The sequence below is a fragment of the Aricia agestis genome, chromosome 11 (assembly GCF_905147365.1).
Source record: "Aricia agestis chromosome 11, ilAriAges1.1, whole genome shotgun sequence".
NCBI lineage: Eukaryota > Metazoa > Arthropoda > Insecta > Lepidoptera > Lycaenidae > Aricia > Aricia agestis.
This window is the reverse complement of record NC_056416.1, coordinates 16,935,322-17,060,764: the sequence shown is the minus strand read 5'-3', so window position 1 is coordinate 17,060,764 and position 125,443 is coordinate 16,935,322. Positions and strand designations below refer to the sequence as shown.

Here is a 125,443-nt window from a genome sequence, read left to right as displayed (position 1 = left end):
TAGCGTCTATATGGCTAAATGAAGGCAACATGTCTTCAGTAGTAAATATTTATCTGAAACAACTTAGGTAGAGTTTACCGAATGTATTATATTTTTACTCGAAAAATAAAAAAAATCTAGTCCTTAAATCTTTAGTCGATTTGAGTATGGATAATGGATATTTTGTACCCGCTGCTATTTTAGTGTTAAATAGCCTCCTGTTTTCAAGTATGTGTTAAATTGAATTCCAAAGGATATTGTCTCTTTGATCGTTATACGATATAATAGTAGTACTTCGTCCATTAAACGTAAAAATATGTATGAAATAATCAGGCTAATTACACTTTAATTCGCTATCGTTTGAATTAATTAATTTTTATTACTTTTAAAACATTTTAAGACTGTACTAGCTTTTGCCTGCAGCTCCGCAGCTAGTGCTATTCTAAGATGTCGAATTTCAGCTCGTTTTGCAGGTAGAGAATCGGAGCAAAGGAATGAAATCTTCTGAAAGGAAATAATGAAATTTCTTTGTCCCTTTCATTAAGTGATGATTATGGCATATGAAGGATAAAGGCAAAGGACAGTGGATTTTAATCGTGAAGAAACAGTCCAAGACGTAAGACAATACTTTTTTGAGGCTAAATACCTGCGGCTACGGCCTATGATCCATAAAACCTAGTATGCTATATTAATGTTTTGAGTATAATTAAATTGTTTGTGAAAGTTTAAAAAAACATAATATTTTATTCATCAATCCTTCTATATTTTAAATAACTTATATAAAAATGATCAAAATCAGCGTTAAAAAATTTGCTTTTACAACCTTTAATAAGATACTTACACGTTTTATATGTTTATGTGCCCTCCTAATAAAGGGTATTAAATAATACCACGTATGTATAATAAACGCAAGTTTCCATAATATAATGACTACTATACATTTATAATTATATATAAGATTTAATTATATTATTTTATAAATATTCTACATAATCTCTTGTACAAATATTGCCGGTGATCTCAGACTCTATAAAAGTATACATAATTAAGTGTACTAGGTTAGGTTCTTGCAGGAAATTTATGTTAAGGTATCTTACAAACAAGTTTTTATAATTTTTTTTATTTTATTTATATTGTGTCTTCAAAAATTAGAGATGGAGTTCTACGAAAAACAAAGTGAGGCCGATTTTACATTCATTTGTGTGTGTCAGACTATGCTATTGCGGGGCTATACTGTACTCGGCGAAACATGGCGATAGCGGTCATTGACTCCCTGTCAAAAGCTTGTCATTTTCTATATAAACCGCGATTTTCTAATAAAACGAAATGTTTAAAATTCAGTTTGCCAAATGTTAGGCAAGTACAAACCAATGTACTATTAAATGATGAGAAAATGAAATTAGTGGACACCACTGTTTTCCTAGGTATAACTTTAGACAGTAAATTACAGTGGAGTCCGCATATTGCAAATCTGGCGGATAGGCTCAGTTCTGCAGCATATGCTGTTAAAAAAATCAGAGAGGTAACTGATGTAGAAACAGCGCGACTTGTTTACTTTAGTTACTTCCACAGCATTATGTCCTATGGAATCCTTCTATGGGGAAATGCAGCGGACATTAATGCAATATTCGTGCTGCAGAAGCGAGCGATACGTTCTATTTATAAGATGTCATCGTGTGAATCCTTAAGAGAAAAGTTTAAGGAAATAAATATTCTGACCGTCGCATCTCAATACGTCTTGGATAATGTATTGTATGTAAGAAAGAACTTAAATAATTTCAAAAAGAATAGCGACAATTATTGTTTTAACACTAGGAATAAGAACAAATTAGAAATACCAGTAATCAGACTTAGCAAAGTCAGCAAATCTTTTAAAGGCCAATGTATACGCCTGTACAATAGAATCCCAGTAAACGTTCAAAATCTCTCTATCAATAAATTTAAAAAAGTTGTAAAAGAACGTTTGTGTACTAAAGCTTATTATAAAATCAATGATTTCATCGACGACAACACACCTTGGGAATAGGGTGGTTCTTACAGGCTACTTGAATACTCTTTATAATTCCTGTTGTAAATAGATTTAAGTCATAATATTGTTACAGTTCGACAAGGCTTTAAATGAACGTAGCGAGAGGGGGAACTAGCGCTGTTTTCATACAAAAACGTCATTTTTGACAGTTCTTCTTTACCAGCAGCGCCCATTGACATATTCATTTAAAGCCTTGGTGCACTATATATGTTCAAATTGTAATTTTCCATCTTTTTAGTAAAAGATGGCCCCGTGCGAGTTTCTTACGCCGGTTCTTCTCGCCGGGTTAGTTCCCGAACCGGTGGTAGGCACCTTAGTATCGACGTTCAGAAATATTTTTGTAAAAAAATTACTCTGAATAAAAAATATTTTGATTTGATTTGATTTGATTTGATTGACAATGAAGTGTCAGAAGTTTGTTGATCGTGGCTTTGTATGGAAAATGACAAATTTTTGACAGGGAGTCAATGAGCGTTAAACGGTGAAATTGTGCAGGGTGATATGAAAAACTGCGGGAAACCATGGAGTAATAAAATAAATAAAAATAAAAAAGCCTTTAATTTCTCACTAATTACATATTTCGTTAGTAACAGTTAAGAGGATTAATGTTTGTGTTAGTAAGAACCCCTCGCTTCGAAGGTGAAGGCCTCCTCTAGAGTTTTCCATGCTTCTCTATTTTTCGCTATCTCCGTCCATCCTTCGCCAGCTATCTTTATTATGTCGTCAGTTCATCGAGCTATAGGTCTCCCTCTCGTTCTAGTGCCTCTGGGTCCTTTCCATGCTGTTATTGCTTGAGTCCATCTATTATCTGTCAGTCTCGAAAGGTGGCCCGCCCAGCGCCATTTGAGTTTTTTTGCAGTAATGGAGAGCGTCTGCTACTTTTGTTCTTTTTCTAATGCTTCTGTGTGGTATTTTGTGTATTCTTTTGATATTTAGCAGACTTCTGTCCATACCTCTTTGACATGATCTTATTTTTGACTTGGTTTTATATGTAAGTTTCCATGTCTGGCTGGCGTAAGTTAATGAGGGAAGTATACATGTGTTCATTACTTTTTTCTTGACGGCAATTGGCATATCTCCTTTAAATAGATTCTCCTGTCAATCTCTTGTTCATTTCTCTGTCTCAGGAAAGAGATTTGTTTTCCCAAATAGATAAAGGAATCCACATATTCTAGCTCAACATTTTCTAGATATACTGGACTTTTTGTAGAGTTTGTGAGTACTTTGGTTTTACTTCGGTTAATTTCCAGGCCTACCTGTTTACTTGCGGTGTACAATAGGTTTATCATCGACTGTAGCTCGGTTGCATTTTCTGATAATAAGACGATGTCGTCTGCGAATCTAAAATTACTCAAATAACGATTGTTGATTTTTATTACATTTCCCCAATTTAGATTATCAAAAATCCTTCATAAAACAGAAATAAACAGGGTGGGAGATATCCCATCCCCCTGTCTCACCCCCCTTCTGATGGCTATAGGAGGTCCAGTCCTTTCAAGCTTAATTCTACTATAACAATTACGATAGATGTTTTTCAGGATTTTTATATATGCTGGGTCGACTCCTTGCGATTGTAGGGACTCCCATATGGAGTGGTGGTAAAGAGAATCGAAAGCTTTTTGGTAGTCTATAAATATAAGGTAAAGTGGTTTGTTCAATTCTTGAAATTTGACTATTATTAGTTCTATAGAGTGGATATGATCAATCGTATAGAAACCACTTCACCCCGCTTGTTCTGCGTCTTTCGATATTGTCTCTGATTCTCTTTTCCAAGATAGACGAGAACTTGATATATTGTGGACAGCAGACTTATTGGGCGGTAGTTTCCAATATTATTTGGGTCTCCCTTTTTACCATGAGGAGTGTCGAAGCAAAAAAGAAAAAAAAAATTAAAACATACCTACTGCGGAATTTTCAAACAAAATTACCTACCACGCACTGACGGAAAATCATTGGGGGGCACACTTTGGCCCGCCGCCGCACCAGACGAAGGTTTAAGATTTTACTTGCCGCAGTAAAGGTGTTAAATTAACTTAGCAATGCTTAGTGCTTATTAATTAACACATATGTGGTATGTTGCACTACCTTATGTTCGCTGTTACCTGCTGAAGCGATGCTTTAATCCGAGACGTATAAGAAAGTGAAATCTATGATGGATTTGGTATTGTACATCTTCCCGAGAAATGTAAGTATAATAATATGCTGTAATGTCCATTAAATACGTATATCTAGGTATCCTACACCTATACCTATCGTATTAGGAACGTTAATACATGCTGTTCGAGCGCCTACGGTTATTTAATAGCAACAGCAGTGTAAATTTACAATCACCGGTTTTTTTATCGACAATTTATAATCAACATTACACTTAAAATATTAAGTGTAATGTTGATTATATTACTAATAAAATATAATAGCAAAAGTGCAAGAGAATACCTGAGAACATAATATTGTTAGATGTACACAGGCGTGGTGAGTTTTTAGTAATAATAATTATTGTAGACTAGCTGTCCCGGTGAACTTCGTGTCACTTAAAAACCTTCCCTCGACTTCTACGAATATTTTAAGACTAAAATTAGCCCAATCCGTTCAGCCGTTCTCGAGTTTTGCGCTTAGCAACACATTCAGCGACTCATTTTTATATTATAGATTACAAGTCATTTTACTTTTAAACTAATGATTTATTTGTGTATCTATTACTAGTATCTATTACTTAAACATATAACTTTCAAAACACCTAACACATTTAAAAAAATATAATTTTCATGGGTATAATTAGATACACATTACAGAAGTACGAAATGCGACACCGACACAAAGACAGATAAAATCATAAAGATTCATCGCCTGCTGCGCTACAATTATATAACACTGAAAACGCTATAATATGATTTAAAAATATACACATTTTACTATATCGTGTAAAATACAGCCCATCTTTTAGACAAACATGAGAAACAGCACATTAAATAGACACCATTTCAATTGTTTTTATTCCAACGAATTTTCGCACATCGAAAGTTCCCATGTGGACATCCATTCCGGGTGTTTAGTGTCTACAGGAAGGTAGGTGGTGACAGTCATGTTCGAGATTAAGGACAAGGTGTTCGTGGTGACCGGAGGAGCTACTGGCATCGGCGCTGGCGTCGTCAGGACTCTGGTGGAGAAGGGCGCTAAGGTAAGATCTAGGGCTAGCATAACAACAGTAGACATGGTAAAAAATCGACATACTGACAAATTTCCATTGTCTGTCACTTTGTCTTGTCTAACTGTCACTTTGTCTATTCTTCCGTAGAAAGAAACCGTTTCTATGGTGACAATGCTACGCCTGCTAGTGGTTTTAGTAGGAATTATTGATAGCTTTTGTAAAGTTATCTAATAAGTAATAACAGATGACGCCCTCGTTTATCGCACGGGTACCGTACATTTTCCGGGATAAAAAGTATCCTTAGATTGTCCTTTTCCGAGACTCAAAGGATCTTCATAGCAAATTTCAGGAAAATCGGTTTGGGCGTGAAGAGGTGACAGACAGACAGACACACTTTCACGTGTATATTGCATAATATTAGTATGCATTATAATATCTTATTCTTTTTCTTTAATGGCAGTTTCGTGGATTGCCAACATTATAATGTCTATGGAAGCTTAAAAACGACGACTGTCTGGCCTCGTACTAATGTCGTACATCGTGTATGTCTCTGGTAAAGAAGTTGCTTGACCTTCTCTATTTCTCATTCTCTTTTTCGATTTGAATGTTTTGTTGTATTGATAGTTTTTATGTAGTCAGTAGTTACTAGTAATCTAGTAAAAATTTGGGAACACTTGCTGTGTTTTTGGACATTTTGGTTATTTCATACGTAACTTACCAAATAACTGTTTTGTACAGGATCTTTGATCAACATTAAAAAATATAATAATTATTATGGTTCGTAAAGCAAAAGTAGGTGTAATTAGAAATAATCCGACAATAATCACATTATTGTTGTTACGTGAAGGATTATTTACATGTAATTTAATGTCCGGTTGTGCATAATTAATTACCAGCAGCTGTACTTATGCATATGCGAAGACGCCATTGTCTTACACTAGGACGTGCAAATTCCGATTTCTCTAGGGAAATAATGTAGTATTCTTAATATTTTTTTCGCTTTAGGAAGTAAAAATGTGTCGCACTCAACTTCAAAAATCGGCCAAGTGCGAGTTGGACTCGCGCACGAAGGGTCCAGTACCACAATTACTATAAATTATTAAAGTACAAATAAAACTGAGTATTTTGTGAAAATTTCAAGTGCCTATGTATTGCCGTTACTGATATCGAGCAAAAAATAGCAAAAAAATCACGTTTGTTGTATGGAAATATTTAGTTTATTTTGTTTTTAGTATTTGTTGTTATAGCACATAATCTGTGAAAGTTTCAGAAGTCTAGCTATAGCGGTTCTTGAGATACAGCCTGGAGACACACAGACAGACAGACGGACAGACGGACAGACTTGGTAATAGGGTCCCGTTTTTACACTTTGGGTACGGAACCCTAAAAACCATTAAACATAGTACGATTAACGATATAGAACCTAAAATTATTATAAGTATATATAATATAATATATAAGTACTCAATAATAATTTTCAGCTCTGATATTTTTCTTTTATTTTTCCTCCAATTCCCGGTGAATTGGTGATCTTACTAACGTGAATACACTTTACACATAATGTTATGTATGCAGTAACGCCTCCGTGGTCTAGTGGTATAGAGCGCGGCTCTTGACTCGGAGGTCGTGGGTTCGATTCCCGCGTTGGAAACATGTTATTTCCAAGTTTGGTTAGGACAATGCAGGCTGATCACCTGATTGTCTGACAAGTAAGATGATCCATGCGTCGGATGATCCATGCGTCGCCAGTCGTGTCGGTCGTCCGTCCCACTGGGTTATGAGAGTAAAGGAATAGAGAGTGCTCTTGTGTACTGCGCACATACTTGGGCACTATAAAATTACTCCTGCGTAGCTGGCCTGGATTCAATGAAACCGGCCACCGTCACCGAAACCGGTGTGGGAGCTATTATTATGTATGCAAGTACATAACATGTACAGTCTACATATTGTGCAAAGTTAAAAATGTAGAGACGAAATTCCAAATAATTTATTCTTTTTTAGCGGGCCTCCATCCGTAACGTAGGTAAACCCTACTTGGCCATTTCGAGAAGCAACTTTTTAAGAACTTCTCTTTATTATATCCATTCCAGCATGTCGGCATCCTGGACACCCGGAAGATCGACGGGGTGATGCTGGAGGAGGAGATCAAGAGCGTGCACGGCCTGGACAAGGTGAAGTTCCTCAAGTGCGACGTCAGCAGCGGGGACATCAATGCATCGTTCGAGACCATCCAGAAACTGTTCGGGTACATCGACGTCGTCGTCAACAACGCCGGCATGATGAGGGATAGCAAAAACTTTTATTTAAGAGAGATATCGCTTAACTTGGTAAGAGATTGCTCTTATCATATATTTTACCATATTCTAGGCGGGTAGAATTTAAGGCAACACATGCTAGAGAAGAAAGAAAGGTAAATACGTCAACTGCCAAAGGTTCGGCTAAAACGTGCTTCCAGTTTAAAAACAAACGCTATTAAAATTACTTTGTAAAACGAATGAGACGTAAAATGGTCGTGAGTACCAATTCCTGGGAGTTGTTGAGTCGTGAACGTTTACTTTTTATATTCAGCACTGTGAAAGTAGCAGCGCTGAAGGAGCAAAATTTTTTTGTGATTTGTATCGGCAAGCGCCCCAGCATAATGAGTTTGCCCATACAAAAGTTGAAAAAAATATCTTTTAGAGCTAATACTTTCACACTGAACTCCATACAGGGGGCTCACACACGTCACTTATCAATTAGTCTTGTTACACCTTGTATATAATATTCTTTATTAAAGCCAATAACCTCTCAATCAACCTCTCTTACTCTCAGACAGCAGTAGTAGCGACCTCGTTCAAAGCCTACGGGTTGATGCGGAAGGACAAGGAGGGTGGTGCCGGTGGTACCATCGTCAACATCTCCTCCATCTCCGGACTCATGTTGTGTCCGTACGTACCAGTGTATAGCGCTACCAAGGGAGCGGTGCTGCAATTCGGAACTTGTCTTGGTGTGAGTGTCTTTTGATCTATTCATTTGGTTTGGTTAAGATGACTCTATCTTAAAATATAGAGATTAGCTCTTTTTATATTTGAGAGATAAAACTCTTTGGAATTAGAGAAAGAGTTAAAAATAGAAATCTCTCTCTTTATTCAATTGATAGAGGTTTTACATCCAACTTATTTTTTTGTCTCCTGCCTACGAATAAACTACCATCAAATATTATTTTTTCAGGCAAACGAAAACTTCTCGCGGACAGGGGTGAGAGTGATCACAATTTGCTACGGACTCACGAGCACTAAGATGCTGAAACAAAAAAATATCGCATTCGATGAAGACGTCGAACAGAAACTGCTAGAAGAATTCGGGACATTGCCAATGCAGACGTACGTAATAATTTTATTTGCTGACATCGTGGAAATACTGAAAACTGCCTATACCTTTTTCATTCGTGCACGGATTTAGCGCAATTTGATTTCGAAAGGAAAGAGAAACGTAACGTTAGGTCTTTTTCATAGTTTTTGTATGTTCAGTGACCCATTTTAAATCCTATCCTACTAATATTATAAAGGCGAAAGTTTGTTTGGATGTATGGATGTATGGATGTGTGGATGTATGGATGTGTGGATGTTTGTTACTCTTTCACGCAAAAACTACTGAACGGATTTTAATGAAACTTTACAATAATATAGATTATACATCAGAATAACACTTAGGCTACAATTTTAACCGACTTTCAAAATGGGGGAGGTGTTATGTTCGTTTTCTTATATTCAACGATTACTCCGCCGTTTGTTAACCGATTTTCAAAATTTTTCTTTTGGTATATAGGGTATCATCCTAATTTGGTATTATATTCACAAAAGTGGTGATCTGATGAAGGATCCATAAGTAATCGAGGGAACTCCTCAAAACTTATAGGGAAACATGTGGTGACTTCGGTTTCGTGAGAAGTATTCTAAGCATACCTATGCTACCGACAAGTAAGATTTTGCACCGAGGTATACCTGGTATACCGTGGTTCGGAAGGTGCTGAGAGAACTCCTGATTCTTTATAGATACAAGTTTGGGAGTTTCAGCGTTGTTTTAAGAACAGAAAGCATATGCTACTATGCAAATTACATTCATCATCATCATCATCATCACTACCATATTATACCATTTCATAGTCTTTTAGATCGAGACTCGAGTTTGTCAAGCGATAGTTAAAAAAAATCTATACCTACCTAATATTATAAACCTGAAGAGTATGTTTGCTTGAACGCGTCAATCTCAGGAACTACAGGTCCGATTTAAAAACTTATCTCAGTGTTAGATAGATCATTTATCGAGTAAGACTATAGGTTATATTATATTATCACGCTAAGACTAATACGACCGAAGAAACTCAGGAAAATGTGGGAAAAACGGGGGAAATATTTTTTATGGGAAAATGTACGGTTTCTGTAAAATTCCTAATTTACGCGGGCGAAGCCGCGCGGGACATCTAGTAACGTATAAAATATTTATGCAGTGCCCCCGCCAAGATGAGCCAAGCGAAGCATAACGTAGTTTTTCCATTTTCATTAAAAAGATTTACTTTTTTACTTTTGAATTCGGAAAAATCACCCTAATATCGCGGTCGGCAAGTGTGTGTAGTTCAGTTTTTAAATGGGTAATTAAAATACATGACATCGTAAATAAATATGGCCGCGTCACTTTGCACTGCAAAATGTAAAGCATTTTTTTCAGCGTGGAAGAAGCGGTGGCGGGTTTCGTAACAGCCTTCGAGAAGGGCGCCAGCGGGTCCTCGTGGCTCGTCAGCTCCAAGAACCCCGCAAAGGAGATCACCAATAATGTCAAGAAGTACTACACCATCCTCTCTGAGGGCATCGCTAAGTAGCTGTTATGTGGTTGTCTGTTGTTAAAATGTAAATAAAGTTGTGTTGTGTGTGTCTATTTTTCGTGGTATTCTCACAAAGCTTACATATTTTGTAAGAATATTGATCCATCGTTTCTAAGTTTTGATTGAATATAATAAGAAACCTTTTTGGAAAGCACTGGCACACAAACAATGGTACAAATGAAACAAGTTTGTCATGCAATAAATAATTTTATTTTTAAAAATTTCTTATATCATCGTAACTTTCATTATCATCGCTGAATGTGAAATTAGTATCTCTGCTTATCCATCATTATTGTCTTCCAGGATAACACCTGTCGGTTTGCTAGGACCTTCCCGAGCAGCGGCGTAGCTACGGCCCGAGAGCTGACATGGACTATAATGCGAGATTTATCCAAAACTTTTAATAATCTGTAACTACAATTTTGAGCAGTGAATATGGGCGGGTTGCCTCTAGCTCCGCCACTGCACGGGGGGCATATTTCATAACACAAACGTGAACTAAACTCGAAAATGTCCGTACATTATGGAAGACGATATATAAACATTCTACACCAGTTCACTAATCTTATCTAAATGAAATCAAAATGAAGTTCGATTCTGTAAACAACTCCCCAAGTGATCGATCACAAATATGAGTTGAGAGTGGTTAAATGGTTGAAAATTCACAATTTTTACAGCGATTAGCGACACACCATGGAGGCCTATAGTTTGCAATCCTCCAACATCGAGTGTAAACCAGTTTTGCTCATAAGACAGCTCGACAGGTTTACAAGTAACAATCAAGCCCAAATACATTAAGGTCTGACAGTTGGGCCCCAGCTTGGCCCCAACCGATTAAAGTATATATTTACCTGTTTTAGTTACATAACAAAACTTTGGAATAAAAGAACTCGTTTCGAATAAATCGAAACACCACTGAAACACTGAAAATGTGAAAATTTTTTGAAACGCGTTCTTTTACCATCGCGTGTGTCGCATGACGCATCGGAAAGTCAACTCGATTTCATCTGGTGAGTTGTGTTCATAGTCGACCTCGGGTTAAGGCGAAGCTTCAATCAACCGGCATTCGATGTCACCATGACAATGTTACATCACAAATCAAAACTGACAGTAGTCGATTTTAATATCAATTGAATATTAACAATAATTGGAATGACATGCAGCCTTAACAATAATTAGCATTGTTATTTTAAAATTATTGCTTGCGTATTGCTTGCAAAGGCACACCATAGCGTGGACTTCAAAGCTAGTCCGCTAGTCGTTATAAAATAAAAACAAAAAAGCAATAACATGAATTATGATGAAATTAAAAATTAATTACAGAATTAATTTTATCTTCAGTGTAAAACATAAATAGAAATGAAGTGACTAATATCCATGTCAAATCATCGTAGCACGAAACATCAAAATTACTCTACTGAAAGAATAGGGTACTTAGGCAATTTGTAATCGATAGTGATTTTGACAGCGAAGTTTATATCAAAAACGTATGTGATTACTTAAGGCATCGCAACGCCCCCCATACCCAACGCGTAATGTCAAATTTTATAATTTTTGTATGTCTATATGACATTGAAAATCGACTACTATCGAAACCAACAAAAATTTATTTAAATAAAAAAAAATCGTTAAGTAATTGGATAAAATTTTAATCTAAATGATCTAAGTTACTTACTCCTTATGACTCTACGTTCGCTAGTAGTTAACTCGATATAACTTTATGACTCGATTTACATGCGTCCGCCCGAACGCGCGGTTTGGCGGCTACAGCGCGAGACTTTTAAATAAACCATTAAGGTAGCATTCGAATCAAGACGACCGCAACGCGAGACCGCGACTCGAGACCGCGACCGGCGACCACGACCCACTGCTTTATATTATGAATGAATAGGAAGTGCTGACGGATGTAAGCGACAGAGTCGCGCGACGTGTGGGCGCAGCCTGCCGGCGACTTGCGTCGCGCGACCAAAATGGCCGCGTTTTCTTCACACGAAGACGAAATTTTTACGAGTTTCGTATCCAGGGTCGCGTGGATTCGTAGGTAGCTGTCGCCCCGCGACCTGCGGCCGGTTATCGGTCACGGTCTCGGGTCGCAGTCTCGCGTCGCGGTCGGCTTGATTCGAATGCTACCTTTAGCCTTTAGGTACATACATTTGCTTGTATAATCACGCGGTGTAGTCGCTTAACCGCGCGTTCGGGCGGACACATATAAATCCTGCCTCATAATAATTTCCCTGGGAAACAAATGTTTATAATATTATCACTTCAATACGATTCTAAGATATGAATAGGTTTTTATTTACATTTTTTCAATAAGATATAAATTTTAATTAATTAACATGCAGATGAGTGTGACATGTCCAAATAATAATAATTTAAAATTTTCCACAAGAGCGCATTAAGAATCTTTTAATGAATTTATAAAATTAAGTATATATTAAAATAATATTATATGCCTACATAATTTAATAAGCTAGGTAATACATTTTATTACGTGAATATATTGTTTTTAACATTTTGGTTCCATGTTTTAAGAATTTTATTTTGTTATTTACATAATATAACGAACACAGCAAATTAACTAAGCACTAAGTTTGGAAAAGGATTTGGTGGCACTCGAGTGACATTGTGATAAGTGATAAGCCACAATACCCTTGTCACCTCTTGTCACAATGTATTCGGACTTCGGCACTTTATTTATCTCCTCAGAGAAGAATTGACAGAAGAGAGTAATGAGTAAAATGACTGCTGGTGTGAAGTCATAATCAAAAAAGAATAAACATTTTACATTGTTAAATAATTATAATTCTGTTACATATCCGAATGAATTGTCAATTCTTAATGCGCTGTTACGAGATATTTTATAACAAATTCAGTTACTCAAAACCTCATAACTTCAACTTTAAATCTTTTATTTTATCTCACAAAAATCCACAATAAACTTTATATTAATTCACTTAAAGACCAGAGCAAAGAAAAAGTTAGACGTCTGAATATCATCATCATCATATCAGCCTATAGTCGTCCACTGCTGGACATAGGCCTCTCTCAATGAACGCCAAGATGACCGATCTCCTGCTACTCGCATCCAACATGGGCCTGCAACTAAGCGGAGATCGTCATCCCACCTAGTTGGAGGTCGACCTACACCCCGATTTCCCAGCCTTGGTCTCCATTCCAGAGTAAGTTTACTCCAGCGATCGTATGTTCTTCGAGCTACGTGACCAGCCCAGTTCCACTTCAGCGTACTGATTCTCTGCACTATGTCGGTGACTTTAGTTCTTTGACGAATTGTTTCATTTCGAAGCTTATCCGCCAAAGAAACTCCGAGCATAGCGCGCTCCATAGCACGCTGAGCGACGGAAAACTTACGAGCTAGCCCTGCTGTAAAAGGCCAGGTTTCCGCCCCGTAGGTCATAACGGGAAGCTCGCATTGGTCGAAGACTTTCGTCTTCAAGCTCTGCGGAATATGCGACGTGAGAATGTGGCTTAACTTCCTGAATGCTGCCCAACCCAACTGTATCCTCCTATCGGTTTCTCTCTCGAAGTTATGTCTACCTACCTGCAGTATGTGCCCCAAATAGACATATTCCGTTGCGACTTCGAGAAAGACACCGTTAACTGCAACCGTACTCGGGAGAACATGTTCGTTGAACATGACTTTCGTCTTGTCCAAGTTCATCCCGAGACCGATCCGCCGGGAAGATTCATTTAGGTCCAGAACAGCCCAGGTCTCAACAGAGTCAAAATTATTTATTATTATTATTAAAAGCCTTCTCATAGTCCACAAAGGCAAGGCACAATGGCTGCCTGTACTCATGTGATTTTTGTACAACTTGCCTTAAGGTGTGGATGTGATCTATGGTGCTAAAGCCTCTGCGAAACTCAGCCTGCTCCGGTGGCTGGCATTCATCAAGTTTATTGGATAGACGATAATATCATAAATCGTAATGATCCTAGAAAACAACTTATATATGTGACTCAAAAGCGAGATTGGTCTATAATTTTTAAGAAGGGTGTTATCGCCCTTCTTAAAAAAGAGAACCACCTCGCTTTTAAGCCACTCTTCGTGGGAAACTCCCCGTTGAAGGACAAAATTAAAGACTTTACGAAGCTTTCTCAAGACGGGTTCACCTCCCGCTCTGAGAAGTTCGATCGTAATTCCGTCCCTCCCCGGGGTCTTTTACCCTTTAAGTTGTTTCAGAGCCAATCCGGTTTCGCCTATACTGACGTCAGGAAGCTCGCCAGAAAGATGCCGGGTGAGTTTGGCACGCGGGTCGTCATTACGAGGATCAGGTTGCGAAGCATGTGAAGCATACAAGCGGCTATAGAAATCCTCGATCTCGGACAGGACCCCCCCCGTGAGGAAACGATTTGGCCACAGCTATTCTTCACCTTCGTCAGATGACTCCTCTCGAGGCGCCTTACGAAAACTTTAGACCCTCTATTCCGCTCAATCGCTTCCGTGATTTCCAGCGTATTCGAGCGGCGAAGATCTCTACGTATAAGTTTCCGTATTCGCCTCGAGAGAAGTTTTACATCTGACGAACCCGAGTCCGTGTTTTCCCTCCGCTCCCTCATAAGTTTGAGTGTCTCATCCGAAAGTTTGGATTTCCTGCCCGCATGCTTGGGCCTGCAAAACCTTTCACCTTCGACCCGTATGCTCTCCACAATTGCATTTAAAGCCTTGTCAACTTCCATTGTAGTTTCCGAGATGTTAAGAGCGTCGAACCTATTTCTCAGTTGTAACTGAAATTTCTGGGTATCAGCGACGGATTGTTGTAAGTTGGGTCGGAGAGTAGACCTCAGCATATGGGCTCTTTCGAGTTTGAAGCATACACTCAAGGATCCTCGCAGTAGTCGGTGATCGCTACCGGTATTGAACCTGTTGATCACAGAGACATCCCTAAATATATATTTCCGATCCGTAATGATGAAGTCTATCTCGTTCCTTACCACAGAGTGACTACAAAGAAAGTGGACTTCGCCATGTCCACTTTCTTTGAGGCTTCTTTTTGAAGAAGGAATTCATCAAGAAGAGCCCCTCTTTTTCGAGAAAGTTGACCAGCATTTGCCCCCTGCGGTTTCGAATCCCAACACCGTGCTGTTCCAAGCAAGATTCGCCGCTAGCTCGTACTCCTACTTTGGAGTTAAAATCTCCCATGACAACATTGAAGTGGGTCTTATGGGTGGTATTTAAGACCTTGGAGATGTCTTCGTACATGGTCTCCACTTCGTCATCGGAATGTGTCGAGGTTGGTGCGTACACTTGTACTATCTTAAGAGAATACCTATCGGTGAGTCTCAAAACAAGGTACGCTACCCTCCCCGACACACTCGAGATCTCAACAACATTGTCGACGAGAGATTTGTTGACGAGGAATCCCACGTCGCCTCGGGATGTATGATCTCCCTCTCGGAAGTAGAAAAGGTGACCCGATGGCAGAGTCATGGTGTCTTCCCCTTGTCTTCGGACCTCGCACAACCCTAATACGTGCCAACGGATTTTTTCCAATTCTACCTCCAGTTCGACTAGGTGGTCTTCGAGTCTAAGCGTTCGTCCGTTGTACGTCGCCAGGTCCAGTTGGTGGTAGCGATCCGTAGCCCGGAGATTCTTAGCACCCCTCGCAGTGCCGTTACCATGGCCGCTACCGTGGCCAGGAATAGCACCGCTACCGGGAACTAGGGGCCATCTTTTTCTGGTGCGTTTCATGAGAGGCATTTGCTCATAATTGCCACGCGGAGCACGCGGATTAGCAATCTGACAGGGGGCCAGTGAATCAAACCATCAATGCTGCAGCCCATTGATGGCCATGGATTTCTTCACTGACCCTTTCGTTGATGGTTTTACCGCCATCCTTCGGTTGACTAACTGCGCTTGATGTTAGATCTAACCCACACTAATTATTGTGAGACAGAACTAACATCAGGCGGGCGGTGGGGTCGTCACAACCCTACGCCGCCGCCGTCTGAATATATATCAGCCTAATTAATAATTTATTTTCGAGAAAAGTAATGTTAACAATCAGCACAGAAAACGCCTCATCACATTTTTTCTATCAACTCGTCTATCTTTTTCTTTGAACGGAAACGTTAAAATATTACAAAAGTAAGCGGGTACAACGTTAATAATTCAATATAATCTGTAATCTCGTAATATTTGAACTCGGAATTTCCTATAAAATGGCAGTTTTTATCACGTATACGAATTAACGATAAGAACACAATTTGTAAGATTATAAATAAAATTATTGCCGCAGCGATATAGTCCGTATGGACCGTCTGACTCGCTCGTGTCGAATGAAACTTGTCCATCTACAAATTTTATTAATATTACAGACACGCCACACCAAACCTCAGAATTTTTTCCGTTACAGTTTTTTTCACACATTTTATGACCTCATTATCATTCATATCCATTCACATAATTTTAAAGACTTTTAAGTCAATTAATACAGAATTCACAGGTCACGAGCGAGCCAGACGATCCTTTATCTTAGCATAGATCATGACACCCATATTATCTATTACCGAAAGCCATTACACCTTACCCCTAAATCATCCCTCGCCGGTCGCGTTGTGCGTTTGTAAAGTAATGTATACCATGCGTCAAACCCGAAGACAGAGTAACAAATATACCGACCGACGGTACTTGGTCCAAAACTGTTAATATCTATACTGTACATTTGGACTCAATACGAATTCAAACAACAAATTATCTAGAGAAACCCTCAAGTCAAATTTACAACCATTGTAACTGATCATCTCATCGTCAGCAGAGGTATTCTGTAAACTCTTTGTATACACTCGGGTCACACTAGGGATAGGGGGGAAAAGTTTGCGACAACAGTAAACGCGCTGATAATATTGATAATCATTAATTCAATGTATTCGAGAATTAATTACCAAAATCTCGCATTTCCTAATTATTAACCCGTCACAATTCACAACTGTGACGTCAGCCTAATTTAAAACTCTAAAGACACAGTTTGGAACACGAACTCACTCACACTCGTCGAACACACTCAGACTTGTCGAACTCACTCGGACTCGTCAAGCTCACTCAGATTTGTCAAACTCTCTCAGACTTGTCGAATTCACTGAGCGGGTCAAAATCGCTCTAATTTGTAGCACTCGCTCAGGCTCGTCGAACTCACTCAGACTCGTCGAACAATACAGAATACCGCTGCCGCGAGAGGCGCGTGTTTAGACGTAACAGACTCTGTGCTGGAGGCGAATCACACCGTGGTGACCCGGTCGACCTCCACGTACCGCACAGAGTCCTCGCTTGGTCAGCAAATTACTTCCTTCTCGTCGAAGATCGCCGTGTCCGACGAGAGGCTCTTCAGCCGCTGCTGCAGCGCCGACCGCCGCCGGCGACACGACCGCGCTACCGCTATCTGAAATTGGAAAGTTTCGACGTGATTAGGTTTTTGAGAAAAACTAAGGATTACGAGAAAAGAGGACTTTGAAATGACGACTATGCGATGCGAATCTAAATTATAATGTAGGCGACCATCAATTACGCTATAGGTACTAATATATCTTTATACCTAGCTTAAACAATGTATCTTGATGGAAGATAAAAGATCTTATATACCACAGCGAAGGTAGCCAGCAGCGTGCAGGCAATAAACGCGAGCGCGTAGTGCGGCGGCAGGCGCAGCAGGGCCGAGCACTGCGCCAGGCGCTCGTCGCTGCCGTCGGGGCACTGCGCCACGCCGTCACACCATAGTGCTGGCGAGATGCACGCGTCCAGTGACGCGCAGCGGTGCGCGCACTCGCCAGATAGCGCGAATACCCCACCGCGAGGTAATGCGCGTCTGGAATAACCACCACACGTATTATAAACCTTTAGCCTAGTTCCTAAATAAAAACATTTGATATAAGCTTATCTAACAGACATATTTTTAGAAGTTACTTTATTTTACCTAATGTATGACAATTGCGATGTTTTTCAAACTACTTGAAACGACGTCGAGGGAAGGATTTCAGTGAGTAAAAGATTGGTTTTAATTAGAACCTTATAGTTTCCAAGCTTTGACCAGCTATATCTTATAAAAGAACTCTCAACGTTTCCTCCAGTAAACCATCATCACCCACCTTCTAGACAGCTCAAGCCAGGTGACGTAGTACGATGCTGTGTCGGCAGCAACAAGCTCCAACGCGAGCGCGCGCGGGCGGTCCATGTCGAAGCGGTCTGGCGCGGGCGGCGGCGCCAGCACGTGCCGCGCAAGCTGGTCCACCTCGCGCGTCCAGCCCGCTGAGAACACCTCCACTACACCTTCCTAGAACGGGGAAAAGAGCTAGGATTTAGAATACAGGCCATATGTGAGAACCCAGTTCTAGAATTATAATAAAGAACGTAGGTAGTTGGTACCACCAAAAGTTGATAATGAAGAATAAAAACTTGATACAAGGCATCGATAAATTACATAGCACGTCCTATTATTTATGAGTTGATGAAAGCAAATGGGGTGTGATAAGTCATTTACCTCTCCATCAGGAGGATCGGGGCAGATGAATATCGGCGACAGTCGTTCAGCATACACAGCGATTCTGTTCTGCGTGCGGCACATGTGGCGCAGGTCAGGCGCGACGGTGATGTTGTTGAGCAGCGTGAAGTTGTCGAGGTCGGGCTCGCGGATGACGGCGCCGGGGATCTGCAGGTACAGGTAGCGGCCCGGTGACGGGTCGATCAGCCACGGCCGGTGGTCGCACTGCTCCTGGAGATGAATAGAGTTTCTGAATTCTATGCTTATAGGATTAAAGGGAAACTTAAGTTGGAGATCAGACGCGGCTCAGCTAAAGTAGAGTCAGGAAGCAGGTAGAAATACTGTTCTCTCGTTTATTAAACGAAAATATCGTTATGTATTTGACACACACGATGAAGAGCCAACAGCAATGGGTAGCCTTTTCATGGACTAGCAACCGAGGTCGGAACTACTCACAGACTCCAGCACCGGCACGCTCGCCGCCAGCCGCAGCTCGCCGCTGGAGCCGTACACGCGGTGGCTGCCCTCGCACGGGCTGTCGAGGCGCACGAACTCGACGGAGGCGTCGAAGCCGAAGGCGCGGAAATCGTCGGCCGCCGTCATGTTCACCACGTCGAACTTCAGCTCCACGATCTGCGTGCGCGACGTGAACTCGTAGTCGCCCACGTCACTGAAAAAATTTAAGTAGTGGTGTATGTTTCGTCAGTTATGAAGACACTTGACAAAATAATATAGCATCGTTGTATAATATTTAAATAGCTATATAATTCTGTTAAAAGTTGGTTTGCTGTAAATTATGATAGACAAGCACACTCACTTGAACACCCTAAAGTCTAAACATTACTCCTATGGCCTCTTTTAAACGAAAACTGCTATGTTTAAAGCTTGTTAGTAAGTGTCTAAACACACTAGGCCGAAAATACGCGGCCGAAGTTCTTCATGATTGCGCTTGCAATGCGCTACGCATACAATCGAGTACGTAATTACGTCGTCGTGTATCATCGGTAATTTGAAATACATTGCAGGCGTAATCTTACCGAACTTCGACCGCGTATCTTCGGCATGGCGTGTTTAGACCACAGGCTTAGACACTATCAGTCTTGACGGCGTTATTAAAAAATAATTGATAAACATACCTGCACAAACAATCCCTCGGTACGCCGGGTCCGCTGTCCTTCCAGGGTTTCTCGAAGATCCTGACGGCGGCGGTGGGGTCGCCGGCGCAGCGGTACCAGGGGGAGTGAGCGGAGTGCACGGTGCGACACAGCCGCGCCCCGCCCCGCACCCCCCACACCCGCAGCCGCACACCCTCCCCGGGGTTCGCCTCGAAACGGTACGTGCAGCTGAAAATACGTAAATAAACTCGATTCGAATCATCTTTTCCGATAAGACAAAGTGACTGTATATATAATATAAAATAATATTATAGTCACTCCGCAATCAAAGTTATCTAAAAACCAGAATAAGTATAATTTATTTTACAGAAAGTACTGATACCAAGCTGATGAACATTGTTAGTACTAAATTAAACAGTTTTTTATTACTGTGTCTATTAGAAAACTCTCCAATTATTGTGGAAATAGAATTTGTAAGAAATAAATATCAACGAACTCAAAATAACTCAAAAAGCTATAGAATTCATAATCGTTACGTTTTCGTAGTAGTGCTACGAACTCGTAGCATGGTGTAGCAACAAATAAGTTATTTTCGTTACGAAATTTCTTGATTCACTCGCCGCGCTCAAAACGATAATAGCTTCAAAATTCCCATCTCTCACCTAATGTTCCTATTCCCTCCCCGTCCGTAGAGGAAGACGTCGCGCGGCGAGGAGAAGGTGACGGGCGGGTCTGGCGGCGCCTCGGGGAAGGAGCGGGACACGAAGCGCCGGGAACACGGCCCGCGCCCCCAGGGCTCACCGTCCTGGTGCAGGTCCACGAATTCGTAGAGCGCCTTGAAGAACACCGGCCTGAAATAGATAAATGTTTCAAAGTGGCTATCAGGGCCTTTTTCCTGTCATGCGTATTATCACTCGCGCGCAGATCTAGTCCGCATGCGGGTGACAACATGCTCCCGGCCGGGCGTGCTCTCTAAGCGGTGCTGCAATTTCCAAACTTTTATCTTAAAAGGTTCAGGAGTTCTGTTCAGTGCCTTTGGATCCAGATACACCTTCGTATGAAATTTAACTCATTTGTAACATATATTTGAGTTATTAGAAACAACATCTTAACCACGTGTGTTTTAAAAAAATTCAAGGATTTTCCTCGATTGCTCATAGATCCCATCTCAGATCACTACTTCTGTAATTTTTATACAAAATTAAGAATATATCCTATACAACAACACAAGAATTTTTAAAATCGGCCAACAAACATTGAAAATATCACCAAAACACCTGTTATGATGCTAAATATCATGAAAAGTACCAATAATTGGGTCCTAACGTGATGAGTGATGACGCATACTATAATTATTTTACTGTTGTGATGATGATGATTCATCAAATTGATATATTAGCTTATTCTTTCAGTTGTTTAAACAACGCCAAAATCCCCGAACCTGTATTTGTAAGGATTCAAATGGTCTGTTCGGCGCCTTCGAATCCAGGGTATAACCAGGTGCAAAATCTTACTTTTTGGTAGCATTTGCCTCGAATACTTCAGAAAAAATGAAATCACTATATTGTTTCTATACAAATTTCAAGGAGTCCCCTCGATTCCTCATGGATCCCATCATCAGATCATCACTTTTGTGAACACTGAACCAAATTCGGATTAAACTCTATACAACAACAAAAGAATTACGAAAATCAGCGAAGTTATAATAATAATAATAATAATCTATGAACGCTTCACACCACGTCAGTCTGGCCCCGTGCTAAGTACCTAAAGGACTTGTGTTACAGGTACCAGACAACGGAAATATATTTAATACTTTTATACTATGCATATATTTAAGATTTTTTACCGACTTCCAAAAAGGAGGAGGTTATACGTTCGGCTGTATGTATCTTTTTTTTTTTTGTATGTTCAACGATAACTCAGCCGTTTGTGATCCGATTTTCAAAACTCTTTTTGTGTTGTATAGGGTTTAACTCGAATTTGGTACCATGTTCACAAAAGTGGTGATCTGATGGTGGGATCCTGGAGGAATCGAGGGGACTCCTTGAAATTTCTATGGAAACATACAAAGGGCCCTCGCCCCTCAATAATGCGCTTTTTGAACGTCGAGTCTACCTGCTTACCAGCGCTTTAGGAAACCTTACTCCGGATTAAGGAGAATGCCGGATAATCCCCTGATCTTTTTGGATTATTTAGGCCTACTTGAGAATCTGGGTTAAAGTTAATCGTGGATTAAATATTATGTCTCTGGTTTTTCGTATTTATGAAAACGAAGACTTGATGTATTGATACATATAAAAAATTGGCGCAAGTGAGTGTTAAGTAGCTGGGTTCCTAAAAATATTTATGTATTATATTATAAACATTATAGATTAATGTGCTCACCAACAAAAAAAAGTCTAAATTGTGAGTAAAAAATTGTTTACTTTATAGCAACCTGCAGTTTTAATACTCGATCAATTTGAATCTGAACAAAGCATAACAATCATTACAATTACTTCCTACTTACGTCATAACTATTTACTCGTAGTAATTAATCCTACTCACTTCAACGCTGTACCCTGCGTCAGCTTCAGCTCCAAGGTGAGCGAGTCTCCTTTGGACAAGAAGCTCTCGGTCCTGGCGCAGGCCCTGGACTTCCTCAGCAGCGCATGCTCGCAGGTCCTTGGAGCCCGCTCGCGACAGAACCGGGCTATCAGCGTCGCGTTGGTCGGTGGTCGACCGACGATTACTGACTGGGGGGATGTAGCACGAGACATCTGGACTGATCTCTCTTTGTCACTGGAAATAAAAAAAGAAAGGTAAGTTAAGATATTAAAAAAAAAAACCCGTAAAAAAACGAATTATATAAACCCCAAATTCTCCAGCAGGTTGATGATGAGATTCTGCTAAGAACACTCTCCATCGTGTCAGATTGCAAATAAAATTAACTTGATTGAAATCGGTCCACCCGTTTGGATGCTATGATGCCACACACATACACACACACACTCATAATATGTCAAACTTATAACACCCCTTTGATTTTACAATGTAGTTCCTTTGAAGTACATAAGCAGTTCCTACATATATACTATAAAATATGCAATGGGTTGATTTTTTCTTAAGAAAAAGAAGCGCCTTTATTCCGATCGAGTAATTTGAATCACAAAGTTAGATTACTATAAATTGGCGTTCCTTCCGAATTACCGAAAATACGAGAGAGGCAAAAAAGGGAATAACTCACCAGAATATATCGCTGCAGCCGGGCGATATCCTCATGGGGCCGTCCCAAATATTCAAATGGCTCCCGCAGTACTCGTCCTCGGGGAGATTCGGGTTGAGGGCGTTCGTCACAAAGAACTTTAGCACCGAGAACCAGACCCTAAATCTGGGGGCCGAGAACTGCCGCCTGTAGATAATGTTGCGGCCCGTCGGCCCCGACGTGTCGATGCCCTGCATGTGGTAGAGGCAGGTGGTGTTTGGGGGCAGAGAGTGCTGCGGGTGCTCCAACACCCCCTTCCCCGTCCCCCGGATCCAGAACTCGCACGCCCGCTTGTTTTTCGCGTACGTCGGCGATTGCTGATCGACGAACCGGACCTGAGGATGATGGGCGGGTAAAATACCGAATTGGGACGATTTGATTAAGAGGGCTACTGACCCAAAAAATCAAACATCGTCCTTCTCTCTTCACACTCACGCCCGTCTTTCATATGCCAGGTAAAAAAGGACGACAGCGGAATCATCGCCAAGTTAGTTTTACTTAAATAAAAGACGAACTATAATGATTATGAAAAAAGTGCTTTGAGCAAATTTAGGTTTTATCAATGGTTTTTTGCACAAAAATATTAAAGAAAAGACAGCAAACTTCGAAGATCCAAGCAAAAATGTGTCTAAAACAAGGTTTAAAAAAAAAAGAAACTATCGAGCATTTTTTCAGTAATCGTGTTTTCGTCTAGAGCATATTTTAATCTTCATGAACTGAAGTTACTTGTGTAAAAAAATCAGTTTTCTAGACCTTATAGATTTTAAGATCTAGGTTTAACTATGTCGTCAAGTTTGGCTCAGCCTCAGGTGCATTCTTAAATTACGATATTGTAAGAATAGAGAAATCATAAATTAGGAGTTGTACTCTGATTGAATTATGACTTTTATTACGAGAAATTATGGAAAGGGCATTCGTGCATTCTGCTCTCGAATTAACCATTAATTAATTAAGTACTCGTAATGGAAAGCGTTTTAAATGAGCGGTAGAACGAGCAGTATTTGCTTTGGGTGCTCGAGCGCTTGCTGAGTACTTTGGAACTCTATTGCCAGAGCGATAGGGTTGAAATGTGGACGAGCAGAGTATCCACGACTGTGCAAAGTACATCGGCCATTATAATGCATGGTGGCCAGTAATTACAGTCTGGCGAGGACCCAAGTGTCGGTCGACTGTAGCCAATAATTTATTAGATGACCGAACTGTAACCGGCAATTATCGCCCAAATGTATTGGTGATTGTGAATTAAATTGAACTTTTGTATCGGAAACTAATGTGGTTTTGGGTTGAATTTACGAAATTGCGATTTCATTCTCACTTTGTATTATACTGCTCTATTTGTATTCAAAAAGTCCTGCCTAATGGCTTCTCTCGCAAGTCGCAACTTATGAGTTGCCGATAATTTATTCTGTTCTGAAAAAGCTGTCGCTTCATTTCTTTTGATAGAAAGTTAAAGAAGTTCACATAAATAATGTACTACTAAAACACAATACTATCAGTTAAAATGCCAAATAAATCAGTATGTATACGACTATTTTACTTCTTGTATACAACATTTTAATGCAATGAATTAAACCTTTAAATTAAAAATTATAACAAGAGTAGATATAACTTTCAGGGACAAGTCTATTTTAAGGTGTTACACCATTTTGGCACAAGTTAGGACAATGTCGTCGCAAGTAGAATTCAATTTAAACCCATCACTTTGTTAATTAAGTCCCTCAATGGTCTGTTGATAAGGGAGAATGGCTGTCAAACATTACAATGAGAGCGGCCGTGAGAGCACAAAGAGAGTTTCCAAGACAGGCGCAATTGTTGCCTAACTACAAATGGAATAAGGTGATAATTTTGGGCACACAATTATACATTTCTACTACTAGAATATAGCGATATCAGATATTGTGAAAACCATATAATATTATATTTTTAGGTAAATCTTTGAAAATAGTACTACCTAAGTAATTTTGAATAAACTTACATAGGTACATTCAGAAGTTTTTTTTTTACTTTATTTCAATTTCCTTTACCAAGGCATGAGTTTCAGTAGAACAACATTACAAATCTCACCTCAACCTCCAACTGGAAGCCGTGTAGCGACTGCGAGACGGCCGGCTGCAGGAACGTGCCGAACGGCGACGTCGTGAACTCCACCAGCAGCTCCGGCCCGCTAGATATCGCCTCCGGCACCGACACGCCGCCGCCGCAGAACCGCAGGATAACCGGGTCCCGGGTGGTGTACCCGTCGTACACCGTCACGTAGTCCTGGACTTCATCGCACTGCTGCCAGAACTTCAGCTCCCGCCCGTTATTCTCCCTGTCCTGCTGCGACGGAGCATACAACGCCTTCTGACTTCGAATAGAAACCAACTGCCCGTTGGGCTGCTTCACGACTATAAGAGCATGTTTTCCCTGGGGCACCTCGTGTTGTCGCACCGCGTAGTAGCAGGTCAAATTTCTCGGGTAAACGCCGGGGAAATTCGGGGATTGTAATCTGCAGTTTTTACGATCGCAGTCGCTGAAGATCCGCGAGCAGTATGTGCCCGCGATCAAATCCCCGAGGTAGTACTCGGGGGTTTTCGCCCGAGAGCTCGTGTCGTTCCGAGATACGTTCGTCAGATATAACATCGGTCGCAGCTTGAAGAAGGGTCTTTCTGGAAACGAGATATCGGATGTAATGTAATGGTTTTTGCGTGGAACGCCGTTTCGTGTTACGTAATGCGGATTTAGGTCGACAGTGTCGTGCCGATACCAATAATTTTCAATCATGTTTTCGTTCTAATTTCATCAAATACTTAATGAATAAAACAGCTGGTCCCAATCCGCTATTAATTTCCTAGTAATTTAATTGTTGTATCACAGTCGAGGGCGTTGTTAATCAATCTGTATAAAATGGTTATAAAAGTAGGGCTTTAGCTGAAATTTTATGTGATCAATAAAATACAACAATCGTATTTTCCTCATTATAATTTTATTGTAGACGACGGGTAAATCGAGGAATATCCAAATGACAATATGAGGCTCAGAAATTCACAAAAAAAAACATTTTACATGAAGTTGTGTGCTTCGATTCGCCGTTTGGACTTTAACTATCTACTAACTGATACTTTGTATCCTGCACTATTATTAGCGTAGGATATTTCGACTACCATACAATCAACTCACCAGTAGGCGGGGAGCCTCCATATCGTACTGTTGCATACTCCTTCCTCAGAACTTTATACGCCATACGGAAATCAAAGTTGTAGTTGTTCTGTTCCTTCGACAGATGCAGTAATCTTATAATGAGTGTAATTGACTTGGTCTCGCTGTAATATATGGAGGGGCCCCAGGAGGTCCCACACCAAGACCCCCCGACCTGCGGCCTGCTCGCCTCCTGGATCTGCATGTAGCCGTCCGGACAGCCATCATCAGTGAACGAGGTGAAGCGGCCGAGCGTAAAACTGTCGAAGAGGATCTGGAACAACATAATAATTAACTCAATATCCTATATATTATAAATGCGAAAGTGCGTCTGTCTGTCTGTCTGCCCGTTACCTCTTCACACCGAAACCGCTGAACCGATTTTGTCACCAGGCCCAGTGTACAGTGAAGTGTTCCGTCAACTTAATATTGATGATTTAAAAATCTTATGCATATACAGCATTTTGCTAGACTAGTGTCCAAGTGCTAGTGCGGGCAAAAGGGACGTGCAAACGTCACCTATTCTTAAAAAGCGAGTTAGTTTTGAGGACTCTTTAGTTTAGATTTTTCCATAATCATTGTGCATAATATTAATGCTCAAACTTTTATTGTTTTACCATTAGGCTTTTTTGCATAATCTTTGTGCATAGTTTTAGTTTTAAATTATATACTTCTATTATTTTACCATTTTTAATATACCTATCATGAATTTATTATTTTTTACCATTGTACTTTTAACGTTTGTTTTATTTTTCTTGTATATTAGCAGTAACCTTGTTATGTAACTGCTTATAATGTAAGATTATGGTTTACGAGTCGTCTAAGCTTTAACGTTTACTTTCCTTTCATCTCAGGCGCGGGAGTATGTTCGAGGTACATCGAACAGATCAGCATTTTTACATTATAATAATCGCTTTCGCATATTGCGAGGGCAGCTGTCGAGTAGTTGCCGAGTTGTCAACCAATCGGTCCGCCGTCCGAGTCGTTGCCTTGACAGCTCGTACAACCATTTACCATTTACCATTAATTAAACCATAATAGTTAACCAGTGTAGTAATAGTGAATAAATAATTTTACCAGTTTTGCATCTTTTAACTTTACCAACCACGCGTGTGTTAATTATAAACTGAACCATCAGAACAACCAAAGAACCAAACCAAACCACCAGAAACTCCACCCCCAAAACAATACCCTTTTCACTGACATTTGGGATGATATACTTTGAGTCCCGAGAAAGGACATAGGATATTTTTAATAACGGAAAAATGTATGGTTCCCGCGCGATAAACGAGTTTTGGTGCAACGGAGTTGCGGGCGCCATCTAGTTTAAAGCGGCGTTGTGTACTTTTTCGGTTGAGTAAAAACGTTAAGCTCGGGTTAGGACGGAACCACAGATTATAGAAGTAAGACGGAACCCGTGATCAGAAATTCGTAATACGAAGCGAGAGTAGACCGCCAGCAAGGCGTAGGAGAGGCATCAATGTCTTTCTACGGTTCTGCGAAAATTGATGCTTGCTATGTTGTCGTCTTTTTTTTTTCAAAACAACATAACATGTCACTAAAATGGAAAAGTTAACATCGATGAATGTCAAAAAGAGGCAGACCTTTTTTGTACTTAATGGCCGCCACTGCTATTCACGGATATAACTAAAACTAAATAACAGAAAATAAACGCTATTCGTCCGAAAGTTTTTGCGTGACTTGATTATGTTGATAAATGGAGTAACTCCTTCGCGAATGTCACGACTCATGATTAACGAATGATTTTTGTATTGTTACAGCGAGACCACACATCACAGGCTCATGATTGATTCCCCGGCTATTGCGTCTGACAGGAGTAATATGAATTACTTGGATGTTATTAGTAGGCTTGGTTCCGTAATAAATTAATTCTAATAGTATAAATGCGAAAGTTGTGTCTGTCTGTTACCCATGTTCACGCCCGAACCGCTGGGTGAGTATATGCTTTTAGTCTCGCAAAAGGATATAGAATAGGTACTTTTTATCGTGGAAAATGCGATAGGTAAACTAATTTTGCGAGCGTCAAACTACACAAAGAAAATACAAAACAATAATGAAAATCTTAATATTTAGTCTTGGAATATAAAATAGATACTAGTATTTTATATTCGAAGAGTTAATATTAAGATTTTCATTGCTGTGTTGTATTTTCTTTGTGCAGTTTTTAGAATTACTACTGCTTTAAATGCAAACCAATAACTCTGTTAAACTGATAAACTTATATTTAAAAACTTCATTATCCAGGCACATAAAACATGTTCAGTTAACTAACAGAACTACAAACAGTTTAACTATTTAAAAAACGCTCTTCGATCACTAGCGTCCACAAACGAAACTTACCTAATACTATCTGAAAATAAATACGATATTAAATAAAAGTAATAGATGAGAGGAATAAAGTGAAACTAAGAAACAATACAATCTCACAATATTAATCATTTTCTTCGGAAATCCTCAGCGAGCGGGATCGGCGGTGCGGAACTTCGTATTAATATTAATGGCAATAGTTATGGACTTCTTAACTTAAAACACTATAAACACTGATATCTTTTCCATTTGATTTATCTATAATGGGTGCGAATGAACAGATAAAAATATAAAACAAGCTAATCCGGCAAACATCGCCTTATACGAAAATGCTGTAGGAATATTCGATTCTCAGAGCTACAGGATAAACAGGCAAAATTTGACAAAATTTCGGAAACGAAAGATAAGAAAGATAAGCTATCTTCTGAGCCATTACAATAAGGGAGAAGATTCACTTAACTATTTTAAAAGCATCTAAGGGACGGTATCAAATTACCTATGAGACTTTATTTAAAGTCTTTGAGTATTTTATTTCTACACGCAATATTTGGCTAAGCTTGTGTGTAGCAAGTAATTCATAAATCAACAAAGTTAAATACCATAAATTAAACTAAATAGCTTATCTTTTTAATGCTTTGCACAACTAGCTTACTGTCGTGGACAGCAATAAATAAATTGTCCTATTTTTCGTTTTCGTTATTTTAATCGTAATTTATCGCGTGCGTTTTATTTCAAGTCGTGTTTTCTGTGGGAAATTGCTATCAAAGATGAGATTTGTCTTCCTTACGACCCCGTTCGCGAGTCAGTAACTCGACGTCAAATAAATAGCCCCATGTTACGGCGCTGAGAGCTAAATGTACTGCTATTTATATCTTTAATACTGTTTCGTTGTGATTACACACATACTAATATTATAAATGCGAAAGTGTGTCTGTCTTTTACCTTCTCACGGAGCTTAAAAGCTCACAGCAAAATCGGCTCAGAGCTTAAGAGCTCTGAACCGATTTTGCTGAAATTGGGTATGTAGATATTTTGAGTCTCGGGAAGGGACATATTATTATGACTACCGAAACGACGATGAGGCGATGCTGGCTGGCGTTGTGTGGAGGGACGGGGAGTGATGATGATGAAGAAGGCGTGTTCTGTCGAGGGTCACCAATGTGGAGTATGCGTGGCGGCCACAAACTAGGAAGACCTCCCGATCGAGCGAGGTGGTATGCTCGGTCAGGCCGGAGCCCACGTGATACATTTCAGTTGTCATATATATGTCGTAGGAATATTTGATAAATCGAATTATCGCGAAAATTCTAGGGATTTAGCGAAAACACGGATAATTAGATAATGCTGTTTATATTTTTCAATTTTTCTAAAAAAAGTTAGGTTTTTTGGGAAAACGCGAGTTGCCTTAGTAGCATTGCACAATCTTAACGCTGATTGGCTTAATTTTTGCTTACTGGCCAACTCTGATTCTGATTGGTTGCTATCTTTTCCTATGTATCTTTGAGGTATTACACCATAGAATTAAAAAGGGTAAGAAATGACAATGCCTCTTTATAGGAACTTTACTTTTTATTTAGCCCTTTTTCTTATCTCAACCATAACCTCAGAATTAAGTTGTGTTAAACTTTCAGCACTAATTTCACTTGTATCAGTCATTTTGTATTTACAGACACACTTTTAGATAACTTTTCGCACTATTTTTCAAGTCTAACTGCAATTTTATACACATTAAAATATATCAAAAACTGCTAGCTGGATTATAAAACAGCCACAAACAAAACAACGCGTGACAATCAATTGACATTTAAAACGTCAAGTCTTCAACCAATCAGAGAAAGTGTTGTTGTGGGGCACTTAAACCGACCAATCAGTGATTTTTTTCGATAGGTAACAACTAACGATTCGTTTCGCAATCTTACTAAGGCGACTCGCGTTTTCGCGAAAACACGACCTTTTGTCAGTAAGGTTGAAAAATGTAATCACCATTGTCTAATTATCCGTGTTTTCGCGAAGTCCCTAGAATTTTCGCGATAATTCGATTTATCAAATCATCCTGCGACATATATACCGTACCGACACACTTAGAAAACTTCGATAGCGCGATCCAGGAATGTTAGGCTAATTGTGGGTACCGCCACAATACTTTTTATCGCGGGAAAGTACGGTTCCCTGGCGTCATATGAATTTTTAGGTGAAACGGAGTTATGGCCGTCACCTAGTTACGAGTAGCTATGTACCAGTCTGGTTTCTATTTATCCTTATAATAGAACATTTCCAAGACGGTTCTTATTACCCGCCTACTTACCCGGTCCATACCAGTGAGTCCTCCTGTGTGTATTTCTACTTAGAGAATTTGAGTATTGACTCAAAAATTAAAGAAATGCTAAAAACAATATTTAAGAAGAATATCCTAATAGAATATCGGTTTGCCGATCGATCTAATCCCTAGGGCCTAGACATTATCTTATAAGAAAACGATTTCCAAGAAAATATCAAATAAACCAAACATAAATGTTCGAACATTATTATATCTCAATACACCACACGTAGCGTCTGATAACGGCGCATTGCCTCCGCGATGTCACATTTAAATTTCATGAAATTGTGAGGTATGGATGTTTTGAGAGTGCCCCTTATCATACACGCTCTGGTGTTAGCCAAGGGTCAGTGTTGGGCCCACTCTTATTTCTTATATTTATTAACGATCTTACAACCATTCTTAAGTTTGCTAAGTGTTTACTGTATGCCGACGACCTCAAGATTATTATGATCATAAAATCTCTTTATGACTGTCTTCTTCTGCAAAAAGACTTGGATGCTGTACAATACTGGAGTATTTCCAACAACCTTTTGTTTAATATGAATAAGTGTAGCGTAATGACTTATGGGCGGAAGCTACACCCGATCATCTTTAATTATTCTATGGATGGTCATATTATTTCCCGTGTCCATAGTATCAAGGACTTAGGGGTGTACTTTGACAAAACTCTTACGTTTAGGGACCACATATATGAGACGGCTCAAGACAGTTTCAAACGTCTAGGTTTTGTACTCCGCAACGTTAAGGACTTTAAAAATCCCGCCGTTATAAAATTGCTATACAACGCACTAGTACGCAGCAAGCTAGAAACAAATGCGTGTGTCTGGGCTCCCTACACAGCTACATCAATTCTGATGCTGGAAAAAATCCAAAAGGCGTTTCTCAGATTTTTATTTAAGAAAGTGTACGGATACTACCCTTACATGTACCCAACTGGCTATCTCTTGGGTACCTTAGGTTACCAATCTCTAGAGGTCCGACGAGGCGTTGACCTACTATTGGTTGCCTTAAAAATCCTTCGCAATATAATCGATTGCCCTGAACTCCATGCCTTAATGTGCCGCTTGTTTGTGCCTGACAACTATCTAAAGCACCGTCCTAGCCGTCGGCCAAAATTATTCGCACTGCCGACGTGTCGGACTGTCGCGAGAGCTGAGTCCCCGCTGTACCGAGCACTAAACTTGCTCAACGCCCTTCTGTCGGCTAATCCTGAATGTGATGTGTTTGTTGATAAGTGGTTGGATGTGAAGAGAGCATGTGTAGGATTTTGTGAAAGTAAGTACGAAAGGGTTTCTTCTATTACTATCTAATCTAATTTGTTTATGTATTGTAACAATGTCATAATTAATTTTAAGTTTTAATTTTAAGTCAAGATTGTAGTTAATTATTGTAATTGGGGTAACCCGTTTTAATTAACTTTAATAAATAAATAAATAAAAATAAATAAATAAATGAAATACATCTTGATATTATATTTTCTTCGGCTCCGTGTCTCGTGAAATCTCATTTTATCTGATACGACATCACTCTTTCGTTATATACTTACATTTTGTTACTTCCAAATAACTAAATGTTTCTGTTCTCGATAAGCTCGTAAGAGACGGGTCTATTTAGATATCGAACCTAATAAAGTTTGATATAGACTTGACTTGACTATGTAGCTTAGGTATGTCATAAAATAGTATTTTATTTAAATTTTTGTCGGACGCGGACCAGTTATAGCCCTAGCATGGCCACCAGTAGAAATGCGAAAGTATAGACAAACTGTGGACATAATCTTAAGGTGCCGTTCCGATCTTTACCGCGGTTAAAGTTGTCCACAGTTTGTCTACACTTTCACATTTCTACTGGTAGCCATGCTAGGGCTAGTGGTGGCTTGCGGCATAGATTGGAAAGTCACATTACTGCCGCACTCGTGCTTCAGAGACGAACATGAATAATTACTATTAAATGTAATTAAAATAATATGATAACTTTGACATAAGATTAGGGATGATGACAAGGTCAAAGACTAGCGAATTTTGTTAATAAAATAAAGAAATCACGGTAAAAAATAAGTGTTCCCAAAATTTCAGCTTGATAGCATTTGTATTTTTTTTGTTATGCGCCTTCAAAGTTGGATATTGAAATCGAATTTTTTTTCAATTAAATTTCTTAATATTTGTATACAATTCGATAACTTATGCAATTAAAAGCAACTTTTGTTATGAAACCACTTTCATAAACGCAATATTTAATATACCTGTCGAACAAAGTTGTCTCCCGATGCCTACAAACTACGAAAGACTGACGTCATATTTTCGTAGCACTTTGTATGAAGCGTTTCGGGCAGGTCTTTTTTATGAGATATTTGAATTGTCATATCTTGGTGAATTTTTAAGCTATCGGAATTATTCTTTCAACGATGTTTCTATTTTTTAAGTGTCTTTCAATTACCGATAAGAAAAAAAATAGTCATCATGCCTATTGAAGGTTAATCACAATTAAATGTCTCTGAGTACGGCAGTTAGAAAGTAGTTTGATCATCCTGGACAATTTTGATTGTTTTGATGATTTCTTTTAGAAATACGCAGTTCCTTTTTGATGTCTTTCCGTGTTATATATTGTATCTTTATGTGTTTCTTGTGTACAATAAAGAGTTAAATAAAATAAATATACTTACCTACCTAATATTTTTTCTAAAGTGGAGTTTTAGAGTATTTGTAGCATGACGAGCGACGTAATGTAAAACAGGGGTTAACTTTACTCGTTTATAAAATAACCCGTAACTAAACAGTCGTTTGTGTATTATTCTCGTAATCTTACAAAGTAATTTGAAGTTTGTTAAAGCTGATAATGCTAAGACGAATTAATCAAAATCATGATACTGTCTCGAGACACATTAAACAGGGTCCAATTAAACTTTCTGGCCAATTTTTTTTTAGGGCTTAGGTATAATAGGAAAGTCCATTTAACCAAAAAAATAGGGTGTTTATTTTTGACGAAATGACGCTCCCATCTTATGGCTAAGTAAGCCTCTACACGTCCCAATGCTCTGCTCAATGCGTTGGCCCAATGTATGTTGCTTGACGAGATGTGTTATTATTGAAAAGAATGCAGAAGAAACTTAAAAGTTGTCATGAAATAATTCACTTTGTAGATTTGACAGAAACTGTCACTGAACTGAACTGAAACAGAAAAGTAATAACTAATAATAGTAGTTATCATAATAAACACACCAAATAATAGTAAACGTAAAAAAAGAAAATAATAAAGCAACGCGAAAACAGACCACAAACAAATTTTGTAATAGGCGCCGCGACTAACATGAAATCTTTTATCCTTTAAAAACAGAAAAGATACGCTTTTTGCATTTAAATGTGCTGAAAATACCATTGAGTTTTTCATGAAGGATCTGCTTTAAATATTTGCAGCGTAATTGTGACAGACTACTGCGGATATCAATTTCATTTTAAACTGTTGCAAAAAATATTTTTAGGAAATCAGTTTCAGTAAGCATGATCCATAGACAAACATCAAGATAGATACCGCATGTCCCTCCATTTGTATGAAAACAAGCGTGCCACTTTTTTCTACATAAGCTGTGACGTATCGATGATAAGAAACGTATCAATAACCTAGGCCAACGTTTCTATTCGAATTTCTACAGCTTAATACGGCACAATTAGCCATTTGGCCATTTTTAACATTACGATTTCGATACTTTCGAAAGACGAGCATTGCTCGTCGTTTGGGAACGCGATATGGCACTTGAGGTACCATCGAGGAAATTGAATCCTAGGCAGTTTACAGACCAACGTCATTTGGTCGGATCATGCCATAGCAATTTGCAATCAACTTCTCTGATAGTAGTTACACATGCGGTATCTATCTTGATCAATGTCTGTGGAATGATCGCTAATTTTAAAACTTTTTATATAACTACACAAATACAACATAACCTAGAAGTCTTAAGAACATATTCTTGTTTAATATTTTCATGAATAGTTGAATAAGTTCATGAATTTTTGTCCCCATACGTAGCGGGAGACAGAAAAAAGTTGCAATGACTTTTGCCACTTGTAGCAGTAGTTTAGATGATGATGATGACCATAATTCTGATGTAACATAATAATGCTGATGATGGTAATGATATTAATAATGTGGAAACATAACCCGACTTGACCGCACAATCTACATTAGCACGGCACCGACACGTTATGTCTACAAGGCCGGCCCGAACAAACACAATCAGTCCTTCGATACCCGCGGTGCAATCGAAAACTATTGTTTACATCGTCTTATCACGCGATAAGTGATAACACGGGCCTATGTGATTGTGTACACTATACCCCGAATAACAGAACAATATAGATATCAAAATAGATGAAATATTGAAGAGGAAAGTGAAAGTAACCTAAAATCAAGAGTTCTTTAGTCATAAAAGTTTATTCTATGTTTATTGTTTAATCCCTAGACTCAAAACTCCAACAAAATGAGTTCAGTACCGTGGAAAGTGGAGGACAAAGTGGTGTTGGTGACAGGCGGTGCAGCGGGGGTTGGTGCAGCGCTGGTGAGGGAGATGGTGGCTCAGAATGCAAGGGTGAGTCAGGGAAGCCTCCATTATTCAGGATAATTCCGTTGTAGTTCCGAGGTAGATTTGGAAAACTTCTCTTGGTCACCCCTTATATTGTATGAAACGGTTTTTGTAGTTAGAATTACTATTGTCTTCTACATGGTGTAACAAAACTCCGTGATAATACTTCAGGGTGTGTGTGTGTGAGTCCTCTATGTAGAGTTTACTGTGAAAGTATATGGAAAAATCCATGACGCTCGGGCCCTAGCCCATGCAAATCACAAAAAATTGCTCTTTCAGCGTTGCAACTTTCACAGTGAACTCTATATTATAAGGGACACATAAACTTAAACACCCTAAACGTAAACTCCAAAGTATTATCACTTAGTTTTGTTACACCTTGTATACTCCAAGACTAGCGACCCGCCCCGGCGTCGCACGGGTATAAAATATATAGCCACTGAAAAAAATGATTAAAATCGATAGCCTATGATCCTTCACGCTACTTCTTATCTGTGCCAAATAACATTGCTCCAGTAGTTTGCAAGATAAGCCCTTTCATATAATTTCCCCCGCTTTTTCCACATTCTCCTATTAGTCTTAGCCCCAATTTCACCAACGACTGTTAAAGTTAACGCTCGAATTAGTATCACGTTACCTCTTTCGTTTTTCTTATGAATGAAAGAGAAGACTTGACATTTTAACAAGCTGTTAGCACTAACAGACGTTGGTGAAATTGGGGCTTAGTGTGATAAAATAAAGCCCTTCCTCAATAAATGGGCTATCTAACACTGAAAGAATTTTTCAAATCGGACCAGTAGTTCCTGAGATTAGCGCGTTCAAGTTACCCTTTCAAATAATTTCCCCCTTTTTTTCCACATTTTCCTCTATTTCTTCGCTCCTATTAGTCTTAACGTGATAAAATATAGCCTTTAGCCTTCCTCGATAAATGGGATATCTAACACTGAAAGAATCATCAAAATCCGTAGAGTAGTTTTAAAGATTAAAAGGAACAAAGGGACATGAGGGAAAAAGAGCGACTTTGTTTTATATTAAGTATAAATTTAATGTAAGAAAATAGTTTACTGTACTAGTTTTGTATATTTTATCCCGTTCCAGTATTATCCCCTGCATTAGCGGCCTAAAATATTCATAAATATAGTCGAAAAACGAACACAAAAGTTAATGTTTGAGTGGAATAATAACTTGTCGGTAAACAGTAAATAGTAGCCGAAGTTTGCTTACATTCATTATTCACGTTGCCGGAATGGACTAAATTAGTTCTCAAACTACAAGTTTACCTTGAAAACTCACTTTCACGTCGACTTTATGCTAATGCGGTATCCCGGATTATTACAATAAAATATTTTTTATTCTAAAATTATATGTACTTACTTAATGTAGCCTCATTTCAATGTTAGTAATATAATACCTACTGTTATAATTATTTTCATTAGTAACGTTTTATTACGAATTATATGTAGAGGTATATTTTTAAGTAGTATGTACCTTAATAATAAGCTACAAGTTAATTAAGATTAACTACACTGAATGTAAATTACAGAAGTTATAAATAATTGCCAGCTATAAAACATTATAATTATTTAATCACTGAGATATAATATTACGTTATTATCAAATTGCAAGTAACCTCACAATTATGTCGTTATCACCAAAATTACAGTACACTGCACCACAATAGACATAGCTACCAGTAGTTCGACTGCAAAGAAACGGACAGGTAATATCTGTCAAATTCGTCGGGTTTCACTAGGATTATAAACGGAATGTGCCTCGCGCTGGCTGATATAATTTATTTTTAAATATTTAAAATAAAGATTTCAAAATTGGATTCTGACAATTTTAATCGCAATGTGCCAAAACACAAACAACAACACGACCAAAGAGGAACACGTCCATCGAATATGTCATAGTTTTAAATTCGTAGGTAACAAGTTAACAACCCTAGGAACGATTTTCGTCATAATACGTCAAATTTAAAAATTTCAACATCAGTTCTAAGTCGGCATACTCTATACTTCTGTCTATACTCTGACTGTACTGACTTGTATTAATTACATGATAATTGATAACACCTTATTAACTCTATACTATTATTGTAGGAAGGAAATGTTTCAAAGTGTATATACTTACATAATATTATTTTGATGATAATAATTAATTAAATATGCTAATATTTTTTACCTTAAATACTACTGGACCAAATTAACGCTGATTGAGATTACAGATATAAATTGATCTGTGATCTGTAGCGACTTGGGTGATCGCTTAAAAAATTCAAATAACAAACTATTGAACCAATTTTCAAATTGACGACGACTATACGATATTTTTAAAAATATACTCCTACAATATGAAATGCAAAAATATAGAAGAAATATATATTTTAATTTGACGAAATTAACTTTTCAGCACGTCGCGTTTTTAGACATCGCGGAGCGGGAGGGCGGCGCCCTAGAAGCGGAGCTGACGAGCAAGTTCGGCGCCCTGAGGGCCAAGTTCATAAGATGCGACGTCGCCAGCGAGGCGGCCCTCACCGCCGCGTACAAGCAGGTGCTGGACAAATATCACCGGCTTGATCTCGTCGTCAACAACGCCGCCGTCGTCTCCAACGACGAGAGAGACTACAGGAAGATGGTTGATATTAACTTCGTAAGTGCTGGAAACTCAAATTTACTTTGTTGTAAAGCGTATGACGTCGGCATGAAGTTACAGAGTAAACAAAGTAAAGCGTATGACGTGGCTATGAAGTTACAGAGTAAACAAAGTAAAGCGTATGACGTGGCTATGAAGTTACACAGTTTCTAATATAGACTGCGGTAACGAGGTCTTATTTGGAATAGTTGTAGTTTATGTACTGTTTAGCATGTTTATAATGTTCAAACTGGACTCTCGCTCTTAACCACGTCTCCGTGGTCCAGTAGTTAAGAGCGTGGCTCTTGATCTGGTCTTGGGTTCGATTCCCGCGATGGAAACATGTTTTTTCCAAGTTTAGTTAGGACAATGCAGGCTGATTACCTGATTGCCTGACAAGTAAGATGATCCATGCGTCGGATGGGCATGTAAAAAGTCGGTACTGCGCCTGATCTCTCGCCAGTCGTGTCGGTCTTCCGTCCCGCTGGGTTATGAGAGTGAAGAAATAGAGAATGCTCTTGTGTACTGTGCACATACTTGGGCACTATAAAATTACTCCTGCGTACCCTGCCTGGTTTCAATGAAACCGGCCACCGTCACCGAAACCGGTGTATGGGGCGTGTTAATGTTCAAATGAGTTTCAGGTTGCTTATTCGGAAGTTGTGTTACTGTTTTACATTAAGTAAAAGAGACGAAACACACAAGTAAACTATCTATTCATAACCTTAGATTAAAAATCTCACCGAAATATTTACCTTTATAAAATACTAAATATTAATAGCCCCACGTTCACAATATCGCGCTGACTTCCCTTAAAACCGTCCCATTTACGCTGAATGCCTTTTCAGACGGCCACAGTTTCCAGCACATTGAAGGCTCTGGTGCTAATGTCTGGGGATGGAGGGGGTAGTGGGGGGAGTGGGGGGGTGGTGGTGAACATGTCGTCGCTGCTGGCGCTGAAGCCCGTCCCCCACCTGCCGGTCTACTCCGCCACCAAGTCCGCCGTGCTACAGTTCAGCAATTGTATAGCGGTATGTTGTTACTTGTTGTTTTACCAAAAGTTATTAGAGAATGCGTGAACTTTGATTTGTGAACGAATCTTTAATTATTTTTTTATTATTTATATTTTTCTTATTATTTTTTCTTAGTACCAATTTGTGAGCAATAAAGGGATCTATCTATATACTTATAATAATGTCAAATGTGTAATTTTTAACCTTTGTTTTAATCTAAACAAAGTCAGTCGAATTCTGTTTTTGATGACTAATTCACCTAATGAAGATTAATTGTTATTTCAGGCCAGCAAGCCATTCTCGGAGACGCAGGTCCGCGTGCTGACGGTCTGTCTCGGCCCGACGGACACGGCCATCATACACCGACACAACTTCACCAAGGACAACCACATAGAGACACGAGTGCCGGAACGTCAAAGGTGTGTTGTCATACCTGCGCAGCTCGATCACATGATGGAACTGTGCACTGTGCAATGAGTTTTTCTTATCAGACTTCTTGAATCTACGTCAGCTTATATTTTATCGTTACTTTAGTTGCGGGATAAATACTTTTTTTACGGCTAGAATAAGTGGCAAGCGCCGAATGAACAAGCACAGGTAATTCGTCCCGCATTTTAACGTTCTTGATATAACACTTAGGTTTGAAACACAAACCCTCAATAATGGCGTATGTAATCTCAGGATATGTACGGCTTTTTACCGAAAAACTAGCTATCCAGTGTATCCCGGCAACCCTACAAGGTGTGGTCCCCCGTGGGTTATAAAGAACAAAGTTTTTTCGCTAACATAGTTTGCCAGGATCACGGGATATCATTTAATACAATTTACGAGCGAGAGATTTCGTAAGAGATTGCTTAAGATTGTTTCCCGGATAGAAAAGGGATCTGTTTATACATTTATTTCATTTATTTAACCGTTTATTGCACACAAAAAACATGTAACAAGTTATACTTATAAAGAAAGACGACACAACAGGTACTGCTTATCTCTAAAGAAATTTCTTCCAGCAGACCTAAGAAGAGAAATTTGATCAGAAAACATCAGATAGGGCGTGCACAGATAAACACAAATGAAATATACAACTAAATTATTACTAATTACTATGTTATACAGTATTATATGTACAACAAAAAAAAACTAAATAAAAATAATAATAATAACATACTTACTATATTATAATACAATATGTATACTATACCATAAACTATATAAATTATATATCTTACATCTTTAAACGAGCAATTCTTGTATATATATATATATAATTGGAATCTCGGAATCGGCTCCAACGATTTTCATGAAATTTAGTATATAGGGGGTTTCGGGGGCGATAAATCGATCTAGCTAGGAATCATTTTTAGAAAATGTCATTTAATTCGTGTTTTATCGAATACCGAGCAAAGCTCGGTCAAATAGCTAGTATTATATAAATTATATACATCTACCATTTGATTAATGATTTTATTTAAGTTCAGCAAAGTATAATTAAAAGACTTATATTTTGTAAGTATACAAGTGTATTCATACATAAGAGGATTCCACACCGCCCTTTTTTCCATACAAACGTTGTCCCGTGTTTCCTCCCTGGATAATGCTAGTACAGTTATAATTTTTTTCCTGAATATCTACGGCCACTAATACAATGTCCCTATGTTTTCTTTTTTTTCATAATTTAATTATTAAATAAGATATGAACGTTCAAAAACCCAAAAAAATGGCCAGATTTTCCACTGTGTTCAAACGTCCAGAAAACAGATTTGGCTAGATTATACAATACTCTTAATATTAATAAAATTGGAAATGAGGTCTGTCTGTCTGTCTGTCCATCTGTCTGTTACCTTTACAGTATAGTAACCAAATTAGTTTTTGCGGCTTAAGCGTGTAGAAACTACATGTTTTAAACGCTAAACCGATTTTGATGAATATACTCGTACTAAGTTTACAGAATACCTAATTCGACTCCCGAGATATGACATATGATGTTTTTATACTGCGAAATGATCCTTTAACAGTAGATATACATAATATATTTAAAAATAAACGAATTCAGCTTCTCGAAGTTGCGAGCAACATTTGCATTTAATAATTATGATAAATTATACGTGGGAGAGCCATGCTTCGGCACGAATGGGCCGGCTCGACCGGATAAATACCACGTTCTCACAGAAAACCGGCGTGAAACAGCGCTTGCGCTGTGTTTCGCCGAGTGAGTGAGTTTACCGGAGGCCCAATCCCCACCCCTACCCTATTCCCTTCCCTACCCTCCCCTATTACCCTATTCCCTCTTAAAAGGTCGGCAACGCACTTGCAGCTCTTCCGATGCTGCGAGTGTCCATGGGCGACGGAAGTTGCTTTCCATCAGGTGACCCGTTTTCTCGTTTGCCCCCTTATTTCATTAAAAAAAAAAATGACTTTTGAGAAATTAAGAGCCAACTCAAATATCGAAAGTAGAGAAAAGAATCTCTTTATTTAATTTTGACGTGTCATTAGTAACAAGTAGTAATTCCAGACTAATTACTTCCTAACTTAAGAATTAAGATGCAGATTTTTTCAAAAAGCTCTTCTTCACGTTGAATTACTATGGACTGTTTATGGATAATCACAGACGTGTACCATCGGAGATATTTTTCATAGGTAGATGACCTACGTCATTTGGCCAGGCTATATCAACTCAATGTCAAGCATGATGTGCTGGCTGGGTTTGACACTAAGCGACCAAATTACGTAGGTTTGCCATCTGCCTATGAATTAACTTCTCTGATAATACCATAATCGCCACCGCGATTTAACAGTATACGCAATCGATGCCGATCATGAGCAATCTTAGACAAACATCTACACGTTTGTCTTCACTTTTTATTATTGTTCAACATGACCCAACTTATTGTATGATCAAAGTTACAGTAACTCAATTTTCGCTGTTGTACAACATTAAGATTGACTAGAAGGAGCCTTAAATTGGCTAGAAGGAGCCTTACATTGACTAGAAGGAGCCTTAAATTGACTAGAAAGAGCCTTAAATTGGCTAGAAGCAGCCTTAAATGCCATATTTCAGTACTAGATGACGCCCGCAACAACGTTGCGCCAAAATTCATTTATCGCGCGGGAAATATACGATTTTTCCCAGGAAGAAAATATCTTATGTCCTTTCCTCGGACACAAAGTATCTCCATGCCAAATTTTAGCAAAATCGGTTAAGCGACGTGAAGAGATAACAGATAGGGACACACTTTTGCATTTTTAATATTATGAACCTAGAGAGCGTATTCCTTCTTAAAAGGCAACGCACCTGCGACTCTTCTAATGTTGCGAGTGTCCATGAGCGACAGTAGTTGCTTTCCATCAGGTGATCCGTTTGTTCGTTTGCCCCCTTATTATAATATAAAAATTGATTTTAGTAGAACTACAAGTTACAACATTGGCATTGCCTGTTTCAGGGTCAGTTCAGCGGTAGCCGGTATCCTGGACGTCATCAGCTCTGCAGGCAGCGGCACCACGTGGGTGATCGCCGACAACAAGCCCGCACGAGACGTCTCCAGATACGTCACCGACGGCTTTCACGTCGTCTCCGAGGCGACGGAGGGCGTAGCTTAGTACTGCGGTTAGAACTGCACAGTTCGGTCATGAATGCTGACTGTATATGTACTGTGATCAAACTGTGTAGTTTCATTGTTATTGTGTTTTACCGTAACGTGACTGATTTGTCTTATTTATTTTTTATTACCTTTTTAGCTCTGTTTTTATAAACATTATTAATTCAAATAAATACGTAAATGCGTCTTATTTATTAAAAAAGTATACGTTTAAGTATTTTCTAATCCATTATGCGCCTTTTTATAAAAGTCCGGAATTATTTCCGGACGTCACGTTATCGTGGACGCCGACTTCCACAATAAAACGTTGGGTACGTTAAATGCCCTTTTGATTTTACGCACCGCGGACGTTTTGTGCGGTTCAGAAGAGTGTAGACGCCGTGATGTCCTCTATGGTGCACGTTAAAAAGTTATCGCCGGCGGAAATTTAAAAGCGTCTTTATATATTTCCATACTTTTTACTTCGGACTTACTGCGGACATCCACGATATTACCGCCAGCGCAATTCAGTATATTATTATGTATTTAAAGTTTAAATTTTTCTTCACACACACAAAAAAACATCGCATTATTATAATATTTACGGGGATAACTTCACTTTATAATCTATATATTAATATATGAGCCAAAAACTTTGTTACCCTTTTGACGAAAAATGGGGAAACGTAGGTGAATGAAATTTTGCACAGTTATAGTTTATATGGTGAAGGAGTGCAACGAACTAATATTGTTTTGAAATTATGCTTTTATGATATTTTTTTTTAACAAATAAAACATTACACACACTACAACACACACACTAGGAAAATGACAGATTTTTGAGTGACAAGCCTATACTTACGAATTAAACTCCTTTATTTATGGTTGAAATCTGTTGACAACAAGGTGACAAATTGAAAATACTACGAGTAGTAGACAATGATTATACAGCCAGTCTGAGATCAACTGAGTCCCAGAGACAAGAGTTGAAAAAAATATGATAAAGTCAATATTTTTTTTACAAAATATGGGTAGTAGTCCTAATGTCGTTGAAACTAAGGTCGAATTTCGACCATTGGGCGATTTCTAGTACCTATATTATAACTTATAAGATACATATTATTTAACAACTTGTGCAGTGTGCACGAATCACAATCCATCCCAAACTTTTGGCGCATATTACTCTCGACTGTCTCTTGTTTATAGTACGCCAACTTAATAAAATTCCATCAATATTTGTCAAGCCAAATGGGCGTTATTGATGACATAGGGACCCTCCGTTATTGGATATCGTGTAAGACGCCATCAATAAGGGCAGACATTCCAATCCGGCTTTACGATACGTCATAACGTTTATTTCTTATTGAATTTTGATGCCGAATTTATAAAAGTCAATAAAGACGGAAAGGTCCCAAATCCATACTATACTAATATTATAAATGCGAAAGTCTGTCTGTCTGTCTGTCTGTTACCTCTTCACGCCCAAACCGCTGGACCGATTTTGCTTAAATTTGGCATGGAGATACTTTGAGTCCCGGGAAAGGACATAGGATACTTTTTATCCCGGAAAAATGTACGGTTCCCACGCGATAAACGAGTTTTGGCGCAACGATATAATAAAGAATTTGAATTTGAAACGGAGTTGCGGGCGTCATCTAGTATGTAAATAAACTCCGAGTAACTGGTGGTATCAACATTCTGAAAGAATTTTCTAAAAATCTATTCAGAAATTTTATTTTTTATTTTATTGGAACAAAGTTCCTTATCGCGCGTTGCGAAAGGGGGCTAGACGGAAAAGGTTGTAACGACACTTTTTTATTAGTACCTGCATAGTAGGGGCAGAGGGCGTTGATAGTATTCCTGGGCGTCAACTAGATGGCGTTTTTGAGAATAAACAGCGACACGTTTAAATGAATTTTATTACAATTTCACAAAAGTGTCGTTGTTAGTATTCCTGGGCGACTAGATGGCGGTTTTTTTATAACTTCGTTCCATCCAGTTGTCCCTTGACAACTCTCAAGTTTCTTATTTTAATGGAAGGAAATATTGTTAATGCAATATCTTTTTGAAGCTTAAAATATTATTAAAAAGCGAAGTTTGAAACTTGGAAACATCCAAGGTTCTTCAATGTAACTACTTTAATAAAACTGTGCGTCTGTCTGTCACTGCTTTGTGCTTAAATAACTAAACCGAATGCGATGATGTTCCATACTTAATGTTAGAGCTGCTCGAAGACAAGATAGTTACTATTGATAATTGTACGGTTCCTGTACACAATACTCTGCACGATACACAAAATATAATGTGCGGACGAAATTGCGGACAATGTCTAGTGGTGACATGATACAATAATGATTGATGATACTCATTAGTCATTAATCATTAATCATTATGCTATCACTGTCTTTGTTTGATTTGTTGTAAAGAATAGGTACCATTAGATTAGGGAACACTCAACTACAAGAACCGTAAGTATGTAGTTATTTTAATAAGGCCAAAAATATTTGCCATTGAAAATGTTAAAAGGTTTCTAAACTTACGTAATCCAAGAACGTAAGAGGCCGTATCAGAATTTTAGGATTTCAGCCAAGTCCGTGAATTTGGCAGTCAGAATGCTGCGGTGATCATATAAAGCTGAAAACTGCGCAAAAATTGTTGAGATTTTTATGCAGCTTATTAGGGGCAAAATAAATATGAGAAAATTAAAAAGATTATGTTATTAAGGGCCAATGAATATCTAATATTATTACGCTGAAAATTTTGTTTTTCATCTCAATGGAATCACCATACCAAATTTTATTAAAATCGGTTCACGGGTTTAAGCGTGAAAAAGTAATAATAGACAGTCAGACACACTTCCGCATTTATTTATAATATTAAATATGGATATTATAATTTATAAAGAAGAATTTATGCAAAACTTTAATAATGAAACAGAAATTGTGTTGTTTTTATTTTTATTTTATTTACTTAACCTACTTATTTTAAACCTTACTAAAAACGATCATAATTTACAGCTGTTGGCAAAATAATCGGCGTTAAGAGGATACAACAGCGGCTAGACAAATGAAAAAAAAGTACGTGTAATATCTATAGCTGTCTCCCTTACCTCAAGCCTATACCGCAGAACGCGATAGAGACAACTGCAGAAAATCCAGAAAATCAACGATTCGTTGTCCCCTGATTCCTTCTCCAAAACTTAACCGATTTAAGTACTTTTTTCATTAAAGATTAAAAAAAGGCTTGAGCTGTGTTCCTATGTTTTGCTTTTTTTTGTATAGTCTAGCCAAATCTGTTTTCTGGACGTTCGAACACAGTGGAAAATCTGGCCATTTTTTTGGGTTTTTGAACGTTCATATCTTATTTAATAATTAAATTATGAAAAAAAAGAAAACATAGGGACATTGTATTAGTGGCCGTAGATATTCAGGAAAAAAATTATAACTCTACTAGCATTATCTAGGGAGGAAACAGGGGACAACGTTTGTATGGAAAAAAGGGCGGTGTGGTATCCTCTTAACAGTTGAGTGCGAATTCGTTTAACATGGCGTCGGAGCGTTGAAAATTGAAATATTTACAAAAATCCAATTTGGAAGAGTCACGCCTCACGTTGCATGGTGGCGAAGTTAACATTGTACACCGAACTACCTCTACGGTAAGAGATCACAGTTTATACAGTACTTATTGTTTTTTATGATACGTATAACGTAAGTTACCTCACATAAATTATTGCATGCCGTATGTGATTTAAGATTTTAGTTCTTTTTATATATTTTATTTATTATATTACATAAGTATGCTTTTATATTATTATTATCTGCAACATTTTGCATAATTTATTTTTAAATTGCGACACTGTAGTCTTGGGTGGTCTGTTTTGCGTCTGACATTTTGGATCCACAGAATATCAGGGACTGTGGTTATCCCATAACACTCTTGCTTGCTAAGTTATAATTGAAATATTTGTTACTTGCTACTTTTCTTATTTTTATTTTTTGTTCATTCTTAGTTAGGCTAGTTACAGTTCATATTAGACTACTGTTTAGTATTGCCATGTCGACATCATTTTAACTGTAGTGTGGTGTAATGTCCAAAGTTCATGAATAAATGTTTTATTATTATTGTTATGATTATTATATATATATATATATATATATATATATATATATATATATATATATATATATATATATATATATATATATATATATATATATATATATATATATATATATATATATATTATTTATTTATTTAAAAAAAAGTGTCCATGGCTTGGTGGACCACAATTATCCTTGGTGCGAAAAATCTAAATAATAAAATAACAAAAAAAGGATATGGACGAACAGTCCATAGACGGCCCCAATTTTATAATAAAAAAAAACACCAAAGAATTAATTATCTGAAGTAGAAACTAAAGTGAAACTACGTTAGAAGTTATTCATTATCAATAAATAGTAATATTATAATGTTTAATTTAATTAATACTTACTGTAATCGTGAGCCTAAGAAATCTGAACGTTCATCAAACGTCTTACCGGCGGCGGGGTATTAAGCCAAGTCAATATCAAAGTCAAAGCAAAGGAAGGTGCACTTATTGAAAAAGTTCCTTCCTCAACAAGTGCTCAAAATTTAAAATTGCCTTTGAAGAAAATATTTGGTTTTTCCAATTTGAAAACTTCGCGGCGTTAATGCGAGGAGCAAAGAGCTCGTTATGAAAATTTTAAGAAATTTGTGAGCTTTCAATGTTTGTATTTTTATTGCACACTCAAGGAAATTAGATAATTATTTTTATAACTAAAATGGAATTTCATCCAAACAGTTTCACATTCAACGTTCGTTAACCAAACATCCAAACAAACTTTTCCATTAATAACATACGAGTGTATAAACACATTACTCAACCCAGCCGATATAACCAAATTTCGATGCATTAGATTTGGAATAATGACAGCCCCCGGCAGTCCAATTCCGAACTATGAGTTAGAACATTATTCCAGGGAAGTTATTTGCATTTATCACTCGCGAACGTAAGGCGATGTTCCGATCAACGCGGCGACCGACCAAGGCTAAAATAATATTATGCCCCTAAAATGACCACTATAGGGTTTATTTTGTTCTACGCCAGACCGATGTCGGTCAAAATAAAATCTATATATAGCCCTTTTTTTATCTTACATCGGGGATCGGGGATAACTGAAACCCCATGGTGCTCCACTGCTCGCTTAAAGGGCCCCACACATTAACAGTTCGCCGGCAGACCGCTGCCTGGCAGTTAATTGGAAAAGATCACAGACTCACAGTAATTCCCCTGACGATGTTGTAGATTTTGTGTCGACGGTCAATGACCGTCAGGCAGCCTGCCGTCCAGAGCCTGCAGACGGACTGTTTATGTGTGGGACCCTTAAGGCAGAGTTGCGGGTACAATAGAACCTGCCGCAACAAAGTAACTAGTTCGTAAAGTCTCATTTTATTTGAATTCTCGTCGGTCGCCGCGGTCGCGTGCCGCGTGGATCGGAAAGCCACCTTTGGATCATTATTGTAACAAAGCTATTTGCATTTATCATCAACGTAACATTGGTAACAGAGTTTGCATAACTCGATAACTCAAATTATCTAGATGGTATGATGCACTGTTTAACAGTGCATCATGCTATCATACTATCAGATATATGAATAAATGACGTGACTGTGACTGTTATTTAGACATAACGTCATTTATTTCCCTAATGCATACAAAATATAGCTCTAAATTGTAATTAATTAATCACATAGTATCTTGCTAATTTAACTAAATGCTAGTTAAAGTTGAAACAAATGAACTATAAGTACTTAATGTTATTCTCCTATTCCTCGTTTATGAAAAATCTTTTATATATTATTACTAACTAGCGACCCGCCCCCGGCGTCGCACGGGTATAAAATATATAGTCACTGAAAGAATGATTAAGATCGATAGCCTATGATCCCGTGGTCTACTTCTTATCTGTGCCAAATAGCATAATTTTTCCACATTCTCAGCGTGATAAAATTTAGCCTATAGGCTTCCTTAATAAATGGGCTATCTAACACTGAAATAATTTTTCAAATCGGACCAGTAGTTCCTGAGATTAGCGCGTTCATGTTAGCCCTTTCAAATAATTTTTCCCGTTTTTTCCACATTTTCCTCCATTTCTTCGCTCCTATTAGTCTTAGCGTGATAAAATATAGCCTATAGCCTTCCTCGATAAATGGGCTATCTAACACTGAAAGAATCATCAAAATCCGTTGCGTAGTTTTAAAGATTAAAGGGAACAAAGGGACATGAGGGAAAAAAGCGACTTTGTTTTATAATATGTATAGATGACTAGCTGTTGCCCGCGACTTCGTCCGCGTGGACTTCAGTTTATAGCGCGCGGTGTCAATAAAATTGGTGTCAAAAGCTTTTTCGAAACCCTGGTACCCCTTAAATCAAAATACCCAAAACAGCCGTGTAGTGTGCACATAATATGTTTTTTTTTTAAATTAAACTTTTTTATACCAAGCTTATGTAGCGTTACACAACTTAGCTGCATTACACAACTTAGCAGCTTTGCCCAACACCCATAAACTATTTAGTAATTATTATTGGTAGACTGTTTCTGATATCTATGTTGGTACGTGAGTTATTTAATAACATACTATAACAATCGAAAGAATCGAAATATTAACTCAACATGGTACCACCTCTTATAGAAATACGCATGAGCAAGCAATAGCGCGATCTAGGGGACTCTTGGCGCCACCTGTTTTGAGTTTTTGGAACTAACTTAATTTGACCAAATTTACGCATTTTCACCCCCTTACAACCCCTTTTTCCAGTTAAAAAGTAGCCTATGTCCTTTCTCAGGCTTTAGACTATCTGTGTACAAAATTTCATTACAATCGGTTCAGTAGTTTTGGCGTGAAAGCGAGACAGACAGACAGACAGACAGAGATACTTTCGCATTTATTATAATTAAGTATCTATACTTAATATTATATATTAAGTATAGATTATCCTTAACCTAATCACATTGGAATTAGATCGTTACACAAACAGTTTTGAGCCCCGCACAATGGCTGGATGGAAACAGGTCACCTGCTTCTGTTCGCTGACCGAAATCGTTTGTTCTGCATCAATTGTACTGCGGTTTTATTATCATTCTTATGGACACTTTTTGCTGACAGTTCTCATATACCAGCTACTTGACGGAACGACAACAGTGCATTAAAATAGGTGACAAACTGAGTGCTGCTAGATCAATCTCCTACGGCGTTCCACAGGGCAGTATTCTTGGACCGACTCTCTTTCTTATTTATATGAACGATATTGCCTTTCTGCCCTTGTCTTGTGAAGTCTACTCCTACGCGGATGACACTGCTCTCATTTTTCACGGTCCATCAGAGAAAGTAGTTTGTCGCGAGGCGGAAGGTGGAATGTCACTCGTCACGAACTGGCTAAGTGCCAACTTATTAACTCTAAACACAACTAAAACAAAATTCATGTTTTTCCATAAAACATCTGCTTCAGACTCAACATCCTTAACTACCTTAAAGGTGCATAACCACTCTTGCCTAGCAGCGAAGCCTGTCTGCTGCGACTGTCCTCAAATACAAAGATCACATCATATAAAATATCTAGGCATAATTTTAGACGAAAAACTGTCTTTCAAGCAACACGTTAGTTTGTTGTGCTCTCGCATTAGGAAAATAATTCCAATAATAAAAAACATCCGTAACTCAGTTGATTTTCGTATGCTCAAAATGATTTATCTAGCATTGTGCCAATCGATAATCAACTACTGTATACTTGTTTGGGGAGGTATATCCTCGACCACCCTAATCTCCGCTGAAAGAGCACAGAGGGCCATACTCAAGGTAGGACTACACAAACGTCGTAGATACTCCACCACTGCCATATACCGTGACTATCAGATTTTAAGCATTCGTAAACTATACATATTGAAGGTAGCGCTTGCTGTCCACAAATCAGTACTTGGATCTACACAACATGTCACCTTAATTAAAAAGAGAGACTTTAGATTACCTGGTAGCACTGTCAAAACTTCCTTTGCCCAGCGCTTCGCGCCCTTTCTATTCCCGTTTATCTACAATAAGTTAATCAAATTATGCCAACTAGAAAGGTTCCCTCTACGCAAATCTAAAGAAATAATTACAAAAATGCTTCTCAGTACTTCTTACAAAGAAGCTGAAAACATACTAAAGGTTACTGTATAAGATCTTAATACGTTACACACACACACACGCGCACACACACACACACACACACACACACACTCGCACTCCTAACTTACCTCTAATCTTTTGTTGTAAACGTTTTAATATAGTTATTAAGTGTAAAAGTTATAAATTTCTCGAAAATGTTCCTACTGGCCCCACAGGACAGGCTATGCCTAGTGTGGGGATTTGTCTTAATCTGAAGTTGTATAATATTGTATTTTTCTGGAAAATAAATTATTTGTATTTGTATTTGTATTTGTATATTCCTGGATAATTAATTTCAGTGCTCGTCAGCCATAGATTATAAGGCTTTCTAGCTTAACCACGCACAGGCAATGAACAACAATAGACTTATATAATATGCATGCTAATACAGAGGGCCGCATAACAAATTGATGACGAACTGCCTCCACCATGAAATAGTATATATTTTTTTATGATAATATACTGTACTTTAAAATATACTGATGATCTGATTAGATTAATTATTTTACGATAAGGATCTCTAAATATCGTCATGGAATTAGAAACTTGAATGCACTTAAAACATTAATTGATTACTAATTGATTGATTTATTTATTTATGTCTTTTAAATACAGTTTTTTTTTTATATTTTACATTCATTCTTTGTTTAATTCAACGTTGAAGTTACAATAATACAAATAATTGAATATGATGATGCCAAAATCACGTTGCGGTATTTCGGCAGCGTAATTTCATAGAGAGCAGAGAGCAGAGCATTGGTTTAGCGGCAAACATTTTAATCAAATCAAATTAAATCATTTATTTCGGGCATCAGAGGCCCATAAAACAAATACCTTAAATCTAACATACTTTACATATTAATCTATATATATATATATCATCATATAATATAAGCATCCGCTAAGAAAGGATTTTGATAAAACCCCAAGGGGTTCAAATAGGGGATGAAAGTTTGTATATAATAATACTTCTTAACGCGAGCGAAGCCTCGGGCAAAAGCTCGTTATATAATAAATACCTTAAAAATAACATACATATTTTATATATTGTACTTAAAGAAAGTTAGTAAGCGTAGCGCGTAGATTGGGCACTTATAGCTTATTAAATAAACTCAATATTCTTTGGTATATTGTCCGGAGCTCTAGACAAATAAGCCCAATTTATTGACTATTGTTTTCATTTTAATTTTTAAAATCATTATTTTTACTTCAATAATGATTTTTAAAATCACTATGACACGACACTCGTGTGGACCATACGCGAAAACACTCACAAAATACATTTCCCACAACAAAGAATTCGGCGAGGTGAAAAGAGAGCGAGATTGCAGGGGTTTTAGGGTTAAAAAGGTTTGTTACTTCGCTTTTGTAACAGGAGACAATGTGATCCAGCCTCCAGGTCTACGTGGACGAATATTATTTCCTCCGAGTGCACTCCGTGAGACAGATTGTATGTGTGAATGAAAAATAAGAAAATCGGTGTACTTTCGACTCAGTTTTGTGAGTAAATATTGGATAGATTTGACACTACATTTATGAAAGTATGGAAAAATACGCGCGTATAGTCTGGATTGTTGTACATTTTGTACGAAAATGATTAAGAATTTCTTCTAAGGGGCTGTGAGTTAGATTTTATTTTGACGTTGTAGTTACATCTTTAACTGCTTTTATCTATACTTATTATAAAACAAAGTCGCTTTTTTCCCTTTAATCTTTAAAACTACGCAACGGATTTTGATGATTCTTTCAGTGTTAGATGCCTATTTATCGAGGAAGGCTATAGGCTATATTTTATCACGCTAAGACTAATAGGAGCGAAGAAATAGAGGAAAATGTGGAACAAACGGGGAAAATTATTTGAAAGGGCTAACTTGAACGTGCTAATCTCAGGAACAACTGGTCCGATTCGAAAAATTCTTTCAGTGTTAGAAAGCCCATTTATTGAGGAAGGCTATAGGCTATATTTTATCATACTAAGACTAATAGAAGAATGTCGAAAAACGTGGGAAATTATTTGAAAGGACTTATCTCGCGAACTATTGGAGCAATTTTTATGTTATTTGGCACAGACAAGAAATAGACTACGTGAAGAATCATAGGCTATCGATTTTAATAATTCAGTGGCTATATATTTTATACCCGTGCGACGCCGGGGCGGGTCGCTAGTATTATATAATATAAATATGGTAGCCTAAGAACCAATACTCAAACAGTATTTGCGATATCATGGAATGAAAATTTTATAAAATTTTGCGACGATTTCCCTACATAAAGCATAGATTTAACGATACATAAATATTAGTGACGATTCCTATTTAAAAGCGAGGCCCTTGCCGATGGAGCTGCCAATTACTTCAACAGATAATTATAAGTACCTATAAGTAGGTACTATTGAATTTATAGGGTACTTTGTACTGATTACATAATAATTACTCCAATAACATACGAATTCCATCTCAGCAATTGAAATTATGTCGCTCTTGAGCTGAGCGCCTCGCTCTTTGTGTACATTTAAACAGATTAGCAACACTCATGAGTATAAGAGCTTATAATGATATATCTCATATTCTAATATTGCACTTATAATAATATATTTTCATTAGGTACTACAAATCGGTGTTAACGAATCCGTAATTTAATGCTTTAGGGGCTGATTTTCGAATCCGGACGATATAGGTTCGATTCTCAGTCACCTGATTCATCATGTTACGACAATTAAAAATTTACGAATATCTCATCCTTTAAAATTGGCCTGTGGCGGTACTAATAATTCGCCTAACATTCCTGCATCGCGCTATCGAAGTTTTCTAAGTGTGTCGGTAATCGGTATATATACGACTGCTGAAATGTATCACGTGGGCTCCGAGCATACCACCTCGCTCGGTCGGAAGATCTTCCTTTTCGGCCGCCACGCATTATACCCATGCAGGCCTAAGCAGGCATGGTAGAAGATCCTTTTAGAGGTAACACTCACACAGCGCGCTAAGGTCGACATACCGACATCATTACCCCTCTTTCCTGCAATCGGATATCACTAGCCAACGTTGATTTATTGATTGACAACATACCTGCACCAGGTCTCCGTGTATGCCCCCGGCTGCTGTGACGGTGAGGAGGCACACGTAGGGCACCAGATCCTCGCGCGGCCGGTGCAGTTCCATCTCGTACGTCCGACCGATGTCACCGTAGTACGTTTTGTTGCACCCTGCAATAGAAAAGTCCATAAGTATGACATAAACAATAAACATAATGAACCTGCAACCTGTGTAGCAGCTTGTAATACAAAAAACCGGCGTGAAACAGCGCTTGCGCTGTGTTTCGCCGAGTGAGTGAGTTTGCCGGAGGCCCAATCCCCTACCCTCTTCCCTTCCCTACCCTCCCCTATTCCCTTCCCTTCCCTTCCCATCCCTACCCTCCCTTATTACCCTTTTCCCTCTTAAAAGGCCGGCAACGCACCTGCAGCTCTTCTGATGCTGCGAGTGTCCATGGGCGACGGAAGCTGCTTTCCATCAGGTGACCCGTTTGCTCGTTTGCCCCTTATTTCATAAAAAAAGACAGTAGAGTAGGATCTCGTACGTTGGATAACTCAAATATGGCTCTAGTTAGGTACTGTCGTGAGCACGTAGCAGGGAACAAAAATTATAGTACGACAACCCGAGTATGATAAATTGACAACTAACGTAATGTGTTAAAGTGTGCGAAAGTGCGTGAAGAGGTGAGCATTTCGTACACCCCATTTTTTGACATGGTTACTCTTATTCGTAGGCCACAACGAACATAATAATTCAACTCCCGAACTGTGATGATGATAAATGACAACTAAAATGAACTGCATTCTTGATCACGTTTACAAAAGCACTATTTAAAAATCGGCTTGTAGCTTGCAAGAGACGATATCTAGTTAGTTACGCCAAACTTATAAGTTATTACACCCCTCAAATTCCGCTGGGAATTAAAAAGAAAATAGAACAGTGAAGCCGTAAATTGAACCAAACAAGAATGGGGTACACACTTTACCTATACTATAGGGTTTTAAGCTTGCTTAGGATCACTTTGGATTCAGTTCAGATCGTTCAGTAGCCTGTGTAAAAACAATATAATAATAATAAATAATAACCCCCGTACCGGTTTTGGTGACGGTGCCAGTGGTCGGCTACATTGGGACAAGGCTAGTTACACTTACGCTGGAGTAATTTTAAAGTGCCCAAGAGTGTGCGCAGTGCACAAGAGCGCTCTCTGTTTCTTCACTCTCATAACCTACTTACACGACTGGCGAGAGATCAGACGCAGAAACGACTTTTTATATGTCCATCCGATGTATGGATCATCTTACTTCAGGTCAGACAATGACGATTAACCTGCGCCATCCTAACGAAACTTGGAAATAACATGCTTCCAATATGGGAATCGAACCGACGACCTCAGAGTCAAGAGCTAAATGGTGGCATGACGTCGCTTAAAACATTTTGTAGCTTGTAGAAATTGCTACTTTGAAATAATAATGTTACCATATCAAAATCCATTCGAAAAATGCTTTCAAACCCATATTTTAAATGTCGAAACTTCAATATGTAGGTAACAAAGTTAATTAAAACTGAGCGTACAGGGAAAGGCAGTGTTTTTGATCCAGTATTTTTACTACTACGATTCGCAAGCACGTAGCCCGTAAAGTTTTCCATGATTTTAACTCTATAAAACACCGTTTTACCCCTGTAATGGTAGTACCAGTTTATTTATCTATGCGATGGTGTTGTCATAAAATACCAATAAGGATTTGTTATGAGTAGGTGTTGTTTATGTTAAATTTTCAACACGAAAATGCTTTCTAGAAAGCTCTCTAGGGGAGTACATTTTATGATTTTATATGACTATAAAATATATTACTTGAGTATTTTGGTGTACACAGTATGAACTATGAAAAATGACAAAGTATCATTTATTTTATTTGGGGTTGAGGAAGTCATTTCAGAATCTATATTCTGAAATGTCTTGTTTCTTTTTTGGAACTAAACATCCTTATTTCATATCGATGCGAAAATATTATGAAGTTATCGGAGACGGTCGTCTTTAAAGTAACAGATTTCCTTTATTTTTTTCCTTATTTGAGTTTCTTTCTTGTTTCCGCTAAGTGTGAGTCATTATTTTTGATATACGATCACGCTCGGAGAATAATGCCTGTCATTAAGGAGTTTTCCCGAAAATTTAGAGGAACCGGCCGTTCCCCGGGCTGAATTTTCCTTTCTATTGTAATAGTATGCGAAAAGAATATAAATGGGGAAAATATTTAAATACGCCGGCGACCGTAATTGCTAACATGAATATTATAAATTGTTTTCTTTCGCATTTATCTCGACGCACCCGACTTGCATACTAAAAGGTATAACATGTCTGCCCGCTATCTTTCCGTGAAAGTCGTAATTAATATTGCTACAATCTTATTTACTTTTGATTTCGCTGAATTATCGGAATCGTAATAATGACGTTTTATATTTTTGATCCTAATCAGTAGATCGTTATCTCGGAGCTCTTTAAATATTTGGTCATTAACCGCTAGAACCGCGAATAAATACAATGAAATTAATACTGCTGCTACTTTTCGTGCATATCTCGTATGGACAATTCCTGCCCAACGGATGTCCGAGCGACTACAGCGTCCATCTCCTGCTGAGGGACGAGGAGGACTGCGGACGATACTACAGCTGCAGCAATGGATTCGCCATTTCCATGCCCTGCCCGGAAAATACACTCTTCGATGTAGACAAACAAGTATGTAATTGGGCGCACGCCGTGCAATGCGACAAAGCTACGAGTTCGACTGCTCCCGTTCCAACTACGACTGAAGTTTCAACTCCAACGGATTCCGCTACTACAACAGTTTCAACAACTACTGAAGATAAAACAACGGAATCTTCACCAGTTAAACCGACAACAACTGATTCAACAAGCGAAGAAACAACCGACGAACAGACTACTACTGAAGATAAAACAACAGAATCTTCACCAGTTCAACCGACAACAAACGAAGAAACAACTGACGAACAGACTACGGCTGAGCCAACATCAACAACGGAACGATCGACGACCGCTCCCGCGCCGACCACGGAAATTAACTTACAACCTGAAGATTGCACGAAAAAACTCGACACGAATTTGGAGGATGAAGACTGCGACAAGTACTTTAGCTGCGAGGAGGGAGCTAAGTTGGTGCTCAGCTGTCGAAGTGCCAAATTATTTAATTTCAACTACAAAGTGAATTATAGCAAGGTATTTAAATTTGTTTCAAGATAAGTATTAAAACAACGTAACTAATGATAAATATATATTTGCATTTTGGTATCATAATATTTAATAGCTAGAATAGGTAAGTCGTTTGTATTCAATTAATTAACTAAACATGCTCAATGATATTCAATTGATATTATATTAAATGTGTTGAAAGACTGTAAAGCTTGAATTTATTTTTACAAACTGCAGGACGCCATGTTAGATCGCTTTCTAACAAAAAAGTAGCTAGTAGTGCTACGCTCGGACCTACATAGCAAACGTCTCTGGCGAAGTTTGAGCTGGAACTCGTAGCATCGGAGCGAACTTCGCCCACAGAGCTCTTTACGTGATTGCCGAAGCGATAAATATGTATGTTTATGTACTAAATAAGAACAAAGAAAATACCCCTCAAGTTTCACATACTGTCGACATTCTACGACAAATATTTTTCTTTCTTTTGATGTTCGTCGTGAAATGTAAAACTTATAAAAATACGTTCCTGCTGATCGCTCGCCGGAAGATCTTTTGAGACAATACACGATCCTGAAAATAGGGAAGAAGATAAAGGTCGATCACGGTACGGCTGATTAGGTCGGGGAAGACATTAATGGATGTCGATACTTTGTCTTATCGCTGCGTCACAAGGCCTTAATTATAAAATCACCCCTAACTAGGGCTGCTCCAGTTTAAAACGCCCTCATGACTTGATCAAAAGTTTAGATAATAGTTGGCAGACACTAATTTTGGAAATATTTAAGTAACGTAACGTAATAAAATGTATTACAAACTTATAATATTACTGTAATTAATCCAACCAATAACATGTTTGTATGTATTTTAAATCATATTACAACAACGATCTTTAACAACAAATTGCATGTATATTTTGCGTGACAATTTTGAGATTTCTGCATGTAATTTCAGCGTTATTCAACCCTACGCCGAGTGAACAAGGAAGCAAGATGAATGAGGTTCTCAAAGGATCTTTATTCTGACGTACAGCGTCTTATCTCGCAGCGCTCGTGTACCTTTCTCCACGTGCCTAAGGACTTTATATAACGTCCTCAGAAGTACAAGTGAACGCCATCGCTAAATACCCAAGAATATGAGCTCGAAATGTTCAGTTACTGTTGTGAACTCGTTTCTTTAAATCTCTTTGATTTAATAATAATTGAGAAAATATTTTAACATTTACTATAACTATCTAACCTAATTATTAGTTTAACCTATGGTCGAATTCGACCAGAATAACAATAGATTTCCAAGAATGACGAATCAGAACATGAAGAATCGTTAAAGTTCCGAGTGCTATGTCAAATTGCATTAGCTAGTTTCGATGGCGAAGTTAGATATTGAAAATGTACAGGATTCGACATCTAACCTCGCTATTGAAACTATATCAGCATCCTTTTTGACTGAGCACTCGTACTAACTATTGGGCGATTCCGCTAGAGACAACCCTCAACACCAATTTTTAAAGTATAGCATTTGTTACATTTTTTTATTGAATTATAAATAAAAAGATGTATATTTACTAGCAAAAGAACTTTTATGAGTAAAAATTGTAATTTGAATAATTTAGAGCCTTTTGAAGTGATATTATCTACCGGCGCGAGAAAAACTGCTTATGCCACACATGATCGTTTTTACTCTAAATCACTATCTCGAAGTTGAATTTCATTACATAATATTGACTGTATAACATAAGTTTCTATTTCGGTGCAAAAAAAAACAACAATTTTGAAATAGTTTTCAAACATTATTAAAGGAAAATTGCCATGGTTGCACCCGCGATAAAAAAGGTACAAAAGTTTAGTTTTCTCGCTAAAATATGTTGTTAATAATTTAAAACTTTGTGAAAGTAAGGAGAAATGTGAGGGAAATTAGAATTAATCATTGGAACAAACTATTTTATTATTTTTAATAAAAAAACAGAACCTTTAAAGTGGTTGCGCCCGCGATTGAAGCAGTACAATTGGAAATGCAACAAATTATGTTTTGACTATTGTAGTGATTTTCGTCTTATTTAATATTATTAAGGTAAACAATAACGTTAGATTATATTTGTTATTAATACTTTACATGTAATTACAAGATTTATAAAAATTTGAATAGAGTCACATCGTGTTTTATATTTTTCGAAATATTTCATGTATTACTTGATAGATGTTTTAAAATGAGGATTAAATTCTTTTATTTTTAAATATTTTAGAAGAAATGCTGCAAACGACAGGAAAAATCATAAATATTTAATAATTTTCTTTGAAAAAAAAAATATTTTTACTTATAATTCTCCCCTATTCTTTTAAATTATAAATATAAATTTCAATCAAAGGTGTGCTGTAGGTCGGTTTTATAACAATACATCAAAAAAGGTTTGCTTAAGTTACATTATTTAATTGCTTTTAGTGATTTAGATGATTTCTTTTCTCAGATCGATAAATGACTGATAGTTAACAAATAATAAAATTTTAAACAGTATTATTACAATTTACTAATAATATTATGTATTGCATATCAAAAATGTAGAAATTAGTCGCAGACTTATGAATAAATTCAATTTCTTTAGACTCGTTGCGCCCGCGATATTCTGATGTTGCACCCGCGATCGTGAAAATTGTTAATAATTCCTAATACTAATTACTTAAATTAATTGTCTCTAGTTAAATCATTTCTTTGCCTTATACACTTTTGAAGTATGGGTTAATAAATTACTAAAAGTTGCACAATTAGCAGTATTCTCAAATGAACTCGTCCGAGTTCTTAATAGAGGACCAATTTGGTTGCACCCGCGATAGTACTTCAAACATGTTTTGTGGCTTTTCTTAGATTTAATGTTAGTTTTCATTTACAATTTATGATTGAAGTAGTTAAAATGTATCCCTTCAAAAGATAATTTATTAATAAATGTGTTTTATTTTGTCAGTAGGACGCTTTAAGTGCGTCAAAATGTTGCACCCGCGATAATGGAATCGCCCTATTCGGACTTTCTTGGCTCAATAGTTAATACTTACATAACATAAATCTATTCTTCTGGTATTAAAATCGTGTATTTTAAAATAGGTGTTAAAAGCGTTATTTTTAACTGACTTTAAATAGTAGGATGCTATACGTTCGTATGTGTAATACTGTATTGATTTCTATGAATCAACATAATAGTAGTATTTTAATCCTTTAAAATATTAGGATTAACTAAAAAAGTTTATCAATATTTACCATTACCTTAATCTAACACAGAAAAACTCTTTCACATTAGTAACCGTTTAAAATCCGGTAATAAGAGACGGGGCTGCGTATGCACGTTCGGCAGACTCATTACCGCGGCCTCGTGCTGCGTCACGTCGCAATCGCCGCCATTGATTCCGCCAATTCCGCCATTTCCGGCAATTCCGCCATTCAGCCGGATCAACAGAATACGGCTTTAATTACTCTGAAAGTTAATGAAAATTTTATCTCGCTAAATCTGCGACCCAGTTTACATTTGATTACTCTCGGTCAACTAAAAACGTTTAAGGTTATGCGAGCATGAATAAAATATTTAGTTTCATTCCGCTTCACAAAAAACATTCCCAAAAGAACTAAACGATTCGGGTTACATAAGTTTCATTTGCATTGAAATTCTGAAAAACCTGTAAAATTTAAAACACACCAAAATACCTTTTTAGTAATAACTAATATATATTTTATATTATAGTGTCTGCATGTTCATAAATCATAACATAATACAAGTATAAAACGCTAAGTTGCTTCCGACTGCCTCGCCCTACGCACGTAGGTATGCTTAGATTTTTTAAACTACGCAACGGATTTTCAATTTAAGACTAAATATTTATTATGTTTATTACGGAGGCTTATGATCGCTAATATTTTTTTTATTTTTATTTATTTACTTTCACAGAAACACACATTATACAAATATTTACCCTACATAAACCTTTTATTTTAAACGTTTGTCCGGAGTGTAATGTTTAGCAATACTATAGTAACTTTTAGTTTTTTTAAAGGTCATACTTTTGGTTCGCGGGCAAAGCCACGCGGGTGAGTTGAGTGAGGTTCATCGAACACAATTTTACATAGTACCCGAAGCCTGCGGTGGCACTCGTATGCTGTTATCTATTCAACTCGAACTGGGACCAATTTGTAAATACTGCGAGCATTCAGCGGAATTTGTGGAGCAAAATTTGGCGTGACCGCGCTCTACAAATTATTTCAACTATTTTTACACAGTGTTGAATGATTGGAAAGGTTTGATTAGCGATTGTTTGAGTAGCTCTGTAAAGAGGGATTTTTGAGGTAGATCTGAAAAGGAACTAATGAATCACAGGGAAGTAGAAAATATATTTTTAATTTATCGTAACCAAAATAATATGTCTTTTACTTCGTTAATTATTAGGGACAATTCAAACCGCAACGCGACACGTAGATAATATGCATTTCTAAAATATTGAATTGACAGACTTGCATATCGTCTCACGCAACTAAAATCCATACAAATTTAGAAATGCATCTACGCGTCGCATTGCGGTCATTGACCCTTAGGAAGCAAAAAGATTAGATGTTGGAAATTTCGGTCTGTGAAAATGAACGAGGTATATAAGAACCAACATCAATTATCTTTTTGAATCTGATTACGGAACGCAATTGCTATCTTTTGAACATATTTCTAAGACTAGACGGTGAAATTAAAATCCAGGTATTTCGTTGTAAAAAGTCTGCCAAGATCCTTAAACGATTGATTGATGATTAAGAAAAATACCTCTGCGTCAGTAATTTAATACTTAGGTTCGATATGACTAATATCTAAGTACACATAATATCTAAAAGTAAGCTCCCTGTAGGTACTTATCTCAAATAAAATGTGAAAAAAAAGAAAGTGCCTAATACAATTTAACTAAAGTCAAATACATTGAAAACTTACATTGAAAACAATTCAATAGGAATACACTAAAACAAAACCCAGCCTACTGGTTCCAATACCGTGTCCGAGAGCATACAAAAGCACGATTTTAGAAGCTTTCTCTCTGATTGCAATAATGTACACTTCGACAGTGGGAGTGGGTGTGGGAATGGGATATTCGGCGTTTGTGCCACTTCGCCACGGGTGGGAGTTGATGCATTTCGGGCGACGCTTTTTGCGCTTTTCGTTTGAGTTCAGTTTGTAATGAAATTCCAGGAGAATTGCGTTCACATTTAGTTTGAATTCACCCGAGTTTATGCTTATATTAGGCGTTGATTGTGTGTAAAAATTGTACAAAGTTTAATTAGTTTCATTTTTTTAGGCGATACGAAGTTTTGCTCAAATATAAAATTAAATGCAATGATTATATGAAAATACGTGATCAGTTGCGTTGCGTGTTTTCTGACAATTACGTAATATTGCAATGATAATATTATGATCTAACCATAGAGGGACTTATCGTAGAGTGTAATAAACAAGAATCTCGTGTATTTTGCTCATGTATTATCGAGACTCGATAGTATGTCCCCATTACCTTAATAACTCTCATCTTTTGTGAAATGTTTTCAACTAAAAGTTTGAAACAGTTTCAAACGGAAGCTACGTTTATACACCAACTTCCCCGAACTCGCAACTCGCAAAGATTTCGCAAACTATATAAATTACTGCAAAATATTCCAGTTTTCAAACTCCCTGTGCTGCGAAGTAAAAAATTACTGCACTTGAGAGAGATTTATTATTATGCCGGTCTGTTGTTAAGAACTCGCTCGTATTATCTTTTAATGCTCATTCTCATTTATAATATAAAATAATTAATAATTAAATGGTTCGTATTCGATAGAAACTTTAGCTTTGGCCACTTCCGCTAAGAATTCGGCGATTGCGACTTTTTCTTCAACCTCCATCCATAGTTCATACCGGTTTCAACCAAAAATCAATCTTCTATCGGAAATCTCTTCTGTGGTTACAATCACTTGATTATTTTATACGTCTGCTCGATTACCAGCTCTGTGGCCTACTTCGTAGTGTATATTAAAAGTAGACTATTCAAAACTTGGTTTTCCCGCAATCGGTTAACTTGTTATAAGATCCTGATATGACTGCGAGCTGTAATCTAACAAAGACGGTAAATAGGTCAAGCAATAATTGTTGAACAAAAAACGTATAAAGTTGTGAGGTAGATTTATATGCGGCAGCGCGAACGCGCGGTTTGGCCGCTATTTAGTAGGTATGTGCTGTGTCATGTGTGTGATTTCGGCTAGGGGGCAACATACGTTTCGAGAAGATGGTCGATCTGGGATATTGAAACAAAAATAATGAAAATTGACTTTTATTAATCTGGTCGGTCATCTTGGCGTTCATTGAGAGAGGCCTATGTCCAGCAGTGGACGACTATAGGCTGATATGATATGATGAATCTGACTGAAAATGGTACAACGCCAGACCACTAGCAATTATAGTATGTAACGATTTATTTATATAGAGGCTTCATTTACATACAATTGCTTGTGATCTCGCGGTTTAGCCGCCAAACCACGCGTTTTGGCGGATGCATATAAATCCAGCCTATGTTTCATTTTCTCGACTCATACTCATGTCATAATATTATGCAGATAGACTTTTTTATTTTATGTACGTACAATAAATAATTATGGAAATGCCTATTTATGAATCTAATTATTGACTAAACTGTCAAGTACTAATTAGAATAAAGGTCGAAAAACTTAACGAGCAAAAAAAAAAAAACATTCTAGCACTTCTTAATACTTAATATGATAATGATGGGATAGAACAGATTTCAATCTTCACAGATCCCGGTTGTTCTTATCTCAGCGGTTTTATTGCGGATTCGGTTGCGGATCAAAAAACGCTATCTTTAGACAAAAGGGTTTCGTATATTTTTCCAAATCCCTTGATTCGTAGATCCCTTGATTCGGTAAAAATGTAATATCTTAGTTTGACTAATGACTACTACTGGTATAACTTAATGATCTTAGGCAAGGCAGAAATTATTCAATAATTATTTTCTCAGAACTTATACCCTCATCAAAATTATATGAAAGCACCTGGAATATAAAAATGTATCAATTTGTATTGGGAGTTTTTCAATTTCGGTGTTAATGGATATTTTTATTCACAGCAATCATTCAGCAATGAATGGGCGGATTTCGTTAAATTTACGGAGATGATAGATTTGATAAATTATTAATATTACTCCCGAGCATTTCGATTACCGGCTTTTAAGTGTTTATTTATTGATATTTAATGATGTTTCACGGAAAATTCTTTTTGGGGTTCTTGCTCGTTTGCCTTTGCTCTGGTTACAATATAATTGAAACCTGATCGTAGTTCGCCCGTCTTTCTGATTGGAAAGAAAAATCACGGCAAGATACCATTATAAAACTGCACACATGTATTTACTCGAATCCGAATATCTAGATTTGATTTAACAGTAGGTGTGTTTTATCTAGTGTGCCTAGCACTCCCGAATGTGGGTACTCGGCCTGAAACAACAGGACTTCGGCCTAATAAAGCCTGGCAGGCTGAATATTTAAGGCCGCTGTTCCCCCACGCCGGTCACGATCTGTCTTTTCGACTTAAATATTCGAGATGTGCACGAATTTCTGTAAATAAAACATTAAGACGACGCGTTTTTACTTTTGGTGTCACGAAGCCTTATGAAAAAAATGAAACACTAAGGTTGGTTTTGAAAAAAAAAACAAACCAAAAGTACAAGAGTTACACAGTGGAACTCTTGTACTTTTGGTATAGCATGATAACAGTATGCTTATCACTTTTGAAGAAAAAATATATTATATAGTCATGAAACCCAATTTCTTGTGTTTAAAAATTATTAGGTATGCTTTCATTTTTTTAAATCGATTAAAAATTAATACGTTTTTGAAGAGAATAGAGTTCTATAAAACATTTGACCTAGGTAAAGGTACGTTTAATAAAATTTATGGAATCTAGTAGCAAGTTTAAATAAATCTGGTAGGTACTTATGTCCAAGGCATTAAATCCCCTCAACGCGTACTTTCGGAGCAAAACTCCGAGTCGTTTCAAACTTTGTAGATTATCCCATCTTTGTCGTATCTTAAACACGTCAAACTTTTACATGGGCTTATTTCGACGAGTTTTATTCGATGCGTCATTATTTCAGGACTCAACAAAATCTCGCAAACGAATGTCGAGAAGCAAATAATTAATTTATTAATATTATGTCACTATCAAGGAAGTAGCTGGACCAGGATGAAGGAAGTAGCTGGACCAGGATGGCTACGCATAGCAAAAGACAGAGATGAATGGAAAGCCTTAGAGGAGGCCTTTGTCGAAAGACAAGCTGTTGGGAGAAAGAAAAACATTAATTTATAATTTAAAATATAGTAATAAGTGTATGTTAAAAAAAATAGTATATAAATGAATTTAGTAAGTATTATATTTTATGTAGTGTAGTTAGTAAACACAGCAATAAAGGCCATTTTATTTATTTATTTTATTTTATATGTCACTATCACTGAGCGTGGCAGAATGACGAAGTCCAAATGTTAATATAACATTTAATTTGAAAACTGCAATCTTAGGCATAATATACAAGTGTGAAGTAACATTGTGTTTATGTTTAATACGAGTATATTTCTAGACTACATCCGAGTAGTACTACTACTACTACTACTACTACTTTTAAAGGATGAAAAAAAGAAAACGCAAACTTATTCTAAAATTTCCGCATAACCAGCACTAATTTGTAAAGATGTGAACGATATGTAGGTAACATGAGTAACGACCTTGTAAACCGCCCTAAGTACGGGCCCTACATGAAACTATTTTCGACGCTTGAGCGAGCAGAATTTAGGGCGCATAAAAGCCCAAATTTCTGCTGACCTCACTCTCAAACTTCTTGAAAACATTACGCCGCCGCTAAAAGGGAAGGTAACGAAAATATTTTGGCCCGAGCTATAAACTTTCTTAAGCTCTCTGTAAAGTTGCACTTAGTTTTTTTCTTTCTAGAGTTATTTGAGCTACTTATGTCTTGGGCTTAGTTTTCTTAGACTGGGTTCGTCAATTTAAGGTTTGTAGTTTATAGGGGCCATTTGTTTTTCAAAATAACATTATTTTGAATAAAAATTAATTTTAAACACAATTTTAAACAAAACTATTGGAAGTACATCATAATTATAATGTGAATATGCAGTTGTTTTCAAATGTAAAGTCAATTTAATATAGCACAATCATAAAAGTACACACAAAATCACAGTGGTAACTGGTAACCAATCACAAAGTCCTTTGATTTGGTCTCATGCAGCTAACGGGCAAGCTAAACTTGGGTTCTGTTAGATGATATTGATGTAGGAGTCAGTATTATCTGTATCCATTCATCACAGATTACAGATTTGTCTCGATCAATGCAATTATGTAAGCATTTAGCCCGTTAGTCCTAGTTAGCTAATTACATCAGCCAAGTGAACTTGTTGTGACAAAGCTAAACATATAATAATTTACATACTAATTAATAATTATTATTGTACATATATACATAGTTTACACATTTAGACATAAATGGTCACTGGATCAGCGATGCGGCGAGCAAGATCGATTAAATTGTATGACATAAGGATTTTATATTTTGAATGTCATAATTAAATGATTTTTTTTTATGAAATAAGGGGGCAAACGAGCAAACGGGTCACCTGATGGAAAGCAACTTCCGTCGCCCATGGACACTCGCAGGATCAGAAGAGCTGCAGGTGCGTTGCCGGCCTTTTAAGAGGGAATAGGGTAATAGAGGAGGATAGCGATGGATGGGAAAGGGAATAGGGGAGGGTAGGGAAGGGAATAGGGTAGGGGATTGGGCCTCCGGTAAACTCACTCACTCGGCGAAACACAGCGCAAGCGCTGTTTCACGCCGGTTTTCTGTGAGAACGTGGTATTTCTCCGGTCGAGGGGCCGGCCATTCGTGCCGAAGCATGGCTCTCCCACTTTTATGTGAAAGTTGAATGTCGCCAATTAGATTTGTCATTAATTATTGGTTGACGAAAACGTTCGACCTATGAAAGTATAACTAGGTAAGGGCGATATTTTATGTTGCACTTCACACTGATCCTGTTGATTGTATGATGATGATGAAATATCTTCACAGCCCACAGGTGATGATGACGCTATCACCGAAGAAAAATGAAATATTAATTCTGTGTTCTCCATTTCTTTAGCCTCTCCTTTTCCTCGTGAAACCGCAAACTCGCCGGGAAATAATATAATTTCATTTTCTAGAGAATGTTATAATCTCGAGATAGAATTTCTTATTCATACTCCGCCTGAATATCTCGATTATGCCAGGATTAAAGTGCTAATTTTATTAATCAATCTTTTAGTCGAAAGCTATTTTAATTAAGGTAGAGCCTTATGGCACAGTATAAAAAGCTAGAAGTATCTGGGGGCACGGCAGTGCCCTAGCCAAGCTTTTTAGCAAAGGCACGGCCGTACCATACTTTTCTCGAAGCGGTTTGTGGCTATTTCACACCCCCTTTATCTTCGATGTTAACAAAGCTAGGGATTTAGAATTTCGGTCACTAGGAGCAAGTATTAAAACTAGCTTAACCTCCAAATGACATGAAATTTCGATAAATAGTTTAATAGTTACGGATGGTCAAAGTTACTACATTTTGTCACTCACTGACTGACAGATCATCAAAATTCTAAGGTTCTTCTAGCAGACTTAGAACCTTGAAATTTGGTACTCGAATAGGTCTTTATTCACAATGAAAGGAAAAATTATGAAACCGGCCAAGTTCGAGTCGGACTGGCGTACATAGGGTTCTGTACCGTAAATTTGTATGGGAGCCCCCCTTAAATAATAAGTTTATTTAATTTTTATTAGTAATTAATAAAGTTAAAATACTATTGAGTATTTTCTGAAATTTTCAAAAACTTTACTGTTATCATTATGGATATAGAGCAAAAAAGAGAGAAAAAATCGTGTTTGTTGTATGAGGCCCCCCATTAATAATTTATTTTATTTTCATTGGACTATTAGCTTTTATAACGACACAAGAAATCCATAATTTGTGAAAATTGCAACTATCTAGCTATTGCAGTTCTCGAGATCTAGCCTGGTGACATACGGGTGGGCGACGGACAGACAGCGAAGACTTATTAATTATAGGGTCCTTTTTGCAGGGAAACCTAAAAACTGAAAAATAATGTAATAATAATATAATACTTTATTAGATAAAAGATTTTATTATTTAAATAAAAGAAAATATTTTTATGTTTGTAACTTTGCAAGAACAGTATGAGTCTCGACTGCATATTTGTTTTACGCACAAAAGGCTTTAAGTTAGTTATGTATTTAAAGAAATAAAAAATAGTTTTAACAGCGTTAACAATGAAAAAATAATTAAATTCGATTCAAATATAATTAATTTAATCAGTACTGCTGCAGCGGTATACACTCCTTACTTGCTCGTTATATAGGAGTTTTAAGTTATCACATGAAATAAGGTGTGCTCCTTTCCTGCGAGGAACGTCGAGACGCTTACATCAGTGCTACTATGTATTCAACGGTAATGCTAAAAATTATCACCTTCAAGTATTAAATCTTTAAAAGTCAATTATAATATATATGAATATAATAATCGTGTCTCAGAAGTATTTACGTTACGTTGTCCACCTATAGAACTAACAAATCGAAGAGATAGAGAATGGGTGCTAAGCTAAGTACAGAAAAGTTATAACGTGGCCTGAAAAGAAAAGAAAAAAAAACCTTCAAAAAAAGAAATGAAATCCCACCAAAACATAAAATGTAAAAGTAGCCAAGCAAAATATTACATAGCTATTCAATACTTCTGTCGTAAAAAGTTTTCAGATCACATTCAAGCCAAGCCTTCAACTTATTTTGTAATTTAAATCAATATACAGTAACTGTATCAATAGATTTCTTTATTTTATAATTATTAAAGTGGCTTGGCAATGAGCACTAAAGAAAATATTCAATTGAAAATATCAGCGACTATTTGGATTTATAGGGTACCATCGGCCACATGCGTCGTTACATGCTTAGGCCTGATTCGACCAAACTTGAAGTTACACGAGTATACCTATCATGAGAATAATTTTACTCCTTTAATTTACTCTAGGGTATTATCGTTTGCATTTTACCAAGTTACTCAAAGAGTATGAATTAATAAAATGTCAATTATAGTTCACAATGACACCGACCGTGACAGTTGAACCCTGTTGTGCAACTATTCTCAGTTTAAAATTTACTCCACCAAGATAGCCCGTGTAAATATTTACTCCCGTGTAATTACCTCGCAAAACCAGCTTACTCTTAGATTAGGAGACAGTTATACTCGAGTAAAATTTTACTCCAGTTTGGTCGAATCCACTTACACAGACGGCAAGCGTAAAACACTTTACGCTTGCCGTCTGTGTAAGTATGAACTCCTCCAAATATTATGCACTTTTATATTTGTTTCTCTTGTGCTCATTGCCAATCCACTGTAATAATTATAAAATAAAGAAATCTATTGATACAGTTACTGTATATTGATTTAAATTACAAAATAAGTTGAAGGCTTGGCTTGAATGTGATCTGAAAACTTTTTACGACAGAAGTGTTGAATAGCTATGCAATATTTTGCTTGGCTACTTTTACATTTTATGTTTTGGTGGGATAAAATAGACGTAAAGTTATGCTCCTAGTTAAGAAATATAATATGAGTATTCGGTATTTTAATAAAAAATAGTACATATATATACAAGAGAGAGTAATAAAATATAAACAACCTATGTTGTATTTTAAAAATAGTGTTTTCTAACCCTATGGGCCAAAAACTGTTTGTACAATATTTTTTATCATACTATTCTAGGCACGCGAAACTTGGCCAGCCAAGTTCAAGCTCATAATTATGATACTTAAACAAAAAAAAATTATTTCAATTTAATTTAAATTTCACTTTTAAAAATATATCAAAACGAATCCCACTTTAAAATTTTAAATTCTAATTTAAATTTAAAATACTTGTGGCACTTTATAGTGGTAGAGTATGATTTAACAAAATCCGACGAGGCGTTGTTAGCATCGCGTCGTCTGCCTTCTCAGCGATAACTGACTTTAAAATTCGGAGCGCCATTATGTACGGGGACTTATTTAAACTTACGAGTACAGGTGAAACGGATTATACGTACACTGTACAGTATACGAATTAAGTGCATAATAGGTTTTGCATCTTGCGAAATAAGGTGCATTATGTAAGTATAGTTTTTATACATGTAAGTAAAATTTATTTATTTTATTTCTTTAGTTATTTACTTCAGGCAACAAGTATATAACGTTCTAAACGTTAAAGTTAAAATTGCAAGGTGCCCGCGACGCCGCTCTACGTGTCGCACCTGCACTGGTCCATGACGGTCGAAGACGTCGTAAACTACATCCGCGAGAAGACCACCTACACCTTGAGAGTGGAGCGTCTGCACTCTCGCCACAAAGTGAATTTCAATTCCTTTGTGGTGAGAGTGCCCACTCAAGTTTTATCCATCTTCGAGGTGGAGGAGTTCTGGCCCGCCGGTGTAGTTTACTGGAGGTTCCGGGGGAGGCTCCCGAACGAAGCGCGCATCACGTCGCCGAAAGAGACTTTACGTGATAAAGTGTAGTGTGATTGTGTGTGTGAATATGTAAATAATATATGTTAGGATAAAATAGTTCGGCGTGCATCCGTTATCTGATTGCCATAACACAAGTTTTTACTTAGCATGGGATTAGACGACGTGATGTACGCTACCTAGCTTTTATACTATTGTTTATTGTATGCTTAATAAAGAATTTGAATTTGAATTAAGCTTATAAATATTCAGCCAAGGAGTAAGTTAAATTTTTGCGAGATATCTAGTTTTCAATACATTTAATATTCACCATAGGTTTTATCTTTGCCAATTGAACATTAAATGCACTTTCGTATAGCCACACTCAGTGACTACTAAATTGCATTTGTAATCCTATTTAATTGACATATTAACTTTAGCATTTACGCAAAATGTAAAACTTTATTGCAGCAGTAAACAATACGAAGTGATAACCTCAAACATTTCGAGCGAGGTGACACAAAATTGGAGTGTATGAGGAATTTAAATAGAACATTCCAGAGAGAAACAATGCCCGCCCTGATTTCTGTCGCGTGTGTCGCCTGTGTCGCGGTCGCTAGTGCCACATGTCGCCGTAGTCGCCTATGTTGCCTGTATTGGCTGTGTGTGTGTGTGTGTGTGTGTGTGTGTGTGTGTGTGTGTGTGTGTGTGTGTGTGTGTGTGTGTGTGTGTGTAACGTGCAAGAACAAAACGCGCAATTTACCGTGAACGGGTTAGTATCGACATGGACACAATCCAATTCTAGTGAAACTAGTATTTTTTACGCAAACATAAGAAAATAATTAAATTCCTAGCCTGTTGCCAGATAAGTTTGGTGTCATTGTCGATTACAGGCTACGAATAAAAACTAAGGAAAAGTAACTCCATCAAAAAACATGCTCTACATTACTTGTCAAAAATATGTACCTTAGGTACACATTTTAATACATTTGCAATATTAGGTGGCTTTAATGAGCGGTATTAGGCTGACGTTACATAACAGATCGAAGGGAACCAAATTTAAAACGGTAATAGTATGGAAGTTACGTTTACTTAGTTTTTATTATTCGTAGATTACAGGTGACTTTTTAGCTTCCCGCAATACTAAATATTATGAATAATGAATATCTTTAAAACTAAATCCACAGACTGTTAATAAAAGACAGATCACAGAGTTTCAGAACAGGGCTCGTAAAACAAGTCAAATAGCAAAAACTAAAGTTATGTACAACAATAATAAGTAGCTTATAATTTCATTATGAAATCGTTTCTGGTACATTTCCTTCGATGAGAGCCGGAGTTGCGAGTGCTAAAGTTTCTCCCTTTGTAAACTTTCACTCAAAGCTATTAAACATCTCCACTCACCGATAATTTAATATTTTAGCTTTAAAAATTCACTCTACTGCAAAGAAAATCATAAGTTCTTTGTAGAAGTAAGCGTACAGCTGGTACAGATATACCAAACTAAGTTTTGAGTTAAATAAAAACTTCGGAGCCTTTTCTTACCGACTGTTGATAATTAAAAATGTTTGTAGTTTACGTTGCGAAATGAATAAACTACTTTATCATTGTCCTTCCCCAGACCTAAAGTAAGTACATAAAACATAAAGATAACAGACAGTCAAACTTTACATTTAAGTCTTAAATAGAACCTGAACACACTCAAAGAACGAATCAAACATTTTACACTAAAGTACGAGTAATTGAGTTACATTACGCCTGCATAGAGTGATATTTTTCCATGAAATTCAATTTTAAAATCGTACACAAAGGGATAATGAAAATCTAACATTTATAATTAGAACGGCGTATTTCAAATGTGGAGAATTAATTTAAAAAGGCACTCACAAAGCAAATTCTCTTACAAAGTAAATATGCGCGATTATTTACCCGGCAGAGGGAGTAGTTCAAACACGAGAGTTTGTGGGGCGGTAGTAGTGTGAGCTCGCATCTAGGTGTTAAACTGGTTCATACTGGTTAGGTATCCCGTGACTAGAGCACACTGACCCAATTTCACAGTGATATAATGTTAAAAACTTATATTTAAATCAATTTGTATAATGTATTAGAATTAAAATATAAATTAAAACTAAAGACATTAATTGTTATATTTTTTAAATATAATTTTGCAAAACAAGCATACTCATATTAAACAAATTAAAAATAAGATTTGTGGATTTACCGTGGCGCGGTTTTTTTGTGTTGCAGATTTCTATACCGTGTGACCCCGACCTAACACAAGAAAAACTAAATAAAACGTCGAGGTTGCGCGTCTGTTTAGTAATTTGGTCTGTGGGTATTCCGAGTAATTACTCGGTGCTGTGGGTGTAAAAATAGAATATTAAAATAACCGCAAACATTAATTTATTTTTCTGGCCATTAACATGCAACATTGAGCGAACACCCCCTCGTGCTCCGCCCGGACAACTTGCACGCTACGTGTATGAAAATATGGAAATTTAGATTGAAACCGCACGAACAGTTAAAAACTTTAGTATGTAATTTTATGTAAATTATTATTTTCAGGCGTGCCCAAAGGGTAAAAACGGACACGTTAATTTTTTGTGTTTTTGAGATGCAGTCTATCACTAGACTAAAATCTTCGATAGTCAGACAATTTTCATAAATTCACAAATACCTACATAAACACAAAACAAATTAATATCCCACAGAAGTTCACAAAGCAAATTATAATTAACGTAATGAAGAACAAGCATGATATTGTTGATCAATAAAGGGCAAGAAATTAGTACAAATTAAAAGTCTATTTGTAATGTTATGGGGAAAACTGGTTTGTTTGCTTGCATCTTATAGGATCTGAAACCTAACTACATATTTCTCATATATAATATCTAACTAGCTAAAAGCCGAGCTTTGTGAGGGCTCGCGTCGTCACACCTTGACTGACTGGTGAGAACATAATATATACATAAAAAAACCTTGACTGACTGAATATGATAACACATTTATTCTACATATAAATAAAAATTACCATGTTGAGGCACAAATCACTAGACATGATAGTTTTTCCGTAAACAAATGTTTACAAAATGTCAACATTGTGGGACATACTAGGGCTCGCTTCGCTCGCCCTGAAAATGTTTTCAGTCATTTCACTTGTTTTTTTTTCTAACTAAACTAAAAAGTATGAAGTGAAAGCTTATTAAAAGCGACATAAAAGTAATTGTTGCACAACAGCGCAACTTTTATATCACAGTCCACAGGAGTATACTCATGCTAGTTGTACAATTTCATTCACAATAATTTCACCTGTGTCATATTACTTTTACAACACAACAGTAATACGAACGCCACTTTGTCCGCAGTCAGCTCCATATTTATGGTTGTTCTTGTTATTTTCCTACCTTTACGACTTCCGTATATATTATAGTGGAATAATAAAGAGCTTCTGTGCCGTCTTCCGCTGAAGGGAGGGTAGTATTCGAACGTAATATTATGTATGTTTGTGAGATATATACGGGCACGGGCATAAGCTTTAATAAGGGGGCGGGGGGGTACCTAACGTAAAAAAGCGGCCAAGTGCGAGATGGAATCGCCCATGAAGCGTTCCGCAGCAGCAAATAGGCTACGTGTTTAGGAAATCAAAAATATTTTTTTATACATCTACCGAACTTGATCGGCGAGGTACATATATTTAATTGTCGAAATTGGACAAGTAAGATGGATAGGTCCGGACCCCAGGACACCCCCCCTATATACGCCCATGTATACGGGCATGTTGGAATTGGTCTCATTTAGCAGTAATAATAGTAAACATGACGTGGTTTTATTGCTCTATTGCATTGCGTCGTCGAAACGCTCTGTCAAACTGAGCAATGTGTGTCGTAGCAATGATCGTTGTGTTGCGTACGTCGTAACGTTGGCGTAGTATCTCGTAGACCTTCTACGAACTTCTAAGTTTTAAGCCTCACGTCGTGTCGCGTCACGTTGTTGCAATATAAATATGTGAATGATGCTTCTCGACACGGAGATGGATTTCTAAATTTTGTATGGATTTGACAGATTTTCAAGACGTCTTTTTTTTTTAATGAAATAAGGGGGCAAACGAGCAAACGGGTCACCTGATGGAAAGCAACTTCCGTCGCCCATGGACACTCGCAGCATCAGAAGAGCTGCAGGTGCGTTGCCGGCCTTTTAAGAGGGAATAGGGTAATAGGGGAGGGTAGGGAAGGAAAGGGAATAGGGGAGGGTAGGGAAGGGAATAGGGTAGGGGATTGGGCCTCCGCTAAACTCACTCACTCGGCGAAACACAGCGCTAGCGCTGTTTCACGCCGGTTTTCTGTAAGAACGTCGTATTTCTCCGGTCGAGCCGGTCCATTCGTGCCGAAGCATGGCTCTCCCACGTATAAGTATACTCCCGCGTCTCACGCAATTGAGATCAGTACAAATTTAGAAATGCATCTACGCGTTGCGTTGCGGTCTGAATTGACCCTTAATATAAGTTATCTATTGATACCAGGAGAGCATAACGCCCGAAGAGTATGTCAGGTTATAAAAGGCTAGTAAAGGCTAGTTCGTTGCCACGTTCTACAGACTCCGTCATAATGTAATTAGCTCAGAACACGCGATGGAGCGTGGCCGCCGCCCGCTGCCGCCCGCCGCCGCCGCTCAGTGCTCCGACAATCGGATTATTCGCGCGGATCTGAACAGGTGACCCCATTTTATTTATAGCTTTTACACGGAAGTAATGGCCGTCTTGGATATAAAAACTTTAGTCTCTGCTAAGTAATCTGGTCTGTACTTCAGCAGGACCGTGAAATGTAATTGACAACGAGCGCAATCAAACTGACTCAAGGAAAGTAGCTCTGTTAATACCAAGGGCATAAAGTTGAGCATATTTTCTGTTACTTTTATAATATATTGTTTACCGATTTCGTGACCTTCTCTTAACATTTATGGATAAGCAAACGAGGTGTAAAGAATGAGCTTAGTTTTCTTTAGCCGACACTGCCGAATACGCAACTTTCAGGGGAAAAAAAGATCGTAGAGATATGCCATGGCTAACCAGAAGAACTTTTAAACATTTATACGTTGTTATACGTGGGAGAGCCATGCTTCGGCACGAATGGGCTCGACCGGAGAAATACCACGTTGTCACAGAAAACCGGCGTGAACGTCGTGTTTGGCCGAGTGAGTGAGTTTACCGGAGGCCCAATCCCTTACCCTATTCCCTTCCTTACCCTCCCCTATTCCCTTCCCTTCCCTTCCCATCCCTACCCTCCCCTGTTACCCTATTCCCTCTTAAAAGGCCGGCAACGCACCTGCAGCTCTTCTGATGCTGCGAGTGTCCATGGGCGACGGAAGTTGCTTTCCATCAGGTGACCCGTTTGCTCGTTTGCCCCCCTATTTCATAAAAAAAAATTAGCTTATCTGAGCTAGCGAAGGATTCAAGTAGGTAATATTCATAATGTATGTTTTGTATTCGATGTAAAAGTTGCAGGCGGAGCATTAAGAGAAGAAAACTAGTTCAACGATCCTTTTATTCGTGTATCTATAAAACACGGTATTTTTTCTCCGGCATATCTCCTATACATACTAACTATAAAAATGCGAAAGTGTGTCTGTCTGTCTCTTATGTCTTCACGTCCAAACCGCTGAACCGATTGCTAAAATTTGGTATGCATAATGCATATACTTTGAGTCCAGGGAAAGTGGACTTTTGTCCTGGAAACAAATGTGCGGATGTCATCTTATTAAATTATACACCAACATAAGCTAATAAACTTTACCATAAAAGGTCTAACTAAAATACGTCATATGACGTCATAAAAATTCACTCCGCTTTTATAAGCCCGATCCTTTTAATGCCCCGGGTTCAGATCGAACTTTAAATACCGACCGCGGCGAAGATTATGTAAATTTGTTTGGAAATGGATGGGATTTGAGCTGCGAATTTTCTAGAATTTGCGGCATCGGTATCAATAGTTCAGTTTCAGGGAATTTTCGCTTCAAGTTGCAAAATTTAATTACTCCCGTAACGGAAGTTGGAATTCGGAATCGATGGAATTTACATATTAACTGAAAATGAAAAGGTGGTCAATTGCATTAATTTTAAATTCTTCAACGATCTTTAATAACCAAGTTGAAAGGCGTCTTAGAAACTGACCAATTAGATATGAAGCTATATACGAGAGAAGAAGTTGACTTGGACTGCAATTATTACTACGGATAAAGTATTTCTGAGAGATAATTCTATGTACAAATATGAATCAATTTTCAGCCCTAGTAGACAAGTGGCAACTGGCAAGCGATTATCGTAAACGCTAACAAAATGTATGCGATTTGACATAAGTCATCGCTTCTCTAGCGAATACTAATGTCAAATTCCATACATTTTGTGGCGTTGACGTTTACGATGATCGCTTGCCGCTTGTCTAGGCCCTCAGGTAGCGTTCAAGTTAGCATCGACTTATTAGAAAGAAATCGTGAGATTGCTCACTTGTATAGATTGTGGTGGATTCGATTAGAATATTCAATTATGTACTAACGATTTAACCCCTACAGCATAATAAACGTTAGAAACACTTTTTTCGGCCTAACTGGCCACAAATACAGCCTCGTACATTCCCCCTTTCTCCCCGAGACCCTATTCAAAAACTGCGAGGGATATACGGTTGATACATCAACGATATAAAATATACGCAACTTTATTGAAAAACCCCTTTTAAGCCCCCATATTATGAGGCTTAAAAAGGATTTTGAGGGTTTAACCAAAATCTAAATTAAAAAGGCTGTTTAAATGTATCGGGTGGTTCAACGAAATATATTAAACGCAAAATAAATTATGCAGATATTATAATGGATTTTTCCTTATTTTCTGATTTTCGTTTTAATACTTAATGAAAATCAGATGAGATTGAATTTAACTTTGTGTTAGTAAATTAAGACGTAACAAGTGATTTATAAAATTAACCCTTACGGCCGTTCCCAATATTCAATCTATCTCTGGTTTGACATACAAGCGATCGCAGTTAACATTAAATTGACATAAAATATATGCCTCTAATGTCTAATGTGAGCTATTCCTATCTCTAGTAGGGCAAAACCAGAGATAGATCAAATATTGGGAACGGCCGTTAGAAAACTGTAATTTTTGATGTATTGTGAACTTTCGTAATAAGTACTTACCTTTAGTGTTAAGGTTATAATAGTGTTTCTCATGTTAGTGACATAAATTGTCTTATTGAGAATAATAAAGACCTTTAAACCGAACCCTTTATATACAGAAATTTTAGTCAATAAAGCATTTACCAAAAAAAAAAAAACTTTCTAAAGTATTACCCTCCTGGTACAGTCGGGCTAACGGGATATTGTATACAGGGTGTAACTAAACAAAGTGATAATACTATAGGGTGTGTATATGTCCCTAATATAGTGTTTACTGTAAAAGTAGCATCATTGAAGGAGCAAATTTTTGTGATTTGTATCGGCAAGCGCTCGAACTTCGTGAATTTTTCCAGAGTAAAAAAAAGCTACTCTTTCAGCGATGCTACTTCCACATTAAACTGTATATACCAATGGCGCATTTTCACTGGTCAATAGGGCCCGCATGCGGGGTGCGGGAGATTTCTGAAAGGCATGCCACGACCAATGAAAATGCGCCATTCGTTGTTATAGACTATGCTGTCTACCGTACGAGTTAACGACTAATGAAAACGGGCCCTCAAATCTAAAGTATTATCACTTAGTTTTGTTACACCCTATATAAGTAAAATCTGTACAGTAAAGTAGGAGGCGGGCGGGTGTCGCGGGCGGGCGGGCGTCGCGGGCGAGGGGTCGTATTTCACTCGCAGGTTTACTACATGTCGTAACTGTATATAGTTTTTGTACTAAATTACATTTCCTATTACACCTTAAAGCTAATATAAAAGTGTAGTATTCATGCAACGGATTTACGTTTATTAAGGCAGACGTCTAAGATGATTACTGTACAAATTGATTGGTTTCAATATTTTATTTTTTTTGTGTACAAGGCTATGTCTGTGTTGTTTTCTTAACCTATTTACAATTGGCTGATTTCATATTTATTACAGTAACTAATAGAGTTAATTTAGCTCTAAAAAAATTTAACTAAAGCGAAATTTTGCCAATATATGAAGGAATATTTTTAAAAAATTATTCAAATATTTGAAGACACATCATGCGTTAAAACGCGAAATTAATAAAAATGCGCACGTACCTTAACGCAACGCACGCACGCACCCATCACGCTCGAGTAAATATTTCAGTACAAGTATACTCCCATAAGTACTAAAAATATATCAAAACCTCCTCGAGTATTCAGTTTATCAACAGTTCGGTTTCACCTGAGCATTACATAAGTATTCCACACGCGCGCCGCCGCCCGCCGCCCGCCGCCCGCCGCAGCGCTGCGGTCTGCACGCTTATATCCATCACTTACAAAATAACCACAATTCTAGATATTCCTGCTATATTTCTGGATAAGAATATAATATAGTTTAGAAGATTATTTATTTAGTACCTACTCTATCCTATATTATCTTATATCTTTAAACGAGCAATTCTTGTATACGAGAGGCGACTGAAACGTTTTGAGTCTGAGTACCTTAAAGTATAACTAATTACTGGCGCACAACACCACTAATTGCGGGTATCATTAGAAACATAAATGTCAAATTTCATGTCAATATATATATATATATATATATATATATATATATATATATATATATATATATATATGAAATAATATTTAGTTAATCACTTAAGCTTCTAAAGATTTTCTCGTAAAATAGCAGACGTTTCAAAAGAAAAGTGTCGTCTCGAATTCGAAATAGGTTAAAAAACTGTTACATCAGAAACAATCTTGGCAGTTTTTAGGTCGACTCTTTGAATTAAATCCGCGATGAAAAGTATTAAGAATCCTTCTCACTGGCAATCTGCCCGCTGCAGACGATTATGTCCGACTTATGTAGCGGCAATTTAACATTTTATTAAACTGTTGGCTTTAATTGTTTACGTTGCTGCTGTGTGCCAGTGCTCTTGAGTCTTGAGAACTTTAATGAAATGAATCAATTTTACAGACATTTGACTCTCCAAGATCAACTCCAGCTTTTATTGCGGTTTTTGTAGTTTATTAAAATAGTTTTTATCAATCAACAGATATAATATTATTGTGTTAATATTTTGTGCAGGTATGTTTATATCAAATAATAGCCTCTATCCACATACGTGGTTTGTCTATATCTGTGTCTGAAAATTCGATCTAATATATTTTGTATGTGGTTACCTCGATGCAAAAAAGCAAACAGCTCCCTCTTCTTTACAAGACAAAATTAAAAAATATTGATTTTTAAGTATCTCCGACTTCTAGACGTAGTTCTAAATCTATGTAAGTATTACTTTGCAAAGATTAGTCTTGAAGCCCTTTCTATAAATATATTATACATATTATATATAAATATATACATGTATATGCGTGTCTCCCTGCTAACGCTCATGTAAAAAGCTTTTCTATGCCTAATTTCCCACCGGGATAGAGGAAAAGGAGAGTGTGCCTTCTTTTGAACGACGCGGGCTCTTGAGTACTATAAACTTGCGTTGCGCTCGCTACTGAAAATGTTACGAAATCGTGCAAAAGTGAAATTGATACCGAAATATAAAAAGATTATGTGGATGAAAACTGATTGTAACATACGCAATCGATAAATAAAACACAGCCTTTATAAATAAAATGTTATGAATAATATTACATTTTAAATTAAATTTCCAGTGTAACACTTTTACAATAACATATTTTAATACTGCACTTGCGAGGTGTTATTCGCCGATAATTGGAGTAAGAGGTATATTTTTGGAAGTAAGGTTAAAAGTGTCTTTTATTAAAATAACTCAAAAAAGTTACTACGAAAGGGGACGAGAAGCAACCTAGTAGTAGCACTGCTACGGCGTAGCTTCGCTTACCGTAGCAACATTGTAGCACTGCTACGGCGTAGCTTCGCTTACCGTAGCAACATTGTAGCACTGCTACGGCGTAGCTTCGCTTACCGTAGCAACATTGTAGCACTGCTACGGCGTAGCTTCGCTTACCGTAGCAACATTGTAGCACTGCTACAGCGTAGCTTTGCTTACCGTAGCAACATTGTAGCACTGCTACGGCGTAGCTTCGCTTACCGTAGCAACATTGTAGCACTGCTACGGCGTAGCTTCGCTTACCGTAGCAACATTGTAGCGCCCCAACGATAAAGATACGATGTTAGTTACGTAAGTAACTTTGGTTATTTAATCTAAGATATGCGATACGATTTATACGTGGGAGAGCCATGCTTCAGCACGAATGGGCCGGCTCGACCGGAGAAATACCACGTTCTCTCAGAAAACCGGCGTGAAACAGCGCTTGCGCTGTGTTTCGCCGAGTGAGTGAGTTTACCGGAGGCCCAATCCCCTACCCTATTCCCTTCCCTACCCTCCCCTATTCCCTTCCCTTCCCATCCCTACCCTCCCCTGTTACCCTATTCCCTCTTAAAAGGCCGGCAACGCACCTGCAGCTTTTCTGATGCTGCGAGTGTCCATGGGCGACGGAAGTTGCTTTCCATCAGGTGACCCGTTTGCTCGTTTGCCCCCTTATTTCATAAAAAAAAAACGAATCTTTGCTTAATTCAATACAATAGGTAGCTAAAATTACTATGAGTTTCATAAAATGATAATATTTGTCTGTAGTTCCAGCATTTAAAAAAAACCCGAAGGAAGTTTAGAAACCCCTGGCAGTAATATAATTTAGTGATATAACTAGAAATAAGTTTAAAATCGAACTTGTAGCATGCAGTTGTAATTTAATTGGGGCGTGAAGTGTCCCCCCCCCTGCGGTCGGGGAAGCCCCGCCGAAGTTTTAACACGCGCCGCGCCGCCTACTTGGTGCACTCACAATCTAATCACGGCTAACATCGTCTTGTGGAATTGAACTCTAGTTTCGAGTAATTGTGTTGTTAATACAACTTCTACAAAGTTTATAGAAGTTAAAAGTGTATTTATTATTTCTTGTTTTATTTAGTCTATTTTCAGTTTTAAATTAATTAATTGAGGCGAACACGGTATTTCAGTTTCAGGCAATTTCAATATTCGTAGTCATTAATTAATTCGCATTTCTCTTAACTTACTTGATGACTGGGTCATTTCTAACTTCATGTAAAAATACATTACTCCTGTCACACCTGTGACTTATCATAGTTAAATAGATATATAATATGTGCAAACTATGTGTGTTTATATGTACAAGTGTTTATATGTAAAGTGTACCAAAAAGTGCAGGGCCGTCGTGCCACGCAAATCGCAATGTTCAGTTAATATACCTAGCGGAATAGAGAAACAAAGGCCTGAGCAAAAGAGACGTCACTATAGCTATGCACTGTGCACTTTCATCTTCAATTTTCGTCATCAGCTTTCTTATTGGCGCATTCAATAATTGAATGCGTCAAGGCATGCAACGCCAATATTGTAAAGTTTTGGATACGGTCAGAGGGCATGCGTCGCGGGCATGCCTCACGTTCGCTGTTGACAGCGCTATAACGCATGCCTTTGACGAACAGAAAAAGGCACAGTGTGGACAAAGCTATTCAGTAACACTGCGTGGTAAAAAGAGACGTGTGATACATGACAGCAGCACTCTTTTTTTGACGTCCAGTCGGCACGTGCCGCACGTTGACAATTTAATATCATAGAATTCATGTTCAATCATGCTTGTGTAAGTGTATACGTACACATATTTTTACACAGAGATGATTTCGGTTTCGTTTGACAGCTCGAGATTGTTGCTCTATTCCGCTAGGTATAATATTAACTTTATGGTTATAACACACAATAATGACAATGATACGAGTATATTATGTACCTATGACTAAAAACTGGAACATTTTTTTTGCAATAATAGAATAACTGAATATCTAACTCGGTTACAAATTGAAAAAACATCCAAAGCGCATACCGCCTTTGTCCAGCTGTCACTGGCTGTTCTTGTTTCATATTTCAGTGGGCAACAGCGTCAGAGAGATGTAGTCAATTGTGCTGTAATCAATCAAGGGAATTAATCTGTATGGATACAGCGACTAGTGTTCAGAATTGTTACAGCTCTTACTACTTTAACTCCTCATCAACTCTTGTCAATTTGAATTACAGTTTCATCTGTTTTTTTGTGAAATAAAAACAATATCGATTAACTTTTATTTATTACTGTTTCCTACAATGGGATCATTTTTGGGATATAGATATAGAGAAGCCTATGACATTATCCAGAAACTAAGTTTTTTTTTTAATGAAATAAGGGGGCAAACGAGCAAATGAGTCACCTGATGGAAAGCAACTTCCGTCGCCCATGGACACTCGCAGCATCAGAAGAGCTGCAGGTGCGTTGCCGGCCTTTTAAGAGGGAATAGGGTAAAAGGAGAGGGAAGCTGCTACTAGCCAAATCTAAATCCGTGAATATTTTTAGCGAGAAGCGGAAACTACAATTTGTATTACTTACAAACTTTCGTCTGCATAATATAAGAGTAATGTCATGAATTAAGTATGCATGTCTCGCTAGAACAATACAGTTCAACTCTAAATTAGGACATAAGGGTATTTAGTTGATAGTCGTAAGTGTGCAAGTTACGTCGCTCCGTAATCCTTTCCCCTGTGAATCTGGGTTAAAAGTTAATAAGCGCAGTGGCGGTCGCAAGCGACACTTACGTAAACGGATCATTTTTGTCACATAAACCGATATTTTATAAACCCATTACGCTTAGCTGGGAAATGAGCTTGTCACTTTGAACATTTTCTTATCATTTTTAAACGCTTAGAATTCTTGCTCCTTTTTAGGGCTCCCGTGTTTTAATAAAAAACTAAAAGTTCCACGAAAAAGGATGTCATATTTATATGCTCACAAAATGTATCTTTCTTGTAGTCTAACCACAACTCGATGACCAAACACCTCCATTTCCACATTTTTAAACGCTTTACACAAGTGATCGAAGCACAATAGCGATGTTTTTTTAACAATATATTTTTGTTTAGTTCAAAATCTATCGAGCGGACTATAGATACGGTGGAAGCACGCGCTGCACTGTAAACAAACCGAAGTCGATAGCAAACACTGTCGACCACGCGATCTCGCGTGAAGTGCGGGCCGTGTGCATGTTGACATTTAGACAAACGAACATCGATATTGTGTTGTGAGGCGTCAGCTTTTGCAGAAAAAATAAAAATGTATTTCTTTTTCACAAAAGCAAGCGAAAAATAAAAACATTTCCTTTTACAAAAAATATTTTTTCAAATTTTAACTCGCATGGATGATGAACTTTTTCGTGTACTACAAGTCATGTTGTGACTAAAATAAGTAGGAGTATCAATACCTTGAAACAATACAAGATTATTTTCAATTGAACATTTAAAACCATTTACACATTGCCTTTAACCGTGGCCTTAATTACTGTAAAATCTAAAAGCCAATACATAAGTAAAGAGACTCCTCCCTCAAACTTGCACTAAACATTTATGCGAACTATTAGAGCTTAATGCTAGTTTTGGCGGAATAGCCTCGTGCTGCTATTATCTTCGTTACCGAAAGCACATATTGGTGTAGGGTGAGCATATTGGTACACTTACCCCGGCTATTTTGAGCAAAATATTGGAAATAGCTTTTAAACGAAACATGCGAGCCGGATTTTAGGATGCAAACTAAATTTGATGTAATATTTGAGGAGCTTCCAATTTTGTAGCTGCTGGTATTGTGCATTTTATTTAAAAAGTTAGCATGTTTCATATAATTCTTGCGGTAAAATTTTAGCTTTATTCGCGAATATTCTGCATTTAAATATATTTTAGTGAAAATGTTGAATATGCTACCCTACTAAGCATAATATGTATTTCTTGGAGATACAGCACTCGACACATAGCTAATTATGGGTTAGTTCACCTTGCAACGTGGCGAAGCGATATTATGCAATTTTAAAAGAATTTTGAATTAATGTCAGATTTATCACCATCGTTCGGCTGCGTATGTTTCGAATGGCTCATTGCAACGCTTCACGTTACAATGTAAACTCATCCATAGGGCACTGCTGTTCACAATGTGTGAACATTGAAGGCATAAAATATGTACCACAAGTGAATAGCAGTGTCCTGTGAAACGTGCGGAGTGGTCACCGTGGTTCGCTCAATATGCGCCCCGCGAGCAATATCTGATTTGATTATCATGCAGACGAGTGTTAACTGATCGAACCCCCACATTAACCCTTTGCTGCTCGTTTCCTGTTTGTTTTAATCAGCAGCCCTCATATCCGTAGGTATTTAGCCAATAAAATAAATAGGGCCTTTCACACTGGTTTCTGTGAAGATGGTTCCATTAAAACCAGGTCTGAAGACGCATGGATTATTTCTGTGTTCAGAGAATCATATGACCAGCCTATGCAATGAAATATCAGCTGACTTACGAAGGTGTTAACGTACCAATAGCTACAAAGCTAGAATCTGTGATAAGAACTTCAATATATCATGATGAAAACTAATTTGAGTTCGACTTAATATTAAGATAACAGTTCAGTCAATATTTAGAAGCAATCTTGAGCTAATAGCAATCTATCAAACACCCCTCACTACCCCCCAGTAAGCACAATATTAATCATTGGAGCTCAAATATTTGCCATTCTGATCCCAGCTTACTCACAGCTTACTTATTCAAATGTGTATAGCTTATTTATGTATCTATACTAATATTATAAACAGTTGGTTTGTTTGTTAATATCGAATAAGCTCCAAATATACTGTAATAATTTTATATAATAATTAATAACAAATGAAAATTGAAATCTGGCACAGATACAACACGCGGACATAGCTATAGTATTATAATATATTTTAATATATTAAGCCAGGTTAAGTAAGAAAATAATTTAAGCAGTTTATTTGAAACAACAATAACCTTAGAAAACAACGTTTAACTTAAGTTTAAATTATTTTTAGTATTCAAAAATCAACATAATAAGAAATAATATGTATAAATTTACTCCCTAATTTTTTCTGAAAACACTAGTTTTTCAAAAGCGTTAAATTATTCTATAAACTAAACTGTTTCGGATTCGTTCTAAATTCGAATTAACTTAACCCGTAAAATGTCGAAGTTGATAGTTTAATTAAAGCTATTTGTTTAATAGAGATAGCGTTGATGGGGGCCCCGGGGCCATTATATGTCGGGGCCCGGGGGCCTATTGTGGCCGACGTCATTAAAACTTAATAATGGAGGATTTAAGCCCCCTCAGGCTGCACCGTTGTAATTCAGGTGGGGAAAAGTAAGGGAAAATTACAGAAAAATATAAATCCAACTTCATTTTCAAGGTTTTTATTACTTGCTCGGGGCGCGTATCCTTTATCACTCGTAAAGGCAGTTATAAAAACTGCATTAAGAAATATAAAGGTCATTCGTTCCTTTTCTCTAAATCTGCAAAAAAAAAATACATAGATACTTTTATAAAACATATTTTCATAGTTCTTAAATAGCTTATATAAGTATCTTCATCAGAATATAGCTTTCATAATAAAGTGAAGCGACGGCAGTCAAATTACGACGAGGTTAATAGTGCTCTCTCAAAAATAGTACATTGGTTTAATGTTAATAACTTACTTTTAAACTCTAAGAAAACCAAATATTTAAAATTTACTTTGCCCAATGTTAGGCAAGTTCAAACCAATTTACTATTAAATGATGAGAAAATGAATTTGGTGGACTCCACTGTACTCTTAGGCATTACATTAGATAGTAAATTACAGTGGGGTCCTCATATTGATAATCTTGCAGGTATGCTCAGTTCTGCAGCATATGCAGTCAGAAAAATTAGGGAAATTTCTGATGAAGACACGGCAAGACTAGTTTATTTTAGTTATTTTCACAGTAGAATGTCTTATGGTATCCTTTTATGGGGAAACGCTGCCGACATCAATACAATTTTTGTGCTGCAGAAGCGAGCTATACGCTCAATTTATAAAATGTCAGCTTTTGAATCTCTGAGAGAAAAGTTTAAAGAAATTGGTATTCTAACTGTTGCTTCTCAATACATTTTGGATAATGTATTGTATGTTAGAAAGAATTTAACTAAATTTAAAACTAAAAGTGATAGTCACGGTAGAAACACTAGAAATAGGCACAAGCTGGAAATACCAGTGATCAGACTTAGCAAAATAATTAAATCTTTTAAAGGTCAATGTATACGCCTATACAATAAAATCCCGGAAAACGTTCAAAATCTATCAATTAATAAATTTAAAAAAGTAATTAAAGAACGTTTGTGTGCCAAAGCCTACTATACGGTCAAAGATTTCCTAAACGATAGCACATCTTGGGAGTAGGATGGCTGCTTGCAAGGCTGCTTCTACATTTATTATATGTGACTTACAATTGTGTATTCATATTGTATAGATTAAGTTATTTACATTGTAAATTTTATTTTTTTAAAAGACAAATTTTCCACTTTTTTACTAAAAAGTGGCCCCGTGCGAGTTTCTTACGGCCGGTTCTTCTCGCCGGGTTAGTTCCCGAACCGGGTTAGTTCCCAATTTTTATTTATTTATTTTTATTTTATTTTCGAATCACATTAAAATATTGAACAATATACCAAAATGAATGATTACAATGATTGCGAATATGATCGCAGTTACAGGTTCTGGCAGCTTTATACTGGCTTACCCGTGTTTCAATCTGTAATAAATACCAATCAAAGTTAATTGTTTAACTTCCACAGCGAACCGACATTTCCTAACTTGTTAACTTTCGTTTGAAATTAATTTACGGATCCCGAAAATTGCAAAGTGCTGGAAGTTTTTTATCTCATTGTCTTTTATCGAAAAGTTGGTTTAAAATGTCGTCCTTATAAGGACTCATGACTCTAGAACCAGGCATATTGCCTAGGAATTTTGAAATAACAAACATTTAAACATTATGAAATGTATCTTTATACTCATTCTGAATATTTTTCTTTTGTCGATCGCCTGTTTGGAAAGCAAGCGAACCTCGGAAATTGAGATACCGGATAAAATTCTCATAATGTGAGCTTACAGCAGATTTATAATAACCGTTAAACGTAGAATGAAGTTATTATTTAAAAAAAGAAGAGGATTATTTTTCAATTAAGGATTTATGCAATAAGTTTGCTTTTCGAATAGCTATGAGAAGTAACTAAAATACATCCACGCAGTTTATATTATGTTACTAGCTGTTACCCGCGACTTCGTCCGCGTCAACATCCCACTAACAGCGAAGTTATCCACTAACAAATATAAAAAGTAAAATTTATCCTCCTCTTTTTTTGAAGTCGGTTAAAAAAGTAGCCTAAGTTACTCCTTACTACATAAGCTATCCGCCAAAAAAAAGTCCCGTCAAAATCGCTCCAGCTATTTCAGAGTTTAGTCGGAACAAACAGACAGACATACAGACAGACAATTAAAAAAAAAAGTTGTTTTAGTGTATGTACCCTATGTGGATTTATATGCATGTTGTAAAAAATGGTTCTTTTAATGTTACAAACGGTCACTCCAATTTTATTTAGATGTATAGATCATGACAACTCCTTTTAATAAACTTCGATAGCGCGATGCAGGATTTTATGACGTTCTTTCCGTTATGTAAAATAAAATCATAATATATTATGTTCACCAGACCTACCTGATAAGCACACACAATTTCAACAAAATCGGTCCAGTCATTTCGAAGGAATTTAGCAACTAATATACTAGTAATATTTAAGAGAATTTAGTAGACCAGAAGACGCCCACAACTCCATAGCGTCAAAATTCATTTATGGCGCTGAAACCGTACATATTTCCGGGACAAAAAGTATCTTATATCCTTTCCCAGGACTCAAAGTATATCCATACCAAATTTTAGTGAAATCGGCTCAACGGTTTGGGCGTGAAGAGGTGATAGACAGATACACTTTCGCATATATAATATTAGATGGATAAGGAATAAGTATACATAGATTAAAATAAAATTTCAGGTCTATCTATAGCCTTTTATATCTGTTCTGGAGGTATTAGCACGTGATCTTATTAGCTCGTTCACTCCAGTCTTCAGGGCGCGGCATTGTGCTCCATCTTCAAATTTAATTATGTTGCAAAAATTCCACCTAAGTGAGTTTTAAGGTGAACCGCACTTAGAAAAAATCCCGAATACAGGGAAAAAAATTTACGCGTTTTCTGCACAATTTAAAAAATAAATAGTAAAGTAAAACATATCTACGGTATGATGTTTTGTTTCAAATTTTTATTACTTGGTATAATATAATATTATGTGTTTATTTATACTCGTAATGTCACGTCTTTGATAATTATTGTTTTTTAAATTAAATTATGTCAAATCGAAGTACCTATTGTAAAATATTATTCATTTTACACGATTCTCTACATACATACTAATTATATATTTTCATCTATTACATAATTAGTACTTTCCTATTATAAATGATCATTTTCCAAAAGTCCCTAGAAAATTATTAACTACGTAACTAAAACATACTCGTTATGGTTCATTTCAAAGTTGTATGTGGAAGTTGGTTCGTATGCCTCGGTGGAAATATGTAGTTCGTACAACCTGAGTTTGGGTCGCGAACGCAGATAATTCCGTTGTAATTGCCGCCAGCAATATTGCTCACTACAGATATTGCCTATATTGCGCTACTAATATTACCCGCACTGTGATTATCATGTCAGTAATCCATACTGATAATATTATAAGTGCGAAAGTGTGTCTGTCTGTCTGTTTGTTACCTTTTCACGTTAAAACCGCTGAACCTATATTGCTGAGGTATGGAGATACTTTGAGTTCCGGGAAAGGACATAGAACACATCCTTTTGACGTGGGAGGGCCATGCTTCGGCACGAATGGGCCGGCTCGACCGGAGAAATACCACGGGCTCACAGAAAACCGGCGTGAACAAACTTGCGCTCTGTTTCGCCGAGTGAGTGAGTTTACCGGAGGCCCATGAATCCCCTACCCTTTTCCCTTCCCTACCCCCCTCTATTACCCTATTCCCTCTTAAAAGGCCGGCAACGCACCTGCAGCTCTTCTGATACTGCGAGTGTCCATGTGCGACGGAAGATTCTTTCCATCAGGTGACTCGTTTGCTCGTTTGCCCCCTTATTTCATAAAAAAAAAATACTAAAAAATGTACAGTTCTTGCACGATAAACGAATTTTGGCTCAACGGAGTTGAGCCAAAATTCGTTTAAATCTAGTAGTATAATATTTTACGTAGTCGGGTTATCGCTTAAAAAGCTATTACCCGACTGCTTAAAATACAAAATGTTGAAGAAAATAAAGACTTTGTCATCCCCGGCATCATTACTAATCTATTGTCACCTCGTTTGTTAAATGGGACCGGTGCTTTAGCCGCTATATGAGGGCACATACGGAGCTTATGTATTCAAGAGTGTTGCTGATTGGTTAATGTGTTGACTAGAGGTGTAATTAACTATTGTGTTAGTATATTATAATAAAACAAAAATGTATAATTAGTCTTAAGTTTTAAATGTTGTCACAATAATATGTTGTTGGTGTATCTTTTAAATCAAAATAGAGCTACCATAAGCGCTAATCGGTAGGTGAACTGGCAGAAAACCTCAGGAATTCGTAATAAGACAAAAAGTTAGGCCTCTAAACTCTACATACTTATTTAAAAACTCGTAACAAAACCGAATACAATATTAAATCTTACATAATATAAAATATCTACAAAATGTAAAAGTAAAATGGAAATGTAAAACCCTGAGATTTGTAACGGAACCCCGAGTATAGATGAGAGATTGTTGTGAAAGCCAAAAGGGTTGAGGAGTGTAAGCGTGACCCTAATCGAATGTTTCAGAACCCGGCGTCTTAACCCACATACACAATGACACTAACCCCGTTATACTCTTGATTAGAAAATACTTTATTGCTATAGGGTTGCTGGAGCGAAACGTCGGAGCGGATGAAAATACGAAACGAGAAAACGGTAATTTAAAATAACTAGAGATCGCCCAATGGTCGAAATTCGACCTGAAATAAAAAAAAAAACAAATTTACTCTTACCATCCATACTTCTATACTAATATTATAAATGCGAAAGTGTGTCTGTCTGTCTGTTACCTCTTCACGCCCAAACCGCTGAACTGATTTTGCTGTAGCATGGAGATACTTTGAGTCCCGGGAAAGGACATAGGATACTTTGGATTGTTCCAAAAAATGTACGGTCCGCGCGCTATATACGAGTTTTGGCGCAACGGAGTTTCGGTCATCATCTAGAAAATTATAATAAGTTTCAAAGGACTATGAGAAGAAACGTCCCCACCAACCAACAGAGCAGAAACAGGTGTCATTCGAAAGATCTACTAGAATAGAGAATTTTTTACTATGGCGATATCTGTCAAATACGTGGGGTTACAGTGCAATTCCAACTTGGCGCGGCGTCGTCATCGTGCCATGACACGACGCCGTCACCCTGACATGGTGCGACGCCACACAGTGTCCCGGTTACGCGAACGGTGCACCGCGCGCCCCTATTCAGGGTGAAACTTCCGAAAAATGGCGTTCCAAACTTAAACGAGGCATGTGAAATACCTATCAAACAAAGTCGCGTAATGGAAATATTGTCAGATTTAATTCAAACTAAATGGGCCACGGGGCGGCGCACTGTTCGTGGCACCGGAAGTCGGAACACGCGTCCCGTGTCACAGTGGCGGCGTCGTATCGTGGCACGGTGACGATGCCGCGCCGTGTCTGATGGTGACGCGGCCTTATGTTTTATAATAATATTATATTGTTTTTATTTTATTTTTCTCTTTTACATACGCATTTCCTTAATGTGCCAATAAATAGTGTTAAAATATGGAGATCATATAAATATTATTATCTTCAATTAAATCTTCATTTGTTTGTAGGTACATGAAATTAAAAACCAGCACAGTGCGTATCGGGTCACGCGCAATATAGGCCTCTGTAGTACCGCTAGTTTTTAATAATTTTTGTATCGTCATTCGTCAATGAATGTACAATTGTAACGTGTTTTCCACTACCAACAATACCATCTCAGTTACGTTCAAAGGAATTTGAACGAAAAGTTTCTTTATACTTCTTCGAATACTACTCAGTTTTTAGTTGATCGAATATTACTCAGTTACTTATTGATGAAGTTTTCTTATATCTTTCTTATATAATATCTCCTACTCTCGCGAATTTTCCACATTTCCAGAATCAACCTGAGCTAAACAGCTAAACCTGAGCTAAAACAATTTGAGCTAGTGGAAGGGGGGGGACACTGGACTCTAACGATTTTTTTCACTTTAAAACTTCATATTTCACAAGTGGATCCCTAAATCGGAATGATCTTTGAATACTCTGAATAATATTTTTTAAAAACGTACCCAACGACACCCCACACGATAGGATGGACGCGGAAAAAAATCACCCCCGCTTGATGTGTATGGGGAGGTACCATAAAGAAAAAAATATTTTATATATAACATTTTGTCGCCATCATTAAGATAATATGCCATACATGCCGAATTACAGCTTTGTAGGCCCTATAGTCTCTGAGAAAAACCGCGGACAAACAGACAGACACACAGACGGAAGGACAGACCGAAACTATAAGGGTTCCTTGTTGACTACGGAACCCTGATATGCTTTTTGTTTGCAGAAAAAAGTATTTTTTGTTCAAAAATAAACACCTTTTTTTGGAGAAAAGTTTATTTTTGTTTAGTTAAAAGTTTAGTTTATGTTTATTTTTTTTAATAAACCCCATTGATTTTGAAACTAACACTGGTACTTAAGACTTTTCTGGGTCCCAGTGAACAAATCGAGATGCATCCCATGACTGTTGAAGGGTCGGGGTCCATACAAAATCCCCCATAGGCCCTAAGCATAGGCCTTTCAACGCTTTTCTATTGATATTCTATTGTCAAAATATTGACTTTATTATTTTTTAGACACATTAATTCCTGCGACAGTCTCAGATTAATAAAGTCAAATGATGACAGACTGGTCGTCTAATAATGGTCTAACAGTATATTTTAAGATTCAATAAAAAAAAAATCAATTTGACAACAGACATCCTACTTATTAGTAGGATCTCTGTTGTCTTAATATAAGGGTTGTCTACTGTAATTGATGAAATAATTTGTATACTCAGCTATATAGCCGAGTACACAAATTTTTTCATCAATTTAAAAGTTCTTTAATCCTTCAAAGGTTTTCATTGAAAGAATACGACTCGAGCAAGGAATCTGATTATATAACCGACTCTCGAATTACGATTGACGAACCAAATGTAATTTAGACGATCGAGAGCAGATCCTCGTCAGCACAGTTAATGCAACATGACGCCCGCAACTCCGTTGCATCAAAATTCGATTATCACGCGGGAGCCGTACATTTTCAAGAATAAAAGTATCTTTACCTAACTCAAAGTATCTCTATACATCTGTACCAGGGGTCGGCAAGTAATTTTTTGTGGGGTCCGCATACTGTGGGAAATTTTTTACGAGGTCCAGAAAAAACACACTTGTCCTTGTAGCTTAAAAATATTATTTTAATGAATACAAGTATAAGTATAATATTAATTGATACTTGGTATAAAATACAATACAATATTTCGCCGTCCGAGATTCGACCTTTCGCGGTCCGCATACGGACCGCTGTCCGCCTGTTGCCTACCGCTGATCTATACTAATATTACTAGTATTATAAATGCCAAAGTGTGTCTGTCTGTTACCTCTTCATGCCTAAACCGTTGAACCGAATTTGCTGAAAGGTATGGAAATACTTTAAGTCCCGGGAAAGGACATAGGATACTTTTTATCCCGGTAAAATGTACGGTTCCGGCGCGATAAACAAGTTTTGGCGCAACGGAGTTACGGGCGTCATAGACTAGTACTATATAAGTTTAGGTGTGAAGAGGTAACAGACTGACCAACAGACAGACATTAATACTTTCTCATTTATAATATTAGTATGGATAATGGATATAGCTTCGCTGAGGTTACAGATAGGTACATAAGCCTGCAATATTAAGTACTCGTTGAATGATCAGTATCCTCTAGTCCATAATAGAGCTTTTGTGGATGTCGTAATCCATATTGACGTGGGAGAGCCATGCTTCGGCACGAATGGGCCGGCTCGACCGGAGAGATACCACACCCTCACAGAAGACCGGCGTGAAACAGCGCTTCCGCTGTGTTTCGCCGAGTAAGTGAGTTTACCGGAGGCCCAATCCCCTACCCTTTTCCTTTCCCTACCCTCCCGTATTTACTTCGTACCCTCCCCTATTCCCTTCCCTACCCTCCCCTATTACCCCTTAGAAGACCGGCAACGCACCTGCAGCTCTTCTGATGCTGCGAGTGTCCATGGGCGACGGAAGTTGCTTTCCATCAGGTGACCCGTTTGCTCGTTTGCCCCCTTATTTAATTAAAAAAAATATATATTGTAAAAAATCATAACACTTTAATCGTGAATAGTTCAAGGCCAAAATGAACTAAATCGGTTCCGCTATTCTCGAGTTTTGGTAAGACACATAACATGATTTTTTTATCTATATTCAAACGTGGAAGAGTCATGCTTCGGCACGAATGGGCCGGCTCGACCGGAGAAATACCACGTTCTCACGGAAAACCGGCGTGAAACAGCGCTTGCGCTGTGTTTCGCCAAGTGAGTGAGTTTACCAGAGGCCCAATCCCCTACCCTATTCCCTTCCCTATTCCCTTCCCATCCCTACCCTGCCCTATTACCCTATTCCCTCTTAAAAGGCCGGCAACGTACCTGCAGCTCTCCTGATGCTGCGACTGTCCATGGGCGACGGGAGTTGCTTTCCATCAGGTGACCCGTTTGCTCGTTTGCCCCCTTATTTCATCATAAAAAAAATCTATATAAAATTGGCTAGCTATATATTTTAGCCTTGAAATATTCGTGGAAGTCCAAGAAAAGTTCATATTTGAAGGGAATCAAAAAAGAAGAGAAAAGAAAGTCATCTAGAATTACATAAATAGGCTATAATGGTCACAATCATTCTATTGTTTTGCGATAAATCTTCTCAGAAACGTAACTTCAATTCCAGGTAATGTAACAATCCATTTGAAAAGGTCAAGCCATATAATACACGGAAACCAGTGATTGTTTTCTCCCAGCTACCGGCGAGCTCAGCGCTCTGAGCCACGTCCTGTAGCGGTAGCACGGCGACCAGCGGAAATGCGAAAGTATGGACAAACTGTGGAAATAAACCTAAGGTGCCGTTCCGATCTTTTTTCGTTCCGAAAAATTCAATTAAAATGCCACTTTATGACACACTATAGTATATGTCATAATGTAGGATATTATTTGAATTTTTAGAACTATAGTGTGTCATAAAGTGGCTTTTTAATTGAATTATTCGGAACTAAAAAAGATCGGAACGGCACCTTAGGTTTATTTCCACAGTTTGTCCATACTTTCGCATTTCCGCTGGTCGCCGTGCTAGCACTACTGCAAATGGACGGCGCGATTGAATTGGGAGTCCGCGCCGTTCGTGCCACTCGTGCCGTGCCATTGCATTCCAGAACTCGATTACACCGCTACGGGGATGTTAGAAAATGTTATTAAAGTAAATATTCGCTCGAATTCCAATTACCCGTTGAAATGTTTGTCTGGAAAAACTTTAATTCCAACCGTAATGGAACTGAATTTCAAAGAATCCACTCACATACTCTGAATTTAATATGAGTTGTGAATATGAAAAACACATTGAAATATTTTTAATAAAAATATTTTCTCGATACGATCGATTTATCGTTTTGTATATGCCGATAAATATTTTAGGGCTTGTTTCTATCAAAAGTCTAAATATTTTTTACCACTTCAACATTAATACCCAATGTGTACCAAGGGCAGGGTGCTCTAGTAATAAAACATAAATATACTTTGCCCTTTTATGTATGCAACAATAATTGACGCATTTGCGAATTAAATTGGACCGCAGCGTTTATTCAATTGAGCGCGCTGTGCAATTTGCATGGACCTAGATTTTAGAGTATCCACAACCTGTGCGCAAGGCTGCAAATTCAACATACTAAAATACTACAAACTGTTATCCATACTAAAATTATAAATGCAAAAGTATGTTTGTCTGTCTGTTACCTTACGCCGAAACTGCTGAACCGATTTTGCTGAAATGGAGATACTTTGAGTCCCGGAAAAGGACATAGCAAATTTTTGGTCTCAAAAAAATGTACGGTTCCCACGAGATAAACGAATATTGGCACAACATGACAAATATTTTTTGTTCGTCTTCTATTCCTTATTGTGATAATGTCAGATTTCTATTACTTTATATTACGATATGATTTGATTTACGTACAACAGTTATATTTACTTATTCACGTTAATAAAACGTAAGAAATAATATTATATTAACAGTCTAGATTTCCCAAGAAAATGAATTCCGAACATATTTCCTAAGAAGACTGAAGAGAATAAATATTTTATTATTATGAATCCAAAATCACACGTAAACATTCCTTTGAATAACGTTAAAACATCACAATGAAACATATTTACGTGTAACAGACGTTTGAAGTTGAATGACGTAACAAAAGAATTACAAGAATAAAAACCTCACAATAATAGCAGTAGTGACCCCGTAAGTGATGTTTTCTTAAAAAAATATCTGAATACAAGGTTTAGTTTGCGATTAAATGTGTTCAGCAGGCATAATAGAATTAGAGAAAGACGGGAAAACTTTAGGATGAAGACCTTTGCAGATGGTACAGGTCAAGCCATTAGCAAAATAGCTTAGATCTTTAAAATAACTTATAGGTCGTCTTTCATGATGGTTAATCGAAGTAAAAAAAGTTGCAAACTCAGATAATATGAATCAAATTGATTATTCTTCAAATGACCATTGGAATATCGCCTAATAGAAGTTTTCGATCGAGATGAAAATATTATTGTACTTTCTATATTAAATTGGATACATTTATTTTGTTAATATTTTATGGGAGACGTTTGTTAATTACTGAAAGGCCAGCGGAAAAGGCAACGAAACCCTTTTACAGTACCCAGCAAGTCATAACATTTAATGGAAACGTGCCCTTTGCTAGTCAGAAAACAGTAAATACAAGATTTATGACGCCATAACTCAAGCTTCACTCAACTCTGTGAAATAAATCAATGATGTATAGTTCGGTCACAGAAAACGTAGAACTTCGGACATTGACTTATCGCTTCTTGTCTCTTTAATTCACATTCGAATAATAACTAATGCGCTTTTCGTTTGGTATACCCGTAGAATCATGTCATATAATTTGTGCATGTAAAATAAGTAAAGTTCTATTATCACTTCGAATGTTCAAAGTTTCTCTCAAGATATTGAAGCAAAATTGTTCATTTCATTTTTTGGTCATACACATTTCTATTTTCATAATGTTCATACAGCAAGTTAGATATAAGCTGACTAAGTTGCGGAGGCAGCCAACCGCGAAGGCAGCGGAATAAAATCCACACGGACCATGTCTCGCCAGCTGTTACAGCATAATAGCTAGAATTTTAAACGTTAAATTTCGCTTAGCGTACTGTATGAGGTATTCACTAAATCGAGCCCAGTGGAAGTAAATGTGTAGATTTCTATACTGTATTGTATATTTATATTTGACGCCTCCGTGGTCAAGTGGTAAAGAGCGTGGCTCTTGACTCGGAGGTCGTGGGTTCGATTCCCGCGTTGGAAACATCTTATTTCCAAGTTTGGTTAGGACAATGCAGGCTGCTCACCTGATTGTCTGACAAGTAAGATGATCTATGCATCGGATGGGCATGTAAAAAGTCGGTCCTGCGCCTGATCTCTCGCCAGTCGTGTCGGTCTTCCGTCCCACTGGGTTATGAGAGTAAAAGGAATAGAGAGTGCTATTGTGTACTGCGCACACACTTGGGCACTATAAATTAATTACTCTTGCGTAACTGGTCTGGCTTCAATGAAACCGGCCACCGTCACCGAAACCGGTGTAGGGAGTATTATTATAATTATTAGTTAACAAATATACATGTTCTACATATTTAAATATTAATCTAATTGTCTTGCGTTTTGTATGAAAATTCGATTATTCGGTATCGACAAAAGACCACGTCAAAGGGTTCTTAAATTATCTTTTTTAAACCCTTAAAATTTCGCTTTGTTACATGTAAGCCCGTCCGTCCCACTACATGAGTTTTACCTTAATAATACTGATTCACGTCTTGTTTAGTTTTTAGCAAGACCAGCACACTATCAATCCGGACCAGCACATTACCAACAGAAATTACCAACAAGGTCTCAAAATTGAGTTCTACAATCTTTTCCTCACATTGAGATATTCAGAGTACTCATTGAGCGTCGTATGAAAGCGCTTAAAGTTTAATTTGAGGTAAGCAGTTACGTAAGTTGCAGTTGCATCATTTGCCTCGATGAAGCATTGTTTCATTTCACGTTTCAGCGCGCGCCGTATCTAGGACGAATATCCTTCTACTGTATAGTCCATTCCGGAATAAATAATATACTGATTATATTATGCAGAAACCGTTTTATACAATTGCATTTGTTGTACAGTATCTTCCTTGTAAATCGGGATCGCTTAAGGTTTCTTATGATAAGGCCTTATCAGAATGGTGGTGGAATCTCTATCGGAGGCGTTAAAATAAGTAACCTGAGATATGCGGACGACACAACTCTCTTTGCGTCAACAGAAGCGGAACTTGCTGAACTCTTCAGAAGAGTAGACTAGTTGGACTTACCATCAACCAAAACAAAACCAAGGTAATGCTCATTGACAGAACTGGTCAATACTCTAAAATCGGAGAACTTGCAGGCTGAGAGTTTGTTAATGTGTTTATTTACCTAGGATCAATGCTCTCGAGCCACGGCGGTAGCGATGGAGAAATCAAAAGAAGGACACAAATGGCCAAATCAGCTATGAGCCGACTAGCACGTACCTATGAGTAAGGCAAAACCGTAAAATATTAAATAAAACGAAGAAAAGACTCGTCCAAACGCTGGTTTTCTCTTTATTTCTCTACACTTCTGAGTCATGGACCATCCGGGCAGCAGACCGCAAAAAGATGGACTGAAATGTGGTGCTTCGCATACTGTGGACAGCCAAAAGGACTCAAATTTATTCTCGACCAGCTCAGCGTTAAAGTCAGTCTATCAACAACATGTTACAGAAGAATTTTATCCTATTTGGGTCACATCGCTCGCCGGCAACCAGAGAACTTTGAAAAGCTAATAGTCACGGGTAAAATTGAAGGCAAGCGACCCAGGGATCGATCACCTACCCGATAGTATGACCAAATAACGACACTCACTGGACTGAAAATAACAGCCGCCCTTAGAGAAGCAGAAGATCGAACAAAATGGAAGAGCTTAACAACCAAAGTAGCGGAGAACTTTCCCAGGCGCTACCTTCAGTAATGAAGAAAACGACAAAGAAGGAGGTTTCTAGGCAAGTTTGGCTGCAGTTTTTTGAAGGTTTCAGAAAATCAACTCATGCTTAGTTAGCCTGGTTTCAATGATATTAGCTCCCGTCACCGAAACTGGCGTGAGAGGCATTATAGTTAATAAGTAAATAATACGAAATTAAACAACAAAATCAGAAACACGAAATGATCAATGTTTTAAAATAAACACTCGCGTTAATAAAACAACAAATTTTCCGCCACTTACATCAAAATGATCGACTGATCTGTTGTGTGCAACGCGATATATTATTATCAGGGGAGATTTTATTGGAAATTGTTTTTGGGTCACTGTGTCGCGACAGTAAAATACAAATTGTTGTTTCATTTCAAATGATCAAAACTTTGGGATAGTACAAAAAATTGACATTTTCATTCATAAAAACTTGGACACGGTTTTTGGTTATTTGGATTGTATTAATTGACTGAGTTGCTACGTGATAGTTAAATATCTATTACAATATATTAAAAATCAAAAGCTTTTGGTTCATAAGTATACAGTGAACTACTGGATTGCTGAATTATTTAGGAGTATGTGTGGCTTTTTTCATGAGATATTTTGGATTACGGATAACAATTATAGGTATAAAACCTGTGTCAAAATAACAATATATAAGAGTCACCTACATTTCAGGGGGTTTATGTGATATGTCCACTGTGATCCACCCCCGCACATGATAACTAAACAGTAAACTACAATACTCACGTGTACAATGTCGCGGCTCGTCGGACGCGTCGCCGCAGTCGTTGCTGCCGTCGCAGAACCTGTTGATTGGCACGCACTTCCTGTTGGTGCACTGGTACTCCGATATCCGACATCTCGTGTCGTTCCCGTGCAGCACCGGCAGCGGCTCCGGTGCGGGCATGTCGTACGCGCGCGGCCCCTCGGTGACCACGTCGCACCCCGTGAGCTGCAGCGCCGCGATCACGACCACGATGATTTTCATGATCGCGAATTCTGAAACAAGGATTCGAAATTCAATTTACCTAGTTTTTTGGTTTGTAGAAGTTTAAATAAGTATTGAAATTGTCGAATAATTTTGACCAGAAATGATAAATGCTTCCGATGAGAGACAACACTATATTTGAGGCAAAATACACTCTTAAAACGATTCTGTCTATAGGTTTGTATCTATAGTCACATCACATGGTGATTTCAGATTAATACCTAACAATGCAGATTGACGTCACACGCGCCTAGACTCTCTGTGATATAAATACTGCGGGTTGCAATCAAACCATCCATCACAATTTGCAGCGCGCTGACAAACAAAAAAACTTATTCTGTGAAATCGCAGCGAGCACAAAGCGATATCGCATTACATTAAGCTCGTCACAAACACGAGGGTATTCGCGCCATATTCTCGCGGCCCTCGCCACTCTGAGCGACAGACAGACGGTAATGGATTACGTCTAAGCGGTCCGATTCAATTTAAATCTCCGGTGGCGGTTGTTTATGCATGAAATGTTCCGCAGTTTGCATGCTCCAGTGTCACGTGGTACATCTGCTGTGGCCTGGGAGATCTATGAGCGTTTACTAGACGTATATCTTGCTTGTTCATAAAATATCCTTGAGGGTATGATCTTTTGGCTTTGAATATTGATTTTACGAAATGATTATGTTGCAAGTTCTCTCTTGAGAAAATGGAGCGTCCATGGCCTAATGGGTAGACCTTCGGTTCGCACTCCTAGAGGGTGCAGGTTCGACCCCGGGTGAAGGCGTGTATCTATGAGACATTTTCTGATCTCAAGTACATAATACGGACGCTCGTACGGTGAAGGAAAACATCGTGAGGAAACCCGTACATAGTTGGTCCCAGACGTATTGACTAGTTCTTTCCTCTGGACTAGGCCGACTATGATGCGAGAATGCCGTATGCGCTTGGGCAACCATACGGACATTTAAAAATCTTGTCCCAGGCACTACAGTATTTGAGGAGTGGTTAGTTCGCTCCGAAAAATAAGAGCTTATTTTTATAGCCACAACGGATGTAAAGGCCTAGTTTTTTATGTTGCAATTACAACTTCGCGGTTTTTTAATTGGTTGAAAATAAAAAGGGTCCAAAAAAATGTGAGTTGTGTTTATATAAAAATGACCCTTAACTTTTTACGATATAAAAAAAATATTAACTGTTAACCCAAATTGTTGTCCTTGCCAGGTCCAAACGGACCAAAGACTTCGATTAAGGTCCAAAAAACCCTTCACGTCAGAAACACGTAGACAAATCCGAGGAAGGTAAAGCACGACCGTTAATATCCGGGTTCCGGGCAACATTCGTCCGGATTACGGCGATGTTTGCCGATCCAATTTCTTTGTAGGCTTTAGATAAATCTAACGCTTCGATTACATTTGGTTTCAATGCTGTATTGGCTCAATTGGTTTATTTGTTTTCAATTTATAGTACATGTACAGAAAAAATATAGTTGTCGAAGGTTAGGATAAAGGCTGGTCTTCTAAAAGGTAAGAAGAGACGTGAGCACGAGTTCCTTCCACAGGATTGTGAGAGTAAGAAGAGTAAGTGTCTTTGTTACTGCGCACACATTTAGGCATTCTAATTACATGTCTCCTACAGGCTGTATCATAAATTGATTTCAAACGTGTTTAGTGCTCATTTTGGTAAATAAGTAACATTTTCTGCTTGCGTAATAGGAGCGTAGAGGCCTTAGATTAACAGAATAAAAGCAACGTTTTATTTCGAAAAAGTTTGTGCTTTTCTGAGATACTATATTTCACACGGAACCAAAAACCAAATATTTATACCAGACTGCGCGGGCAACGGCGACGTTAATATAATAAGGGCATTAAACAACCCTGCTTAAGATGACAAATATAAAGGGAGCTCTTTCTCCTCGAAAACGTGGTTTGTTCGCAACGTTTGTCGTACCAGTTGTGATATATAGTCTACTATACATCAGACGCGTTTGCTCAACAGCCACAATCTTGATTTACCGTTTCACATATATTACCTGTATTTGAATAGCATCCATTTTAACTCAGCATTTGAATAATTGATTCCCTCTTTAGTTAAAGTTCTAAACACACGACGTAAGGACGCTCCTGCATATTTAGTGGCAGACATTGCCACTTTGTTTCGGCATTTGGAATACAAATTTCCAAATAAAATTCAGTGCCTTATTCAGTCCTTCCGTACTAATATTATTTATGCGTAAGTGTGTTCATCTATCTGTCTGTCAGTGACCTCTTGACGCTAAAACTGCTAAGATACTTTTAGGTACGGGGAAGGACAACGGATGGTTTTTGTTACGGAAAATTTTGTTTAAAATGTTATTAGCCATAACTACAAAACACATTTTTTTGTTGTTTTGTAGTTGCGGCTAATAAATTTTAAACAATAAAAATCCAGAAAGCTTTTAGATAAGAATATCATAATTCATGAAAAATACTTCTGAAACTGAAAATTTGAAGACAAATATGAATAATAGAGACGCTAATAAAGGCAATCAATAATGTAAGGGGTTTATCTCTCCGCCGCAGACCTCGCAGTCTGGAGGCGGAGGGTCCAGCGGCCATTGTGTATAATTCATCAGACACATTACGCAGAGTTATCATTTACCGGGTCAGAAATTCTTTAAATGTTATTGAGGATTTTTTTGTTTAAATGTACTTGAAGAAAATTTATTCGGAACTAGATGACTCTTGCAACTCCATAGCGCCAAAATGCATTTATATCGTATATTTTTCGGGATAAAAGTATCCTAAGTATGTCCTTTCCCGGGACAGAAAGTATCTCCATACCAAATTTCAGCAAAATCGGTTCAGCGGTTTGGGCGTGAAGAGGTAACACAGACAGAGCTGTCCTTAAAATCGTAGTTTAAATTACCTGATATTCACACATAACTGCGATTTTGCATCGCATCCCATCGCAGAGTCATTTTTAACCGACTTCCAAAAAACGAGGAGGTTATAATATATTCGGCTGTGGATATATTTTTTTATGAGTTTTGCCGCAGATATTTGCGATGCGATGCGAATTCGCAATTATGTGTTCCCACACAACCAGCTCCTATATTTAGCCGTTATCTAAACTTAGTGAAAGAGCCGCACTTCAGCACGAATGGGCCGGCTCGACCGAATCAATAGTCTCTTCACAGAAAACTAGCGTGAAACAACGCTTAATCTTTTTTTTTATGAAATAAGGGGGCAAACGAGCCAACAGGTACCCTGATGGAAAGCAACATTCGCAGCATCAGAAGAGCTGCAGGTGCGTTGCCGGCCTTTTAATAGGGAATAGGGTAAAAGGGGAGGGTAGGGATGGGAAGGGAATAGGGGAGGGTAGGGAAGGGAATAGGGATCTGTGAATGTCCCCGGAAAATATAATTGCATTTTACAGTCATTCATTACCATAAACTTTATTGCTACATCAGACCGAATCGCATCGTCAAAATCTGCATTCCTCGTCTTCAAAACAGTCTTGAAATCTAGACTAATATTATAAATGCGAAAGTGTGTCTGTCTGTCTGTCTCTCTGTTTGTCTGTCTGTCTGTTTGTCCGTCTGTCTGTCTGTCTGTCTGTTACCTCTTCATGCCGAAATCGCTGAACCGGTTTTGCTAAAATTTGCTATGGGGATACTTTGAGTCCCGGGAAAGGACATAGGATACTTTTTATCCCGGAAGAATGTACGGTTCCCGCACGAGAAACGAATTTTGGCGCAAAGAAGTTGCGGGCGACATCTAGTGTTATATATTTTTGTTGGTCTCCCAGTATTCGATTGAATTATTCAAATGTCGTAAACTATGTCACAATAGTTAACGTTGTTTTAATTCCGATGCCGGCAAATTCTGCCCAGTTGCGAATTCTCGGCGTAGCTCCGTATTGTTTCTTGTTAATGTTCTTAACTGGCGTATAGTTTGCCATTCATCAATTTCTCGTTTGAACTCAGTACACGTTTTCAATTTTAAGTTTATTGCCTTAGCCGGGAGGATTTTCAGTACTCTGGGAATATTTTAAGAGCATAGTAAATCAATTTTTCATCGTGTTCCTCTATATAATTATATAAGTATGATTGGAAAACACTAATTTATATTTACTGTTTAGTATAATACGTAAGCCAATTTGCATTTTTTTTTATTTTTTAACCTTTTTTATAAACGAGTAAGAATCGACTATTTTGGAGCGAAAACCTTTCTTGTCTCAATTTGAAACAGAAACTCGTGCGAATATTTAAAGCTGTTTGATGAAATATTAGTACGTTTAATGAAAGCACTGTCGTGTAGAATTTCATAATCTTACTTCAGGCTTCAAAGACGTAGTTAAGATGTTAGTTTAATTAAGATTTTGGGGAATTCACACCGAAACTTTGAGCCATCAGATATAGGCCCGGACTTGGTACACGTGCTCAGGAATCTGAGAAATTTCTGGAAACTATAATACACTTTTACTATATTATTTTACCATCTTCTCCTACTATCTTGTATCGTAAATATTTACCGAGAAAAAATATAATAAAGGCGACAACCCACCGCGGCGCACGCTGTGCACGACTACGCGCATTTCTTTGACTACGTGGGTCAACGTTTCCACTGCCTATGCGCTTCCGTGTATCCCGTGCATACAGGTCAGTTAACAAGAGCTGGCACGTTCAACACATTTAAACATTGCGCTTGTGTAGTGTCTGTGAATAAGCGCGTGGCGTGACGTCGTACTACATACGCATCATAAAAAGTCTGTCCGTGTCTCTCGCGCGCGGTCTATCTTATGAGCGTGAAGGGGACAGTTATTGTTTTCTTATACTACTGTTTATAAATACAGCGTAATGTTACAAGTCAGTAACGTGTGATCGGTGCGCGGCCAGGGTTCGGAACCGAACGTAGTACACATACGATAATTTTGTGCGTACGTACGATGTACGATAGCATATTATTATCGTACGCAGATTATACGATAATTCTTATCATGATGCAAACATAATATTATATTTTTAAACATACTGTATAGTGAAATTGCATAAGTGTGAGCGCTGTGAACGAGCCAGCTTAAGTCATTGATCTATAGCATGCGTAGCGTGCGCCGCGGTGGAATGGAGCCCTTAAGCCTTATCATACGTAACTACTTTTAAACTGCCGTAAATGGATAAAGATTAATTCACAAAAGTAAACAAAGAAAGGGGCCTTTTTTATAATGTAATATTAACGTAGGAAAGGGGAATAAAATAGACCATACTATTAGGTTAAGTATATAATACACAAAGAAGATGTATATTATTATTAAAATATATAAAAGCGTTTAAATATTACATCGTTCTTAATTAAAACTGGAGGTCGTAACTGAAGTTATTGATTTTGTCTTGAATATAATTGAGAGCCCTTCAGGGGCCGACTCATTTTGATATAATGATATTACCTGAATATTATAGTTAAGATGATTCTTAAACTCATTTTTTATGACTAAAATTATCAGGAAAGCTTATGGTTGTATACAGTAATCATTTTGAGAGTAATTTTTAAAGTAAGAGTTATTAACAAGAGAAGATATTAAAAATTCGAAAACAAAATATCATTAAGATAGAACAGATAGGTAAATGAAGTTAAAAAACAAGCAATTAAGGATTCTTTGTTTACCTGTCTCATTATAACTCTTACAAACATAACCAATAGGCTACATTAGAATCCACCTTAATTACTTTAACCTCTACCAGGCAATTTTCACTAGCATTAGCAATAGTAGAAAGAACAAAGAGCATCTTGAGCAGTTGGTATTAATATTGCAACAAAACCCGCAGCACCTGACCGCGATACGCCGCCCGCCCTCGCCGCCCGCCCGCCCACAACATCTAGGACACCCTGGGAGAATGTTTCACTAGGCTCTGTATGGGGATTGAAAAGCTTAGGTCATGTACATGAAATAAATCTGAAGACAAGGATGTAGGCAATAGCCATCATTATAGGGTTGTCGTTCAAGCTCAAGTGCTTTACTTTGGTACCAAAATATTTTTTTCATATATTTATTTCTGATTGGAATAGTATTTTTTAATGTTATCTTGAAATTAGTAGCTAGCTATTTTATGCAATATTAATTGTAGCTTTGTTTCGTGTATGTTTCGATTCCTATACATTTCAAAATGGTATTATCATATCAAAAAACATAAAACAAACATTTTCATTAAACGCATATTATGAGAATACTATTTTGTTGTTTGATGGGGAACGGAATAAATCGAATAAGGAACTCTCTTTACAGAAAAAGAGACACATAGAACCTTCTCCACTCTACAAAGTAAAATATCTCTTCCGAATACTGTTAAACTAGTAATTACAAAAGTAGCAGTTAACCAATCTTTATTACAAGGGCATAAGGTTTATAATACCCCCAATTAGCATGAGGAGATCGTTGGAAGTTGTGTAAATTATAGCCGTTGTAAACACTCTGAAACATTACGCTAATAACGTTACGGCTTCGTGTTATTGTGTTGGATATAACCATACCAAATGAGAACACGTAATATTATACCTCAATGAGTTTTGCAATTATACCGGAAGTTAAATTATCATGGAAACGAATTATTTGCATGATAAAACACAATTGCCAAATATGTTATTTTGTTACGGATAAATTAGCATTTAGCATTAAGGCCATCCCCTGAGCAAACGACCTTGACCATACATTTGCCACGTTGCCGAGATCGCGTTAAAATATTATATTTTTTACTTAACTTAGTTCAAAATTAACCTAAAAAAATTCAAAAGTCCAGTAAGTATGTAGTTAGTGGAAATGTCGATCTATTGGCGTGTGTTTCAAATAAAAGTAATTTGTAAATACTAGGGAGATACTGAATGTATGCTTGAGTATAAATTGGTATTACTTTGGAAGCTGATATCATGAGTATTGAGTATAATGAACAATAATAGGAAATTAATAACTTTGAAAGGAACGTTCATATACTGAAGATTATTGCTGTATTTTTATTATTATTTTGTAGCTTTCAAATTATGGGTTAATAAGGCTCTAAAACGGTAAATTACGGCATCTCCGTAAGGGGAGCGTCTTAAGGATACATAATATTAAGCAAAAACTGTGTCTGTCCATCTGTCTGTAAGCTCTTCCCGGTAATTTGATATAGGCTTTAGTATCAATAGTCAGTAAAAAGGAAAAATAATAGTTATTACCGCCAGAAAATATATAATTCACGCGGTAATTTTATTCGTTTTGCATAGCCTATAATATTTATATAGAAAACGGGTAACGTCTGGTAAAAAATTAGCGAAGTAATAAACGATTTAAAGGCGCTCTCTTCTCTACAGCTGGGAGTAATACAAGTTTTATAAAAGGTGTCACCGCTCGGGCCGAGTAAGATTGATCACCGCGAGTCTTCCGAGACGGAGTAATAGCTTATCCCGTGATGACTTATCATTATACCTTTTGTTTGTGCAAACTTATTGAGCCGCTTCTGATAGAACTTTATGTGATATACACGATTTAGCTGAATCGGTATAATTAACACTACATTTAGATAAGCAACGGTTGCCCGCGTCTTCTTTCGCATTCGTTTATCACACGCAAACATTTTTATGACAACAACTACTAATTATTATTACTTGTAGTCCTGGGAAAGAGATATTATAGGTACGTGTACCTGTCTCTTTCCCAGGAGTAGAAGTATCTTTATACAAAATTTTGTCAAAATCTGTTAAGCCTTTTAAGAGGATACCACAGCGGCTAGAGAAATGAAAAAAAAGTACGTGTAATATCTATAGCTGTCTCCCTTACCTCAAGCCTATACCGCAGAACGCGATAGAGACAACTGCAGAAAATCCAGAAAATCAACGATTCGTTGTCCCCTGATTCCTTCTCCAAAACTTAACCGATTTGAGTACTTTTTTCATTAAAGATTAAAAAAAGGCTTCAGCTGTGTTCCTATGTTTTGCTTTTTTTGTATAATCTATCCAAATCCGTTTTCTGGACGTTTGAACACAGTGGAAAATCTGGCCATTTTTTTGGGTTTTTGAACGTTCATATCTTATTTAATAATTAAATTATGAAAAAAAAGAAAACATAGGGACATTGTATTAGTGGCCGTAGATATTCAGGAAAAAAATTATAACTCTACTAGCATTATCCAGGGAGGAAACAGGGGACAGCGTTTGTATGGAAAAAATGGCGGTGTGGAATCCTCTTAAGGACGAATAGAAGTATAGACATTTTTCGCATTAATATTATATATTATTTTGTAAATATGGATTGTGATTGCAAAATAAATGTAAAGCGTTGTTACCGGACGACATGAAGCTATAGCAAACGACGTGTGGCAACCACAAGTTTATGTGAATTTCTATAAAAACGGAGAAAATAACACAAAAATTCATATACTCATAATATGAAATAGCATATAATTTTCATGTCATCCGTCACTAACTTAAACAATAATTTAAAGTTAAACAAAATCAAACAACTACTGATGTTGATGCATACTAAACAATCGAAGAGGATTCAAACAATTACTCCTCCCACTAGTCTCAATTAACGATACTCGTGTGTCCTTATTGATCCCCCCCCTAGGGGCAGGGGGGACGTACTAATTAAGCCTCCCCCCGGAGAGTGCCTTAACGCGATAAACTTACACGAGTCAATAAAACTACGTGAATCTTAAACTAAGTTAACTGCGAAAAGCTTTTATTCACTTTTGTACTTATTTAGACGTGATACAAATTAAATTAGGTACAGGTTCAGATGAGATAGGTAATTTATTATTTATGCGTATTTTAAAAGTAGAAGAGGCTTCTTAAGGTATACTCTATACATACATATACTTTTCCCAAAGTAGAAGGAGCTCTTGTTCTTTTATTGAGGGAAAATGCATGATTCAAGCAAGGATTTTGTATGGATGAATAAAATAATATCCATGAACATGAAATAATTTTATATTTGTTTTAAAGCATTATTAATATAGGTACCCTACAGTTTTATCACTTAGTATGTTACATCCTGCATATTAATTATTCGATCGAGGATGCTTGGAAATCTATTGTTATTCTATTGTGTATCGCTCACCGGTGAGCTTATGAGGCTACAAAAATAGTGTGGCACTCGGGGATTGCCGCAGTAAAGCTATTGCATACCGTCTTGTATCAACTGGTGCAATTATAATTAAAATTATAAACACCGTGCCAAATCTACCGAACTGAAACGACGTTAGACGAAGCACGGCAACGTCGCACCGCCGCGCAGTGCCAGTCGGGGTAGGGAGTGTTAGTTTTATTTTCGTTTGGAAATTTCTTAATTCTCTTCTTCTTAAGAAAAAAAAGTGTAACCGGCTTATCAAGAATCCAACCTTACAGCTAAAATAAGTATTAAATTTAATAAAGGTGCAGACACAATACGTCTCTTCTGCTAAGTCAGGTCAGTCACACGGCGGCCGAGTCGACCTCAGACAATGTTACAGCAGCTCAGAGGTCGACGCCTCATGTCAAGTGCGTTCATACAAAGTTTCTTAGACAGGTGAAATTACATTTTACTTCTTTTGCCTTTAGTGAGTTCGAGTGAACGATATTAATTACAAAATAAATAGATGTTTTTGTGTGCTTGTGTGGTGACCAGAGAGACTTTGGTATGGCAACATGTAAAGTAGCTTCCATTTTGGCCCACACGTATTATGTGTAATTATTATAATACTTGGATGATTTATTTTATATAGAAATGCAAAAGATCTTTCGTGGCTGCGAGAAATTTCTCTATTTTTAACAATTTCAAATATATTTATACATATTATTAAATTCGGTAGTAACGACACGACGTCGCATCGTGTTTATGTGTCCCAGCCCAAAATTCGTAGAATAATAATAATAATATCTATGGACGCTTCACACCGCGCCACTCTGGCCCCGTGCTAAGTACCTGAAGGACTTGTATTATGGGTACCAGACAACGGAAATATATTTAATACTTTTATACTATACATATATTTAAGATTTTTATTATATCATACACATATTTAATACACATCCAGACCCGGGAACATTGAAAACTTTTTGTTCCGTCGGCGGGATTCGAACCTGCGACCCCCGGCTTGAGCTACCGACGCGCTCACCGCTGAGCCACAGAGGTCGTAGAAGTTCGTAGCACGCCGTAGCTTCGTGCTACGAGCTTCTACGGTTTTTTCCTTCTGCTCAGTTTCTGAGGTTTTTTGACGAAACGCAATGGGACGCGGTGCGCTGAACACTCATCACAAGTTAAACATAATAATGTTACATTTAAATTTCATAATTACTATCATTCTGAATGTTGCCCGCGACTTTGAACAGAAGTTATCGTTTATCGTTGGAGTACATTTAACTATCTTATATTCTTTCAGAATTTACATACCTCATCAAGATCAGTTCAGCACCTTACGAGTGACAGACGAACACGCTTTAGCACTTATAATATTGGCATTTTGTAATATCATCAGTGTTAAAGAAAGGGAAACGTCGTTATTTCATTAGCCCCTGCTGTTTAAAATGTACATCGCTATGTCCGACTCCGCTAAATGTAATTAATACGCTCGAAACTGTTTAACGGCCGGAGTAAACGGCAGCCGGAGTTATTACATTCAGACATACATATACTTTCTATTATATTGAGCTGAAATAGCTAAAGCTAGAGAAATTGTTAATTGCTTAGCTAAAAAGTGCTTAACTTTTACAATGTAATTTAATTTCACTGAAATATATAAGTATAATAAAGTATATTTTATTAGTTTTATTTGATAATCGTGTGCATTGTTTGTGGTTTTAATTATGATCAATAAACAGTAGGTAAAATACACAATTTTTGTATTAGAGGGTTATATTGTACTGTTCTAATAAGTAATTTAATGTTGAAAAAACATTATTAATAACCGGTTCAACAGGTGCAATTGCACACAGAAAACTAGCGTAAATTGAAGCCTATTTTCTGTTTCGCTAATTAGGGAGCCTTCTCCCTATAGTAAGTCAAATCTCCTTAGATTTGACTTACTATAGGAGTTACAAGACGTGTAGTTCCAATAGTGTCCACTGGTTGCTGTCACCATTAGGTGTCTATCTCATCCAAAAAAGAACACTTTTCTGGCTCTTTTAATAAAAAGTTATTTTCATTCATAAACAGAAAAAAATGAACGCTCCTCGAATGAAATTTGAAATTGGAATCGAGCACTAATTAATGAAAGATACAGCAGTAATAGTAATTAAGCCGGACCACTCTCACTGAAATGAAATGTCAAAGTTATTTGTGTATGTTTTAAAAATGCTCACGAAACAAGTGGGAATTATTTTCTCTCGAAATTATGCATATTGCAGCGACTGGAAGAAAATAAAATGTACAGCAAAAAATTAAAACTTAAAGACTGCACATAAAGTTAATATAACTAGCGGTATATTAACTTTATGAGACTGTACAACAAAGTTCAGTTCTGTCAGCGAATGTCAGTCTATATAAATTGATTCATAGGTAGATAGTGGACCTACGTAATTTCGTTGGGTTATGTTAAACCCTGCCGACAGACCTTGAATAATGCTAACCCGACTAAATATCGTAGGTCTATATGCCTAAGGAACAATTTGATGACTGTGAGTTTTCAGTTTGTGGCGGTACAAGTACAAACAGAATAAAATGCTATTTTAGCCTAAAATAATGAACTAAATAGGTCTACCATTCCAGCTACTTTAATCATTTTGTAACGCAAAGTTTTTACTTTGTCGTAGCTTAGCAAAATTATGCACTGCGAAGCCTAACATTTCCGCATGAAAGGTGCTCAGTTGTATGAAAATTAAGTGTATTGTATGTAAGTGGCTCCATATGCCATTACGTGTCGTGAGTCGTGACATCCACCCGACTGTGACAAGTGCGGAGGTAAAAAGGATTAATGATAAAGGGACGAGGATGAAGCACCTGTGTTTCATACATATTGTATGTAAATATTAATATAATGGCAATGTTCCTTACATTGCCATTATATTAATATTTACATACAATATGTATGAAACACAGGTGGAATACATTTTAGAGGTATTCTGGCACATGGATACATTTTTTATAGTTTTTGGCTGTTGTAAGTTGTTACTGAGAGTTATATTCATTAACTATTTTTAAAGCAAGATGAGTACTTTTTGTAGTACCTACTGTTCTTGTCGCAAAATGTACGCGCGAAGACGTGTCCATTGCATCTCAGTTTATTTCAGCTTACACCCAAAGGAAAAGAAATATTATGTACTAGCAGTCCCGGCGAACTTCATGTCACTTTTAAACCTTGCCCGGACTTCAAGGATTATTTTAAGACTAAAATTAGCAGAATCGGTCTAGCCGTTATCGAGTTATAGCTTTACTAACACAATTGAAAATCCATTTTTTAAATACATATTATATAGACTAGCTGTCCCGGTGAACTTCGTGTCACTTTAAAACCTTCCCTGGACTTCTACGAATATTTTAAGACTAAAATTAGCCCAATCCATTCAGCCGTTTTCGAGTTTTAGCGTTACTAACACAATTGGAAATCCATTTTTATATATATAGATAGATAAGCGGTTAGCTACGTAAGAGTCTAAGAGTCTAGAACCTAAGACCACGTGCCTCACACGGCATTAGGTACGAACGAAAAACACGTTTTCAGTGCGAAGTCTATTTCAAAACTTTCTACAACATGGGCGTTGCCCGGCTCAAAGGTCTGTTATAAAACTGTATATAGTTTGACCCGGTGCTCGCTGGAGCGGATAATAAAATAATGTCAATCTATATAACTGTCTAGAAAATTTCGTGAAATAAAGGATGGCCAATTTTTCACTCCCCATTAACTGGGTCGCTCTCCACAACGATCTCAGGGCGATACGGCTCGTTTAGATTCTGAGAACTTGGATAATAGACGGAAGGAAAATTATTATTTTATACCTTAGTTATTGAAAAAAGCGAAGAATTCGATTTTCTAATCCTGTATTTTCTTAAACAAGAGCAAAATTTAATCCATACTAATATTATAAATTCGAAAGTGCGTATGTCTGTCTTTCTGTTAGCTTTTCACGCCCAAACCACTTAACAGCTGAAATTTTGTATGAATTAGAGACTTTGAGTCCCGGGATATTTTTTATCACGGAAAAATGTACAGTTCCCACTTTCCGCGCAACAAACGAGTTTTGGCGCAACGGAGTTATGGGCGTCATCTAGTATTATATTGTTGCTAAAACCACTAATTGTATACGCTAAACACAAAAGTTTATTAAAAATTTGACTTCTGTTTGATGTTCTTTATAACTGACTATAAGTATAGCGGTTATAACGATCACATTTTAAAAATGCCACGTCTAGAAATAAATTTTTACGTTAGTACTGTAATGTACCTAATTTATTACTACCAATTCACATCAGGTGTGTTTATAACAAAACGTTTGTTTGGGGACCTCATAATGTTCGTATGAAAGTGAATTTTTAGCGCGTGTTTGTGAATTAATGACGAGGCGAGCGCGGGCAAACTGCTCCAGCGACCACCTGAGGGACTTGTTAGTTTGACGTGTTGTCTAATTCCTCCACGGGGTAAGGTTAAGTCTTAATATAAATCATATGCAGTAGATAAACATCAGAGTAGACCATGAAGTTAATATACCTAGCGGAATAGAGAAACAAAGGCCTGAGCAAGAGAGATGTCACTATCAGTAACACTGCGTGGTAAAAAGAGACGTGTGATACATGACAGCAGCACTCTTTTTTTGACGTCCATTCGGCACGTGCCGCACGTTGACAATTTAATCTCATAGAAATCATGTTCAATCATGCTTGTGTAAGTGTATACGTACACATATTTTTACACACAGATGAAACCAATTTCGGTTTCGTTTGACAGCTCGAGATTGTTGCTCTATTCCGCTAGGTATATTAACTTTATGGAGTAGACCAGCCGAATCGGGCACACGCACACTAGCGTGTCACAGTGAACTCTAGTCTCTATAAAGGAAACCATACACTGTATACACCCAAAATATTATCACTTTATTTTGTTGGACCAGTTAAGTTATGCTACTGTAAGACATTAAGACCCAGTTTCATCAAGCAATGTTAAATAAATAATGGCTTGTTAAATCAGTTAATGGCCTGTTAGAGCTATCGAGCGTTTCACCATGCCCTAAATCACCTAACACGGTGTTAAATTTAATTCCTGCTATGGAGGTCTGTTAAATATTTAACAGGCTGTCATATGAGTCAAAATAACAACTTTCAAAGACAATAATATGCAATATCAATAAAAGAATCTGTTTTGACTTTTGAGTATTTCCGCCATGTTTCCGCTACGCCCTTTTTATTAATTATTTTCATAGTTATGAATAATTATTTATTTTCACTTTGTCAAAAATTCAGCAATCGGATTTTCCTTGACATTGCAAATATACTAACTTGTATCAAAATTACCAAACCGAAATATGTGAATAAAAGTTTGTATTATGATTCATGTTTTCAGCTTTGACTGATAACAATTATTAACCTGGTAAATTAAGAAGAACTAATATAGCGTAACAAATGTATGCGATCAGTGATATTTTAATTTGGTCGCATTATCTACTATAATTATACAACTATGGAAGAAAGTGACACATTACAGCAAACATGTCGTATTAATCTTGTACATTGCAATTTCGTCGCCTTATAACAAGAATGAACGAATTGATAGTCGTTCACTCGATGTTCAATTAACATTGCATTTACTAATCCGCTGTTAAATGTTTACTGTGGAACATAAGTATTTTAACAGTCTGTTTAATTTTCTAAGCTCCGTTAAGTAATGCCTCGTTAGGATTTAACAAACATAGGTTGGTGAAATTGGGTCTAAGGCTGCGTTTCCAACGGAGCTAGGCTAAGCTGCGTTACAAGAACCAATAGAATCGTTGCGCTGAACGATAGTAGGCAAACAAAGCGTTTCTATTGGTTCTTAAAAACACATTCCTCGCAAGCTCAGCTCCGGTGGAAACGCAGCCTAATACTGTGGTTAAGCTGTTGACTGTTGTGCTGACAGTCACAGATGATGAAGGTGAAACCGACCGCTACATTTAAGACAATATTAATTTTGTAACTATACAGTAAATAGGTAACTAGATTAAATATAAAATAGACTAAAACAACTCGAAGGGTGCGTAAAATGTGAAAAAGAAACAGCTGGAACAGTTTTTGCCGCGAGTTACTACACTTACCTACTACAAGTGTGGTAATTTTTTCCTCTGAGAGAAATGAAGGCGGGCGTAAGAGAAAAATCCTCTCCTACGCTCCGCCGCGCCGGGGTTCTGCTCCCCCTCCGTCTTACGAATTTTCGATCAGGTCGCGTGTCCCGAACTACTGATCCGAGTTTAACTTTTTTACCCATCCCAGAGGCATGAGGGCACTAAAAATTCAAAGAAGAAGGGGCATTTTGTATGGAACCCGTACCTAAACACATCCATAAATATATGAAATGGCTTTAAAAGCATAATATTATTATGTCACAAGGTGCTTCAGTGGTGGGTACGAATTACGATACGCCCCTCCTTTTCCAACCGCTGAACATCAAAGCGTATCAGAGTTATTTTCAGTCGTAACTCGTAAACCGTAGTTGGCAGATAACGCGAATCGATACATCGGAATACGGCACATAAAAGGCTTAAAGTTTTTTAAACGCGCTTTTATTAGCTCGGGCTGTAATGTATGCATGAGACGGAATCTTTGAGCACGATTTTACCTATCTCCAGTAGTTTAATAATTTCAAAACTGAGCCAATGACAATGAAATAATTTGCTAAAGTTTTTGAAAAGAAAACGTTTTTTTTAGTTTTTTTAAACAACAATATATTACTTTTTTGTATGGCTTTGGTGGGGAAATAATAATAATATAATAATTATGTATATTCGGGCCGTAAATTTTTCAAAAATATGCAATAATTGTCTTCGTTTGATTTTTTAATAAAATTAAAAAATATGTCTTGTCTTAACTTTGCTCTGTGATAGCCGGCGAGAAGAACGGCGAAAGAGTCTCGCAAAAATAAAGTTAAAGTTTAAATACTAATAGTTAAGTTTGAAAAGATGGAAAATAAGAATTAATTAAATTGTAGTTCAAGTTGTAGTTCCACTGAAAGCATCGGATTAAAAATAAATAGTAAGACGGAATTGTGCAATTTGTGTTTCTCGACGGCGATGGTTTTCCGCCAATATAAGATTCCATCTACTCCAATTCTATTATTTTAACCTCTAACATCAAAGCAGCTTTATTCCTCGTTCATGGCAATACGTTTTCTATTAAAACGTATTGTCTAATAGTATTTTTTTATATATTAACTAGATTGACGCCCGCAACTCCGTTGCGCCAAGTGATAAGCTTGGCGCTGGAACCGTAAATTTTTTCGGGAATCGGGATAAAAAGTATCGCTATGTCCTTTCCCGGGACTAAAAGTATCTCCATACCCAATTTTAGCGAAATCGGTTCAGCGGTTTGAGCGTGAAGAGGTGACAGACAGACAGACAGACACATACTTTCACATTTTTCCGAACTTTCCACTAGTTTGAGTAGTTATACAATATTATAAAGAGTGAGCTATAAAAGTACTATAATTAGTGATGTATGTGTAGTTGTTATTATTTTAGTAGCACAATATCTTTTTTCTTTCAATTTATGAAAAAAATAGACCTTTAAATTTTTCAAAAATAGAACGCCGAATTGCTCATCGCTCATTTGTCAGAACCGTACGCGCCGTACGCGTCGAACGCACCGCATAGAACACGGAATGCGGCGCGTACGGTGCGGACGAATGTGTGAAGTTTCACATCATTATTTTATACAACGAATTCTAAAATGCGGCGCGTTCGGCGCAGCTTCAGCATCACCTTAATATAGAGTTGGTATCCCGAACACGTCGCACATTTATAAGAGTTTTGTAACGACACCTGACGGCTGTCTCGGACCAAATGAGATAAGTGATCCCTACTTTACGAAAGTATTTTAGTTCGGGATAAAAAGGTAAGTTAGGTAATTTCTTATGTAGGAACTAGGAACCCTTAAGGGTTTTACTAGGATTTAGAAAGCTAGTAATGTTAAAGAATAAAAAAATAAAACCGATTAATTTTTAACCTAAAATATTATCTCTAATTAAAACTGGTTACAATCAAAAATTTATAGAACTTAGATCCAGTCTGTTGTAAATGTTAACTCTCTATATCAGCTCAAACTTTTTTGGTGGCGGAACCTTTTTAAGAAGTGACATTTTTGACGCGCCCCAAAAAAAAAAAGAATGGAGACAATTTTTTCAAAGACAGACCGTCTTTGAAAAAATTGTCTCCATGCTAGTGTCTGATAACATTTCTAAAAACAGTTTATGTATCGCTGGCCCCTACTAGGCCCGGCTCTGTAAATCACACTTTGAGAGTAGTTGATATAAGGCTAAAATAATGTAAGATTCTGGTAGAACCGTCCTACAGAATTTATTAACAATCGTAAATATTAATATTATTTCACAATGTCCGGTACGTATTGGCCAGTGATTAGTCCAATTAGTCGCTTAGTCCGCGGCCGCTAAACCGAGTCGCGGTTAACCCTGTTTGATTTAGTTCGCAGTCAGTTTCATGTTGCATAGTCTACGTTATTTCCTGTGAACGTGGTCGAGGATCCGTACTAACTACTAATAAAATATGTGAAAGTGTCTAATATACAGATTGTAACAAAACTGATTAGTGATAATCACTGATCTCCATTATACAAGTACGCGTACTTGTATAATGGAGGTCAGTGGTGATAATACTTTAGTGTTTTTATTTTTCACCAATTTTTTTTCACTTTTGTATGAAGAAAAAAAAAAGTTAAAAAACTTGGTCTTTCAAGTATTATCACTTAGTTTGTTACACCCTGTATGTGTCTCTTATCCTGTTTCTTGAGGGCCTACACAAACGGCAAGCATTTATCGTAAACGCCAACGCCAACGCTACAAAATGTATGTGATATTTTTATTTATTTTTTTATTTATTAAATAAGGGGGCAAACGAGCAAACGGGTCACCTGATGGAAAGCAACTTCCGTCGCCCATGGACACACGCAATATCAGAAGAGCTGCAGGTGCGTTGCCGACCTTTCAAGAGGGAATAGGGTAATAGGGGAGGGTAGGGATGGGAAGGGAAGAGAATAGGGGAGGGTAGGGAAGGGATAGGGGATTGGGCCTCCGGTAAACTCACTCACTCGGCGAAACACAGCGCAAGCGCTGTTTCACACCGGTTTTCTGTGAGAACGTGGTATTTCTTGACTTGACATTAGTATTCGCTAGCGAAGCGATGACTTATGTCAAATCGCATACATTTTATTATAGCGTTTACGATAATCGCTAGCGTTTACGATAATACTAGGGCTGTTCTTGTTAAAGCCGCTGAACCCATTTGGACGATCATCAGAATATGACAGATACATTGAATATCGATAAATAAATAAATATAGGACAGTTTTATAGGTAAAATGTCCGGTTACAGCAAATGAAATTGAAGGCAACTAAACATTGTAGATGCCATAATAAGACTAAATAATGTGTAAATGATATAACGATTTAGCAGGTAGTACCAACTGAAAGAATTGCGCGTTAAGGAGCATAATTTAATTCGAAGTTAATCTTACTATATCATACCATAGGGGGTCCAAGAGTCTCTAAACCATCTTACACCGTTTATGAACGTCCCCTCAAGCAAAGAAGACTGATGATATGAAATGACCGAAAATCGTATAACATCTGTTCGAGCGGAATTGAACTGAGCTGGGCTCTACCAGCTCAGTTCAATTCCGCTCGAATATCTTTTACCACGAAAACCCCGGAGAATTTCACTTTCATCTGACTTTTGAAATATTTCTATTTTTAGTACTTAGAGAAATGTATGTCATGGTCACGGCCATCCATATGGATGGATAATTATATAATTAGAACATCGATATAAAGCCTAACCGCTAGAGACCTAGAAATTATGCAACAAAATTTTTACTTAAATTCTGGAATAACTATGAACTATTTATTTGATCTATTTATCAGTATTACGTTAAATACGGGATAAAGAACAAGAAGGACTCAATGAAATAAATTGAGTTATTAACTATCGTTAGCAATGAAAAATTACAATCAATATGAAAATAAATATCTATTCTGTATGAAGTTGAGAAAATGATGCAAATCTACAAGAAAATTCTACTTATGAACTAATCTTCAACGAATGATTACATAACTAAAAGAAATAATGTTTCGCTGTTAAAAAAACAGTAAAAACTTAGCGAGAGTGAGCGCTGAAAGTTACCGAAGTTTTCTTACCTCGGGAGGACGTCATCGCGACGTTTCCGTTTTCCGCAGTTTTCCTCAATTATTTACGTCATTCAATACCTACTATCATCTATTCATCTTGAGTTTCACCTAGTTCTACTTAACTCTGAGTCTACTTAATTATCACTGGCACATAGTTTCCGTAAACACTTGCGAGCCCTCAAATTCGCGAATGTCAGAGGAGAGTGCAATCGACAACAAGGTTGTCGCGGGCGGGAAAACGGGCCAAGGTCAAATCACCATTATAAAGACGCCGCGTCAGCTACTGCAATTTCCCTAACCGCGTACTTCGGGACACATTTTAACTCCGAACAGTCTGTAATCGTTCGAAATTTCCGTCGATCGAAAATCGAAAATTACGGACCGAACTCGGGGCGAGCGAGCGGTCGCGGCTCACGTTTCGAAAGTTCCATTTTAAATGATTTCAACGTTTCCCGGGAAGTGCAGCGCGGCGCAGCATCCCCCCTGCGCGCGGCGGGCGGACTGGCGGGTAGAGTAGAGGCCGCCATCTGCGCTGGAAGTGGCGCAGTCCGGACGCATGCGCGGGCCCGCGATCCGGCGCGATCCGGCCCGATATCCCTCCGGCCCGATACAAAAATCGAGGACGTCACGTGACGTCACGACCAAAACACGATATGGGTTAATCGAACGAAACAAAACATTCTAGCGTTCGTTATGTCCTCCCGCTACCTGTCTGGAAAACTACGAATTGATCCCCCGGGCGCGGGCAGATTTAATGAAACGAAGGAAATAGCGGAGCATTTATTTTATGCGGCCGTTACTTTCGTTTTAATTACTTTTATGAGATGAATACAAATTTCGCTGCTAATAACTGGGGAAGTGGAGCAGTTATGTTTTCGTCCGATTGTTAGTCTGTTTAGGCGTTAATTTTCATTTTCTTTTAGGAGGATCTTTTGTATTCTTTTCGCTTTTGCTTTTATGGAAAATGCTATTTCGTTGCGCCGCTTCTGGGTTATTAATATAGCAGGAAAGTAAAAAATAAAAATCGGCCAAGAGCGAGACACACTCGCTCACGAAGGGTTTCGTACCGTTAAAGAGGAAAAATAGGCCAAAAATTGTATTTTTGTATGGGAAAATACAAAAATTAAATTAAATTTTTATTTTATTTAAATATTGTTATTAATTATTGAAGAAGACATGTAACTAACTTCATAAAAAATTCAAGTGCCTAGCTGTTGCCAATATTGATTTCGAGCAAAAAAGGCCAAAAAATAACGTTTGTTGTATAGGAAACCCTTAAATATTAATTTATTTAGGTTTTAGTATTTGCTGTTATAGCGGCAACAGATGTTCACAATCTGTGAAAATTTCAGAAGTCTAGCTATAGCGGTTCCTAAGTTACAGCCTGGAGACAGACAGACACACAGACAGACAGACAGACGGACAGACAGACGGACAGACAGACATCGAAGTCTCAGTAATAGGCTCCCGTTTTTACCCTTTGGGTACATAACCCTAAAAATGTGTTACTTTTACATTTTTTTCTAATTTAAGTTGGATTAAAAGTGAATCGTCTTTGAACTAATCCAGTCTGTGCGGTGAATGGTGATGGATGGGCTTATATTTTCACGCTGGGGAAATCAACTGACTAGAGGAAAAAACGTAATAAATCTCTCCAAATACCAAAATGAAATAAGTGAGACTATAATAATTATATATATAATTATTATTATTATCATCGATGGCCCGAAATCTATGTACTTAGCTTGTGCTAAATCATTAAGGTAAAAAAAAAAATAATTTACCCCCCTTGGGTTTCCAAAGACCCGTTCATATGAAATGAACCATTTAAATGTCTTAACAGACAAGTACCTATTAAAATTGGAGGGTTTTCTCATACCGGATTTAAATAACTCTTCGCAAATTTTTTATCTCTTTGCTGATATACAAGTACAGTACGGTAGAAGTACTTCATACAACTGCCTATTTTTTGTGAAATTATCGTGTTGAACTAGTCAACCTGGCCTCCTACACATCATGGCCACATTTCTAATCTAGATAAAATGACAAAGTAGCACCTTCATCGTGGGCATCGTAGACACAATAGATTTTCAATTGTTATGCGGCAGCCGGCTGCCGCTTGGGGAATGGGGATTGATGGGTTGGCAATAGAAATGAAAGTGGAAAAAGTGCACGTCATTATTTAAAATTTTTTACGTGGTAGAGACAAGCTTCGGCACGAATGGGCCGGCTCGGCCGGAGAAATACCACGGGCTCACAGAAAACTGGCGTCAAACAGCGCTTGCGCTGTGTTTCGCCGAGTGAGTGAGTTTACCGGAGGCCCAATTCCTTATCTTTCCCTTCCTTACCTCGCCTACCCTGTAATCTTATTCCCTCTTAAAAAGCCGGCAACGCACCTGCAGCTCTTCTGATATTGCGTGTGTCCATGGGCGACGGAAGTTGCTTTCCATCAGGTGACCCGTTTGCTCGTTTGCCTCCTTATTTCATAAAAAAAACAAATCCGTTTTCTTTCGACAGTGCTATGCGTGCTGCTTGATTCAATCAATATGGTGGTAATTACGCTGGCAGTGTAGTGCGATACCGGCTAAGCCCCTGCGGAGCGTGGACTGTGTCAACGGCAAGACGTATCGTGTTCCATGTTATTGAATGCCTGAATGCCTGATACATCATACAACATACACGGTATTGCGGAATTGCTATTATAATCTAATGCCTGCAACTTCGCTGCGAAGAAATTCGTTTATCAGACGGGATGACTTTTTTAGGAATAAAAGTATCCTATCCCGGGATTTAAAGTATCTTATATGAAATCTCATCAAATCGGTTCTGCGGTTTAAACGTGAAGAGGTAACAGACAGACAGGCTTTAGTATTTATAATCTTAGTATAGATTTGCGTATTTCATCAATATTGCATTTGTGGTACTGTTTAGCAAAATGATTTCGTTGCCAATATACATGGCAATATACAATGGTAAATTGCCATTTTTTTATCTACTTACCTTAATAATATTATGATTAAGGTTTTTTTCTTACCTTCCAATGATTTACAATTTATTAACGTTATGAATGTAAATCATATAAGTATTTCTATTTTCTGAAATTCTCTACTAACTGCTAATTATTATCAGTAAACATTATTATATTTTATAATCATTGACTGGAATGAAAAAGCCTGTCGCGAAATCAATGAGAAGTATATTAAGCGCCTGTGTATAATAAATAGCAAATAACTTAGTCATTGTAGCTATTTCGATTGATAAGTTATTTGATATATTTTGTAGTGGGAACATTTTTAACTGACTTCCAAAAATATTTTTTTATGTTTGTTCACGGATAACGCGGTGGAATGCTTAAGTTTTTGAGATTGAATCGCCACTTGTTAGGTAGACCAGGGTAGACTTTCGATGTTACCAGAGTTAAAACATATAGAGCATTTTAATACAAGTAAGTAGGTACTTATAATGTTTCAACTACCCCCAGCTAACTTTTGTAGCTACATTGTGTCTAATCCTGAATAATGCGCTCTAAATCCATAATTTACCGCGCCATCTATTCCCATCTTAAGGCTGTGTACATTGACGTATAATATACAGATGTAGCACTTTCAATGACAGCAAGGTCGATCCATAAAATAAATAATATACCGTACCTAGCGGAATAGAGAAACAAAAAAATCACAAAGACCTGAACAAGAGAGATGTCACTATCAGTAACACTGCGTGGTAAAAAGAGACGTGTGATACATGACAGCAGCACTCTTTTCACACTCAGTCGGCACGTGCCGCACGTTGACAATTTAATCTCATAGAATTCATGTTCAATCATGCTTGTGTAAGTGTATACGTACACGTATTTTTCACACAGATGAAAACCAATTTTGGTTTCGTTTGACAGCTCGAGATTGTTGCTCTTTTCCGCTAGGTATATTAACTTATGGGTCGATCTCAGAATCATAATGACAACTTCACCTCAAGCAAGAGAGATGTCACTATCAGTAACACTGCATGGTAAAAAGAGACATGTGATACATGACAGCAGCACTCTTTTTTTGACGTCCAGTCGGCACGTGCCGCACGTTGACAATTTAATCTCATAGGCACTCTTTTTGACGTCCAGTCGGCACGTGCCGCACGTTGACAATTTAATCTCATAGAAATCATGTTCAATCATGCTTGTGTAAGTGTATACGTACACATATTTTTACACACAGATGAAACCAATTTCGGTTTCGTTTGACAGCTCGAGATTGTTGCTCTATTCCGCTAGGTATATTTACTTTATGAGTACCTATAACAAAAAGTTTTGTTCGACGTTTGACAACGTTTCTGTCAATATTTTGATATGATTTTTTTACATAATATATAATAATATGATTTATTTTGATTTTATTTATTAAAAGAATATTTACTATGTGAATAGACATAACAATGTACCCATACATTGATTTTATACTACTATAGCGTATCTGGTAATTTTCTAGATAGAGTTAGACCAATTTTTATGTAACCATCTCAGGGCCATTTACCATTTTCAATGGATTAATTAATCCCATTGCAAATAATAGTCGCAATACTGTCTCGATGAAGCTTAATAATCGCAATACAGTAGCCGCCCTCAGTGCGTTCAAAACAGATTTTTATTTACTTTTACTTAAACAATCAGTGCACGGGCCGGCTCGACCGGAGAAATACCACGTTCTCACAGAAAACCGGCGTGAAACAGCGCTTGCGTTGTGTTTCGCCGAGTGAGTGAGTTTACCGGAGGCCCAATCCCCTACCCTATTCCCTTCCCTACCCTCCCCAATTCCCTTCCCATCCCTACCCTCTCTTATTACCCTATTCCCTCTTAAAAGGCCGGCAACGCACCTGCAGCTCTTCTGATGCTGCGAGTGTCCATGGGCGACGGAAGTTGCTTTCCATCAGGTGACCCGTTTGCTCGTTTGCCCCCTTATTTCATAAAAAAAAAAACTATAATATTATGTCTTTCAGACTTCTCGACTGGTACGTCGATGGCATATTCAATAAATAAATATTATCCGACGCAGACGCAAGATATCGACCACTAATTAAATTTTATTGCGGCATATCTGTAAGTCTGTAACTCATAAGCTTTGTCCACACTGTGCCGTTTTCTGTTCGTCAAGGGCATGCGTTATAGAGCATACGGTCAGAGTGCATGCGTCGCGGACATATTGTCTCACGTGCGCTGTTGTCTGCGCTATGACGCATGCCTTTGACGAACAAAAAAAGACACAGTGTGGACATAGCTAATGCTATTATACATACATATTACATATATTTTCTATTAAAGAGAAAGTTCCATTATTAGCCATAGTCTAATAATAATTAATAAAATTTGTCCCAAAGCTAGACTCTACACTCAGTCTACAACTCTACACTCTACAATATGTTGTAGGAAACTTATCATAAATGACGAATTATATTATTATTGGCTACCTTTTTTCGTTTTTTTTTTGGTCGATTTCTTCTGAATTCTGTAATTTCTAGTTTATGGGAATTTCGTTAGATTACTTTTATCTTTTACGACTAGACTATTTTTTTTACAAAATCGGTAAAGGTAACAGACAGACAGTCAGACAGACATTCGCATTATAAAATACAAACGCGACAGTGTGTAAGGATTCAACGATTTAGCAATCAAAGTTCAGACATAACTGGATCTGTCATTTTGTTTAAGTATTTAAATCGTCTCAGCCATACCTTAGTTTTACTGATTACTAAAATTCCCAACATAAAAGTACCTAGAATACAACTTTGTTATTGGTCGTCATGAAACTCAATAACACAATACGTTCCTAACGTACAAACTTTTATATTTATTTTATTAGTGTTGGAAAAAATAACGTTTGTTTCAGCGAGTCAGTAACGATAACGACAAATGTGATGAAAACTTTCGTATGAAGTGACTGGACGACAACATTGAGCTCATAAAAATACAATAAAATAAAATAAAAAATGTTTTATTTCTGAGTAAATTTGAATCAATTTTTTTCAGAATATACTTGATGCCTCCCACCGATTCGTGAACTACCCCGGCGAGAAGAACCGGTGCGGCGTAAGAAACTCGCACGGGTCCCACTTTTTACGAAAAAAGTGAGAGAAAAATTGTTCTTTTTAAAATAAAGTTTAC

General features: G+C 37.4%; 3 protein-coding genes across 3 annotated transcripts; 2 read left to right on the top strand and 1 right to left on the bottom strand.

The window, feature by feature from the left end:
* Nucleotides 1-5,067: 5,067 nt before the first annotated feature.
* Nucleotides 5,068-10,018, top strand: LOC121732092 (alcohol dehydrogenase-like). Its single transcript, XM_042121882.1, has 5 exons — nucleotides 5,068-5,186; nucleotides 7,247-7,483; nucleotides 7,968-8,144; nucleotides 8,367-8,518; nucleotides 9,864-10,018. The coding sequence occupies exons 1-5, from the start codon at nucleotides 5,091-5,093 to the stop codon at nucleotides 10,012-10,014; spliced, it is 813 nt and encodes a 270-aa protein (XP_041977816.1). The 5' UTR covers nucleotides 5,068-5,090; the 3' UTR covers nucleotides 10,015-10,018.
* Nucleotides 10,019-16,001: 5,983 nt separating this feature from the next.
* LOC121732087 lies at nucleotides 16,002-119,773 on the bottom strand. Its single transcript, XM_042121877.1, has 14 exons — nucleotides 119,302-119,773; nucleotides 99,758-100,009; nucleotides 53,789-53,925; nucleotides 26,034-26,325; nucleotides 24,939-25,522; nucleotides 22,857-23,209; nucleotides 22,178-22,411; nucleotides 20,290-20,478; nucleotides 19,649-19,855; nucleotides 18,969-19,182; nucleotides 18,513-18,743; nucleotides 18,121-18,305; nucleotides 17,618-17,840; nucleotides 16,002-17,417 (listed from the first exon to the last, which is right to left on the bottom strand). Exons 1-14 carry the CDS (start codon nucleotides 119,315-119,317, stop codon nucleotides 17,310-17,312), a joined length of 3,225 nt encoding a protein of 1,074 aa, XP_041977811.1. The 5' UTR covers nucleotides 119,318-119,773; the 3' UTR covers nucleotides 16,002-17,309.
* On the top strand, nucleotides 34,903-42,632 carry LOC121732091 (15-hydroxyprostaglandin dehydrogenase [NAD(+)]-like). Its single transcript, XM_042121880.1, has 5 exons — nucleotides 34,903-35,281; nucleotides 37,688-37,927; nucleotides 38,758-38,940; nucleotides 39,208-39,341; nucleotides 42,360-42,632. The coding sequence occupies exons 1-5, from the start codon at nucleotides 35,174-35,176 to the stop codon at nucleotides 42,514-42,516; spliced, it is 822 nt and encodes a 273-aa protein (XP_041977814.1). The 5' UTR covers nucleotides 34,903-35,173; the 3' UTR covers nucleotides 42,517-42,632.
* Nucleotides 119,774-125,443: the final 5,670 nt, after the last annotated feature.

What these genes read in the sequence shown, in the direction of transcription:
- LOC121732092 (XM_042121882.1), top strand. Translation starts at nt 5,091, where the DNA reads ATGTTCGAGATTAAGGACAAGGTGTTCGTGGTGACCGGAGGAGCTACT. An exon ending in TGGTGGAGAAGGGCGCTAAG is followed by an intron (nt 5,187 to 7,246) that starts GTAAGATCTAGG and finishes TATCCATTCCAG; the next exon opens with CATGTCGGCATCCTGGACAC. An exon ending in GAGAGATATCGCTTAACTTG is followed by an intron (nt 7,484 to 7,967) that starts GTAAGAGATTGC and finishes TCTTACTCTCAG; the next exon opens with ACAGCAGTAGTAGCGACCTC.
- LOC121732091 (XM_042121880.1), top strand. Translation starts at nt 35,174, where the DNA reads ATGAGTTCAGTACCGTGGAAAGTGGAGGACAAAGTGGTGTTGGTGACA. An exon ending in TGGTGGCTCAGAATGCAAGG is followed by an intron (nt 35,282 to 37,687) that starts GTGAGTCAGGGA and finishes TTAACTTTTCAG; the next exon opens with CACGTCGCGTTTTTAGACAT. An exon ending in AGATGGTTGATATTAACTTC is followed by an intron (nt 37,928 to 38,757) that starts GTAAGTGCTGGA and finishes ATGCCTTTTCAG; the next exon opens with ACGGCCACAGTTTCCAGCAC.
- LOC121732087 (XM_042121877.1), bottom strand. An exon ending in GGAGGGAATAGGAACATTAG is followed by an intron (nt 19,856 to 20,289) that starts GTGAGAGATGGG and finishes ACGTATTTTCAG; the next exon opens with CTGCACGTACCGTTTCGAGG. An exon ending in CCGAGGGATTGTTTGTGCAG is followed by an intron (nt 19,183 to 19,648) that starts GTATGTTTATCA and finishes AAATTTTTTCAG; the next exon opens with TGACGTGGGCGACTACGAGT.